This window comes from Lithobates pipiens, unplaced genomic scaffold, assembly GCF_037356315.1.
Source record: "Lithobates pipiens isolate NorthernLeopardFrog02 unplaced genomic scaffold, aLitPip1_a1.2 Scaffold_16, whole genome shotgun sequence".
Lineage (NCBI taxonomy): Eukaryota > Metazoa > Chordata > Amphibia > Anura > Ranidae > Lithobates > Lithobates pipiens.
Genome location: NW_027507748.1, coordinates 625,267,664 through 625,375,887, shown reverse-complemented (window position 1 = coordinate 625,375,887; position 108,224 = coordinate 625,267,664). Strand labels below are relative to the sequence as shown.

Sequence of the window (108,224 nt, the reverse complement as noted above, 5' to 3'; positions counted from 1 at the left end):
CCATTTTGGAAAGAAGACACTTAAAGCTATTTGCTGATAGGCATGTTGAGTCCATGGAATATTTTATATTTTGCCACAGGTTTTCGTGAAAATTATTATTTTTTTTTTTTTTACAGAAAGTTGTCACTAAATGATAATGATGAAGCAGCAGAATGTATTTTGAAGTGTAATACCACAAATGGGGTCATTTGGGGGTGGGGGGGTTGTACTGCCCTGACATTTTAGCACCTCAAGAAATTAGATAGGCTGTCATAAACTAAAAGCTGCGTAAATTCCAGAAAATGTACCATAGTGCGCAAACCAATACATGCCACCAACCAATATATGCATATTGACATTTTTTTTTACCAAAGACATGGCTTAATACAGAAGAAAGGTAGAAAATATAATTTTTTTCAAAATTTTTGTTTTTTCCCGTTTATATTGCAAAAAATTTAAATTTCAGAGGCAATCAAATACCATCATTTGTTTGGGTACAACATTGCATGACCGCACAATTACCAGTTAAAGCAGCGCAGTGCCACATTGTAAAAAGTGCTCTGGTCATTGAGCAGCCTAATCTTCCAGGGCTGAAGTGGTTAAAATGTGTAATTAAAGTGGTCAAAATATATTTCTCACAAGTGGCTGATGTTGGCCAAAATTGCCAACTAATCCCTTTAAATACTGGTTTGCATGGAGTCCACAAGTTTGTGGTTATATGCTATGCTTATAAGACAAGGACTGCATCTATCAAATCATAAAATGTGTACCATTGTTAGATCACATAAGTTAAGCAGCATTGTATGAGCAAACCCATATCTGTGCTTTGTCCCATTTTCTTCCATGGTTCAGTAACAAGCAAGCTTAATTCACTTCAGCAAAACAACGAGCACAAGGTGATAATATTATGTAGAAAAGATCAGTGGATATTGTTTTGAATACTATCAATCCCAATAATAATTAAAGTTTGATAGAATTTGTTTTGCAAGTTCCTGGATGTGCAGAATGTAATTATCCAAAGTACTGGATACTGGTCACAGTGTTATTGGATTGTTCTTTGCCTAATTCTATGTTTACAATGATCACATTGCATTGTTCTATAAACTAAATTACCATTAATCTTAATAGATAAGCGACTTTTTCGCAAATTGAAATTCTGTTGAAAAAAAACAAATGATTAATAGTTTTGAGTTATTGAACGTAACATTCTGAGAAGAGTCAAGATTTAGATTGGTTCATATGTGTGGCTGGAGCAGCTGTATTGGCAGGGGAACCCCTCAGACTTCTACACAATATATGTATATATTGTGTCTATATATGTATATGTAATAGATGTATATACGTATATCTATATGTAGCACCCTCTAGTTAGGTAGGTGCTAGAGCGAGGATTTTTCTAGCAGAGTAGGAAAATTTAGGCACACCTAGCTGATGGCTAGGCCTGTTTGTTTTCATGCTGGGCGAGGAGTGGCTCAGGGCAGGGCTGGGTGTCTCACAGGTAGCATCACTGTCATCTCCCTCTTCCTTCTAAAAGGTGCTAGAAAGAGAGGAGGAAAGGAAAGGCGGAGCTGCCTGGGGTATTTTGAGGAGCCTTGACCAATCCCCGACTTGGATTGGCCGGTGGTAGGGCCTCCTTTAAATACCCAGGGTCAGCCCATCTGGGGATGAGTTTTTGTGTGGAAGAGCTGGAGTGATAGAATGTTGATGTTGTCGGGGGCCCACAGGGGGGGTGACCCTGGGTCAGGGCTCAGGTACATCCGGGAGGAGAGAAGAGATCCTGGTAGAGAGGCATATGAGAGAGTAAGGATAGGACAGCGGTGGAGAACACTGCTAAGAGACTCCAGGGAGGACAACTGGCCACAGCCAGGAGGGCTGGTGTGTCAAGCACAGTCAGGAGGACTGGGGAGGCATGCCTGAAAGAACTGGGAGTTTGCAGTTTGAGATGAGTGCAGATCCAGAAGAGTGGCCTGTGGGATAGAAAGAGATCTTTGCAGACGGGCTGACTGGCAGGGCCTGAAGAGAGCTACTGTATCTGGAAGTAGTAGCTGAGTAGAGGACAGTTAGCACCTGAACTATTTCTACACCATAGGGGCCTGAGGCCCCTGCCCGCAAAAGGCAATCCACTGAGGCCTGGCTGAGATAGTGTCAGGCCTAACCATGAGGTGCTAGCTAGTATGGAGGAGTAACAGTCTGCAGCAAGTGAAGTGCTGGAGGAGTAAAGGAAAGAGGTCTCAAGCAAGTGTTTGTGCTGGAGAGAGGACTGTAGTGTATATAAAGGAGTGTATATAGTAGTCCCAAGCAAGTTACACTGAATCTCCTGGGCATCTTATAATTTCCCTTTCCCATTCAAGTTCAAGAGTGCCTGAGAGATAGATCCCGAGTTGGGCAGGGTGACAGGGGAACTACAACATTCAGCAACCCCTATGGTGGCATGGCTATATATATATATATATATAGCGAGAGAGATATAGAGAGATATATATATATATATATATATATATATATATATATATATATATATATATATACAGTATCTCACAAAAGTAAGTACACCCTCACATTTCTGTAAATATTTTACTCTATCTTTTCATGTGACAACACTGAAGAAATGACACTTTGCTACAAAGTAGTGAGTGTACAGCTTGTATAACAATGTAAATTTGCTGTCCCCTCAAAATAACTCAACACACAGCCATTAATGTCTAAATCTCTGGCAACAAAAGTGAGTAAACCTAAGTGAAAATGTCCAAATTGGGCCCAATTTGCTATTTTCCCTCCCCGGTGTCATGCGACTCGTTAGTGTTACAGGGTTTAAGGTGTGAATGGGGAGCAGGTGTGTTAAATTTGGTGTTATTGCTTTCACACTCTCATACTGTTCACTGAAAGTTCAACATGGCACCTCATGGCAAGGAACGCTCTGTGGATCTGAAAAAAAAAGAAGAATTGTTGCTCTACATAAGGATGGCCTAGGCTATAAGAAGATTGGTGGCCAAGATCATACAGCGGTTTAACAGGACAGGTTCCACTCAGAACAGGCCTCGCCATGGCCTCACCATGGTCGACCAAAGAAGTTGAGTGCACATGCTCAGCATCATATCCAGAGGTTGTCTTTTGGAAATGGATGTACGAGTGCTGCCAGCATTGGTGTAGAGGTTGAAGGGGTGGGGGGTCAACCTGTCAGTGCTCAGACCATACGCCGCACTCTGCATAAAACTGGTCTGCGTGGCTGTCATCCCAGAAGTAAGCCTCTTCTAAAGATGATACACAAGAAAGCCTGCAAACAGTTTGCTGAAGACAAGCAGACCAAGGACATGGATTACTGGAGCCATGTCCTATGGTCTGAGACCAAGATAAACTTATTTGGTTCAGATGATGTCAAGCATGTGTGGTGGCAACCAGGTGAGGAGTACAAAGACAAGTGTAACTTGCCTACAGTCAAGCATGGTTGTGGGAGTGTCATGATCTGGGGCTGCATGAGTGCTGCCGAAACTGGGGAGCTACAGTTTATTGAGGGAACAAATGAATGCCAACATGTACTGTGACATACTGAAGCAGAGCATGATCACCTCCTTTTGGAGACTGGGCCCCAGGGCAATATTCCAACATGATAACGACCCCAAACACACCTCCTAGAGGACCACTGCCTTGCTAAAGAAGCTGAAGGCAAAGGTGATGGTGAGGGCAAAGGTGATGGACTAGCCAAGAATATGTCTCCAGACCTAAACCCTATTGAGCATCTGCGGGGCATCCTCAAATGAAAGGTGGAGGAGCGCAAGGCCTCTAAAATCCACAAGCTTTGTGATGTCGTCATGGAGGAGTGGAAGAGGACTCTGTGAAGCTCTGGTGAACTCCATGCCCAAGAGGGTTAAGGCAGTGCTGGAAGATAATGGTGGCCACCCAAAATATTGACACTTTGGGCCCAATTTGGACATTTTCACTTAGAGGTGTACTCACTTTTGTTGCCAGTGGTTTAGACATTAATGGCTGTGTGTTGAGTTATTTTGAGGGGACAGCAAATTTACACTGTTATACAAGCTGTACACTCACTACTTTGTAGCAAAGTGTCATTTCTTCAATGTTGTCACATGAAAAGATAGAATAAAATATTTACAACAATGTGAGGGGTGTACTCACTTTTGTTAAATACTATATATATATATATATATATATATATATATATATATATATATATATATATATATATATTATATATTGTATGTGTGTGCGTGTGTGTAAATGTATATTAACTGCTCCAGCTTTCATACATGCACATAAACCCCTTATGTATCAGAACAAATTTACATTTCTGCTATAGGCCTTATTTGGCAATAACATTGTAATAATTTAGGATAAAGAAGTAATACACATTGAGGTTGATTTTCTAAGGTTTGCTTCACCCTACTGCAAGCCAAGTCGTTTGACTTACTTTTCACTTTGCCAGGTGACTCTCTGGTGACTTGAGTACTACTTTGATGTAGCTTTGAAAGCAACTTTGGGGAATGCAACACATCAATATAGATGAAGAGCCGACTTGGAGGCGACTTCCATTAAAGTCTATGGACACAAGTCGGATGGATGTCACCTTGAAGTAGTACAGGAACCTTTTCTCAGAAAAACTATTTTTTTTTTAATTGCAAAAACTGAAAGCTACATCTGAACACAAAAAATCTCCCCTCAAAAGAATGAGGCCTTCCCACATATACACCTGTGTCAGGGCTCCTACTCATGAAAATGTTATTTGCGATACACATGTTACATATCGCCTCACTCGCCAGGGTGAAGCAATATTTCCAGATTATCTGTAAGTGTCATTTTAAACAGAAACATTTGCATATTGACAGCTACTCCTATCACGTAATACATAGCAAGTCCCGGCTGTCAATTTGACAGCCAAGAATTTCCTATATTTGCAGTTGGGGAGGAGCTGGGTGTATGAGCTACGCTAGAGACTTTGCTGAAATTTTTTATAACATATCTTCTGTGCCCCAAGTTTCTCAAGTGGTTAATATTTTGCCATTTGCAGCAAGATCTCCATGCAGCCTCTGTGCTATCTGAATGTTTTTTTGTTTTGTTTTTATTTTTTAATCCAATAAAGTTTTATTTAAAAATAAAAGCATATAAACCAAAGCTTACAGCATGTACAAGACAGTCTTTTAAGCATCTTCAACATACTCAGAAAAAAGCTCATACAATCTATAATAAACACAATGGTATAAGCCTAGCTTTGTCGCAAAAAAGACAGTACAGTTTTGAAATAGGTCAGTGATGGCGAACCTTGGCACCCCAGATGTTTTGAAACTACATTTTCCATAATGCTCAACTTCACTGCAGAGTGCATGAGCATCATGGGAAATGTAGCTCCAAAACATCTGGGGTGCCAAGGTTCACCATCATTGACACAGGTAAACAACAAACGCAATCTCCACGGTTCACTACACCTGCTGATTAGGGATGAGCTTCATGTTCGAGTCGAACGTACGTTCGACTCGAACATTGGCTGTTCGTCCGTTCGGTAAAATCCGAACACTTGGTCCGTTCGCGTCAAAATTCGCATGGCGCTCACGGCCCACAATGCACTGCGATGGCGCAGTGCATTGCTGGCTCATGATTGGCCAAGCATGCACTGTGACCCCGCATGCTTGGCCAATCGCAGCGCTAGCAGCAAGGAGAGCCATGATTGGCCACAGGCAGAATGCCTGTGGCCAATCATAGCTGAGGCTGTGTAGTGCACGCCCCACACTATATAAGGCCGCCATTGAGGCGGCCTCGTGTAGTGTGTTAGCATCTGAAGCAGTGGGTGTTCTGTGTACCTTCAACACAGTACACACCGATCGTTTTTGGCTGATTTCCTATCTTGCTGTTGTGTAGTGGTTATTGTCTGTGCCCTGACCGCAGTATACACCACTATATTCACTATTCACTTCATTATATTTATATATCTTTAATAATAGAGCTTGCAGTCAGTAGTGTTAGGAGATAGTGCGTGCTGTCTGCGTGCTCTGTACCCAGTACATACCGCTATAATCCACCTACATAGCTGTTCTCTATTTGAGCCCAATTGCCATCTGCAGGAGTTATTGGAAGTTGTGTGTGCCTCCAGCACAGCACAGTATACATCTGTATATACCCCTTTATCTCTGCTGTTTTCTGGTTATTGTCTGCGTGCCCTGACCGCAGTATACACCGCGATATTCACCTAACCTATATAGCTAGTGATCTATCGTTAATAATAGAGCTTGCAGTCAGTAGTGTTAGGAGAAAGTGCGTGCTGTCTGCGTGCTCTGTACCCAGTACATACCGCTATAATCCACCTACATAGCTGTTCTCTATTTGAGACCAATTGCCATCTGCAGGAGTTATTGGAAGTTGTGTGTGCCTCCAGCACAATATAAACTACCCAACTGCTGTTTTACCCAACTTCCTTCAGGCCATTACCATGTCTGGAAGGCCAGCAAGGAGAGGCAGACAGGCGCGAGCCGATAAAAGAGGGCAAGCAGGCTCTGTGTCTAGAGACAACAGTGCTGGTCGTGGACGCGGTGCATTGTCATCAGCACGTGGCCATGGGACATGCTTGTCCTTCTTTTCGGCAGCTGGACATGTTGAACCGCAACATGCCAACAACTTGGTAGAGTGGATGACCAAGCCCTCTTCATCCTCCTCATCCTCTCTCACCCAGTCTCAGGGTAGTCGCAAAGCAGCTGCCAACGCATCGTCTTCCCTCCTCTCAATGTCATCATCAGTGACTCCTTCCCTAGACCCACCACGTCCTCCTGAGGAGTCTCCTGAACTCTTTGAGCACAGTGTTGGGTACATGCTCCAGGAGGATGCCCAGTGTTTGGTGGGCTCTGATGATGACACTCAGCTAGAGGAAGGCAGTAGCGTGAGCGCAGAGAGAGGGGATGCTCAAGAAGGACAGCAATCTGGCAGTCATGTTCCACAAGCTGCAGCATACTGCCAGGTTTGCTACAGCGATGAAGAGGGAGGGGATGATGAGGGCACTGACTCCACGTGGGTGCCTGGAAGGAGGGAGGAGGAGGAGGAGGAGGAGGAGGCACATGTCCAACGAGGCAGGATGCCCTCCGGGGGCCAGCTTAGGGGCAGCACACCGACTGAATCACACCGCAGAGCTCCGCCTGTGCAGAGCGCTGCCTCTGCGCGTTATTCTAAAAGTTCTTTGGTGTGGGCCTTTTTTGAGACGAGTGCACCAGATCGCACCGCTGCTATTTGCAACATATGTCTCAAGCGTATCTCACGTGGCCAAAACATCAGCCGCTTGGGCACCACATGCTTGACCAGACATATGTTGACCTGCCATGCAGCTCGTTGGCAAGCGTACCTCAAAGACCCACACCAAAGAACAAAGCGGAGCTCTCCTTGCTCCTCATCAGCTGGCATCTCCAACCCCACTAGACCTTCAGTCCTCTCTGAAACCTGCTCTGAGAGGAATGAAGGTGTAGAATTAGGTGTGTCACAGCCAAGTGCTTCCGGGAACTCTGCTAGCGGTACACCCATGTCCGATTATAGCAGGCAAATGTCCCTGCCCCAGCTGCTGGACCGGCGGAAGAAGTTTACTCCCAGCCATCCACATGCCCAGCGGTTGAATGCTAGCTTGGCTAAATTGCTAGCACTTCAACTGCTGCCTTTTCAGTTGGTAGACTCGGCCCCCTTCCGTGAGTTTGTACAATGTGCGGTTCCTCAGTGGCAGGTCCCCAAACGCCACTTTTTCTCACGGAAGGCGATTCCGGCTCTCTACCGGCATGTGGAAGGCAATGTCCTTGCCTCGCTGGACAGGGCGGTCAGCGGTAAGGTGCATATTACTGCTGACTCATGGTCCAGCAGGCATGGACAGGGACGTTACCTGTCTTTCACGGCCCATTGGGTCACTCTTCTGGCTGCTGGGAAGGATGCAGGACAAGGTGCAGTAGTGTTGGAGGTTGTTCCGCCACCACGCCTCCAAAATGCTACTATTGGTTGTGACACACCTCTCTCCTCCACCCCCTCCTCTTCTTCTTCCTCCATGGCCTCTTCCAGTGCTCTGTCCTCAGAACCAGCGGTGCTCCGTAGGCGTTGCAGGGGCTACGCAAGTACGCAGGCAAAACGATGCCATGCTGTGCTTGCGCTGGTTTGTTTGGGGGACAGGAGCCACACTGGGGCGGATGTTTTGTCAGCTCTGCAGGGGCAGGCCGAGAGGTGGTTGACGCCACGCCAGCTTAAGCCAGGAATGGTGGTTTGCGACAATGGCACCAACCTCCTCTCCGCCCTCCGACAGGGACAACTGACCCATGTGCCCTGTGTAGCTCACGTCCTTAACCTGGTGGTGCAGCGGTTCTTGGGCAGGTACCCCGGCTTACAGGATGTCCTGAAGCAGTCCAGGAAAGTCTGTGTGCATTTCCGCCGATCATTTAATGCCTGTGCTCGACTGGCTGAGCTCCAAAAGGAGTTGAACCTGCCCAAGAACCGCCTTATATGTGACATGCCCACCAGATGGAACTCAACATTGGCCATGCTGCAGCGGTTGCACACGCAGCAGAGGGCCATCAATGAGTACCTGTGCGACTACGGCACCAGGACAGGGTCAGGGGAGCTTGGTTTTTTCTCACCACGCCAGTGGGGCATGATCAGGGATGCATGCACTGTCCTGTCACCGTTTGAGGAGGCCACAAGGATGGTGAGCAGTGACAGTGCATGCATCAGTGACACTGTACCTCTTGTCCACCTCTTGGAGCATATGCTGCGTGGAATAATGGACAGGGCACTTGAGGCAGAACAGAGGCAGGAAGAGGAGGACTTCCTTGCCTCTCAAGGCCCCCTTTATCCAGACAGTGTTCCTGCTGTGCCACCCATCACACAGGAAGAGGATGAGGAAGAGGAGGAGGAGGATGATTGTGTCAGCATGGAGGTGGAGGCTGGCACTCAGCATCAGCAGCAGCAGCAGCAGTCTTATAGGGATGATTTACAGTCCCAAGAAACACGTGGACTTGTACGTGGCTGGGAGGAGGTAGCTGCGGATCATGTTGTCCTTAGTGACCCAGAGGACTCCGGACCGAATGCCTCAGCTAACCTACGCTGCATGGTCTCCCTGATCCTGCAAAGCCTGCGGAAGGATCCTCGTATTCTTCGGATCAAGGAGAGGGACCATTACTGGCTGGCCACTCTCCTTGATCCACGGTACAAGGGTAAGGTTGCCGACCTTATCTTGCCATCGCAGAGGGAGCAGAGGATGAGACATCTCTGGGAGGCCTTGCAGAAAGGTCTGTGCAACGCGTTCCCAGAGACTGGGAGGTTACAAACTCCTGGTCCTGGACAACGTGTTGCTGAGGCATCGGTCAGAAGGAGCGGTGGAGAAGGTGGCCGTCTGACTGATGCTTTCAGACAATTTTTTAGTCCGCAGCCCCAAGGTATGATTGGTTCCAGCACCCATCGCCAGCGTCTGATTTACATGGTGCAGGAATACCTAGGGGCAAGGTCAGACTTGGACACCTTTCCCACCGAAAATCCTCTGGCTTACTGGGTCTTGAGGATGGATCACTGGCCAGAACTTGCACAGTATGCAATTGAGCTACTGGCCTGTCCTGCATCCAGCGTTCTTTCGGAACGCACCTTCAGTGCTGCTGGTGGCTTTGTTACCGATCACAGGGTGCGCCTGTCCACCGAATCAGTTGATCGACTGACCTTCATCAAGATGAATCAGTCTTGGATCACCCACAGCTACCAAGCACCTGAAGCTGATGTAACCGAATAATTTTTTTTGAAATACCACATCCCTTCAAGACTGCCTATGCTGATGCTGAGTGACTGTCCTGTTATGTTGATTGTCTATCCTCTTCCTCCTCCGCTGATATGTTGGAAGAACATTTTTGGTTCTGGGTGATGCCAGCAGCCCAATTTTTCTGCCCCTGTTTAACAGGGGCGTTTAATTACAATTTTTGATGCAATGCTTTGCAGCAGGGCTAATTCCTGCAATAAAACTAGAGTATATGGCAGAGGTTGCAGTATGGTGGCACCAGCACCAGTGCCTAAGGCCCAATTTTTCTGCCCCTGTTTAACAGGGGCGTTTAATTACAATTTTTGATGCAATGCTTTGCAGCAGGGCTAATTCCTGCAATAAAACTAGAGTATATGGCAGAGGTTGCAGTGTGGTGGCACCCAGGGGCGGGCTGGGCCGGGGGGCAGGGTGGAAATCTCCCCCCAGGCCGTCTAACTTTTAATCAAAACAGGCTGTTTGCTGACATATTTTTTTTTTTTTTTTTTTGAGGAAGTCGGCCGCTGATTGGCTGTGTTGCTGCTGCGCTGCATTCTGGGAGTTGTAGTCTGGTGGGTAGAGACTGGAGGGAACTGAGCAGCGAAGCAGGTAACTTCTATTCCCGGCAGGGAGACCCATCACTTCACAGGGGGGCCGGTCAGCCAGCAACTTCAAGCTATCATTCTCCTGCTGCTGTGTTAACTCTCCTACTGGCTGCTCTCCTATAACCTCTCTCTCCTTTCAGGACACATCACGTTTGTTTCTGTTCAGATTCTTTCATTTATTCCAGGCTGATTTCACTCATGCTTCATCCCCCTCCCCCTCCCTCTGTGCACTCATCTCTCCTGGTCGGTACAATCTTGCTGTAGGTAAGTCACACTCTCCTTGCACCAATTCACTTATCTTTTTCCCATTCATTTTATCTTCTCTCCTGTTTTGTAATTCTGCTCTCCTCATATAAATCACTGTAGCCTCTCAGCTCTGGGCATTCCACACATGTACTTGGGCTGACACCCTTTCCATCCCAGCTTACTTTTATCTAATACAATAGTTCTGTCAGAATCATGCCTCAGTCTAACACATGCAGGCCCTCACTCTCCATTAACTTATACTACAGAATTTGGGCTTTTTCACACTAGTGCAGTGACTGGCATTTTTCCACACTGAAAAAAATACCAGTCACTGCTAGAGCACATAGAATACAACTGTTCTCTATGTGCCCCATTTACACTGCAGTACCGTCCAGAGGTGCGGTGCAGTAAGCTGCAATAATATACAGTAATTCTACATTTTATCGCAGTGCACCGGATGGCACTGACATAGTTATCAATCAGTCCTTCTCAAACTGACAGAAATGCAGCAGCATTTTTTTTTCCTTCCAGTGACCCCACAGCATGTCACAAACATTATGGCACTATTACCCCCATTCCCTCTTCCACCCTGGGGGGGGGGGGGGGGCGCAGTTTGCTATCTTTGCCTGGGCACTGGATGACCTTGTCCCCGCGTTACACAGAGGGATCACCTGCAGAAAAGACTCGGGAATGGTACAGTACATGATGTCCTGCTGGGAGCTGGCCATTCCCTGTGGGTCCTGCTGGAACTAATCATGGCCTGTTGGCAGTGGCGGCTGGTGCTAAAATATTTTTTTGGGGGGGGGGGGGGGCAAACTGAAAAAAATGTGAAAAAAAAAAAATTATTCGCAGCCACTGTGCCAATCAAATGCTGCCAGTGTGACAGTGTGCCACCCGCTTGCCTTCTGCCCTGCACTTGCCCTGTCTTGTGGGGCAGCAGGTGACAACGAGTGGGTCCTTCATGCATCTCCTGCACTTCTTTTCCTCCCGTCCTCTCCTCCCATCAGGCGTCCAATAGCGGCGCCTGTTGTTTCAGCCAATCAGGTGACAGGTAACATGACCTGAGCAACCTGATTGGCTGTGAGCCAGGTCAGTGTTAGGAAAGCAATGTCTTCGGTTCTCTAACACACCAATAAGTAATCGGCGAATGCACAGCAGTGTGCCTGCTGTTTTCCCTTTTGGAAGCCTATTAGAGCCCATGGCTCTAATCAGGAAGCCTATTTGAGCCTATGGCTCTAATCAGGCATTTCCAAAGAAACTCCACCGCTGTAATTCATATGCATGGCGCCCAACAAAGGACCAGGCACATGAATAGGGGTCGGCAGCGGCAACCATATATAGATTCATGCAATCTATCTATGTGAGAGAGCGAGTGACAGGGGGGCAGCGCTCATGCGCCTTTATGGACGCACCACCGCTGCCTGTTGGTCCTACTGGGAGCTGGCTATGGCCAGTGCCCAGCAGGACCCACAGGCTGGGAGCTGGCCGTGCACCTGTAGGTCCTGCTGGGAGCTTATCATGGCCTGTAGGGCTCTGCTGGCCACTAGCCATGGGTAACCTTGTAATACAAGGTGGGCATAGATAGTGAACTTATTCGGGGTTAAAGTGGGCCACGTGACTGGACTTGCCCCCCAGGCCTAAGGCTGTCAGCCCTCCCCTGGTGGCACCAGCACCAGTGCCTAAGGCCCAATTTTTCTGCCCCTGTTTAACAGGGGCGTTTAATTACAATTTTTGATGCAATGCTTTGCAGCAGGGCTAATTCCTGCAATAAAACTAGAGTATATGGCAGAGGTTGCAGTGTGGTGGCACCAGCACCAGTGCCTAAGGCCCAATTTTTCTGCCCCTGTTTAACAGGGGCGTTTAAGTACAATTTTTGATGCAATGCTTTGCAGCAGGGCTAATTCCTGCAATAAAACTAGAGTATATGGCAGAGGTTGCAGTGTGGTGGCACCAGCACCAGTGCCTAAGGCCCAATTTTTCTGCCCCTGTTTAACAGGGGCGTTTAAGTACAATTGTTGATGCAATGCTTTGCAGCAGGGCTAATTCCAGCAAAAAAACTAGAGTATATGGAAAAGGTTGCAGTGTGGTGGCACCAGCAGTAGTGCCTAAGGCCAAATTTTTCTGCCCCTGTTTAACAGGGACATGTCATTACAATTCTTGATATAATATTTCACAGGAGGGCCCCTTCCTGTGCCCACCCAGAGTAACGGTGAGGACTTATAGTGTTGTGGCACCAGCACCACAACCACCAAAGGTCAATTTTTCTACTACTGTTCAACAATGGCATGTAATTACAATTCTTGATATAATCGTTCACAGCAGGGCGCTCCAGCGCCCACCAAGAGTCACTTTGAGGGCTTACAATGTTGTGGCAAAACCAACACCTTGTTCCGCCATTTCTGCAGAGCATATAGGGCAGGCCCCTACTTTCAAACATCCAACTTACAAACATCTCCTACTTGCAAACGCAAGGAGACAGCAGCAAGTGAGATGAAAAAAGATGGACGACAAAACAAATTATACAGGGGTGATAACCCTTCCCTATGTTTTCCAAAAAGCTTAAAAATAGTTTTTTTGACTGGAGCTACACTTTAAAAATGTACCAGTTGAAAATTACAAACAGATTCAACTTAACACAACAAACCTACACAGTCCCTGTCTTGTTTGCACTGCCTGTATACTGCTGTTCTGAGTATATAGGGCCTGGGGGCCACACGCATTTCCTTTTTTTAATATGGGTACAGGGTTCCCCTTAATATGCGTACAAGACCCAAATAGGCTGGTAATGGGCAGGGAGGTCTACCCATGCCATTTTTCTCAATGATTTTCAACCATATTGCAGGAACCAGATATAACATTAAAACCGCAAGCAGTTTTAAATGGTGTTATTTCCGTTAAATGTCATTTTGTGCAGGGACTGTTCTAAACACGGGAAACACGTGGCACTTCACAGGCATACTACAGACACCCCCCAGGCACCATATTTAAAGGAATATTTCACTTTTTTTTTTCACTTTAATCGTCATTAAAATTAGTGCTCCCGCAAAAACGGCCGTTTTTAAAACTTTTTTTTGCATTGACCCATGTCCCCTGGGGCAGGAGCCAGGTCCCCAAACCCTTTTTAGGACAGTATCTTGCATATTAGCCGTTAAAATTAGCACTTTCCATTTCGAACGTTCGAGTCCCATAGACTTCAATGGGGTTCTAACGTTCGTAACGAACGTGGGGTCCGTTCGAAAGTTCTGGTGCGAACCGAACCGGGGGGTGTTCGGCTCATCCCTACTGCTGATAAGTGTACAGTAAAGTTTTCCTGTCAGGAGGGTATAACTTAACCAACAAGTAACCTGTCCACCATCACCATGAATGTTCTTTTTTACTTGACCCAACTTACAGTGTCTTGAAAAAGTATTCATACCCCTTGAAATTTTCCACATTTTATTATGTAACAACCAAAAAAGTTTTGGTTGTAACATGATAAAATGTGGAAAATTTCAAGGGGTATGAATACATTTTCAAGGCACTGAATCTAGTAGTCACAGGAATTTGTGTTTATCTAGTCTAGTTTTTGATAGTGTGTGAGCATTAGAACTCCTGTCTCGTTTTTACTGCTTATTGGGACTCCATTAGTTACATTTTCTCTCACTTAGGCTGCTTTCACACTGGGGCGAGAGCAGCGTCGGCGGTAAAGCGCCGCTATTTTTAGCGGCGCTTTACCGTCGTTTTAGCGGCGGTGTGCGGGCGCTAGCGGGGTGGTTTTAACCCCCGCTAGCGGCCGAAAAGGGGTTAAACCCGCCCGCGGCGCTTTGCCGGCGGTATTGCCGCGGTGTCCCATTGATTTCAATGGGTAGCAGCGGTATAGGAGCGGTGAATACACCGCTCCTTCACCGCTGCAAAGATGCGGCTGGCAGGACTTTTTTCACCGTCCTGCCAGCGCATCGCTCCAGTGTGAAAGCCCTCCGGCTTTCACACTGGAGTTAAAGGGGCCGGTTTTTTTCAGGCGTTACACAGGCGCTATTTATAGCGCTGTAACGCCTGAATACCGCCCCAGTGTGAAAGCAGCCTCACTGTCCTGGTAAAAATGTTTTTTTCTGGACAGGAAGTGAGGAGAAATTTACAACAGAAACAGATAAAGATTTTTTTTTTCTGTTCAAGGTTTCCTGAGCTAGGTTTTCTAAACTGGGTGTTTGATTTCTCTCAACTGCTTCTAGAAGAAGCTTCCTGAATATAGGGCAGGGAGATTCAAATAGCCAGAATACATATTTATCATGCTCCAACCATTCCCTGGAAGGAGGCATCCAGAAGGTGGCTGGGGAGGTGACACATTTTCTAGATTCTTCGGATTCTAGATATACTGGCCATTACTTCAACCTCCAGGAAAGCTGTTATTTGAAGATTAGAGAGAAGTTTGTCCCCCTAATGTAGCTAGTGATTGGTTGGGAGTATGCTGTGATCCTAAACCCCCTCTCCTGTTAAAGTTCTTCAGCAATAAATGCTAAAAAATGTACCCTAGACTGAGCCTGAATTGTTGGTGTGTGTGGAATAAAGCTTGTGTGACTGGCAGCCTCTGAAAGATTGTGGGAGACCCAAGTACATTCTCAGTGGCCCATCTAGGGGTATCTACTACACCTCTATCAGCTATCTTTCTTGAGTGTCAAAGCAATGGAGCAGAGGGGTAAGAAAAGTATCTTTTGGTAAGGTTTGTTAACACCTACAGGACACAGTTATCACTAGTAAGAAGTAAGCATATAAGTAAGCTATATTATTATTATTATATTGTTACCTATTCACATTGCATAACTTAAACTCGATGTCCACCAGCCACCCTCGATCATGGGAAAGAGAGCCAGAACAGGGATCTGTCTATGTAAACAAACAGATCCCCATTCTGACAGGGGAGGAAAGAGAGATCTGCTGTTCCTAGTGATCCAAAACAGTGATCTCTCTGTTGTCCCAGGCAGCCCACCCCCCATACAGTTATAAACACCTCCCAGGGAACACAGTTAACCCCTTGATCGCCCCCTTGTGTTAACCCTTTCCCTGCCAGTGTCATTTATACAGTGATCAGTGCATTTCTATATCACTGATCACTATATTGGTGTCACCGGTCCCCAAAAAGGGTCACTTAGGGTTTGATTTATCCGCCTCAATGTCGCAGTCCTGATAAAAATTGCAGATCACCACCATTACCAGTAAAAACAATAAAAAATAAAAAGTCCCTAAATCTTTCCCCTATTTTGTAGACTCTATAACTTTTGGCAAACCAATCAATATGCTCTTATTGAGATTTCTTTTTCCAAAATATGTAGCAGAATACATATATACACTAAACTGATGAATACATTTTTTTTATAGTTTTTTTTGGATATGTATTATAGCAGAAAGTAAAAAATATTTTTTTTTTTCAAAATTGTTGCTCTTTTTTTGTTTATAGCGCAAAAAGAAAGCTCTATATGTGGGGAAAAAGGACATCAATTTTGTTTGGGTACAACGTCACATGACCAAGCAATTGTCAGTTAAAGCAAAGCAGTGCCATATTGCAAAAAATGGCTTGTCAGGAAGGGGGTAAAGCCTTACGGGCTGAAGTGGTTAATGGGCCATTATGTTTTGACCTCACCTTTTTACTATTAGTATATTTGAAAAACTTTTAGGGAATTTTTCACTTTCCTCAGCAATGTGTCTCTTATGGTCTATTTTAGGTTCCCTTATCGTGCTCTTGAACTTCTTATTGCATTCTTTGTAGTTGACCCCCTTATAGGTGACCCCTTGCTCTTACATTTTTTAAAATACCAATTTTTCACATTAATATGCTTTTTACACTAATCAGGGCCGCTGTTAGAAATCATGGGGCCCCATACAGCCTACCTGACGGGGCCCCATTGACCCCGCCCACAACCCATCCTGGCTCCGCCCATAACCCCACCCCTGCCTCCACGCTGTCAGGGCAGGAGGCAGGAGCTGGAACATTTAACATTTACAGCGCCCCACCAATCATAACTGCATCTGAATGGGAGAGATGTCAGTGTTTTGACATCTGTGCCCATTCAGTTTGTGTCTTCATACGGAGCTTTCAATCAGGTCTGCATGAAAAAGGACCTAATTGCAAAGCTTGGGTGAAAGGTTATGAAAGGAGAGTGGTTTGGGGGTGGTAAAAATGCAGCTTGGCTATGTATTTTTACTGTCCCTTCCCCCATCACATGTGTAAAAGTAGCATCTCACTATGTGCTCATGGTCATTATCATTATGATGATCAGAGCACAGCAGGTGCTGTGTGGCTCTGTCAGTGTAACATGACTGTGTGATGCTGACTTTGTTATGGCTGTGCTGAGTTATAGTCTGTAACACACAGTACAGTCATATATCAGGAAAGTCAGCACCACACAGTCATGTTACACTGACAGAGCCATACAGCACCTGCTGTGCCCTGATCATCATAATGATAATAACCATGAGCACACAGAGTCTAGGGACTGCACATGCTACAATAGTGTGACCTGTCAGTGTGTGTGTGTGTGTGTGCAGGGGACTGCTTGCCTGTGCACCACTGCCATTGTCCAGATTACTCCTGCTGCTCTGTCTGTCTCAGCCGTCCCAGTGATAAGTCCCTCAAGCTGCAGCACTTACTGGATGAAGGGAGCCGTATAACAGTAATATCCATCCGCCGGAGAGGCATACAGTGAGCAGGAAGAACTTTAGTTTGTGCAGGTATACTGAGAACAGCATGCGGCACAGCATTGTATCCCTGCACCCGAAAATAGAAAAAAAGTCCCTCTTCTGCTTTCACCTCCTGGGCCCCTCTGGTAACCTGATGGGGCCCAGGAAATGAATATATATTCCTTATATATGTTAGTAATCAAGTGGGTGCAGGTTAATATAGTTATTTCGTTTTTTTTTTTTTTTTTAGCTAGAAGTTAAAAGCTGCTCGGGCCCCCCCTGCTGGCCGGGCCCGGTACAACAGGGCTGGTTGTACTGCCCTATCAGCGGCCCTGACACTAATACTTATCTACCAAGGATTAACTTTTGTTCATTGATATTTATTGCCCATTGAAATGCACTGTGGAATGCCATTCTTTAATATGTCATTGAAGCACTCCCAATTTTCTTTAGTGTTCTTTGTTGCCAGAATTTGATCCCATTTAGTGTCATGTAGATTATTAAAGTTGGCTCTTTTGAAATGTAGTACTCTTGTTCTACCTTTGTGTCTCCTTATTCTATAATTTATTACTCTGTGATCACTGTTTCCCTTACTTCCACATCCGCAATCAACACTTTATTGTTTGTAAACAGTATATCTAGCAGAGCAGTATTTCTAGTTGGGGCTTCCACATTTGACTCATGAAACTGTCTTGCATTATGTTCAAGAAATGACAAGCATTAGTTGAATGCATAGTTCCATCTGCCCATTCAATATCAGGATAGTTGAATTCTCCCATGATTATAACATTGTCCTGCCTACCTGCCATTTCTTACTGTTAAAGTAGATTGGTCTCTTCCTCCTCAATGTTAGGGGGCCTAGAGCATACACCCATGATTAGCCTTCTGTTTGTTTCATCCCTTCAAAGCTCCAGCTACAAAGATTCCACATCCTCACTAACCTCGTTAGCAATATCCACCTGCTTATTCACTAGCAAATTACTCTTAGTGTAGCACCCTGTAGGTAGGTAGGTGCTAGAGGTAGGATTTTTATTAGGACAGATACATTTAGGCAGGCCTGGCTGGCAGTCAGGCCTGTTTGTTTTGTTCTGATCTGGGCTGGGAGTGGCTCATGGTAGCAGCTGGTGATTCACAGGCAGCATCCCTGAGACCTTCCTCTTCTTTCTAGAGCTTGCTAGAAAGATCTGTAAAGAGAGGAGGAGAGGAAAGGTAGAGCTGCCTGGTGTGTTTTGGGGAGCCCTGACCAATTTCCTACCTGGATTGGTAGGGGGCAGGCCTCCTTAAATACCTAGGGTCAGCCCAGTTGAGGAGAGGTGGTCGGGTGGAAGAGCTGGAGGGAGAGAGTGAGAGAGTGTGGAGGCTGTCGAGGCCTTCGAGGGAGCTCCCCAGTCTGGGGGGTGACCTTGGGCCTGGGCTCGGGTGTAGTCAGGACCACCTTCAGGAACGCATGAAGAGGTCCTGGACTGAGAGAGCAAAGTGAGGACAGCGAGGGTGAGCACTACTAAGAGACTCCAGGGAGGACAACTGGTCACAGCCAAGAGAGCTGGTGAGTGAGGTACAGTCCGGAGGACTGGGGAGGCATGCCTGAGAGGACTGGGAGTTTGCAGTCTGAGATAGGTGCAGAACCAGAAGTGTGGACTGTGGAGGAACGGGCTGTGGAAAGAGGCAGCTGCAGCCAGGAGGGATGGCAGGGCCTGAAGAGGGCTTACTGGGATCAGTAGCCATAAATAGGATAGCTAGCATCAGAGACTTTCTGTTTTGCTACACCATAGGGGCCTGCAGTCCCTGCCTGCAAATGGCACTTGCTAAGGCCTGGTTGAGTCTGTGCCAGGCCTAACCACTTTATGCTAGCTCTTGCTAAAGATTCGAGAGGAAGCGATATGCAGGAGGAGAAAGACCTGAAGATTATAGAGGATGCGATGTACAGGAGGAGAAAGACTTGACGATTAAAGAGGAAGTGATGTGCAGAAGGAAGCTGAAGAAGTATGGACAAGGAGTGTACATAGTTGTCCCAAAACAAATTGCTTTGATTCACGCTGGGTATCCATACCTCCCATTCCCATCCAAGTTATATCCCTCAATAAAACAAAAAAACAAAGTTCACTGACTGATTCATAACTCAGAGTGCCTGAAGTGAATGCAGGGCTGGGCAGGATGGCAGACAATACACAATTCTCAGCAGCCTCTACGTGGTTACCGCTACATTGACATACAGGCACACCCCTCCCCCTCTTCTACGTACCTTGCCCCACCTATACCGGGAGTACCCCTAGACAGTTGCAAGCCAGCCACGTGAGCTGTTGAACCAGGTATCTGATATCCCCATTAAGTCCAAATCCTCCTCATGTAGCAGAAGTTCCAGTGCTTACATTTTTTGTGTAAATGCCTTTTAACTTTGCATGCCAAATGGACTAATCTTGTTTATGGATAATTGTGCATGTTATCTTTAAAACTTTATACAAGATAAAAATTGTCCTAATATGTCTCCTATTTATCAAGGGATTTGCTGAAATCCCATCATCTACTTTTTAAAAAAAGAATAAGACCAGCCATAGACAGGTCGAATATCAGCTGATTCAGAAGGAACCGGTCAAGATTCAAACCACAGATGAAAAACAAGCTCTGGACTGCCGCACTCTTCAGAAGATGTCACGTACCTGGTAGAGGAGCCCAGAATGCAGGAAGCAGCCTCTTGTAAGCCTCTGGCTCGAGAATCCCTGGAAGTGGGAACAGGAATTCTAGAGTTCAGAGGGCACAAGTGCCGAGCTGGTGAAGGACAGATCCGGACCTTGAGCTGACAGCAGATGACAGCAGGCACAGGTGGTCAGACTGGAACAGCTGGTAGCAGACAGCAGGCAATAGCAGGCACAGGTGGTCAGACTGGAACAGCTGGTAGCGGACAGCAGGCAATAGCAGGTACAGGGGGTCAGACTGGAACAGCTGGTAGCAGACAGCAAACAACAGCAGGCACAGGTGGTCAGACTGGAACAGCTGGTAGCAGAAGCGAGGTCAAGGTACAAGCCGGGTCGGTAACAGGCGGGCAGCAACGGTACACAGGAGGAGACAGAAGCGTGGTCAAACAGTCCGAAGGTCAGAGGCTGGCAGCAAGCAGGCATCGTCAGGAACAGGCTGGATAACAAGAATCAGGAACAATCAGGTAGACAGAAGGCAGAATAACCGGACACGCTGTAGACTGGACAGCATAGAGGCACTGTAACAGGTTCCTTAAGTAGCCCTTTGGGCACCAAGAACGGTCGCACGGCGTGTCTGCGCACGCCCGCGTGAAACCGTGCAGCCGTTCGTGACCCCGCGCACCCGCGTGCGCCCGTTCGTACCATTGCGCACCCGCGTGCGCAACATCGCGCACCCACGTGCGCAACATCGCGCACCCGCGTGCGCCCGTTTGTACCAACACGCACCCGCGTGCGTCCATTCGCGCCAACGCACGCCCATGGATACTTGTTAATTCTCAACGAGGGGATTCCGTGGGCAGGCCTTCCATAAGCCACTGGATTCCGGGGACGACCATGACAGAAGACCACTTTCTTTTATTGAAAAATCACATCACAGCTCAACAAACACAGTGGACAAGGAAAAACTGCTGATGTTTCACACTAGCTGTAGTGCTTATTCATCAAGATTCAAACCAGGTGTGGGCAGGCTGAATGTACCAAGTTGATCAATCAACTTGGATACAATCAGCCTGCCATATTCACTAGCGATTATCGCTGCTATAGCCACTAGCAATAATCACTGTCTTTTCCCAGTGGGGACGGCTACCCTGCATCCCCATCGTCATCACCTTAATGGCCACTGGAACTTGTTTTTGTGAAGAGCCTCTACAACACTGGCTCCATATGCTCCTGGTATGTCTGAAGGGTCAGGCACCCCTCTTGCACAGAGCTATCCTAGTCAAGAGACAAAAGCAGAGGCTTCAATCTGAATGTATGTGCTCCCAAAGCCTATTAAGATACTTGAAACTGCCCCTTTCAAAGAATAGGCAAAGTCAGTCTTCCTACCACCCGAACCCAACTGAGCTTGCCATTGACTCTGCTAATGCCTTCTTAAAGCTTAATTTTTAGTTATAGAATCAGTTTATTTGAACAGCTTGTACAGAGCTAGTTTAAAAAACATGAACATTATCAGTGTGCAAGTTGAACCAACATTTCCCTTGTTGGTATAGTCTAGAAAACCTAATGATCTGAGTCAAAAATGTGACAGTTGTGATGCTGGGACTTTGTCCATTCTCCAAACAATGGTATGATGAGCCATCTGTCAGCGGACTGGTCTGCTCCATGCTTGTATAAAGCCCATCTGGCGTGAGTTTCCCTCCACTATCATGTCCAATGAGGCTTCATCCTCTGCTTTGGCATTGCTGTCTTTCTGCTCTGGTCAATCTCACCTGATTTTAAGAATTATGTCATGCAATAAATTTTCTCATAATTAAGTAATGCAAATACTAAAACTTCATTTGTGGCAACAAACACAGTGTGATGCCTTATGATTCCTGACATAAAATGATGAGCTCCCAACAGACAGAAATACATTTTACCATGCTACGTTTATCAAACAGTGGGAAATATAAGCTGGAATTGGTGGCCAAGAAAAAAAGTAAAGTCGGGCATAATCATTCTGTCACTATGCAGCTTGAGCTGGCCCTTGAGCTTGTACAATACTGTAGAACTTTATGCTATACATATTGTTAATATATGATCACAATGGGAAATAACATTCTGATAACCATTGCCCACATTGACAGTGGTATATATCTATTTATTGCTAAGCATTAGGGATGAGCTTGATGTTCGGGTCGAACACAACTCGAACATCGGGTGTTCACCCGTTCGCAGAACAGTGAACATTATGGGGCGTTCGCGGCAAATTCGAGAGCCGCAGAATTTGATGATTGGCCAAAGCATGCACCTGACCTGCATGCATGGCCAATCACAGCGCCCTCTGCTAAGAGAGCCTAATTGGCCAAAGGCAGGGTGCCTTTGGCCAATCATGGCTCAGGGGGACTAAGTCCACCCTCCACACTATATAAGGCAGCTTACACGGTGGCCCTATGTAGTGTTGTTGGTGGCGTGGACAGAGAGGTAGCTTGAGTTTGATTAAGCAGGCAGGTTGTATATATATATATATATATATATATATATATATATATATATAGTCAGTCTTTTATATATATATTTATATATAGAGAGAGAGAGAGAGAGAGTAGATTTAATTGTCTGGAAACCATCACAGTTTATATTGTCATCTTTCTTCATACATCCAGAAGAATATGAATATTCTAAAAATAAGACAGGTGGGCTGGTATCAGCAAAGTGTGTAGCTGTGACTGGCAGTCCTGAGAATATATATTCAGTCTTTTACCCAGGACTTTTTACAGACTGCTGCATCAAATTTATTAATATGAACCTGTGCTTTGCACATGTGGGGCTAAATAACAGGTTTAATCTACAGCAGACCTCTGCAGACAGGTATGCTTAGCTTCCTTTTGTTCCACTGACTCTTTACTCAGCTGTAAGTAAAAAGCAGCCCCGTGTAAGCTACAAGTCACCAGAGCCATAGCTCACTTATGCCTTCATAGGCAGGTGCTTCAATGCAGAATGGAGAGAAAAACACTGGCTACAGCCTCTCTCTTTAGCCTGTAGTACTGATGCTGTACAGGTTAACAGCTACATTAGTAAGAGAAGGCCCTGCGTTACTATAATAGCATTGTAGTAATAAATGAAATAGTTCAACTCACCATAGTGCAGAATCAGTGGGAGCCCTGAGCGTGTCACCAGTTACTGTCACCTGCCACCAGATGGAGAATGTCACTTGCCACGTAGCCTGCCACCAGATGTGGAATGTCACTTGTCACACTGCTTGCCACCAGATGCAGAATGTCACTTGTAATGTAGCCTGCCACCAGATGGGGAATGTCACTTGCCACACTGCTTGCCGCCAGATGCAGAATGTCACTTGCCACGCTGCCTGCCACCAGATGCAGAATGTCACTTGAAATGTAGCCTGCCACCAGATGGGGAATGTCACTTGCCACACTGTTTGCCGCCAGATGCAGAATGTCACTTGGCACGCTGCCTGCCACCAGATGCAGAATGTCACTTGCCATGCTGTCTGCTGCCAGATGCAGAATATCACTTGCCATGCTGCCTGCCACCAGATGCGGAATCACTTGCCACACTGCCTGCTACCAGATGCGGAATGTCACTTGCCATGCTGCCTGCCAACAGATGCAGAATGTCTCTTGCCCCGCTGCCTGCCACCAGATGCGCAATAACACTTGCCACTCTGCCTGCCACCAGATGTCGATTGTTACATGCCCCACTGCCTGCTACCAGATGTGGATTGTCACTTGCCACACTGCCTGCCACCAGATGTGATTTGTCACTTGCCACATCGCCTGCCAATGCCACCAGATGTGAATTGACACTGCATTGGTGGCAGCACTGGTCCATTTAGCACAAAGGCAGGCCTCTGTGCAGTGGTGGGTTCCGAGTGAACACAGGAGAGTGGTGATGCGGAGCGGATGGTGAGAGATGATGTCATGTCTCTGCTCCTCGCCGCACCTCCAACATTGAGGCTGACAGAATACCAGCTGTGAGGGTGGAAGAGCGGTTATGAGGGGGGCGGAGAGAGATGATGTCATCTCTGCTTGCCTGCCCATTCGCTTCTCTCATCTACCCGGCTCTCATGCCAGCCACCCGGCTCTCTCATGCCGCCCGCCCGGCTTTCTCTCATGCTGGTCACCTGGCTCTTTCATGTCGGCCACAGAGAGGCCACGGTCCAGTGGCTGGGGACCCCTGGTCTAGTGGAGAGAGAATCCACAGTAATCAAGAGCTTTTGAACTGCATTTCTCAGGGGGAGATTGCCAGGATGAAGGGAAAGAGCTGCATTTTCTCAAGCTGTACAGGAAAGAGCTTCCTCCTGCCATAAGGGAGCCCATAGAGTACCTATTGCTGCTCAGTGTGTACCACCACTGAAGCATAATGACTGCCTGAGCAGGATCCAGAGTGTGCCTACATGGTGCACATTAGCTACACAAAACAAAAGGTTCAGGTGTTTAACCACTTGAGACCCGCGCTATAGCCGAATGACGGCTACAGCGCGGATCTCCTTTGCCGGGACTACGGCTATTGACATCGTCCCGTGCACGAGCGGCCTGCGCGCCCCCTGAGGGGCGCACGCGGCGCGCTCTGTGATCGGCGAGTCTATGAGACTCACCTGATCACTGATCCGAGCAAGGGGTCGATCCTGACCCCTTATCACGTGATCAGCTGTCAGCCAATGACAGCTGATCATGTGATATAACGGAGCCGGTAATCGGCTATTATTCTTCTTCGCGCTGACAGCGCGAGGAGAAAAAAAAAGAGCCGATCACCGGCGGCCGTGATCGGGACATCAGTCCCGATCACGGCCAGCCCTGCCAGTGCCCATCTGCCCCCTGCCAGTGCCCACCTGCCCCCTCATCACTAAACATCATTAAAAAATAAGTGCCCCCCGTCAGTGCCACCCAGCAGTGCCCATAGTGCCACCTAGCAGTGCCCACAGTGCCACCCAGCAGTGCCCATAGTGCCACCCAGCAATACCACCCAGCAGTGCCCACAGTGCCACCCAGCAGTGCCCACAATCTGCCTCAACAAAGGTGCTGCACCCCAGTGCCACATATCCGTGCCCATCAGTGTCATCTACCAGTGCCCATCAGTGCCCAGCAGTGCCGCCCATCAGTGCCCAGCAGTGCCACCTATCAGAGCCACCTATCAGTGCCACCTATCAGTGCCCATCAGTCCCATCTATCAGTGGTACCTATCAGTGCCCCTTAGTGCCACCCATCCGTGCCACCCATCTGTGCCACCCATCCATGCCATCTTATCTGTGCCCATCTTTGCCCATCAGTGCCGTCTTATCTGTGCCCATCGGTGCCGCCTTATCTGTGCCTATTAGTGCCTCCTTAACTATGCCTATCAGTGCCCACCAGTGCAGCCTATCAGTGCCCACCAATGCAGCCTATCAGTGCCCACCAGTGCAGCCTATCAGTGCCGCCTCATCAGCGCACTTCAATGAAGGAGAAAAATGGCCTGTTTGCAAAATTTTATAACAAACTATTAAACATTATTATTATTTTTTTGCATCTTTTTTTGTTTGTTTAGCAAAAAATAAAACTCCGAGCTGTAATTAAATACCACCAAAAGAAAGCTCTATTTGTGGGAAAAAAATGATAAAAATTTCATTTGGGTACAGTGTTGTATGCCCGCCCAATTGTCATTCAAAGTGCACCAGCGCTGAAAGCTGAAAATTGGTCTGGGCATGAGGGGGGTTTAAGTGCCCAGTAAGCAAGTGGTTAAATGATGACTGTAGCAGAAGACTCTTCTAATGACTGTAGCAGAAGACTCTTTTTAGGCCCACATGGCCTGTCTTCATTAAAGGGGAGGGCCACCCTGAAAAACAAAAAAATGTTAAAAATTACAAAAAATCTAAAAAAAAAAAATGAAAAAAAATTTTTTTTTTTACTTACCAGAAATGCCTGTTGCTAGGCACTTTATCCTAATCTTCCTCTTCCTCCTCCGCGGAGATCTTCTGTCTTCTCTCTTCGTTGCGGCGTCTTCTGGGTAATGAGTCACGCTGTGTTCTGGGAACTGTGTGTTCCAGAACACAGCGCGTCCCATTCAGAAGGCGCTGCGGGACTCGCGCATGCGCAGTAGCTGCGGGACTCGCGCATGCGCAGTAGGAAACGGGCAGTGAAGCCATAAGGCTCCGCTGCCTGTTTCCCTTACAAGGGATGGCGGCGCCGGGACCCGAGAGCCGAGGGACGGGTCGGCCTCGGGCGGCCGACATCGCGGGCGCCCTGGACAGGTGAGTGTGTTTATTAAAGAGGAAGTAAACCCTGATGGGTTTACTTCCTCTTTTTTTCCCTGCAAAGGTAAAGCATAATGGACTACTATGCATCGCATAGTAGCTCATTATGTGTCACTTACCTGACACAGGAGCCAGCGAAGTCGCCGCTGATCCCTGTAGTCCGCCGCGTCCATCTTGCTGGTGGCGTCTCGCAGCTCCGACCAATGACAGCGGCGAAGCCGCGATGACGTCACTCCCGCGCATGCGCACGGGAGTCGCGCCTCGCAGCTCCGCCGCTGTCATACGGCGAGGCCGCGATGACGTCACTCCCGCGCATGCGCACGGGAGTCGACAAATTTGGCAAATCCATTCTTGGACTTGCCGCATTTAGTGCGCATGCGCGCCGCTGTCTACGGCGCATGCGCCGTAGACAGCGGTGCCCATTTTCGGGCAAATATCTCCTAAACCATATAGGTTTAGGAGATATTACTTGGACCTACAGGTAAGCCTTAATCTAGGCTTACCTGTAGGTCAAAGTTGTTTGGAAGGGTTTACTTCCATTTTAAGTCAGCAGCTGCAGTGTTTGCAGCTGCTGACTTTTTTTTTTTTTTTTTTATAACCGGCCCTCCGCTTTAAGAGAGGGGCAATACCCTCTAGGCTAAATATCTCATAAGATAGGAGGGCCTTCAACAGAAAGCAGTCGACATTTGACCCATGTGTACAGCAGCTGGTCCGACCATTCGGCCAGCTACTGTCAAAGGGGCATGACCAAAAAAGGTTTGCCGATTGGCACCCAATCAGCGGTCTCAGCCAATGACTGAGAGCTCTGATCAGAGTGTTCTGGTGGGGGTGCATTCAGAACACAATAGCAGTAGCACTCAGCAGGGAAGATCACTGTACTAATATCCAATTGTTAGTACAGCAGCTCCTCCTAAAATGCTCCGTTTTTTTCAGTCAGCCCGCTGGGTTGAACAAAAAAAACTACTAGTGTGTACGAAGGTTTAGGATCCTTCCAGGACATTACATCCTTGTTTTGTCAAAGCTAGGTCCAACCCTCTTAAGACAAGCTCACCAGGGTTGGCCTGCTGACAAAACATAGGACTCTGTATCGACCTCCAACATAGGAATCTCTGTATCTACCCCAAACATAGGACTCTCTGTATCTACCCTAAACATAGGACTCTTGAACAGAGTAACCGACTCTTCACAGAGTAACTGACAAGTGGTGTCATAGGGATCATTCCTGAGTGCAATGCCCTGCAAAATGAAACACTTCAAGGCTGCTAGGAAACACAGCCCTAGTTAAGATATAAAAGCTTCAAAAATGCTTTGCATCCTGACTCTGTCATATAGTTAGAAAAGGTAGGAAAGGCAAAACCAGCAAAAGAGGAGGGTTTATACTTACAGTGCCTTGAAAAAGTATTCACACCCCTTGAAATGTTCCACATTTTGTCATGTTACAACCAAAAAACAAAAATGTATTTTTATTGGGATTTTATGTGATAGACCAGCACAGTGGCATATAATTGTAAAAATGTTTACAAATAAATATCTGAGAAGTGTGGCATGCATTTGTATTCAGTGGAACCAATTTCCTTCAGAAGTCACCTAACTAGTAAATAGAGTCCACCTGTGTGTAATTTAATCTCAGTATAAATACAACTGTTCTGTGAAGCCCTTGGAGGTTTGTGAAAGAACTTTTGTGAACAAACAGCATCATGAAGGCCAAGGAACACACCAGACAGGTCAGGGATAAAGTTGTGGAGAATTTTAAAACAGGGTAAGGTTATAAAAAAATATCCCAAGCTTTGAACATCTCATGGAGCACTGTTCAATCCATCATCTAAAAAGGGAAAGAGTATGGTACAACTGCAAACCTACCAAAACATGGCCGTCCACCTAAACTAACAGGCTGGGCAAAGAGAGCATTAATCAGAGAATCATCCAAGAGGCCCATGGTAACTCTGGAGGAGCTGCAGAGATCCACAGCTTGGATGGGAGAATCTGTCCACAGAACAACTATTAGTTGTGCACTCCACAAATCTGGTCTTTATGGAAGAGTGGCAAGAAGAAAGCCATTGTTGAAAGAAAGCCATAAGAAGTCCCATTTGCAGTTTGTGAAAAGCCATGTGGAGGACACGGCAAACATGTGGAAGAAGGTGCTCTGGTCAGATGAGACTGAAATTTAACTCTTTGGCCTAAAAGCAAAATGCTATGTGTGGCGGAAAACTAACACTGCGCATCACCCTAAAAACACCATCCTCCCCACCGTGAAACATGGTGGTGGCAGCATCATGTTGTGGGGATGTATTTTTTTTTAACAGGGACCAGGAAGTTGATAAGAGTTGATGGGAAGATGGATGGAGCCAAATACCGGGCAATTTTAGAAGAAAACCTGTTAGAATCTACAAAAGACTTGAGACTGGGGAGGAAGTTCACCTTCCAGTAGGATGACAATAAACATACAGCCAGAGGTACAATGGAATTATTTAGATCTAAATACATTTATGTGTTATGACACATACACACGGTCGGACATTCCAATGGAAAAAGTCAGATCGGATTATGTTGTTGGAAAATCCGATCGTGTGTGGGCTCTATCGCACTTTTTCTGTCTGAATTTCCGACTGAAAAAGTTTGAGAGCTGGATTTAAAATTTTCCGACAACAAAATCCGATCAGACTTTTTCCGATCATGTGTAGAGAATTCCGATGCACAAAGTGCCACGCATACTCAGAATAAAATTGGAGACGAAAGCTATTGGCTGCTGGCCCATCGTACGTGACGAACGTCACCTCGTTACGAACGATCGGATTTTACAACAACTTTGTGCGACCATGTGTATGCAAGACTAGTTTTGGCAAAAATCTGCCGGAAAAAATCAGATGGATTTTGTGGTCAGAATATCCGACCGTGTGTATGGGGCATTAGAATGGCCCAGTCAAAGTCCAGACCTAAATCCCATTGAGAATCTGTGGCAAGACTTGAAAATTGCTATACGCAGATGTTCTCCATCCAATCTGACAGAGCTTGAGCTATTTTGCAAAGAAGAATGGGCAAAAATCTCACTCTCTAGATGTGCAAAGCTGGTAGAGACATACCCAGCAAGATTTGCAGCTGTAATTGCAGAGAAAGATGATTCTACAAAGTATTGACTCAGGGGGGCTCTATACAAATGCACCCCACACTTTTCACATATTTATTTGTAAAAAAAATTGAAAACCATTTATCATTTTCCATCCACTTCACAATTATGTGTCACTTTGTGTTGGTCTGTCACATAAAATTGCAATGTCTAGATTTTTTTTGCTTAAAAATAAAAAACATGTTATACTTTCCCGCTCTGTGCAGTGGTTTTGCACAGAGCAGCCTGGATCCTCCTGTTCTCAGGTCCCTCTTCGGCCCTCCTGGCCCTCCCTCCTGACGAGTGCCCCCACAGCAAGCAGCTTGCTAAGGGGCACCCGAGCTGAGCTGCAGCTCCATGTATCCATTCAGACATGGACCTGTGGCTAGCCCCCCCTCTCCTCATTGGCTCACAGACTTTGATTGATAGCAGCAGGAGCCAATGGCGCTTCGCTGCTGCCTCAGTCAATGAGGAGGGGAGTCGAGTCTTTCCTGCAACATCACTGGCTAAAGATAGTGGCTTAGGTAAGTAATAGAGGTAGCCACCCAGTTCGGGTTTGGAATTATGCGTTTGGGTTTCAGACCATCTGTAACCCAGACACTTATTCAGACCAGACTATGGCTTCCCAGCAGGGTTGCTGGCTGCAGTTGGGTAAGCAGAGAGTTGCTGTTACACTCTGTCACACTGCCCAAAGTCAGCATTAACAATTACCCCTTCCCCCCACACAGACGGGAGAGGAGCGAGGGATTGATCTGCTCCTCTTCCTCCAGCCCCTACCCCTCTTTGTCTGCCCACACTCCAATCCCCAGTGCTGTGCCTCAGAAAAGGAAAGAAAATTTGAAGTCCAGCAGCCTCAGATACATCCGGATGAGAGGTGCTGACTGCCGAGGGGTGAGTGAATTCACCATCCATCCCTGCCTGTAACTGAAGTCTCCCCTCCTTCTCTCTCCTACATCTGAGTGAGTACACTAAGGTAAATAAGGGTTCTCAGAGCACCCCTTACATCAGAGTTCCCCTTTACACCAGAGGCCACAGTGTTCCCTCTTACATTAGAGTCCTCTCCGTACATCAGTGTTCCCAATGTTCCCCCTTAGAGATCAGGGTTTCCAGATCATCCCTTATGTCACAGTCCCCAGAGTTCTCCCATACATCAGAGTCTGCAGAGATCCCCCCTCCCCCCGATAGTGTAAGGGAACTCCTTGAGTTCCAATGTAAAAGGGTGAACTCTATGTGAACTTTGATGTAAAGGGGGACTCTTGTGATTAACTTCATTTGATTAGAAATGTTATTTAATTGCAAAATATATGTATAGTTTACACTATAAAAAAAGATTGCTGTGCGCCGCCCTAACTTTGTGCTATTCTGGATATAAAGAACACAGACAGCGTATTTGTAGCAGCTTCCATTCATCTCCCCCTGGCAGGCGCCCCAGTGAGAGGGAGGATTAAAGAAGGGCAAAACTGGGATTTTCACAAAGCTGATGTTTTCAGAAGAACATTTGCTTTGACTTTTGACTCTACTGCATTTATATTTCATACATAATGTACATATTAATATTGGCATTTTTTAAAAAAAATAGATAGTACCTGCTATTCTTGGCAGGTGTTGAAATAATCCCATAAATCAATTTCTATTGAGTCTATTGATTCAGAGTTGAGTTTTCCCTGGCAGAACATGGGTCTTGGCAGACCAGGATATATTAAAAAGCTATGCTTTTACCAGAACAATTCCTGCTTTTCAATAGCGTGAAAAGCTCATGCCAAATCTTCACACATTTCAAAGCAGGATTAATCAGATCTCTCGATTATATCCTGTGCTGAAATGTATATCTAATGCCGCGTACACACAACTGGACTTTCCGGCAGACTAGGTCAGACAGAATCATTCTGTTGGAAAGTCCGATCGTGTGTGGCATAGTCCGATTGTTTTTCTTTAAGAAAATCCGACAGACCTAGAAATAGAACATGTTTCAAATCTGTCCGACGGACTCAATTCCTATCGGAAAAACCGTTCGACTGTATGCTGGTCCGACGGACCGAATACGACGCAAGGGCAGCTATTGGCTACTGGCTATTGAACTTCCTTTTCTAGTCCCGTCGTACATCATCACTAGGGATGCACTGATGACACTTTTTTGACACTGAGTACGGGTACCGATACTTGACATTATGTACTCGCCAAAACCAATTACCGATACCTGATTTTGGTCACATGACCATTATTTTTAAATAATGAAAAAATACAAATTTTTACCATAATATGAAGAATTGAAACATAGTCAAAAGACATTATAAAATAAAACATGTTTATTTGCTGGTCACAAAGCTGTTAAAGCGCAAATTGCACAGAACATGTTATATAAAAAAATAATGTCAATGTCATCAATGACATGTACATTGCACGTTCACAATGTTTAGGCATGAGGAGAAGCAAGAACAGTACAGTACCTCAGTCAACTCACAACACAAGACATTAGGCCATGAGGGGACATGGAGTGCCATGTGGGGCAGCCATGTAGCAGGCGCAGCATCAGCAGCAAAACACATGTCATGAGAGAAACAGCACTCACCGCCATCTGGAGAGGCCGCAACCTTATCCGTTTCCCGAGCTCTGCCCAAGCTGACCTCACTTACGGTATCGGTTTCTGGTATCTGTGCATTTTCGCGAGTACCGATACCCCCGAAAATGTCAAGTATCGGCACTGATACAGATATTGGTATCGGTGCATCCCTAGTCATCACGTTCAAAATGAACGGACTTTCGAACGGACACCACCCTCTATATAACTAATGGATAGATTCATGCATATTATTATTATTATTATACACGATTTATATAGCGCCAACAGTTTACGCAGCGCTTTACAATGTATAGGGGGGACAACACAATTACAGTACAGATCAATACAAAAGGTACAGGAAGGCTCTGCTCGTAGAGCTTACATTCTAAAGGGAGGGGGTGGTGGTACAAAAAGTAATAGCTGCAGAGAATGATTTGATGGGGGAGGCTGATGATGATATTTGCTGATGTAACACTGATGCTTAATCCGTACAATCAGAAGCAGGTCTGAGACCAGTTTTCTGATTGGCTGAAAAGAGAAGACTCCCGATTCGCTGCCGAGAAGGAGGAAACGGAAGCCAGGGCCGTCACTTGTGGAGACTCGGAAAGGGAGAGGCGCACCGCCGCCGCCACAGAGAGTGCGGGAGAAGCACTGATAGGTTAAGTGCATCAGACATACCGACTGACTGGGGAGGGTACTGTTTGCTGCCCCCCCAAAGAAAATACCACCAGCCGCTACTGTACATTGGCTGGGTGGAAAGCGGTTAAAATATTTTTTTTACAGCACAAACCCATCTATGTGTTCTTTTATTAAACTGTCCAGTATCTTGCCAACTATAGAATTTAAACTAACAGGTCTATAGTTACTTAGTAAAGACTCTGATCCTTTTTAGATTTATCTTATGACAATACAGCGGTACTATTCCAGTCATTAAAGAGTCCCTACAAAATTACAAGCAATGGCTTTGAAGTTAATTCTTTTATGATTTGTGGGTGGATGCCATCTGGTCCAGGTACTTATTCACCTTAATTCTCTCTAAATATTTCTGGACTATATAAATTTTGAGCCATTGTGGATCATTTGGGGCTGTGTCAATCCAATCCCGATTATGGACCTGAGCTCCTTTGTATAAACAGAGCTGAAGAAGGTATTTAATCAATTTGTTTTATCTCTGTCCCCCATCACCCACTCTAGATTATTTTGTAAGGGGGCTACATGCTCAGACCTCACCTTTTTACTATTAAAATAAATGTATGGGAATTTTTTTTTCTTTGCGGATTCATACTTACCTAGCTGGATGCACCATCACTCGGATGCTGCATCCTTGAGCCTGTCGGCTCTAACACTGAGGACCGAGCGATCAAACACTGCTGATCGCTCAGTTCTCATTACATGTTCTCAGTACATGATGGCTGGTGACTATCAGTCAGCGCTCTTTGCTCTGCCCCCCTCACTAGCTGGAGCGCTGGGCTGTGGAGGGAGCAAGAGCTGGTGGCTCTCAGAGGCTCGTTAAGAGGCTCAGTCGGGTGTTGGTCCAGGCATGTGAGCAGATCCCGACCATATGGCCATGATCTTTCCCAAGCCTGGACCGGCTCTGTGATGTCAGCCAACAGTTTTGGCTGTACTTCTGCTTTAATATATTTGAAGAATTTTTGGGGGTTTGTCCTATCTTTTGCAATCTGTCGTTCCTTTTGAATTTTTGTGGGCTTGATTCCCTTTTTACATATTCTGTTATATTCTTTGCAAAGGATAATAGTGTTCCTTCATTTTTACATTTTTTAAAAAGCTCTTATTATTTATAACTGTTTTAACTTTGACCGTGAGCCACATACATTTTATTTTTAGCCTTTTAAACTTATTGACTATGGGAATATATTTTCAGGGTGTTCACATACAGTCTTTTTGAAGAATTCACATTTCTGTTCTGTGTTCATCGATGCCAATATTTCTTCCCAGTTTAAGTCTTGGAGAGCAGCCCTCATCCTCAGAAAATTTGCTCTCTTAAACTGTTTTGTCAAAGCTAGGTCCAACCATCTTAAGACAAGCTCACCAGCAAAACAACTTCTCCTGGAACCTCCTCTATGTTATCTTATCAGTTCATGTGCACAGGTTTGTTTATAGTCGTTTCTAGGCAGTTGTGTTTAGAGGATTTTTTTGGAACCCAAAAAAATGTGTTCAGAAGCTGTGTTTAGAGGCATTTCAAGCGCTAAACGCGGTAACTCACATTTAGCCACGTTTCATTTACAGGCATTTTTCATTTTTTGCTACTATGAAAAAAGAAACGCAGTATGTACAAGCGGCTAAACTCCTGTTTTTAGACACCAGTTTCTAGTTGCACAGAGTAGCCTGGATCCTCCTCTTCTTGGGTCCCTCTCCGGCCCTTCTGGTCCCTCCCTCATGACGAGTGCTCCCACAACAAGTAGCAAGCAGTTCTGGTCACTGACCTGCACTGCAATAGAAATAAAATATATCTGTGCTCAAACCCCAATAGCTTATACAGTACCTCATAAAAGTGAGCACACCCCTCACATTTTATGTAAATATTTTATCATATCTTTTCATGTGACAACACTGAAGAAATTACACTTTGCTACAATGTAAAGTAGTGAGTGTACAGCTTGTATAACAATGTAAATGTGTTGTCCTCTCAAAATAACACACAGCCATTAATGTTTAAACCACTGGCAACAAACATAAATACTCCCCTAAGTGAAAATGTCCAAAGTGGGCCCAAAGTGTCAATATTTTGTGTGGCCACCATTATTTCCCAGCACTGCCTTAACCCTCTTGGGTATGGAGTTTACCAGAGCTTCACAGGTTGCCATTGGAGTCCTCTTCCACTTCTCCACGATGACATCATGGAGCTGGTGGATGTTAGAGACCTTGCGCTCCTCCACCTTTCATTTGAGGATGCCCCACAGATGCTCAATAGGGTTTAGGTCTGGAGAAATGCTTGGCCAGTCCCTCACCTTTACTGTCAGCTTCTTTAGCAAGGTGCGTGGTCTTGAAGGTATGTTTATCGTTATGATATTTGAATACTGCCCTGCGGCCCAGTCTCCGAAGGAAGGGTATCCTGCTCTGCTTCAGTATGTCACAGTACATGTTGGCATTCATGGTTTCCTCAATGAACTGTAGCCCCCCAGTGCCGGCAGCACTCATTGCAGCCCCAGACCATGACACTCCCACCACCATGCTTGACTGTAGGCAAGATACATTTGTCTTTGTACTCCTCACCTGGTTGCCGCCACACACGCTTGACACCATCTGAACCAAATAAGTTTATCTTGGTCTCATCAGACCACAGGACATGGTTCCAGTAATCCATATCCTTAGTCTGCTTGTCTTCAGCAAACTGTTTGCAGGCTTTCTTGTGCATCATCTTTAGAAAAGGCTTCCTTCTGGGACGACAGCCATGCAGACCAATTTGATGCAGTGTGTGGTGTATGGTCTGAGAACTGACAGGCTGAATCCCCCACCCCTTCAACCTCTGCATCAATGCTGGCAGCACTCATATGTCTATTTCCCAAAGACAACCTCTGGAGAGGCCAGTTCTGAGTGTAACCTGTCTAGTTAAACCACTGTATGGTCTTGGCTACCATGCTGCAGTTCAGTGTCAGGCAATCTTCTTATAGACTAGGCCATCTTTATGTAGAGCAACAATTCCTTTTTTCAGATCCTCAGAGAGTTCTTTGTCATCAGATGCCATGTTGAATTACCAGTGTGAAAAATGTGAGGGGGTACTCACTTTTGTAGGGATCAATATTGAGTTGGCCCACCCTTTGCAGCTATAACAGCTTCATCTCTTCTGGGAAGGCTATAGTGTATTTGTATTTAATTTGAGTTTAGCTGCTTGTCTTGAGCTCTTTGTTTAAATGTATGTAATTCTGGCACTGTAAATATGTAGAAAAATAAAATATTATTTGACATAGTTTGGATGTATGTGTTATTGGCATTCTGTGTCTACAAATGTAAAATATTTTCACTCCCCCCCCCCCCCCCCCCAGAGTTCTTTTAGGCTGAATGTACATCGTTGCTTTGTGGCAATGCGTGGTTATGTGTGTAGATGCACTTCAGGGATATTCATTCATTCTGAATAACAATCAAATAACACCAGTGCTGCAGCACTCCATAATGCATGGTAATGCACTACTGTGCCTTGAGGTGCACTGCATTGCTAAAAATGCGGGAAGCTTTTTTTGTGTGTTCCGGTGAGCATTGGTGTGTGCAGCCTATAGCATTAGGATGTGCACCCCAGAGCACAAACACACATACATGTATATCAGCAGAGCAGTGGATGGTGTCAGTAGATAGGAGATTGGTGTCCGTAGGGCAATGGATGGTGTTAGTATTTTTTATTTTTTTTCTAAATAATTTTTTACAATATTCTTTTTTACATTTTTTTTTTTTTAGGAGCCCATTGGGGTCTTTCGTGAAATATCAAGGGTCTAAACAGAGAGAAAGGAACTGAGGACAGAGCTCCCCTAATCCTTCTCCCTGCAGCCTCTAGCTGCACTGGACAGTGAACAAATGGGAAGTGCTCTGTGCTGAGTGGCTTCCTGTTCATTCACAAACTGAAGCATAGTAAACATTGTTCCAACAAAAGATTTCCTTACTTTTTATATTATTAGCCAGTATCTTTTTAATATGGCTATTCTGGTATAACAATTGCAAGCTTGTAATGAATGTAGAAAGCCAAGTGCATATGCAGCACTCGGCTTTGTACATTCATCAAAAGCTTGCAATTGAGAAAATCTCAGTGATAATTCACAGGTGGCCCTATCAACACCCACCTGCCTGACTCCCTTGATTAAGAAATAGAAAGAGCTCAATAGAAAATTGTTGGCAAAGCAGCGCCTGAGAGTTTCTACTATATCTGGACACAACGTCTGTCTGTGCAGTAAAAATTGGCATTATTACCAGTGGTGGCCTGTAATGCAGGGCGCACCCCCCTAATCTACATGTAGGGCACCAGACGCATGGATTCCAATCAGGGTTTTTTTTTTTTTTTTTTTTTCTAGAAGCATGTTATTAGAACCAAAGGCTCTAATAGGCTTAAAAAAAGTGTGGGCTCGGGGCGCAGGCCCACCCAGTTGTGTGACAATAGAAAATTAATATTCACTATTGTCACCCTGATTCTCCTCCCGGCCAATCAGGAAGTGAGTCCTGAGACCCGTCACGAGGAGGAGGAGGGAGGAGACACAGGGGAAGCCACTGTGAAGCACCAGAAGGAGGAGACGCCTCCCGGAGGAAGCACTGCCTGTAACCTAGATGGGGTAAGTGTGGTGCGGGTGACTGGCCAGCAGGGGGCTTACTAGCGGGTGGATTGTTTGCCCCCCCAAAAAAATATACCACTGATAATTAGTAGCTTCAAAATCTGGCGAGTCTATAAGTAATTTTATATGCTGCAACAAGTTGATCACTCCACTGTTATTGTGCTTGTATTGTGCTAATGAAAAGTAAAAGACACAGTAATGCATAAAGTCAGGGATCTCAAATGGAAATGAGCACTGTTATAGAGATATCAGGATGCAGATATCCTGCAAGTGTTGCAGGAGAAGAATGTACCCACAGAAGGAGTGGGAAAATTGTGGTGATTTGATAACCATGAAAGGGTGTTGCAGCCTTGTGAGAGGGCCTTCCTGAAAGCCACGGTTAAGCTGTTGTGGGACCAGCTGGGTCCTTACATGGTCGTGGAAGCTGGTTCACCAGAGAAGGAGGTTGGAATAGAACTGGTCCCAGAGATCATACCCACTAGGGCCTTACTGGGAAGCGGGGGTGTCTATGCCTGTCAGTGTGAGGAATGTCACTGGTCACCCAATCAACCTGAAGCCCCGGATGGTGATTAGGAAAGTGAGTGCTGCCACCCCAGTGGCGGGGGATGAGCTAGTTCAGAAGGGAGATGGAAGAGGGACTACCGTCCACTGCCCAAATCTGCCATCCAGATGGGAGGAGAGAATCAAAGCTCAACTAGCACGAAGGAAGAAAATGTTCTCCAAGAATGACTTTGATGTGGGCTGTGCTAGGAGTGCTAAACATTGAATTTGGCTAACTGAAGATAAGCCTTTTCGTGAAAGGGCCAGGCGAATTCCCTTATGTGATCTGGAGGATCTCTGAGAATGGTTGGCTGAACTGAAGGAGTTAGGGGTCATTAAGGAATCCAAGAGCCCTTATGCTACCCTGATTGTAGTAGTGAGAAATAAGAATGGGTCCCTCTGGATGTGTATTGACTACCTCACCGTGAACCCAAGGACTATCCCAGATCAGTACACAACCCCCCGCATAGAAGAGACCCTGCAATGCTTATCAGGGGCTAAATGGTTCAGTGTGCAGGATCTAAAGTGTGGATACTACCAGATACCCATGCATCCGGATGGCTGAGAAAAGACGCCCTTCATCAGTCCCCTAGGGTTTATTGAGTTTGACCGAATGTCACAAAGATTGACAGGGGGCTCCTGCCACTTTCCAGAGACTGATGGAGAATACTGTGGGTGATATGAATTTGGTAGAAGTGCTAGTGTATCTTGATGATATCATTGTGTTCAGCAGAACGTTGGAGAAGCATGAAGCTCTGTTGGAGAAAGTTTTCCAACGATTACACAAAGAGGTGGTGAAGCTGTTGCTAGAGAAGTGCCAATTCTATCAGGCTTCGGTCACGTATCTTGGTCATGTAGTGTCAGCTGAGGAGTCGCTACTGACCCTCAGGAGTTGGAGGTTGTTACTTGCTGGCCTTGACCTCGACTAAGTTCAGGTTGTTTCTGGGTATCTCCTCTTAGTATAGAAGATTTGTGAAGAACTTCTCACAGATTGCCCAGCCGCTGAATGAGCTTTTACAGAAACAAACAGAGGGGGATCATCAGAAAGTGCAGAAGGGAGGCCCTAGAAAGCCCCACAAGCCTATTCAAGAGCAATGGATAATGAAGTGTGAAAAGGCTTTTGAACGACTGAATAGGAGGCTTGTTGAAGCACAGGTGTTGGCCTACGCTGATCCATCTAAACCCTATGAATTGCACATGGATGCCAGCAGAAATGGCCTTGGGGAGTGTTGTATCAGGAGTCGAAGGGGAGAGCCCAGTGGCCTATGTGAGTTGCAGTCTCACCCCTCCTGAGAAGAACTATCCTGTACAAAAATTGGAGTTCTTGGCCCTCAAGTGGGCTGTGGCAAATAAACTACGTGATTATTTGTAAGGAGCTACCTTTGTGGAGAAGACTGACAACAACCCCTTAACTTAACTACTGTCCACTGGCAAGTTGGATGCTACTGGACATCGTGGCTGCCAGTTCAGTTTGAAATACCGTCCAGGAGTGGGAAATCAAGTCGCTTACACTCTTTCCCAAAGGCCTCATTTCACCGCTGGCCAGAAGAGTTGGGTCCATTTACAATTGGAGGGAGTACGGGCTGTGTGTCAAGGAATAGAGAATAAACACAGAGGGGCCATAGGGGCCAAAGCTGTGGGAGTCACCCCTGCAAGAGTACCAAGATATTACTGTGATTTGACCCAAGTGCGCAGCCAAGAATTGCCTCAGCTGACAAGAGAGGATATGAGATGGGACCAACGGGAAGATCCATTGGGGATTCTTATAAAGAAATCGTTAGCCACCCAGGATACTGTTGATTAGCCCCATTGAGGGGGCCAAAGTAGCCCACAGAGAGTGGGAACGAATGCGGTTGGAAGATGGGGTCATATACAGGATAGGTCCATCTGAAGAGCCAGGAGGTGTTCGTCAACTGTTCTTACCTGAGAAACACCGACTAATAGTGTTGACTGCTCTTCATAATGATCATGGTCACTTAGGCCCAAGTAGAACCTTCAAGTTAGTCAGGGATCGATTTTACTGGCCATCCATGAGAACTAAGGTGGAAAGTTGCTGTCGCTGTTGCATCAGATGAATTCAGAGGAAAATCTTACCAGGCAGGGCTACCCCAATGGGCCATCTTCAAAGCCAGGGACCAATGGAGTTGGTGTGCTTTGATTTCTTGTGTTTGGAACCTGACCTGAGTGGATGAAGTAATGTCTTTGTTGTGACAGATCATTTTACCCGATACACTCAAGCTTTCCCCACTAGGGACCAACATGCCAATACGGTAGAAAAACTGTAGTGGAGAAGTTTTTCGTTCATTACGGGCTGCCTCAGCGCCTACACTCGGATCAAGGTTGGGATTTTGAGAGCAAGCTAATCAGAAGATTATATGAACTCTTAAGTTTAAAGAAATCCTGAACCACTCCTTACCATCATCAAGGGGATCCACAACCTGAGCGTTTCAACCGTACCCTACTGAACATGTTGGGGACCTTTCCTTTGGAGAAGAAACAACATTGGGGAGACCATATAGCTGCCATGGTTCATGCTTATAATAGCACTTCGAATGATTCTACTGGATACTCCCCCAGATTTGGCCTAAAGGGAAGACCTGGCATCAAAGCCACTTGCTACCTATATCTAAGGCTGTCCGAGTACCCCCATCCTCTGACCTAGAGACTTACCAGTCCCCTACGCTGAGGCCTAGGGCTAGAAAACCTTGTTCACCCATGCCACCTGAAGAGGAGAGTGATGATGAAGAATTAACTGTTGATTGGTTCTCCGTCTCGCCTTTGAAAGACAATCCCATCACTCCAGGGACTGAGGAGGAAGACAGTCAGGAGACACGTCTCTCCTTGTCGGAAACTGAAACACTAGCCCATCACTCACTAGGAGGAGTTGAGGAAGTCAAGATGGAATCCAATGAAGTATCGAATGTGTTGGAGACTCCTATTCCTCCTACTAATGAAGCAGAGAGAGCAAATGTTCCTGAACCAGAACCTGAACCAGGACCTGAACCAGAGCCTGATTCAGAACCTGAGCCTGAATTCGGATGTAGTTTCGGTGGAACAGATAGGGGACAGAAAATATTCTCTCCAAAAAAGACTGACGTATGATACTTTGGATAAAACTCTGACAAACGTATTACCTCCGCGCAACGCTCTAGTCAAGCACTTGCCACCTTTATTGAACCTTTAATAAAGGATGACCTTGATTCACCTCCTGACACTACTGGATGGGCAACTAACCTGTTATTGGCCTGTCACAAAATGAATATGACTTCGCCTGATGATGTATATAATTTACTGTTAGAAGATCATTCTGTGGGTCAGTTTTTGGCTGTTACAACTTCTGGTTTGTCAGATGATTAACCATTCACTTTCTTATGATACAGTAAGGTGATCCCACAGGTTGTGTTCTGTTTTCAGGAACCAAAGACTTTCAAGTGGGGCGGAGGATGTAGCAATGTGGACTACAATTGCAAAGTGTAGTGATCCTCCGTTGTTTCTGTATATCATGCTGTCCCTTTAGTGCCCAGTATCCCTAACTGACATAATATTTGTGAGCCAAACCAAAGAGATTGTGGGATTAGTAGTTCCTCAAAATGGCAATTGCTCCGCATGACTATACACCTAGGCTATATATCCCAGGGATCTTTGCTACTGTAGCGGATGACATTTGGGATCAAATGTCACACGCATTGTAAATTTAGTTTTTGGTCTCAGTACAGTAAAGGTTCTGAGGGTTAATTATTGTAATTAGGCCTTTACACCAGTCTGGCCAGGTTATGTTTGAAAGTTCTGCCTGGTGACGTGCACATGACAGGCCAGAACCAAGCCTGTTTGGATGTTTGGGTATCAGCCCTCTCAGAGACAATCAGCGGGAGTGCCGGGGCCCGCTGAGGAGTCTGGGAGGGAGTACTTAAACAGGTGTGGGTCACGTGTTCAGGGTTCCGGAGTTGTATGTGAGACCCGTGTGGTCTGTTCTGGTTCCAGGACCGGGGTAGCCCCGTGAGGGGTCCCAGCCACGGGGTGTTCGACACCCCACAACATGTTCCTGTCGGTGGCCCCTGATAGACCGGTCTGGGGTAGGGATCTGTCTGTTCCCGAGTCTCGGGGCCGGCTGTTCCGAGGCGCAGTAACTGAGGGAGGATTCAAGGTGTTGTCTGGGTGTGCTCTCGGCTTGGAGGGACACCACAGCTCATGGAAGTGACCGGGGGAGGGCCGGCAAGTGGCATCCTGAGAAGTGCCTGGTTACTGAGTTGGGAAGGACATTGACGAATTCACACTTTTCCAGTACCATAGAGGAAGCGGGAAACGTTCCAGGTACGGTGGAAAAAGGTTCCTGTATACCCTCAGGCCGCGTACACACGCGGGGACTGTTCGCCCAACTTTGTCCGCTGAACAGTGTTTCGGCAAACAGTCCGCTCGTGTGTGGGCTTTCAGCGGACAGTTTCAGCGAACAGTCCGCTGAACAAGGTTTTTCGGAATTTCCGAAAAACTGTCCGCTGAAACCTTGTTTCAGCGAACAGTTCCCTCGTGTGTAGGCTTGTTCGACAAACTAAGTTCCGCGCATGCTCAGAAAGGCTTTACACGCCGAAAGTTATAATGCAGTGTATAGGACGTCGTATTTTTCGTCCCGTCGTACGTGCCGTTCACGTCATCGCGCACGGTTTCAGCAAACTGTTCGTACGTCGTGTGTGGCCATGTCCGTCCATGCTAATTTTGAGCGGACTGTTTGCCGAAACTGTTTGACGGACAAAGTTGGGCGAACAGTCCCCGCGTGTGTACGCGGCCTCAGTTGATTGTTCAAGTTTTGAGTCAACGTGCTGACTGCCATGATCTCTGGCTAGAGATCTGTTCAGCCTTGAAGTGTCCAGCTGCGAGTGGCTACTCTCTGGGTGGAAATAGAGACTTTGCTAAACCTGCAGTTCAAGGTGCCTGAGTTCTTCACCCTTGCCCTCTGTTCCCTAAGAGACTGTGTTTGTGAAAGTTCTACTGCAAAATAAACCTTTTTGAAAGGAATTCATCTGTGTCAGTGTACAAGTCATTGGGTATCAACCCTCAGAACCCCTAGACACGGAGGAGCAGGCCAAGAGAAGGTAACCGGTAAGCCCATTAAGTCAAGGCCGCCGTGCAATGGGTTATGGCCTCTACACTACCATCAGGGAGATTGCTGGGTATAAAAGAAGCCAGAGACCCGCCTCATACTCTCTTCCTCCTGGGCCTCGTGCGTGACAGACCTCTCCGTTCAGTGAAGGTGAGGTTGCAGCCTACTACGCAGGGCTAAAACATTCCAACCCGGAAGAGAAGGGCCTAACACTGCTTGCTGTTCATCAGACATCCATCCAGCACCATCTTGGTCACCCGACACCCGTGCTTCAAGCTTTGCATCAGGAGATCATGACAGTGGATGCGCTGCATGGACATTGCTCCGGAAACTGCTGTCCAGGAGGCATTGAATCGGCCTGGTCGTTGGTGAGAGGGCAATTGCCCACCTTTGCAAACCTTTCTTATTACTTCACTGGGACACTGTTTTCAGATAGCTTTACTTTGGGAATACCTTACTGCACCTATCTTTGAACACTGTACATAGACATCTTTAGCTTCATCCGTTCCTAGAAATACCATTGACTTGTCACTGCACCCTTTTGGATAAAGTTAATGAGCTCTGACTGCTGGTGAAGACCATCAGGCCTGCAACATGGACATTGCTGTCATTACTGCTTAAAGGGCCCTCAAGTCATTCTTATTAAACTTGATCTCCCATTAGCATTAAAGGTTAAATAGGCCAGCCTGGCTTCCCCCTTTAGAGGTTTTGCCAGAATTAATGCTTAACTTGCTTATCCTTTCAGGTCTTGTTCTAGTGGTATCACTTTGTAAATATGTGTATATTATATACTGTTACAACCCAAATTATCTTATATTGTGGTATTGTGTCCTTTGCTGAGCTAGGACTGTTACCCAAAGCTCAGTGGATCTATTACCTCCTTTGTGTAACAATATTCTCTTTGAGCATTTCAGTAAACGTTAATAGAATACGTTGTTGTTTGAGTTGAGTTGTTTGACTTATTACTTGACTTATTACTTTAAGGTGGTGCAAAGATGTCTGAACCCAGAGTGTCAGGTGGGTTGGAATGTTCACAAGGTCATGGCAGTGTAGATGAGCAGGTAAATCCAAGCAGTCCTGAAGGGGGTCGTGCTACACACAAATGGGTGGCCAGTGCATTCACATATGCATACTTCTGCATGAACGTTAGCCTGGTGTCAGTTCTAACTGGTCTTTAGCTTGTTCTGCTCCAGACTCGTGTTCTGCGTGTAATTCCTGTTACTGACCCCGCTTCATCCTGACCTGATTTGGATCCTTTACTGCACTTCTGTTCTAACCCTTTCCTGGCCTTGGCTTTATTCCTGACCTTGATCTGGCTCCTGATTTGTTACTTCATTGCCCGCTTCTTACTGACCTCGGCTGTGACTTCACTTCTGCCTCCGATTCTGCTCCATGCCTTGTAAATTGTCTACTTGCCTTATGTGCTGATGCAGCTGCCTGCTTCTATGCATAGTCCTGCTCATAGTTTTGGTTGGCATCTCCTGTTCGGAGTTTTGCAAACTACATCTTCCAGCACTCATGTTCTTCCTGGCCCTTTGCAACTTCTGTTTCACTTTCAGAGTTGCTTAAGCAGGAGATACAAGAGCTTGCCCTCATCATCCTGGTCTCCTATAAGGTATATAATTTCAGCAGTGGCGGCCTGTGCATTATGGGCGCACAGGCACCGCCCCCCCATCCCTGTTACCGCCTCCCTATCCTTTCAGGACGCCGAACACATGGACTCCTATGGTGGGGGCAGGAGGGGATGTATTTTTTTGAAGCACCTGATTAGAGCCAGAGGCTCTAATATGCTTCAAAAGGGGTGGGCTCGGGCACAGAGAGTGTGCCCTGATCCCACCCAATTGTGTGACCATAGTGAATGAATATTTTCACGTCGCATTGCCTGCCCACCAATCTGGAGGTAGGTCAGTGAGACCTGTTTCCTGATTGGCCAAAGAGCCAAGTGTCCCTATTGGATGCTCAGTGCTTTGGCGGAAGTGGGACAGAGTGGAAGAAGTTGACTGAAGACGAGATGTCGGAGAAGAGGTCAACTTACGAAGGTAAGCACCGGTCCTCCTACACGGGGTGTGAGCGGGCTGGGGTGTCCCGCAGACCATACCCGGGGGGGTAGCGGTGGGAGCAGGGTGTCCCGCGATCCATTCACGGGTTTGGGTGCGGGGTGTCTCTCGATCCATCTGTGGGGGTGTGTGAGCGGGGTGTCCCGGGAGGGACACTGGCAGCAAATGGTGGGCAGACTGTCAGCATTTGATGGGCACACTGGCAGCATATGATGGGCAGTGCACACTGGCAGCGTATGATGGGCAGACTGGCAGCGTTTGATGGGCACACTGGCAGCGTATGATAGGCACACTAGCAGCGTATGATGGGCACACTGGCAACATTTGATGGCATAGTGGCAGCATTTAATGGGCACAGTGGCAGCATTTGATGGTACAGTGGCAGTGTTTGATGGGCATAGTGACAGGGTTTAATGGGCACAGTGGCAGTGTTTGATGACACAGTGGCAGCGTTTGAGGGCACAGTGGCAGCGTTTGAGGGCACAGTGGCAGCGTTTGAGGGCACAGTGGCAGCGTTTGATGGCACAGTGGCTGCAATTGATGATTTATTTTTCAAAACATTTTTGCACCCCCCCCTAAAAAAAAAATTTGAGCACCAGCCGCCACTGATTTTGAGGTCTTTCACATACTGGCTGTATTGCTCAATAAAGGACTCCATAGTTGGTTTGGATTTTTGGTCAATGCCTGCTGAATTGGCCAAAATTCAATCCAAGGGTGACCCTGCAAGCACTCCAAAAAATGATTTTAAAATTCATTAAGCAGTGGGAAAAACAGCTAAACAGTGTCTGCTTATATCAGAAGCCACTGTATCCAGGCAGCCCCATGTGCCTTGAAGCTGAAACCTGGGATAATCAAGAATTCAAGAGACATGTGTATTCTTACTGTAATTGCTGTTCTTTGTCTTTGTTCTTTGCCATATCTGTGCGGTAATCCAGTGTGAAACTTTTCCTCTGTACAGGAGCTTCCTGTAATAAAGACTGGTCACTGCTGCTCTCTCTCTTTGTTCAGGGTGACTGGTCTTGTCTCAACCTCCTCCTATAGCTTTCTGCAGGCAACTTGTTGTGGGTAGAGCTTGCTGGGACCCTACCCCAGCTCTGCTCTCTGCACAGGCTATGTACAGCACAGTAATAATGTGACTGATACTTTTACTAAATATTTTGGTTTGCAAAGGCATTTGGTGCACACAAATTGGACTTATGCCACGTAGAAACAAACAAACAATCCGTGTGTAGCCTCCGGCGGACTTTTTTTACCCAAAAGTACGGCGGACTTAGAAAGTAGTTTTGCACTCCAATCTTTCCGTCGGACTCGCATTTCGGCGGACAATCCGGCCGTGTGTGTGCCAGTCCGCCGTACTTTTGAAATGAATGGACTTTTCCCGCCCGGAGAAAAGTCAGCTCATTTTGAGCGCGTCTCCAGGTAGCCGGGGCCAGCGAAGGAGGCGTCGCTGGCCCCATCACCTGGTATGGACTTAAAGGGGAACCCCAACGCCGAAAAAATCGGCGTGGGGGTCCCCCCCAGGTCCACATCAGACCCTTGTCCGAGCACGCGGCCCCCCCACCCCAAAGCACCTTGTCCCCATGTTGATGAGGACAAGGGCCTCTTCCCGACAACCCTGGCCGTTGGTTGTCGGGGTCTGCGGGCGGGGGGCTTATCGGAATCCGGGAGCCCCCTTTAATAAGTGGGCCCCCGGATACCGGCCCCCCACCCTATGTGAATGAGTCTGGGGTACAATGTACCCCTACCCATTCACCTGTGGAAAAAAGTAAAAAAAAACACAACACACAAGGGTTAAAATAGTTTATTGCACAGCTCCAGGGGTCTTCTGTCTGTCTTCGGGGTCTTCTCGTCGGACTCCTCCTCTATCTTCTGCTAGCTCTTTTGCTAGCGGAGGAGCCCGGCTTTCTTCTTCGCCGCCGCCCTCTTCTTTCGACTTCGGGGGTCTTGTCCCCCTCTTCGGTTCTTCTTGCCGGGCCACCGCGCCTTCTTCTAGGTCTTTTACAGGCGGTGGCCCGATCTTCTGTCGTCGCTGTCGCCGTCTTGTGTTCTTCTGTTCTTCTCTTCTTCTCTTCAGATGTTGCCTCGTCGCTCTCTCTGCTCACAATGATGGGGACACGGCGCGCCAACTTATATAGGGACATCACCGGATGATGTCCCCGGCCAGTATGATGTCACAGTCCCAGCATCCACAGTCCCAGAGAGAGTGACGAGGCAACATCTGAAGAGAAGAACAGAAGACGGCAACAGCGGCGAAGGCGCGGTGACCCGGCAAGAAGAACCGAAGAGGAAGACAAGACCCCCGAAGAGGGGGACAAGATCCACAAAGTCGGAAGAAGAGGGCGGCGGCGAAGAAGAAAGCCGGGCTCCTCCGCTAGCAAAAGAGCTAGCAGAAGATAGCGGAGGAGTCCGGCGAGAAGACCCCCGAAGACGGACAGAAGACCCCCGGAGCTGTGCAATAAACTATTTTAACCCTTGTGTGTTGTGGTTTTTTTTACTTTTATTTACAGGTGAATGGGTAGGGGTACATTGTACCCCATACTCATTCACATAGGGTGGGGGGCCGGTATCCGGGGGCACCCTTATTAAAGGGGGCTCCCGGATTCCAATAAGCCCCCCGCCACAGACCCCGACAACCAACAGCCAGGGTTGTCGGGAAGAGGCCCTTGTCCTCATCAACATGGGGACAAGGTGCTTTGGGGTGGGGGGGCCACGCGGCCCCCCATGTTGAGGGCACGCGGCCTGGTACGGCTCAGGAGGGGGGGGCGCTCGCTCGTCCCCCCCTTTCCTGGCCGGCCAGGTAGCGTGCTCGGACAAGGGTCTGATGTGGACCTGGGGGGACCCCCATGCCGATTTTCAGTGTTGGGGTTCCCCTTTAAGTCCATACCAGGTGACTAAGGAGGCGTTGCTGGCCCCGGCTACCTGGAGACGCACTCAAAATGAGCAGACTTTCCTCCGCGTGTGTGGGCGAGTCCGTTCATTTCAAAGGTACGGCGGATAGTCCAGCGGACTTAGTACGCCGTATTAGTCTGCTGAAAAAGTGCCGTGTGTGGGCAAGTAGCCCGTTCGGAAAGTCCGGCAGACAGTCTGGCGGGAAGTCCGGCAGACTAAGTCCGCCGGAGAGTTGGCTACGTGTGTACGCGGCATTACACTCACCGGCCACTTAATTAGGTACACCGGTTCAATTGCTTGGTAACACACATCAGCCAATCACGTCAGCAACTCAATGCAGGCATCTAGACATGGTGAAGACGACTTGCTGAAGTTCAAACTGAGCATCAGAATGGGGAAGAAAGTGGATTTAAGTGACTCTGAACATGGCATGGTTGTTGGTGCCAGACGGGCTGGTCTGAGTATTTCAAAAACAGATCTGATGGGATTTTCACGCCCAACCATCTCTGGGGTTTACAGAGAATGTCCGAAAAAGAGAAAATATCCAGTGGGCAGCAGTTGTGTGGAGGAAAATGGCTTGTTGATGTCAGAGGTCAGAGGAGAATGGGCAGGCTGGTTCAATATGATAAAAAGGCAACAGTAACTCAAATAACCACTCGTTACAACCAAGGTATGAAGATTACTATCTCTGTATGCACAACACATCGAACCTTGAAGCAGATGGGCTACAGTAGCAGAAGACACATTTCTGTCAGTTAAGAACAGGAAATTGAGGCTACAATCCACACAGGCTCACCAAAATTGGACAATAGAAGAGTGGAAAAACGTTACCTGGTATGATGAGTCTTGGTTTCAGCTGCAACATTCAGATGGTAGGTTCAGAATTTGGCATAAACAACATGAAAACATGGATCCATCCTGCCTTGTATCAACGGTTCAGGCTGCTGGTGGTGTAATGGTGTAGGGGATATTTTCTTGGCACACTGTGGGCCCCTTAGTATTAATTGAGTATCATTCAAATGCCACGGTCTATCTGAGTATTGTTGCTGACCATGATTGTCCATACCTTTATGACTATAGCCATGGCCAAAAGTTTTGAGAATGACGCAAATATTAATTTTTACAAAGTCTGCATCATAATCATTTTTATGATGACAATTGCATATACCTAGAGACGATTCAGATCGCATTGTGCGCTATACAAGTATTTCATTCATTCATACTCTAGAATGTTATGAAGAGTGATCAGATGAATTGCAATTAATTGTAAAGCCCCTCTTTGTCATGAAAATTAACTTAATCCCCAAAAATACATTTCCACTGCATTTGTGAAGAAGACTTCAAGAGTCAGACGCCCAAAAAAGTCCAGCAAGTGCCAGGACTGTCTCCTACAGTTGATTCATCTGCGGGATCGGGGCACCACCAGTGCAGAGCTTGCTCAAGAATGGCAGCAGGCAGGTGTGAGGGCATTTACATGCACAGTGAGATGATGACTTTTGGATGATGACCTGGTGTCAAGAAGGGAATGAAAGAAGCCACTTCTCTCCAGGAAAAACATCAGGGACAGACATATTCTGCACAGGTACAAGGATTGGATTGCTGAGGACTGGGGTAAAGTCATTTTCTCTGATGAACTCCGATTTCTGATTGTTTTGGGCATCCGGAAAAAAAACTTGTCTGAAGAAGAAAAGGTGAGCGCTACCATCAGTCCTGTGTCATGCCAACAGTAAAGCATCCTGAGACCATTCATTTGTAGGGTTTGCTTCTCAGACAAGGGAGTGGACTCACTCATAATTTTGCCTAAGAACACAACGATGAATAAAGAATGGTACAAAAACATCCTCCGAGAGCAACTTCTCCCAAGATCAATTTGGTGAGGAACAATTCCTTTTCCAGCATGATGGAGCACCTTGCCATAAGGCAAAAGTGATAACTAAAGCTGGACATACACCTATAGATTATCTGCAGATTTTCTATGGTTAGATGGAAAAAGTGCAAAAGATTTCTCCATGTTTGCTAAACTGTGTGGATGGAGGAATCTCCCACTTTTTCCATCTAACCATAGAAAACCTGCAGATAATCTATAGGTGTATGGCCAGCTTTAGTGGCTTGGGGAACAAAACATTGTAAATTTGGGTCCATGGCCAGGAAACTCCCCAGACCCTAATCCCATTGGGAAATTGGGGTCAATCCTCAAGAGGCAGGTGAACAAAACAAAAAACACCACAAATTCTAATAACTCCAAGCATTGATTATGCAAGAGTGGGCTTGAAAAAGAAGGGTCAATATAAACTCTTCATGTAATTGTCAATAATAGCCTTTGACACTTCTGAAATGCTTGTAATTATACTTCAGTATACCATAGTAACACCTGACAAAAAGATCTAAAAATACTAAAGCAGCAGACTTTGTGAAAATGAATATTTGTGTCTTTCTAAAAACTGTTGGCCACAGCTGTACAGTGTACTCATCTTCTGATGGCTACTTCCAACAGGATAATGCACCATGTCGCAAAGCTCAAATCATCTCAAACCGGTTTCTTGAAAATGACAATGAGGTCACTGTACTGCAATGACCTCCACAGTCACCAGATCTCAATCCAGTAGAGCACCTTTGGGATGTGGTGGCACGGGAGTTACGCATCATGGATGTGCAACCGACAAATCTGCAGCAACTGCATGATGCGATCATGTCACTATGGACTGACATCTCTGAAGAATGTTTACAACACCTTGGTGAACCTTTGCCATGAAAATTACGGCAGTTATAAAGGGAAAAGAGGGTCCAACCCGGTACTAGCAAGGTGTACCTAATAAAGTGGCCGGTGAGTGTATATCCTTTCAATGAAAGTTTGTGTGTCTGGAGTTCACCTTTAGCATTGACAGATGACAAGTTTCATCTTGTCGTTGGACAGAATAGTTAATTGTTTACATGGCAGGTATTGTGGAGCAGAACCTTTTGTCTCCCATCTCAGAGGAGTGGCTTTGTGGCTGATGAGTAAGCACAGAAGACATCAGAGAGGCCAGCCTGCGGAGGATCTGTCATGTCTCTCATTGGCTGCACACCCAGGATTCCCCCTCCCCCCACTGCCAGGTGAAGCAAAACTTTCATTCAGGTGGAATTTTGCTTCCTTTTGTTTGTTCCAGGTAGAAATCTCCGGCCGGGAGGATGTGTTCATTTCTGCCAGGACACAGAGGCTGATCTTTTCTTTCTAACGCCACCAATCTTCATACAGGTAATGATTTACTATAACAATTTAGGAGTGCTCTGTTACTCCGCTTTTCTTCTTACTTTGTTTAGTACATTGTTTGATTTGCAGCTTTTATAGGCCTATTGTTCTGTTGGAAAAAAATACATACAGACCCTTTCTATACAGTGCTGGAAAAAGGCCAGAAAGCACCCTGGTGTTTTAAAGGGGCTTTGTCACAAAGTATAATGAGAGAAGCCACCGATGCAAACTGTCATTCTGTGTCTCTTGGCTAACATTCTAGTCCTTGGCTATTATCCTAGGTTGACATCTGTGCATTTCTGCGGCCCGCATTTGCGCAGGCACAGCAGCGCATTTGTTTCAATGGGCTGCCGTGCCTGCACATTTTTTCGAAATGCAGCCTGCAGGGAAATTGTATGGTCATTTTGACCATGCGATTTTCAATGGGGTTCCTGCATGCGCACTGCGATCTTACATGCACGGGGTTTCCATTCAGAATAAATGGCAGCCCTGCGCATTTTTTCAGCAGTGCGTTTTCACTGCAGGTGGGGGAATCGCTGCAATTCCTGTACCCGCACCCACTTGCATAGGTGTGAACTAGGGATGAGCTCAGGCGTGTTCGTATGGTCCACGTGCAGAGCCCACCAGGAGGTCGGAGCTGTGCTAATCGTAGGCAGTGAGACATTGCCCAATCTCTGCAGCCGTGCATCAGGGCAATGTCTCACTGCCTGTGATTAGCGCAGAGCTGCGCCGACTTCCTGGCGGGCTCAGCATATGGAGCATGCGAACACGCCTGAGCTCATCCTTAGCGTGAACCTAGTCTTAAACCTGAACAGACTGTTGATTTACTGTCATTTTACAGCGCTTAGCTGGCAAAATAGTTTTTCTTAAATACTACTAGAATTGTTTCCTTCTGCACCTCACTGTACATCTGCAGCATTTTCAATTTGTTTAGCGCACGTTGACCTGCATTAACGCACTTGTGCTGACGTGTTTTTTTTTTTTTTTTATGTGTTGCATTGCTGTCCAATATTTTACCGCAGCGGGAGCCAGCCTTGTATTTTTGTTGCTGCGTGTTGTGATGCGTTGCAATGCGTTTTAAATATAGTATGTCCTATTTTCCATTTAGCACACATGAATGCAGCACATTGGTTTGAACTGGTCACAGTAAAAACAACTCATGTTTTCATTGAATTGGGTCTGTGTTGAGTAATGCTGCCCTGTACAGGTCAATACACATGATATGAATGAGTCCTTTTAAACAATTAAAGCGTACAAGTTACAGTGTAGTAGCATGTTCTGCATCTCTGCCATATAGTAACACATGGCTCCAATTCTTTCTTTAGCCTGTAGCAGCTCAGCAGCTCCTTCTATCTTAAGGTTATAAACAAGGTTAAAAAAAAAAAAAAAAAAAATATATATATATATATATATATATATATATATATATATATATATATATATATATATATATATATATATATATATATATATATATATATATATATATTATTTAAAAAGTAGGGGGGGTGATCGCTTGTCCCACCCCCTTTCCTAACCCGCTGGACTGCGTGCTCACATAAGAGATAAGAGTCTGGTATAGATTTGGGGGGGCCCTCTTTCCTCCTCCTCCTTTTTATTATTTTTTTTTTTTTTTGGGGGGGGGGTTTCAGGTTCCCCTTAAATGCCAAATGGTCTGGTATGGTCTTGGAGGGGGATTCTATGCCTTTTTTTTGGGGCGTGGGGTTCCCTTTTAAGATCATCGGAGCACAAGTTGCATGCCAAAGTCAGATCAGTTAAGACGATCTGACTTTTAATGAAATGGTACCAGTGTGAACCCAGCCTCAAGGAAAGTCAATTGAGTAATCAACTTTTTTGTCAAGTCAGCAGATCCACTCACTGTTTGAATTTCAGCTGATATTCTAACAGTGTAAGGGAGACTTAAACCAGAACTAAACTCAAAGAAATAACTCTTTATTCCAGGGATGCGGTGGTTAAATCCCTTAGGCTGGGTTCACACTATTGTGAATTGAATGCAGATTTTCCTGCATCCAATTCGGATGTCAGGAGATTGTGATCGGCTCTCTATGGAGCCGGTTCACATATCTCAGCAGCAGCTCGGGTGCGAATTGTTTAGAAATTCGGGCTGAAATCGGACCTGAAACGTGTGCTACGGTATGAACCCAGCCTAAATCTTTTCCTACTTCCAAGTGTCTGGTTTTTGGCCTCTTGATTGGCTGGTCGGGGGAGTGACATCCTCCCATGCATGCACACAAGTGTCTGTCACTCCAGTACAGCCAGCATGTGCCAGCAGTGCATGCTGAGCTATGCATGCACAGCTCAGTGTGCATTCAATAGAAGAGTGCAAGCAAGCAGTTAAAGAGGAAGTAAACCCTGATGAGTTTACTTCCTCTTTGATTCCCTGCAAAGGTAAAGCATAATAGACTACTATGCATCGCATAGTAGTCCCTTATGTGTCACTTACCTGACACAGGAGCCAGCGAAGTCACCGCTGTTCCCTGTAGTCCGGAGCATCCATCTTCTCGGTGGGTCTCGCCGCTCCGCCGCTGTCATTCGACGAAGCCGCGATGACGTCACTCCTGCGCATGCGCACGGGAGCCACCACTCGTGGCATATCGCCGTTGACAGCGGCGCGCTCAGTGCGCCAGCGCGCCGCTGTCTGCGGCGCATGCGCCATAGACAGCGGTGCCTGTAATTTGGCAAATATCTCCTAAACCGTGTAGGTTTAGGAGATATTTCTTGTACCTACAGGTAAGCCTTAATCTAGGCTTACCTGGAGGTCAAAGTGGTTTGTAAGGGTTTACAACCACTTTAAGTTTTTTATTGCAGCAGGGACATAGCATGTCTCTTCTGTAATAAAAAGCTGCCTGCTTGTATTTTTTTTTTACTGGTTATGTTCAGTTCTGCTTCAATGGTGACCATACATGTAACAACTGATTCAACAGTTCTTCTCAGAATCCTATATGATCGGATATTTAAGCAAAACTGATCAAATTAATCAAAATTATTCTGATCGTTCTGGACAGAAAAAATGATTGTACAAAGTACATAACTCAATTATTGGATTATCGAACAATCTTTTTAGTATAAGTGGTTGTGCTCAAATGAAATTAAGTTTTGACTGCTGCAAGAAATAGGTGTGTACTCCTTTAAGAATTAGTATGGGAAGTTCCTGCTCTGTCTGTGCGCCATTTCTTGGATTTTGGAACGCAAAACATGGATTTCACTGCGTTTTATATGCTTGTCATGAAAGACCAACATGTGAGTGGATATTATTTTATAATAAAACCTTTTTAAACAATATCACGCAATGTATGCTCTTTCTTATCCTATGAGTACATCTAACTATTGGGGACATGTGGAAGAGGATAAAGACACATCTATCAAAGATATATTTCTCATATCGTCTTCCAGGACAGCCTCTGAGATATAGGGCTCCTCCCTCCGGGACAGGAAACGCGTCAACCCAATCAAATAAAAGGTGTGGTCCTCCAGGCCCTCCTCAGTTTTTGTGTTTCCTGCCGGATGGGAAGGAGCATGTCGGAACTAGTAGGGGAGCTCCTTCTTCTCAGGGGTTGTCCTGGGGGGGGGCACCTGGTGGACCTGGCCCATAGCACCCCTCGGTCCGTTCGGAGGGAGGAGATGGTAGCTATCAGTCCCCGCTGCCATTAAAAACGTTCGGAGAGAACGGGACCCCGATGGGCGGCAATCTCCCCCTCTATCGCGCTAACCGCTCGTACCTGGTCGGTCGGATGGCCGGCGAGAGACGTTCGGATCCACTGGCTGGCATTCGGGTACTGTAAACGGTGCGTTCGTAAGGAACGCACGGCGTGAGTGGGTGGAGTTTTTGCGTTCCGGCGTCCGGAAGTGGGAGAGACGCACTTCCGCCGGATTCGTGTCATCAGGGGGCGCCGCCGGACCTATTCCAGTCCTTTGGGCGCAGCGGTGTGGCTACAGGGCTGTCTGGAGCGGTGTGAAGGCTCAGGGAGACTGAGTAAGACACTGGAACCATGGAGGACGCAGTTGTGCAGGTGGACTCCGCTTCGACAGGCTCCAGCACCTCTCAGGTAAGCTTGGTGAGGGCAGACCAGGACTTCCACTGGGGGGTGGAGGGGTCACTCTGACCTTAGTACCCTCCCGGGGTGGGGAACCTGCTGGTGAGGGGGGCACTTCCTAGGCAGACCCTAGAAGCACAGTGGTGTGGTCGGAGGGTATTTTAATGGGACCCTGTTTTTTCTTTGTTTTTAGGTCAAACAAGACAGAGCCCAGATACCTTTGCCCAGAAGGAAATGTGCTGTGTGTGGGGCTAAGTTAGGCACCGGTTGGGAGAAGCCGCTTTGCCCGGATTGTGTCAGTAGCCTGGTGAAAGAGGACTCGGTGACAGCTTGCCACAAAGTTTTGACATCCGTGAAGGATGAAATGGCATCCACTTTCCAGTCATTCAAGAGCATGATGGATAGGATGCAGGGTCCTTCTGTCTCTTTACCCAGGGCCATGAGTATGCCCTCCTTGTCTGAACCAAGTCAGGAGATGGAGGTGGATAAGGAGAGGGTACCAAGGTCATTAGCCTCCTCTAGGACAGAGTCTACTTCTGAGTCAGAGGGGGAGGAAGAGTCCATTAGATCATCCAGATACAAGCTGTCTTTGGACGATGTGGGTGACCTCCTTAAGGCGATATATGACACTTTGGAGATCAGGGAAGAACAGGTCCAGCTTTCAAAACGCGGCATGATGTATCAGGGGTAGAGTGTACTGAAAGACAGGGTATTCCCCGTCCATAAATTGCTGATTGAGACGATTTCTGCTGGAGTGGGAACAACCGGAAAAGAGGTCGTTTTTTTCAGGTAGCCTTAAAAGGAGGTTCCCTTTTTGAGACGGATGCAGTGCATCCCTGGAACAAAGTTCCCAAACTTGATGCTCCCTTGGCTAAAGTCTCTAAAAAGACAGATTTGGCCTTTTGATGATATGGGTTCTCTCAGGGATCCCATGGATAAGAGGGGAGATGTGCTGCTTAAGAGGGCCTGAGATGCCTCTTCCATTGGGCTTAAGCCAGCCCTAGCAGCTACCTGTGTGGCCAGAAACATAGAGTGTTGGCTTACACAGTTACAATCTCACATTTCAGCGGGCACTTCCAGGCAACAGCTGTTGAAGTCCTTTCCGCTACTGTTCAAGGCAGTGGGGTTTTTGGCCGATGCCTCCGCAGAATCAGTCAAATTTGTTGCTAGATCTGCCGCATTAGTGAACGCTGCCAGAAGGGCCGTTTGGCTTAAAACCTGGGCAGGCGACGCAGCTTCGAAATTGAAGCTGTGTGGACTACCTTTTTCAGGGGACCACTTGTTCGGCCCCGGCCTGCAAGGGACGTTAGAGCGCACGCAGGATAGGAAGAAAGCCTTCCCAGAGAAGAAAAAGAAAGCTGAAGGAAAGCGCTTTTTTTCGAGGCTCTAGGCAGCAGAACCTGCAGGAAAGGGAGGTTCTCCCCAAAAAACATTGGTCGGGTCACAAGGGAAGGGGCAGAGGAGGAATCTTATTCAATCCTCCTCAACCCTCCCCTAAAACCCAGTGACTCCTGTGTCCCGGTGGGAGGAAGGCTGGGGAAGTTCCTTCCACAATGGGATACTTCAACCGAAAGTCCGTTCATACGAGATGTAATAAGGAACGGCTACATGTTGGAGTTTGGTTCAGTTCCCCTCCCGAATTTTCAGGTAACCAGGTTACCAAGGGACCAAGAGAAGGCGAAGGCTCTGGGTCTTCTTTTGGGAGATCTGGTAGACCAAGAAGTACTGGTGCAGGTGCCTCCAGAGGAGCGAAGCTTGGGGGTTTACTCCCACTTGTTCGTGGTAAAGAAACCTTCGGGGAAATTCAGGCTGATACTGAATCTCTGCCCCCTGAACAGGTTCATAAAATACAAGCGGTTCCGTATGGAGTTAATCTTCTTGGTAACCAAGTTTCTGTTTCAGGGTTGTCACATGGCCACCGTGGATCTCAGGGATGCATATTTGCATATCCCGATTCATCCGAAGTCCCAGAGGTTTCTCAGGTTGGCTATGAGGATGAACACGGGAGTGGTACATCTCCAGTTTCGAGATCTCCCTTTCGGGCTCTCGGCCTCGCCAAGGATCTTTACAAAGGTACTGGCAGAGGCGCTGGCCCCGTTAAGGCTCAGGGCTATAACGGTGATTCCATATCTGGACGATCTACTGTTTATAGCTCAGTCGGCCCAACAGCTGCAGAAGGACGTGCAGGAGGCCTTGGGTTTCCTGCGCTCACTGGGGTGGCTGATAAACCAGGAAAAATCCCAGTTGTCCCCCCCTCACAAGAAGTCCTGTATTTAGGATACAGGATCTCTTCGGTGCAGATGAGGGTGTTTCTTCCTGCGGAAAAGATCAACTAGCTAGAGCAGGCAGTAGCCCAGCTTCAATCAGGTCGGGAAGCCCAGATCAGGGAAGTTATGAGAGTCCTGGGATTGATGACATCATGCTTTCCAGCAGTGGCCTGGGCAAGACACCATCAGCAACCTTTGCAGAGACTTATGCTCCATTATTGGGATGGCAGGGAGCAGAGCCTGGACCAGGTTATGCACCTATCTACTGCCGTCAGGAGGTCTCTGTGGTGGTGGCGGGCCCAGGTCAACCTGGACAAGGGTCTTCCCTGGTACCCACAAGCTACGGTGGTGGTTACGACCGATGCCAGTGCGCTGGGTTGGGGTGCCCACCTAGAGGGAATCTTGGCTCAAGGAACCTGGTCGAATGTAGAGGCAGGTCGTTCCTCAAACCAGAAGGAGCTTCTGGCAGTTTGGAATGCTATAGAAACCTTCCAGTCCCAGTTACAGGGCAGGGACCTGCAGGTTCGGTCAGACAATGTGGCAGCATTAGCTTATCTGAACAAGCAAGGGGGAACCAGAAGCCCCGCGCTGCAGGCTATTGCAGACAGAATCTTCTGCTGGGCCAAGAAGAACTTGTCCTTGATATCAGCCATTCATCTGAAGGGAACTCAGAATTTGCTGGCCAATTTTCTCAGTCAGCAGAAGATAGGCCAGGACGAGTGGTCCCTCAACAGGGAAGTGTTCGAGGAGATTGTGTCATGCTGGGGAAGGCCAGAGATAGACCTATTTGCAACAGGAAGGTGACACAATTTTTTTCAGTTCACCCACAGGATTGGGCCAGGGGGATAGACGCCCTTGCCAATCCATGGCAGTTCGGTCTGTGTTATGCCTTCCCTCCTGTAAGGATGGTGGCAGAGGTTCTGCAGAAGTTCCGGTTGGAAGCTACGGACCTCATTTTAGTGGCTCCTTTTCAGCCAAAGAGACCCTGGTTTGCCAGCATAAAGAAGTTGGCTGTTCATCCTCCGATATTACGGCCAGTCAGGGAGGATTTGCTTTCCCAGGGGCCTATTCTGCATCCTTAGATAGAGAGACTCAAGCTTGCGGCCTGGTATCTGAGGAACAGATCTTAAGATCACAGGGTTTTTCAGAGAGAGTGGTTAAGACCTTGTTAGAATGCCGTAAACCAGTAACCAGAGCGATTTACGCCAAGATAGGGAAAAGGTTTAATTCCTGGTTGCGAGAACAGGGGATTGGACGTCCCGGCAGTCCTAGATTTTCTGCAAGCGGGGGTAGAGCTGGGCCTCTCTATCAGCACCCTAAAGGTACAGGTGGCGGCCTTAAGTGTTTTTCTTCAGTCCTCTCTCCAGCAGAATCCTTTCATCAAAAACTTCTTCAAAGCTCTGACTAGATCCAGGCCTGTGAAGATGAAGACCTGTCCTACTTGGGACTTGTCCTTGGTCCTTAGGGCTTTGACCCGAAATCCATTTGAACCCTTAGAGAAAGCGTCACTTAAGTGGTGACAGTGGCAGTGGTCCCGCCTTGACAAGGTGAGCTCCTTGCTTATCATCTCAGAGGCTGTCCTGGAAGACGATATGAGAAAACCGGAGTTAGACTTACCGGTAACTCTTTTTCTAGGAGTCTTCCAGGACAGCCTGGTTTCCCACCCAAAGTTGTTTAAGTTGGACTAAGTGGTGAGGATGTGTACTAACGTGATTGTTAGTGTGTTTATGTCTTTCAGAGCCTTCCGGCGGTTCTTGGAGTAAAACTGAGGAGGGCCTGGAGGACCACACCTTTTATTTGATTGGGTTGACGTGTTTCCTGTCCCGGAGGGAGGAGCCCTATATCTCAGAGGCTGTCCTGGAAGACTCCTAGAAAGAGAGTTACCGGTAAGTCTAACTCCGGTTTTCATCAGTGCAGGGGTGTAACTAGAAATCACAGAGACCCATAGTAAAATGTTGTATGCCCCCCAGCCGCTCTAGTGTCAATGCAACGTGACCTGTGCCCCATACAGCCTGGCCTATTGACAATACGACTGTATATAAAATAGTTCTGTGTATGATCACCATAATACAATTGCAATTGTAGTTGAATCCTCGTTTTCAATAGAGATTTTCAGTTTGAATGTAATCCCCTTATCTGTTCCTGATCCATCAATGCAGAGAAGTCTTTCTTTTTACAGCCACCCTGGGAACCAGATTCTCATCCATCTACTTTTGGGGACCCGGGTCCTGCCCAGGGGATATGCATCAATGCAAAAAAAGTTTTAAAAACTGACTTTATTTTGGGAGCAGTGATTTCAATAATGCTTAAAGTGAAACAATAAAAGTGAAATGTTCCTTTAAATTTCGTACCTGGGGGGTGCCTATAGTATGCCTGTAAAGTGGAGCATTTTTCCCGTGTTTAGAACAGTCCCTGCACAAAATGACATTTATAAAGGGAAAAAAAAGTAATTTTAAACTTTAATTAAAATGTAAAAGTATTCGCAGCTATAATTGTCGGTCCCGGTCAATTAAAAAAAAGGGCATGGAATTCCCCCAGTCAATTACCACGCCCTTTAGGTCTGGTAGGAATATTAAAGGGAACCCCGAACCAAAATGTAAAAAAAAAAAAAAAAAATACCAAACCAGGCATGTCAGGTCTCGTATGGATATTAAGGGGAACCCCACGCCAAAATGTAAGAAAAAAAAATGGCGCGGGGTCCCCTCCAAAAATCCATCCGAGCATGTAACCTGGCAGGCCGCAGGAAAAGAGGGGGGACAAGAGCGCCCCCCCCCCCTCCTGAACCGTACCGAGCCACATTCCCTCAACATGGGGAGGGTTCTTAGGGGTAGCCCCCCAAAGCACCTTGTCCCCATGTTGATGGGGACAAGGGGCCCCATCCCCACATCCATTGCCCGGTGGTTGTGGGGGCCTGTTGGAGGCGGGCTTATTGGAATCTGGAAGCCCCCTTTATTAAAAAAAATAAAAAAAAACAAAAATGTCCCATGAAGTCCATTCATCTTCTCTCGCTTCACCGATGGAAAAAAAAACCTGCACGCCGCCACCGATCTTCCTCCATGGGAGGCACCCCCGTAATGACCATCCTCTCATGTGACAGTACTTTTTTAACTGAGGGCCGGCCCACGCCGTGATTTACCCGGGTGATCCCGCCCCCTGTGACACACGGGGACTTCCCAATAGCTGCCCGTGGTGTCCGAGGGGGCGGGGCCATCCGTTTAATTAACCAGGTGGCCCCGCCCTTTCTGACACCCTGGGAAAGCTAGGGGGTGCCGACATCGCGGAATACCTCAATAGGGAAGTGTCCTTATATTAACTCAGCAGCTACAGTATTTTTTTAATACAGGCTGAAACTTTGCTTTAAGTATCTGTGATTCATTTGAGGTTCTGTTATTAACAGAGAAGTATGGGTTTAGGGGAAAAAAAGTATGCTCCCCTAGGTGGATGCAGCATCTGTCCCCCCACCGACTCTAAGACCTGAGCAATCAAACCCCACTGATCACTCAGTTCTTCAGAGAGTAGTGGCTGTCAGTAACTGGCTATTGGATTGCAACATGGTCTAATGACATATTTCTGAAGTTTTACTTCCTGGTTGATACAGCCAGGAAGCCTAAGTTGGAAGTTGCAAGTTGACCCAGCAGGGTGATTCTTGCCCCCTGGCAGGGGAGTAGAGCTTGGCTCCAGAACATCTGGTGTGATAAAGATTGGAGTGCTTGTTTAACACGTCTGCAAACAAAGCTTCAAAGAGAGTCACTGCTGCCAAGAGGACTGATGGGGTGAGCTAGAGATGATCAAAGACCAAGATGTCTATGAAGATTTGACCCAGGTCAGTGGCGATTCATGGTCAAAAGCTGCCCCCTAGTGGACAATACAGCATGCTTCCTGGAGAATGGACAGATATTAGGACTACCTGTTGGCAATACCTCATTGGATAGGAGGATGGTGGGGATGGTTACTAATGGGTCTGGATGAATATGTTAAAAATGGCACACAGGAAGCAGTTTGTCCACTTATGGCTATCTCTTTAACATCTGAGCCTAGCCCGATGATGCAAAGCCTCACAGAGAGCCTTGTGATAAGTATCTTTGATATTCTGATATGATGTTTTGTTGATATGTTTGTAATATTTATTTAATACTTTTGTGTTAGCATATTCCTATTTTCTTGGGGAATAAATAAGACTTTGTTATTAAGCCATGTACTTGGTTTCATAGCTACACTTGTATTATTGTGATATCAATAGTAAGGTGGTCAGAGTTATAATAGACTAGCTAACTAGGGGAATAGACAAGTTAATACATAAGTACAATAATATTCATTGTACCATTTACTTCACTGGCTCTCTGCTCTGCCCCTCCAGCGCTCACTGGAGCGCCAGGCTGTAGATGAGGTAGGATCGGCTGGCTCAGGCTTTCAGTAGCTTGCTGAGAGGCTGTGCCAGCTGCCAGTCCAGGCATCTGAGTGGATCCTGGCCATTGGGCCGGGATCTTTTCAGAGCCTGGACCGGCTCTGTGACATCAGCTGAAATTGGCCACAGGAGTGCAGAATGAATTGCACTGCTGTGGTCCATGGGAATACAGCCAAAAAGGGTTTGGCTATACTTCTCCTTTAACCACTTGAGGACCGCCGTATTGCCATTGTACGTCAGCACAATGGCACAGGCAGGCATAATCACGTACATCTACGTGATTGCCTTCCAGCGGGTGGGGGGTCCGATCGGACCCCCTCCCGCTGGTTACGGCGGTCCGATTCGGTCCAGGAGCGCTCCGTGATGAGGGGATGGCCGTTGGTTTTCGGCCACCCCCTCTGGATCGCTCCTGGCCAATGAGAAGCTTCCTCCCCTGTGTATTGTTTACACAGGAAGGAGGAAGTGATGTCATTCTCCTCGGGGCGGTCTTTTTGACCGGACTACGAGGAGAACAGTAAAAGTAAGTGTGCACCAACACTACACTGACATGTAGGTACACACAGGCACACAAACCCCCCCCGATCCCCCCCCGCCCCCCCTCCCCCCCCAGTCACAGTGTCACTGATTGCATTGATCATTTCTTTACTGATCAATGCATTCAGTGTCAGTTGTGACAGTAAAAACTGTCAGGACAGTTAGTGTTAGGTCCAGGGTAGCCCCCTATCACCCCCCAATAAAGATTTAACCCCCTGATTGCCCCTAGAGTTAACCCTTTCACCCCCTTTTGCCAGTGTCACTAAGCGATCATTTTTCTGATCGCTGCATGTGTCGCTAGTGTCGCTAGGTAGCTAGTTATTTTTTTAGGTTCACCGCCAGGTTTTTATATCGCTAGGTACCCCGATATACTACCCAATAATGTTTTTAACCCCCTGATTGCCGCTAGTTAACCCTTTCACCCCCTTTTGCCAGTGTCACTAAGCGATCGTTTTTCTGATCGCTGCATTAGTGTCGCTACAGTCGCTAGGTAGCTAGTTATTTTTTTAGGTTCACCGCCAGGTTTTTATAGCGCTAGGTACCCCGATATACTACCCAATAATGGTTTTAACCCCCTGATTTCCGCTAGTTAACCCTTTCACCCCCTTTCACCAGCGATCACAGTATAAGTGTCACTGGTGACGCTGGTTAGCCAGTTAGTTATTTAGGTTCCCCGTCAGGTTTTTAGATAGCGCCAGGGACCCCCATATACTACCTAATAAAAATTTGAACCACCTGATTGCCCCTAGTTAACCCTTTCACCACTGATCACCGTATAAGTGTTACGGGTGACTCTGGTTAGTTTGTTTTTTATAGCATTTTATATTCAAATCTGGAAGGCAGTGCTTGGTTTTCGGGGTCCCGTACGTGGCTAGGCTCCCAAAAAGTCCCCCACATGTGGTATCCCCGTACTCGGGAGAAGCAGCAGAATTTATTTTGGGGTGTAATTTGACTTCTGCCCATAGCATGTGTGAGCAATATATCATTTAGTGACAACTTTGTGCAAAAAAAAAAAAGTTTGTAATATTCCCGCAACTTTTGGCAAAATATAAAATATTCCAAGGACTCAACATGCCTCTCAGTAAATAGCTTGGGGTGTCTACTTTCCAAAATGGGGTCATTTGGGGGGGTTTTGTGCTATTTTGGCATTTTATGGCCTTCGAAACTGTGATAGGTAGTGAGGAGTTAAATCAAAAATTTGCACCCTTAGAAATCCTGAAGGTGGTGATTGGTTTTCGGGGTGCCGTGCGCGACTAGACTCCCAAAAAGTCCCACACATGTGGTATCCCCGTACTCGGGAGAAGCAGCAGAATGTATTTTGGGGTGCAATTCCACATATAACCATGGCATGTGTGAGCAATATATCATTTAGTGACAACTTTTTGTAAAAAAAATTTTTTTTTTTTTTTTTTGTCATTATTCAATCCCTTAGGACAAAAAAAATAAATATTCAATGGGCTCAACATACCCATCAGCAATTTCCTTGGGGTGTCTACTTTCCAAAATGGGGTCATTTGGGGGGGATTTGTACTGCCCTGCCATTTTAGCACCTCAAGAAATGAGATCGGCAGTCATAAATTAAAAGCTGTGTAAATTCCAGAAAATGTACTCTAGTTTGTAGACGCTATAACTTTTGCGCAAACCAAAAAATATTCGCTTATTGACATTTTTTTTACTAAAGACATGTGGCTGAATAAATTTTGCCCTCAATGTATGACTAAAATTTAGTTTATTAGATTTTTCTTATAACAAAAAGAAGAAAATATCTTTTTTTTTCAAAATTTTCGCTCTTTTTCCATTTATATCGCAAAAAAAAAAAAATCGCAGAGGCAATCAAATACCATCAAAAGAAAGCTCTATTTGTGGGAAGAAAAGGACGCAAATTTCGTTTGGGTGCAATATTGCATGACCGCGCAATTACCAGTTAAAGCAGCGCAGTGCGAAATTGCAAAAAGACCTCTGGTCCTTAAGGTATTTATTGGTCCGAGGCTGAAGTGGTTAATAAAGGACTTTGTGTTTTGAATTAACCACACTCAATATTGTACAATCCATGGGGCCTCGGCAATCATACAGAAATTGTTTTCTTCTCTCTAGAGTAAGGGCCGGTTCACACTGCGGGCGATGTGAGGCGACACGACTCGCCTCGCCGCAGTGTGACAAGTCGCCCCCGTTCTGTACAATTGAACCGTTCTGAGAGGAGCGACTCGAGTCGCTCCGACTCAGAAAAAAGGTTCCTGTACTACTTCTGGGCGACCTCGGGGCGACTTGCATTGACTTCTATACAGAAGTCATCTGCAAGTTGCCGCTGAGGTCGCGGCAGGTCGCGGCGAGGCAAGTCGGTGTCGCCTCGCCTCGCCTGCAGTGTGAACCGGCCCTAAAGAGAATAATCCTTAAAAAGTTGCAGATATTTTTATTCACTCTGAAATAAAGATTTAAAGTGACCCTTCTTTTGCCTATGCAGTGCCACTTTAAGTGGAATTAAAATTTGAAATACTTACCACCTCTTCAATGGTCCAAAGTCCGGTAGGTCCCTCTCCATCGCCGACATCTTCACCCTGGCTTCTTTTAAGTGCAGGTATTTGGCCATTTTGAGTGGCTGGCATGGGACGATGTAAGGACAGAGGACTATGAGTAGACTGGTGGGTATATTTTATTACAGAAGGGAAGCTATTGAATTTTGGCTTTAGTTCCACTTTAACTCCTTGTTTCCCCAGCAGTATGTGCTCCTCTTTCCTCGCTGCACTGCTTAGCGATTCTAGTTATGGGCATGTCAGGTCACTCACTTCCTCTCTCCCATACGACATAAGTGTATTGTGATTGGTCCAGGACTGTCAAATGGGGCCATGGAAGAACACATGACCCTCTGATAAGTCATTTTCATTCCTGTATCTTAGAGTGGAAAGTTAAATTCTGCTGGGAATGGAGGGTGTTTAAGCTGAAATTTGGTCCTTTGTTTAAATATAAGAACCATGTTTTTGAATCTGGGTTCTGTACAGGAGTTTCCTATAAGACAGACCAGTCACTGCTGCCCTCTCTACTTGTGCAGGTTGACTGGTCTGGTCATTTTCTATAGGAATGCTGTGGAAGGGCAGTTGTAGCACAGCCCCATTCACTTCAATTAGTTGTGTTCAGTGGTGGTACCCACTAGCCAAAAGTGACATGCTGATTGATTTTTGCATTTCTTTGTTCAGATTGGCGGTCTGTAAAAGTGCAGCTCAGCTGCCTGATTTTTACCACCTCCTGGTTTCTGTGAGCAGGTCTTCTGTGCAGAACCTATGATCCCTTGTCCCAGCATTTGTGAGTCCATGGATTTTTAATACCTCCAAGTGGAAGTTTAGACCTTGGGAGTTCTTGCAAGATCTCAACCTGTATTTTAGCCAACCCTGCACTACAGATGTCCTCATTGGGCTGCCTCCAAACCAGGAAATAAAGGCATTCCTTGCATCTGAAATGGCAGCGCAGGGAAAGCTCCCTGGGCAAAAGAAAGTGGCACTTTAACCATACCTCAGATGTAGACAATTTTTGTTGTCTCCTGCTATAGAGCATTCCCATCTTAACAGAATTCCCACGACACTTGGATTCCTGTAAAATAACGTCTTGGCTATAATGTTTTGACTTTTCTAGTTAATAGTATTTTATTCAGTGTTGTATTCTTTCAAAAGCAATTTAATTTGACCTGCTGATTCTCTTTGAGATTTGAAATGAGATAAAGGCTCCAGAAAGTCTCATGTAGCTTTTGTTATACAGTGCCTTGCAAAAGTATTCACCCCCTTGGTATTTTTCGTGTTTTGTTGCATCACAACCTGGAATTAACATCATTTGTTTGAGGATTTGCATCATTTAATTTACAGAACATGCCCACAATTTTTAAGGTGTGTGTGTGTGTGTGTGTGTGTGTGTGTGTTGTTGTTGTGTTTTTTTTTTTTTTTTTTTATTGTGAAGCAAACAGATAGGACAAAATAACGGAAAAAGTCAATATGCATAACTATTCACCCCCCCCCCCTCCCCCCAAGTCAATTCTTTCTACAGCCACCTTTTTTGAGCCCATCACAGCTCCAAGTCACTTTGGATAAGTCTCTGAGCTTGCCACATCTTACCACTGGGATTTTTGCCCATTCCGCCTTGCAAAACTGCTCCAGCTCCTTCAAGTTGGATGGTTTGCACTTGTGAACAGCAATCTTTAAGTCTGACCACAGATTTTCTATTGGATTGAGGTCTGGGCTTTGACTAGGCCATTCAACACTTTCACATGTTTCCCCTTAAACAATTCGCTTTAACAGTGTGTTTTGGGGTCATTGTCCTGCTGGAAGGTAAACTTCCATCCTAGCCTCAAATCACACACAGTGGTACAAGTTTTGCTCAAGAATATCGCTGTATTTAGCACCATCCATCTTTCCCAAAACTCTGACCAGTTTCCTAGTGCTGAAAAACATCCCCACAGCATGATGCTGCCACCACCATGTTTCACTGTGGGGATGGTGTTCTTTGGGTGATGTATTTGGTTTCACCAAACATAGTGTTTTTATTTAATGGCCAAAAAGTAAAATTTTTGTCTCATCAGACCAGAGCACCTTCCTCCCATATGTTTTGTGAGTCTTCCACATGCCTTTTCGCAAACTCAAAACATGCCATTTTGTTTTTTGCTGACAGTAATGGCTTTCTTCTGGCCACTCTGCCGTAAAGCCCAACTCTATGGAGCTTATTGTCATCCTATGTACAGATACTCCAGTCTCAGCTGTGGAACTCTGTAGCTCCTCCAGGGTTACTTTAGGTCTCTGCGCTGCCTCTCTGATGCCCTCCTTGCCCGGTCCATGAGTTTGGTGTGCAGCCGTCTCTTAGCAGGTTTGCTGTTGTGCCATGTTCTTTCCATTTGTTTATGATAGATTTGATGGTGCTCCTAGGATCATCAAAGAATTGGATATTTATTTTTTTGGGATACATTTTTTTTTTATTTTTTTTATAACCTAACCCTGACTTGTACTTCTCAACAACATTTTCCCTTGTTTGGTCTTCATGGCAGTGTTTGGTTAGTGGTGCCTCTCTTGCTTAGGTGTTGCCACCTCTGGGGCCTTTCAAAAAAGGTGTGTAATGACAGGTCATGTGACACTTAGATTGCACACAGGTGGACATCATTTCACTAATTATGTAACTTTTGAAGGTAATTGGTTGCACCAGAGCTTTTTTGGGCTTCATAACAAAGGGGGTGAATACATACGCACGTGCCAATTATCAGCATTTTAATTCTGAAAAATAATTTTATGTATATATATTTCTAATTTTACTTCCCCCAACTTAGACTATAGTGTTCTGATCCATCACACATAATTCCGATTAAAAAACATTGAACTAAAGGCTGTAAGGTAACAAAATAGGTAAAAATCCAAGGGGGATAAATACTTTTGCAAGGCACTGTGCAAGTGAATTTACCTACTGAACTACACCATTCTCCATTTCCACTAGTAAGTATAGCTCCATTTGCAGTTTTATTTTTTTTTATTTTTTTTGCACCATTGGTTTAGGTACAAAAAAATATATAATTGCACACAGAGCTATGCTTACAGGTGCATCTCATAAAATTAGAAAATCAAAAAGTTAATTTATTTCAGTAATTCAATTTAAAAAAGAGCAACTCCTATATTTTTTATATAGATGTCTTGCATACAGAGTGATATACTTCAAGCATTTCTTTCTTTTAATTTTGATTATGACTTGCATCTAGTGAAAATCCAAAATTCTGTATCCCAGAAAATTAGAATATTACAGAAGACCAATAAGAAAAAAAGGGATTAATACAGAAATGTTGGCTTACTGAAAAGCATATCCATTTATAGTATGCACTTAATACTTTCTGGCATGTAGGCGATCAGCCTGTGGCACTGCTGAGGTGTTATGGAAGCCCAGGTTGCTTTGACAGCAGCCGTTTGCAAATTAAATCTGCATCTCCATAAAGCTGGTCAGCAAAAGGAAGCATGAAGTGCTCTAGAACAGTATTTTTCAACTCCAGTCCTCAAGGCGCCCCAACAGGTCATGTTTTCAGGCTTTCCATTATTTTGCGCATTTGATTTGATCAGTTTCATTGCCTTAGTAATTACCACAGCCGTTTCATCTGAGGGAAATCCTGAAAACATCACCTGTTGGGGCGCCTTGAGGACTGGAGTTGAGAAACACTGCTCTAGAATTTCCTGGTAGAGGGCTGCGTTGACTTTGGACTTGATAAGACACAGTGGACCAACACCAGCATCATCACTGACTGTGGAAACTTCACACTCGAACTTATGCAACTTGGATTTTGTGCCTCTCTTCCAGACTCTGGGACCTTGATTTCCAAATTAAATGCAACATTTTCCACAGTCTGTGATGATTTGGGGAACCATTTCATGTGCTGGTCCACTGTGTTTTATCAAGTCCAAAGTCAGCGCAGCCCTCTACCAGGAAAACCTAAAGCACTTTGTGCTTCCCTCTGCTGACCAGCTTTATGCAGGTACGGATTTCTTTTTCCAGCAGAACTTGGCACCTGCCCACGCTGCCAAAAGTACCATCACCTAGTTTAATGATCATGGTATCACAGTGTTTGATTGGGCAACAAACTCACCTGACCTAAATCCCATAGAGAATCTGTCTAGACTAGAACAGCGCACGTGGTTAAGGTTTTAAATTTTTCCAGAAAAGCTGAACTTACACTTTAAGCTTTAAAGTGCACCTGTGCCCAGACCTCAAACTACATGACACATGGCGTGCATGGGTCAGGAGTGTGCATGGTGCAGCGTGCCTTGGTTCAGGAGTGTGCGCAGCGTGCCTTGGTTCAGGAGTGCGCGCAGTGTGCCATGGCCTGCATGGGTCAGGAGTGTGCACGCGGCATGGCGTGCGTGGGTCAGGTGTGCATGCCGCACAGCGTGCAAAAGTTGAAAAGCTGAAAACATTTTATTGTGCTTAAGTAAACTGTCATTCACTTAGCATTTACTTTAATAATACTCCTAAAAAAAAAAAAAAAAAAAAAGATTGATCATAAGGAAGACTGTTATGTAGTAGTTTTGATTAGGTTCACAAGGTTTCTGTGCCACAGAGTGCGATAGACACTATGTAAGTTGACCAGATGCCTATTTATAAATCATTGATGGCTATCCAACCTGTCAGTTTTTTGCGTTCATAGAATATTCTATGTCACTTTAGGCCATTTCACCTGTTTGGTGGCGGAGTGAGAGGAGCAATGGAAAAGGAGGCAAGCCACCTGGAAAGACAACATGTTCATAATGTATATGAGAAGATTGCTCCTTACTTCAATGACAAACGGTACAAGGCCTGGCCAAAGGTACAAGAGTTCTTATTAGCTCAGGAGCCAGGAAGTCTGGTGGCTGATATTGGTGAGTGCGTTAATAAAAAGATTTTCATCTTCTTAATAGCTGCCATAGCAATTTAAGGATTAACTAATGTATTTCTGAAATCGTACAAAGACTGTAAGCATTTTCCCATGTACTACTTATCAGTTTTATTTATATTTCTGGCACCTATCTGGTTACAGCAGAATGACTGGCCATAGATGTTCAGGTCTCTTTCTGAAAACGCATTGGGAATATCTGTTTTGCAACCCATTGAGCATTACAATCTGCAGAAATACTCACTCCCCCCCCCCCCCCCCTTTGCAGCTTCTCCTTCAGCTCCTGATTTATTCTCTGCAAGGACATGTAATTGGTTTGTATTCGGGGACTACAATGTATCAAAACTGTCCTATACACAGGAGGATGACATCCCATAATATACTATACAGGGGACTACAATGTATCCAAACTGTTCTATTTAGTACAAACCAATCGCATGTCCCTGTAGAGAATATATCAGGAGCTGGAGGAGAAGCTGCACTGGATGTTCCTCTTTATTCTCGGTTACCCTCTGGGTCTCAACCAAGACCATTGAATGATCGAGTTCCCTTGGCTGTTTACTGTGTGTTCCTGCTTCATTACATCAAGCATTTGAGAGCTGTCATCCCCATTTTTTTGGAACAAGGCCCTGGCGGGGATAACGGCCACAAGCCCATTTTAGCTTGCCTCTGGTAAGCAGGCAATCTATGTGATGGAGGAGCACGAGTTTGTGGTGTTGTCAAGTCCTATCAAGGTTTCACATGTGTGATGATGATTATGGACTCCTTTTTAATATTTTGAAGTGTTGGGAGCAATTTCAACATATATGCATGGTGTTTGCACTTTTGTGTGTTGTATCAATTTGCGGTTTATTATTATGATTTTTTTTTTTTTTATTGGCGCAGATCCATTTCTATCTTTATTTGTTTATATGTGTATCCCATATTGAGCATCTGTTGTGTTTTTTTTCTTACTTGTATTGCTCACTTAGCACGGTAATTTTTTTTCCATTTTGCCTTGTTAACCACCTCAATACAGTGCACTTACACCCCCTTCCTGAAATGGAAATTGTGTTCCTTTTTTCACACAAATAGAGCTTTCTTTTGGTTGTATTTAATCCCTAGTGTTTTTTTTTTTTTTTTTTTTTGTGCTAAATAGAAATAATAAAATAAAAAAAAATCATAAATTTTGTGAAAAAAAAATGCCTTTTTCTTTGGTTCTGTCATAAATTTTGCGAATTAGTAATTTTTCTTCTCTTCTTCTTTGGCCAAAATTTATACTGCTACATAGCTTTGGTAAAAATAACCCAAGTTAGAGCCGGTTCACACAGGGGCGACTCAGATCCGACTTCAGGTCGCCCCTAGTCGCCTCAGGTCGGACAACATTTAAAAATCAACCTAAGTGAAAGAGAGCCGTCTTAATGCACACTACTGAAGTCGCTCCGACTTCAGAAGAGGTTCCTGTACTACTTCAATCCGACTTGTAGGCGACTGGTACCCATTGATTTCAATGGAGGTCGCCTCAAAGTCGGATCTCCGTCTATACGGAGGCGACTGACAGAATTATCAGCTCTCAAGAGGGAACTCCACGGCAAATTTATGAAAAAAAATTGGCGTGGGTACCCCCTCCGAGAGCATACCAGGCCCTTAGGTGTGGTATGGATTCTAAGGGGAACCCCCTACGCCGAAAAACCGGCGTGGAGGTCCCCCCCAGATCCATACCAGACCCTTATCCGAGCACACTACCCGGCCGGCCAGGAAAGGGGGTGGGGACGAGCCATACCAGGCCGCGTGCCCTCAACATGGGGGTGCCTTGGGGAAGGGGGGGCCGCGCAGTCCCCCCAACCCAAAGCACCTTGTCCCCATGTTGATGAGGACAAGGGCCTCTTCCCGACAACCCTGGCCGTTGGTTGTCGGGGTCTGCGGGCAGGGGGCTTATTGGAATCCGGGAGCCCCTATGGTGCCGATCACATTTAATCAGGCCTTCAGTACATCAGGTGTATCTCATTTCTTGAGACACTAACAAGTCGGGCAAGTACAAATACCCCCCAAATGACCCCTTTTTAGAAAGTAGACATTCCAAGGTATTATGTAAGTAGCATGATGAGCTTTTTAAGTTTTTTACTTTTTTCCCACAATTCTTTGCAAAATGAAGATGTGTTTTTGTTTTGTTTTTGTTTTGTTTTTTTGTTTTGTTTGTCATATTATCAGGTTATTTCTCACACACAGCATATGCATACAACAAATTTCACCCCAAAATACATTCTGCTACTTCGTGAGTATGATGATAACACATGTGTGAGACTTTTACACAGCCTGGCCACATACAGAGGACTAACATTGAAGTAGCGCCTTCAGGCGTTCTATGAGCATAAATGACTCATCTTATTTCTCAACCACCTATTACAATTTTGAAGGCCCTGGAGCACCAGGACAGTGGAATTACCAACAAAATGACCCCATTTTGGAAAGCAAACACCCCAACGTATATTCTGTGAGGCATGGGCTGCAAATAGGTACTCGGGTTCTCTGATGGGCTGGAGACAGGTACACTGGTAACTTTATGAGCTGCAGACAGGTACTCGAGGACTCTGATGGCCTGGTGACATTGAACCCAGAGATTCTGCGATCAGACACTGGTTTAGACCTGAGACTGAATGATCTATTATAGGTAGATCATCTAAATAGGCTAGGACAGTTATGCCTTTAGCCCTTAATCTGGCTAAAGGAGATGCCAGTCTCTTTCAGAACATCCGTGGTGCTGTGGCTAAATCAAAGCGCAGAAATTTCTGGTGCACGGGAAAATTTGGCACATGGAGATATGTATCTTTGATATCGATTAAAGCCAAAAACTCCCCTCCTTGCAGGATGGCCACAACCGATTGGATTGTGCGAAAGGATCAGATGTTTAGGTGCCGATTCAGATCTTTGAGATCTAGAATGAGTCTTGCCTCTCCGTTTGGTTCTGGAACCGTGAAAGGTTTGAATCAAACCTTGTGCCCTGTTCCACTAAGGGAACCTCTGATATCACCGACTGGGATAATAGATTATCTAGAGCCAGAAATAGACTTCTTTTTCTCTGGATCCTTGGGAACATTTTCCCTTAGAAAAAACGAGGAGACGGAAACTCTCGAAACTCTAGTTGCAACCTAGAGAAAAACTGCAGAAGCCACTCATCTGTCTTGACATTGTTCCTGCCAGATCTTGAGAATTGCAGGAGCCCTCCCCCTGCCCGAGCGAGCGAGGGCGCCCCTTCATGAGGAGGCTTTAGCATTCTGCTTTATGGGCTTTCTGCCCCAAGATCTCTTCTGACCCTGGTGCTGCCCTTGGGGACTTCCCCTTGATGTAAAACAAAGACAATTCCATAGCTCAACTCACCAACCAGTCTGCTGACCAACCAAATTAACCTGACTAACCGTCTGTTAAAAGCAGGGGTTTAGTTGGCACACATTTGCAAACGCATGTGAAAGCACAAAGCCTCATCACGGCACCTTGCGTTGCTTGCAGTCCTAGCACTACAAATATAATTATAAGTGTAATTAATAATTATAAGTGTCTCCACAGTGGAAATGCATGCATGGAATGGATGTGAAGGCCAGTTATGGGTGTGGGCAGTGGCCAGTTTTTTGGGACTTCCCCTTGAACCTGACGGTTGAGGCTGTCGAGACTGCCTAGAGGCTGATGTCTCTGGCACAGGAGAGGCAGCATGATTAAAGGAGAAATATTTGAACTTCTTGTTTACTGGTAAAAGAGAGCTTTTCCCATTAGAGATCCTTTGGATGTACTTATCCAGATCGTCTCTAAATAGCCATTCACCATGAAGGGAAAACTGGCTAAGAGCTTTTTACATGGTGCTTCGGCTGACCAATTTTTCAGCCACAGAACTCTGCGAGAATGCACTAGTCCAAGCATAAGCCATGAGGCTTAAATGATAGTCTTTTATAGCATCTACTGTGAAACATAGTGAGTCTGATACACCAGCCCATTGCTGGGCCTGGTGATCCGGCAGAATTTTAAGTATCTCCACAAACTGTTCCCTAATGGACTGAGATACACCAATTGCAGCAAGAACCGGCTGCACTACTGAACTTGCTAAAGACCTATTGTTTGCAGAAAGAGTTCCAACTTTTTATCTTTTGGATCCTTTAACATCAGTGCATTATCCACCAGACATGTGAGATTCTTGCTCACTGAGGTGATTGCAGCATCAATTGCTGGACCCCCCCCCCATTTTCTTTCATAGAAATCCTCTTCCATAGGATAAAGTGTGGAGAATTTCTTGGGTGGGTAATATTGTTTATCCGTATGTTCCCATTCAGAATACATAAGCTTTTTTAGCCATGCATGAATAGGAAAATCATCCCCAGATTGGGGGGGGGGGGGGGGAGTTCTAATGAACCCAATTAGAGGTGGGTTCCTCAAGAGCCAGGCAGCAAAAAGATTGCATAAGGGAGTACACAAGCAACTTGTCTTGTGATGCTACTCCTTCCATATTAGGATCCTCAGAAGAGGACAAATAAGTATCTTCCAATATTTGGGAAGATCTATCTGATCCCCAGCCTCCTGCACCTCAATAAGAGCACTAGATGGGAATCTGCTATGTTTAGCCCCACTATGGAGAGACATAGCATCAATCTTCTTTCCAAATTACAAATGGTAGAAGAAAAAAAAAAGCTTGTATGATATATTCAGGGACTGAAGTGTTTATGCAACAACAGTTTCCCCTGACAGCTCCCTCTGACCAGCCGCATCCCTCTCAGAGGAGGATGACATTCTTTTGGAAATGGATTTAGTTTATAGTGAAAACCATTGACTCTTTTAGAACCATTAGAGGAGTTCCTGGTCCCGTTACCACTCGTAGCCTGAAGCATAAAGTAGAGGCACTACCAGCAAAAGAATGTACACTGCTATACTATAGTCCAGCGCTGTAAGCTGCTACTAATCTTGGCCTGGTAAAGTATAATGTGTCAAAGGGAAATGCCTGTGTCCCTAACCTGAACAAGCCATCCTCCTGCTCTGTCCCTCCACAGCCAGCAGCAGCTACACATACACAGCGCTTTAACACTTCCTCCACGTGTGGCCAGCGTCTGATGCCGTTAGCCATGCCCCCCGCGCAAATTACACCCCCCCCCCTCCTTACAAAGGAAAGTGTTTTCCCGCACGAGTGGCGGCTCAGGCGTCCTGTAAAACAGCAGACATGGCGGGGGGGCAAATCCTCCACTGAGCGGCCACGCATTCTGTCCCCTTTCCTTTTAAAAAAAAAAAAAAAAAAAACACTGCTTTTGGTATATCAATCCCCCGAAGGGGAAAAGGACCAATATGTGGGGCGCAGGAGGAGAATCGGACCCCCCCCTTTCTTGCTGGAGGAGAAATCAAAGGCTTCTGCACTGTTTCCAGCATCAGGCGGTGAGTGCTCAATACAGCCCCCAGTGGTGACATGACAAGATTATACATAGAAGGCAAAATTCCTGAGAAAATCTCCCTTACCTTTTCCTTGCAGCAGGGTTATCTGAGATAAAAACCCAATCTTCACCCTTCACGGTGGGCTCCGAGACCTTTAGGAAACCTTCAGGAACAGGGGAACCTCAGGTTACTCACAATCCTGGACCTGCGACAGCACCCTGCCAGTAAAAACTTTATGGCCTTACTACCAAAAAATACTGGATCCCAGGGTCCAGCTCTCTAAAGAGAAGCATTCGCAAGCAAAACCTAATTTCTTCAGACACAAGGCCCGGGTACCATCCATTTAGCCCATGAAAGGACATCAGAATGGATCTGGTCAGCATGGCTAGCCCCAGCAGGGAAGCTTCCAGTGGAGCACAGCACATCTTTACTCGTGACCAACACCTTAGACACTGGTGAAAAAACTGAGGACTCCCAGTAGTGGGAGGGGTTATATAGGGAGTACACTTCTTGCCTTAGGGCGTGCCAGTGTCCATCACCTGTGAGTGGCCCTATAACCCACATAGTATGTACTATGGCTCTGTGTCCCCTGATGTAAGAAAATGTCCTCCACCCCCCCCCCCCCTTGGGGTCATCAGAGTCTATTGATTTACTGTTTCTTATGCCACGTACACACGATCGGATTATCCGTCGGACTTGGTCCGGCGGACTGTGGTCTAATAAAGCTGTCTAATAAAGTATTTTAAAAACGTGTGTGTGTGTGTGTGTGTGTGTGTGTGTGTGTGTGTGATTTTTATTTTTTTTTCTCCAGGTGACTGGGTAGGGGTACTATGTACCCCATACTCATTCACATAGGGTAGGGGATTCTCCCGGATTCTGATAAGCCCCCCGCCCGCAGACCCCAACAACAAACGGCCAGGGTTGTCGGGAAGAGGCCCTTGTCCTCATCAACATGGGGACAAGGTGCTTTGGGGTGGGGGGCTGCAGGACCCCCCCTTCCCCAAAGCACCCCCCATGTTGAGGGCAAGTGGCCTGGTACGGCTAAGAAGGGGGGGCACTCGCTCACTCGTCCCCACCCCCTTTCCTGACTGGCCAGGCTGCGTGCTCAGATAAGGGTCTGATATGGACTTTGGGGGGACCCCCACGCTGTTTTTCCGGTGTAGGGGTTCCCCTTTAAATCCATACCAGGTGACGGGGCTAGTGAGGTGTCAATCTCGCCGATGGAGGCAGCGACATTCACTTCCTTCCATCTACCTGGAGTCACGTTAAAAATGAATGCACTTTACTCCTTGTGTGGGCAAGTCCGTTCATTTCAAAAGTCCAGCAGACTCCGCCATAGTGCGCTCGTTTGGAAAGTCCGGCGGACCTTTTGGCTGCAAAGTCTGGTGGGTTGTCCGCCGGATAGTCCGAACGTGTGTACATGACATTACTGTAATTTTCTCTACATTGCATACCAGTTTATATGTGCCAAGAATAGGAGTCTAAAACTTATAAGAATATTTGCATAAGCTATTATTGTGCTACCTGTTCTAAGAATGTTAAGTAAAAGAACACTTGGTTACCTTACTGCAGTGTAGTGTCTGTATAATTGCGTTGTCATTTAAAAATGCCTGAACTCAGGGTGTCAGAGGTGTCTGGAGGCTTGTAAGGTTAGGGCAACCTTTTGGGGTTGGTCATCTTCAAGCAACCCTCACGGGGTGGCGCTACACATACATTTTTGCAATTTTTTTTTCTTTCCTTCAACTAATTGTTGCAGGAAAGAAAATTTCTTGATACATTGTGCTGTGCTAAGAATATTTCCCTGCCGTCAGAATACAATAATCACTGCTGTGAGCTATAGCCAGCTGTATCACCAGATGAAAATAAAGACTAAAAAAGAAAATGAATGCAGATGTCAGATCTAGGAATCGGTAAGCTGAAATATCATAAATGTTTTCTTTTGAACATCTAGATTACCAATATAGTCAATGGTGTCTGTTCATACCTGATCAATTTTTGTTGAAGCTTGTCACTTGAAGCTCAAAAAAAAGTACATAATTTTTGTGACAGTCGCATATTTTTGGCTACTGTAAAGCCATGTACAAACTGTCAGCGCTATAAATCCTTTTCCTTTTCCTTTCCCTAAGCTAAAAATAACCAAATAAAGAGTATACTTAATTAGAATGACTTGATCGTAAAAATATTTGTGTGACAACAGATGAAGGTTAATGTATGTTTTATAGAAGTTATGTACAGTATAGCCATTGTTTTCTGGGTTGATGAAAGGAGGGAGGGAAATGAGACAATACTGGTTTTTGCTTGTCTGTGAACAATTTTCAATAAATGCTTTAAATACTGATTTATAACTTGTATTCTGAATCGTACACATGTGATTTTAGAATGTTTATATGTTTTCACAATAAATCGAAATATGTTTTCGTGTTTAACATTAGTATTGTATGGCTTAATTGTATAGGCTGAACAAAAAATTCCCATTGCATCTTATGGCCAAAGTCAGCACTACTCTTGTCAACTGACATTTTTATAAGTGGCTGGTTCACACCATAAATCTCAGGCCCATGCATCAAAACCTTATACCGCAAACAAAAAATATATAAAGGAAACCTGCAGTGAGAGAATATGGAGGCTGGCACTGGTGACACCTCCTGAAAATGTTCTGCAGATGCAATGGTTTTTGTACTCCCCCCAGTTCCGTCTTCTCCCCTAATTTTGTCTCCGTCTCACCCCCCCCCTCCAGTTCTGCTCCTCCTCTGGTTCCGTCTCACCCCCCCCCCCCCCCCCAAGTTCAGTCTTCTTCCCCTTCTCTCCAGGTCCATCTTCTTCCCCCTCCCCCAGTTCCTTCTGTCCACCCCCCCGTTCCATCTTCTCTCCATATCTGTCTGATTTCCCCCGGTTCTGTCTGTCCACACCCCCCCGTTCTGTCTTTTTATCCTTTCCAGTCCCGGCTTTTCTTTTGATTTTCTGAATAATGTTTGTATATTCTGGGTCAAACAACTAGTCTTAAAAGAGAGAGTAATGGTAACCCCCCCCCCCCCCCATACAAAGTTCTTTTGGTTATACTAGATTCACAAAATTTCAGTTGTAATCAAATTGTATGTAATCGTATTATTGTAGGTCCAGTTTAATAAATCTGGCATTAAATTGCTAGTTCACTTTGTCCCTAATGTATTCAATAGGGTTGAGGTCAGGGCTCGGTGCAGTTCAGTTCCTCCACAAATCGTCAAACCATGTCTTTTATAGAGCTGGTTTGTGTACAGGGGTACAGTCAAACTGAAACAACCAAGGGCCTTAACTGTTACCACTAGTGATGGACGAACTTCCGACGGGACGTTTCGCGAACGCGGCCGATAGTTCGCGAACCGGAACGTTCGTGGCGGGCCCCATTGACTTCAATGGGAGGCGAACTTCGCAAACCTACTGGTCAAATTTGCAGCCACAAAATAATTAATAGCTGTGCAAACATAGTCCCACCACATGGCCAAAGACGTAATACATGTATGAGGTGAATCTGGGATCGACAACTACAAGCATTCCTTTTTTATATGGGAAATTGTTGTGACCATTCAGGACTGTGGAGCGTATGAAGGCAATGGAGGAGAGGGAAGGTCAGGGACCAGGGTAGGCAAAGAAGAGGGTGCAGGAGATGATCACCAGCAGCGTAACATACAGCAATGACACCTGCACCGTGATAGTGATCTGACAGCAGCACCATGATAGAGAGCACTGACATCAGCAGCGTGACATAAAGCACTCACCCCAGCACCGTGATATACAGCACTGACAGCAGCACCATGATATACAGCACTGACACCTGCACCGTAAGCAGCCCCAGGAGGAAGTCAGCATAGCACAGGGATGGTGGGAGCCCCTCATAATAAGCAGCCCCAGGAGGATGTCGGCATAGCACAGGGATGGTGGGAGCCCCTCATAATAAGCAGCCCCAGGAGGATGTCAGCATAGCACAGGGATGGTGGGAGCCCCTCATAATAAGCAGCCCCAGGAGGATGTCAGCGTAGCACAGGGATGGTGGGAGCCCCTCATAATAAGCAGCCCCAGGAGTAAGTCAGCACAGCACAGGGATGGTGGGAGCCCCTCATAATGAGCATAGCACAGGGATGGTGGGAGCACCTCAAAATATGCACAGCAGAGGTACAGCCCCAGGAGGATGTCGGCACAGCACAGGGATGCTGCAACAATCACTAGCACAGCACTGCCTATCCTGAACTACACCTTACACCTATACCAGTCCTGAAAAGAACTTTTGTGTACCAAATAGCGATTTGGGTCACTGTAATCTCTCCCTGCTCCACACAGCAACCTCTCCCTATAGTGACAGAAGAAAGAATGTAAAATGGCCGCCGGATCGGGTGTATTTATAAGTTAGGGGGAATGTCCAAGTGTCCATGTGCTGTAATGTCTCAATTGGCTGTCCTGTACCCTATGATGGATGTGTCATCATAGGTCAAAGTTCTTTTACACAGTAAACACGGAAGTCCGCCGGGCGAACGGCGCCAATAGTCCGCCGAACGGGCGGACCGCGAACAGCCGAAATTCGCCGCTAAATGACCGCCGGGCGAACCGTTCGGCCATCACTAGTTACCACAAGGCTCAATATGTATGCTATTAAAAAATAAAAATAAAAAAAATAAATAAAAAAAAGTACCCTTCACAGGCAATGCCTGAACTCTATAATTTATTGGTGTGTCCTCATACGTTGAGCATATAGTATAAAAGTGAGCTACTATTTTATTTAATTTTTTATTTTTCTTATGGACAATTTCTCCACTTTGCTGTTAAAATGAAGACTTTGAATTTTAGAAATCTTCCTAACTCATGGAGAAATATGGATGCATGCCAGAATTTACATATTTCGCATGAAAACAATATACCAATTAAGCAACTACAATGCCAAAGGATAAAGTTTACATTTCATTGCAGTCATTATTTGTGAACGTTAACATGTATTATACTTTTGAATAATAGGTTTTCTTTTCTCTTGTATGGCTAGAATTTATCAGGAACTTTTTCATCAAAATTACTCCAAGCCAAGGCAACAGTAATTTGATTCCAATTCAAATGAAAACAATTGCTGCTAACAATTAGCAGTAATGACTCATTTAAATACATAGCCTTTTAATTTTCCTCTTGCTGAAGAATCAGAAGAGTGGAATTAGAGGCTGAAGGTTGTAATTATTTGAATGATGCAAGCAATCTGTGTCAGGTAAGTGTGTATATCGGAGCCTGTCAAACTAGTACATCAATGGTTTACTGAGGTCAATTGTTTAAACACTCATAACAGAGGAATATCACATTAGAAAAATAAAATGAATGTGGTAATTCATAGTTGAAAAGAAAAAAAAAAAATATGTATAATGGCTATAGAAAAAAATCCCTTAACTTTGCTGGATGGAAGTAAATGTCAGCGGCTTACAGCATGTAAAAATTTTAAAGTTATTTCACTAAAAAGTGGTGTCATTTTTATGTAGACACTGGTGAATTTAACTTTAAACAACAGGAACCTATAAAAAAGAAGGTACAGCATTTCAAAAGCCTAGAAATAATATGGTCACCAGGCTAGTGTGGTTTTCACACTGTATTTCTTTTATAAAAGATTAGGAAAAGTGTGGGGAACACCATCAGGTTTACACATAAGTTTTTACCTGCAAGGCTTGTTTACATACAAATCTCATGTGTACACCATGTCCTTTTTTGCTTTACAATTGTTAGTTTGGACCAGAAGTAGACATGTGCAATTTGTTTCAAATTTGTTTTGTTTTTTAAACAAATTTTGCCAAATTCGGAAATATCCAAATTAACGAAAACACGTTTGAATGATCTTTTCTGAATATTAGTAAATTCGAAAATCCAAAAATCTGAAATCACTAATAATAACCTAACTATTTAAATTTATAGGTATTAGAATTTCCTTTCAAATTTGGCTGTTAGTGAATGTAACGAATACGAATTTATCTGAAGTTACGAATTATCCAAAATAACAAATCCAATAAGCCAATCTCTCCCGAGCCGGACTGTGTGCATCCATAGACGCAATGTGGCTTGGTCCTGTCCCCCCCCCCCCCCAACAGGATTTTATTGACCACAAAAGCAGTGGCGGAAATATCGGTCACAACAATCGCCCCCGCCACTGGGCCCTGCTGTTCCGCCACTGGGGGGGGGGCCCAGGACAGCCAAATAGTGCTCGGGTTATGACAGACTCGGGGGGGGGGGGGGGGGGGCATGGCCGCGTGGTGACGTTTAAAGGAGGCGGAGGATAGGTCAGCACACACCAATCCTGCCGAACGTCTGCAGAGTCGCACTCTGGCTGGCCTGGATGGGACATCTCCCCCTCAGCTCTCCATAAGCTGGAGTCCGTCCCCCTGCCAAGTTAATGTCTCCATTGTCTGTACCATTTTGTTGAAGTTTGCCCATATACACAGAGTGGAGTTGGTCTTTCAACAAAATGGCTCCCAAAACCCACAACTATGGGAGAGCGGGGAGGAGAAGAGAATAGGATCAAAGCCAAGGTCTGCCTGAGCCTGTCCTGCACCCGAGTAATGGAGAGGAGGTGAGGTCAGTTTGACAGCTCCAGCCAGGCCACACAGAGCCTATGGGGGAGATCACTGTGGTCACCAGAATCCCCCGTCACATCATACCCATTACATGAACGTCTGAAGGATTCCCCCTGTGCAAGGGAGGACTCTGTGGACCCTGATGTAATGGGGAATGCTGTAGACTCTTATGTAATGGGAGGGGCCACCTTACATCAGAGTTTGCCTTTTACACTGGAGTTCGCAGCATTCCCCTTTACATCAGAGCCTGCAGAGTTCTATCTTACACTGTAAGGGGGAACTCTGCGGACTCTGATGTAAAGGGGAATGCTGCGGACCATGATGTAAGGGGGACCAGAACCCTGCTTACATCAGCGTCTACAGTGTCCCCTTTTACATCATGGTCCACCACATTTCCCTTTACATCAGAGTTCCCCTTTACATCAGAATCCACAGAGCTCTCCTCTTCATCAGGGTACACTGTAAGGGGGAACCCTGTGGACTGTGATGTAAAGGGAAATTTATGGAATCTGATGTAAAGGGTAACTCTGCAGACCCTGATCTAAAGGGGAATGCTACAGATCCTGATGTAAGGGAGAACGCTGCAGACTGTGATGTAAGGGCGGGGGTGTTGGGGGGGCCTTCATGGTTTCTTGCATTGGTGTCCTGAAGGTTCTAGTTGGCCTTTAAGCAGGAGCCAATGGCTCTCACTGAGTGCTGTGAGGAGAGGAAGAGAGAGTAGCGCTGCTGCACTCAGGCACAGCACTGGATCAAGATAGGGCTTTGGTAAATATTTATAGAGGTGAGGGGGCAATACAAATACTGGGACATTTTTACCTTCATGCAGGGAATGCATTAAAGGATAAGTTCATCTTTCTGAACACGTTACATACCGGTATTTTGGGAGTAAAATGTTCAGCAACCTTCCCCTGCAGCGCCAATCCCCCCCACCATATTGTGACAGTAATTTGGGCATCGTCTTTCTGCACCCTCTGTCTCAATTTTAAAACAGTGTGGCTCTCTGCCCACACAGCTATGTCATTCATTCACAGAGTTCTGTGAATTAACAAATTAACTACAAGTACTATCTCCATTGTGGCAGATGGCATGTAGTTGTCAATGAACTTGGTTTTATTGAGTCAGTTACTGATCTCCAGTAACTGTCTGCTCGTATGGGACGTATGAGCAAGCGGCTTTAGGGCTCTGCATCTCAAAAAAGCGGCTCCTACAGGCTTTAGAGCTTTTTTTTTTTTTTATTTTTTTTTTTTTCTCTGCCTGGAAACTCCCCTTTGTGTTAGCCAATGTGTCCATGCACACTGTGGTGTTTTTTTTTTATATTTTTTTTTTGTTTTTTGTTTTTTTTCAGGAGTTTGTGCCAATGTACTTACAGGCAGAAATGTGTCTCGCCAAACTTGTGTTTTTGAGCAGAAAATAAGCCTAAATGCCTAGAAACAGGTTAAAGAGCATGAAAAAGCTCAAAGAAGCTCAAAAACATAAAAAAAAAAGTTAAAAAAATTAGCTGATAGGAGGGTTTGTGAAAAAAGAAGCTCAACAAAAACACGCAAAAGAGCCCCAAAAAAAAAAAAAAAAAACACTAGCTTCTTCAATCTGAAATAAAAACTTAAGTGCCCGTAAAAGCAGCCCTTTTTTTTTTTTTTTTTTTTTTTTTTTTTTTTTTTGGAGCTACAGTGTGCATGAGCTCTTACAAGCATAAAAAAACCCCCACCAAACTTTTGAGCAGAAAAGGCAATTAAATGCGTGAAAAAGCACAAAGGAGCTCAAATGCACACAAAAAAGGAAAACCTTTCCCGAGGGGAGGGTTTGTTAAGGAAAAACTATGCTGAAAAAAGCTCAACGAAGATCAATAAAAACATGCAAAAGAGCACAAAAAAGCACAAGCTTCTTCAAGCTTTTAGACAGAGAAATAAAAGCTCAAATGTCTGTAAAAGCAGCCTGCATCGTGCATGAGCCCTAACTGACAAGTCTGTCGGAATCTGGCGTTGCACCCACAACCTGCTAATCAAGGGTGCAATGCTCTACAGCCGCCTAAGAAAAATACCTAATTTTTTTAATAAAAAGTGGACTTGTCCTTTTAAGGTAAAAAAATATCCTGGATCTGGAACCACTTTAAAGTGGTTGTAAACCCTTACAAACCACTTTGACCTACAGGTAAGCCTAGATTAAGGCTTACCTGTAGGGCCAAGAAATATCTCCTAAACCTATACGGTTTAGGAGATATTTACAAAAAGACAGGCACCGCTGTCTATGGTGCATGCACCGTAGACAGTGGCGCGCAGGCGCACTGAGCACACCGCAGATCATGGTGGTATGCCACTCGTGTCAGCTCCCGTCCACATGCGTGGGAGTGACGTCATCCCAGCTCCGGCGAATCACAGACTCACTCCGGGATACATGGCAGCGATGAAGATAGAGGAGGACCGCTTTGGGGGCTTCGTTCTCAGGTAAGTTATTCATAATGAGCTAGTATGCTATGCATACTAGCTCATTATGCCTTTGTCTTGCAGGTTGCGTTTTTATTTTATTTTTTTAGTGTGTCTTTACTTACAATTATTTCCTCTTTAAACTCTAGTAGTCCACTTTATCCATAACCTATGCACACTGCAATTTCCAGTATCTTTATATATCAAATGTATTTTAAATGCAACATGTCTAGTACAATAATGAATTTTGATATGATTTCAGGCTGTGGAAATGGGAAATATCTGCATATCAACAGTCAGACTTTTAAAATAGGATCTGATTACTGCTTACCACTGGCAGAGGCTGCAAGAAAACAAAATTATGAAGTAATGGTGTGTAATGGACTCCAGCTGCCATACCGTGATGGCGCCTTTGATGCTGTTCTCTCTATAGCTGGTAAGGTACTGAGACAGTAGACATACAGTATATAATATAGGTACGCTTTTTTTTTTTTTTTTTTTACTGACCTACAGTTTAAATGTTTCTAACTAATTATAGAAGGTTCATCTCTGGATATAAACACATTATGTACAGGGATAAGTTTGCTATCTGAAACCCTTAATTGATAAGTTCATTTAAAAAAATAAAAATAAACACACATTTGTTAGCAGGTAAAATAAAAAAAGTGCATTTATTTCTTCTTTTCTAAGGAGCAGATGGTGAAATCTAAGGCTCCTGCAAACTCTCAGGATAGCTGTCTACCTGGTACGGACAGGCAGGTACCTGGAGAGCAGATCAATGGACTATGGGAGCGCTCACCAGTGCCCTCCATAGTTCATTGGGAACTACAAACCATCGACCACAATAGCTGGCAGTTCTTGTAGGCATTCATTCACAGGAAGCCATTTTCAAATTGTGACAGCGGGTGCGGGGAGAAGATCCTGCCCGCTGTCAGAGGGGGGATTTGAGGGCAGATTCTGGAACATGTTACATGTTCTACCCTAAAAAAAATTTGAACATGAAACATGTTCCAAAAGGTGAACTTATCCTTTAAGCTCCCCATAGATTGCTGACTGGTTATTCAGGTCATTCAGGCAGCTGTGGGTGCCGCAGCTGCCTAAAAACCATAGCTGGCAGCAGAGATTGCTCTGTTCAAGCTTTGATGGTAGAAACAATTGGTTTTCTTTCATTCAACCCTCTAGCAGTACAAGAGCAAATCAGGCCATGTATAGCAGCTTTTAGGCCTGGTTCACACCTATGCATTTTTAGTGAGTTTTAAGTTTTGCAGAAACTCACTAAAGCCATTTAACATGGTTGCCTATGGATGTAGTTCACATCTGTGCATTTTATGAAAAGGGCCAGGGACACTTTTTCAGGTTTTTGGTTCCATAGACTTCAATGGATCAAAAATATGTATCGAAAAATGCAAAATACAACCTGGTCTAAAGCTGGATTCACACCTAATGTATTTTTAATGCTTTTTGCATTTTGCAGATTTGCACTACAGAACGTGTTCCATAGGAAACCATGTTAAATGGACTGTAGTGCAAATCTGCAAAATGCAAAAAGCACTAAAACTGCATAAGTGTGAATCCAGCCTTAGAAGCAGAATCATATTGGAGACCTCTTTTGTTTTTGTTGTATAACCAAAATTCTAAGGATTGTAAATGTTTTCTTTAAAACTGCATCCAAAACAAAAAGCCAACAAATGTATATTATTGCCTTTACATATTCATGACTTTTGTATTTTGCCTTTCCTTGATATTACACGTGTGCACCTTTTTAAAAAAAATAATAATTTAGCAATGCACATTCAGTTGGAAGGATGTCCTTGGCCACTATTGCAAAGCACAAAATTGAGGCACGCTAGTGTAAGGTTAAAGCAGGTAATGAGGAGGCAATATGCCTCCCCAATGCCTGTCAAAAGCTCCCTGAAGAGAGCAAATGCTGACAACTCTTCAGATGGCAAAGCGCATGTGAACGAACCCTTCATTTTTTATTTTTTTTTGTTTATTAGGCAGATTGTGTGAATTTTCCCACACTGTGCTGGAAAGCATTGCTCTGGTGATCTGCTGCGGTGCCATTGTATTAACAGCACCCCAAAAACAGATTGCAAAAGCATCAGCCAACTTGCATGGTACTGCAGCATGCTTTTAAACGTAGTGCATGCACTAATTTTTTTTGTGTTCTGGTGTGATTGACAGCCAAATAAATAGGCCCCAAAACCGCACCACCTGGGAACGCTCAGGAAAACCAAACTTTACCCCCTCCTCTTGGTACAAATATCCCCTCTAAGGTCATATTCCCCCATAAAGATTCCCCCCCCACCACCACAGCCCCATATACCAAACCCAGTACAGATTTTCCCCCACCTCAGCACAGACCATCCTCCCAGCCTTATTTAAGTAAGCCTCATCCCAGTAGTGCACATGGTGGGCATAAGAACATATTAAAGAAATTAGAAAATGTAGAAGGAGCTTCTGCTCTCCTAGCCTTCCTTGCAACCTACATTTACTAAAGCCAGCCACCTTATCAGTGCACTTCAGCCAGGTACAAGTGGCAGGGCAGGCCCTGTGGCCCCCCTGTGATTGGTGCATTCTGTGTGTCCCCCTCTGGTGCATTCTGTGTCCCCCCCCCCCCCTGTGATTGGTGCATTCTGTGTCCCCCCCTGTGATTGGTGCATTCTGTGTGCCCCCCCCTGTGATTGGTGCATTCTGTGTGCCCCCCCCTGTGATTGGTGCATTCTGTGTGCCCCCCCCCCCCTGTGATTGGTGCATTCTGTGTGTCCCCGCCTGTGATTGGTGCATTCTGTGTGTCCCCCCCTGTGATTGGTGCATTCTGTGTGTCCCCCCCTGTGATTGGTGCATTCTGTGTGTCCCCCCCTGTGATTGGTGCATTCTGTGTGTCCCCCCCTGTGATTGGTGCATTCTGTGTGTCCCCCCCTGTGATTGGTGCATTCTGTGTGTCCCCCCCTGTGATTGGTGCATTCTGTGTGTCCCCCCCTGTGATTGGTGCATTCTGTGTCCCCCCCCCCCGTGATTGGCGCATTCTGTGGCCCCCCCCTGTGATTGGCGCATTCTGTGGCCCCCCGTCCTGTGATTGGTGCATTCTGTGGCCCCCCGTCCTGTGATTGGCGCATTCTGTGGCCCCCCGTCCTGTGATTGGCGCATTCTGTGCCGCCCGTCCTGTGATTGGCGCATTCTGTGCCGCCCGTCCTGTGATTGGCGCATTCTGTGGCCCCCCTGTGATTGGCGCATTCTGTGCCCCCCCCCCCTGTGATTGGCGCATTCTGTGCCCCCCCCCCTGTGATTGGCGCATTCTGTGGCCCCCCCCCCCTGTGATTGGCGCATTCTGTGGCCCCCCCCCTGTGATTGGCGCATTCTGTGTCCGCCCGTCCTGTGATTGGCGCATTCTGTGTCCCCCCCCCCCCTGTGATTGGCGCATTCTGTGTCCCCCCCCCCCCTGTGATTGGCGCATTCTGTGTCCCCCCCCCCCTGTGATTGGCGCATTCTGTGCCCCCCCCCTGTGATTGGCGCATTCTGTGTCCCCCCCCCCCTGTGATTGGTGCATTCTGTGTCCCCCCCCTGTGATTGGTGCATTCTGTGTCCCCCCCCCCCCCCTGTGATTGGTGCATTCTGTGTCCCCCCCCCCCCTGTGATTGGTGCATTCTGTGTCCGCCCGTCCTGTGATTGGCGCATTCTGTGTCCCCCCCCCTGTGATTGGCGCATTCTGTGTCCCCCCCCCCCTGTGATTGGCGCATTCTGTGTCCCCCCCCCCCCCTGTGATTGGTGCATTCTGTGTCCCCCCCCTGTGATTGGTGCATTCTGTGTCCCCCCCCTGTGATTGGTGCATTCTGTGTCCCCCCCCTGTGATTGGTGCATTCTGTGCCCCCCCCCTGTGATTGGTGCATTCTGTGTCCCCCCCCCTGTGATTGGTGCATTCTGTGTCCCCCCCCCCTGTGATTGGTGCATTCTGTGTCCCCCCCCCCCTGTGATTGGTGCATTCTGTGTCCCCCCCCTGTGATTGGTGCATTCTGTGTCCCCCCCCTGTGATTGGTGCATTCTGTGTCCCCCCCCTGTGATTGGTGCATTCTGTGTCCCCCCCCCTGTGATTGGTGCATTCTGTGTCCCCCCCCCCTGTGATTGGCGCATTCTGTGGCCCCCCCCTGTGATTGGCGCATTCTGTGGCCCCCCCTGTGATTGGCGCATTCTGTGGCCCCCCCCCTGTGATTGGCGCATTCTGTGGCCCCCCCCTGTGATTGGCGCATTCTGTGGCCCCCCCTGTGATTGGCGCATTCTGTGCCCCCCCCTGTGATTGGCGCATTCTGTGCCCCCCCCCCCGTGATTGGCGCATTCTGTGGCCCCCCCTGTGATTGGCACATTCTGTGGCCCCTCTGTAAAAAAAATAAACCTATATTTCTAAAAGCTTATATAGGTAATGTCTAACAGTTCTGTGATATAGTTCATATAGTATAAAGAGCCAAGGATGACATAGAAAAAGGCACCAACACACAAAAATAAGTCCTCAGTAGTGATCAGGGCGCTTGAATACAATTGTAGTTACTGTGCATCCTTATCTGTGCTTCCACCACTGTTGGTACAGGCTGCTCACCTTACTCTGTGGACCTTTGAATTTACAGAAAGGTAATTTGAGCATTCCCCACAGGCAGGGCTGGACTTACCATTGGGCTTGACTGGGCTCAAGCCCATGGGCCCCACCCAATAGGGGGCCCGCAGGCCCTGCTGAGATACATAGCCGAGTGTACTTGGCTTGGCTCAGCTCCGCTCACAGTCACGCCCAGTCCCGCCCTATGATGAACATAATACAGGGACTGGGCGTGACTGTGAGCTGAGCCGAGTACACTCGGCTACTCTCGGCTCCGCTCGGGACTGCGAGAGGAACCGAGAGCCGCCGAGAGCATCCGAGAGGACCCGAGAGCCGCCGAGAGCCACCACTGAGAAGACCCGAGAGCCGCCGAGATACACAGGCTCTGTCTCTCGGCGGTGCCATTTTTAAACTTCAAGACTGCAATGACAAAGCTGCAAATGACACTGGGGCAAGGCTGCAAATGACAAGGCTACACTGACAAGGCTGCAATGACACTGGACAAGGCTACAGATGGATGAGCAAGGCTGCAAATGGACACTGATAAGGCTGCATTGATGGGCATTTAAATCAAATTTTTTTCCTTAATCTTCCCTCCTAAAAGATTTTTTCCTTAAAATTCCCTCCTAAACTTGGGGTGCGTGTTATACGCCGCCACGTGTTATACACCGATAAATGTGGTAATGTATACAAGGTAGGGTCCGAAAGTGGATCAAGCCCAGGGGCCCCCGCCACCCTAAGTCCTGCCCTGCCCACAGGGGCAATCAAAGGATGAAATCCTGTCTCTATATTATTCCAAAGTCCTCCCCACGTATTGTAAACCACACTCACATTCCAACATGTACACTGCACCTATTGTGTTAAATGTTATTAGCTCTTTAATTTAATAGCTTTTGTTAGTAGCAGACACAATGAAGTCTTTATGTTTTCTAATATTACACCCAACCTTCTTGCACGCAGGACATCGGCCACATGAATACGGTAAAAGCCTGTGAGGAAATTAAAACTGGTGGGTCCATGACTCCTGGAGCAAATTTATCTCTTAATGACAGGGCTTTATGTATATAAATTGCGGACTTTCAGGTAATACTGGACCGAAAACCTTGTCTTGCTTTAAAATTGGGCAGTATTTTATAAACAATTTTTTCAAATTTCCTGTATTGGACGTTAAAATCTAAAATCATTCTCTTGTTTGTAGATGAATTATGGTTGGGTTTAGGGACATTGGATACCAGAACTCTCCTATCCATATTGCAAACCATTCAAACCATCCCTGTCCAAAATAGATTTATAGTACCCTTTCTGTAAGAACCAAGAACCAAGAAGCCAGAATTTGGGACTGAGAGATGAATACAAACAGTTTTGTCTTAAACATATAAATTGTACCCTGTGGATATTGCAAAGCCACTTGCTATGGTAACAACTCTCCACTGGGATAAAGACATTGCGGTCCATAAGTTTGAAATGCTTAGCCACCCTGATCCGGTCCCCCTCTTCGGCTATATCCAAATCAAGGAAAACTGTTCGTTCAGTGTCAACATTCCAAGTCAGGGTAATGTTTTGTATTATTGGCATTGAGTCTCTGCATGAATATATCAAGACCAAATTTATCTCCATCCCACACCATGAAGAGGTCATTGATATATCTCTGGTAGCAGATTAACTCTGGGGGTCTGTTTTTAAATATGGCTTCTTCCTCCCAGTGTGCCATAAAGAGAATTGCAATACTGGGAGCAAACCGAGCCCCCATATGGTTTGAAGAAAAAATAGTTAGCCATACCAGAAATAATTCCTCGACAGACAAAACTTAAGACTATCTATCAAAAAGTTTTTGTCTTCTGGATAGGCCAGATGCACTGAAGGCCTGATGCACTGATGATAAAGCATCCTCCTGGCTAATGATGGTGTAAAGATAACTAACATCAGCCGTAATTAGAAAACTGGAAGAGGAGACTGTCAAGGATTACAAAATTGATGATATGTTTAATATCCTTCAAAAAGGCTTTGGTTTTACTGACCAACGGTTGGAGAAAGGTGTTGATATATTGATCCAGCCTTGAAGAGACTGAGTCAATATTGTTAACTATCGGTCTCCCAGGAGGATTAACACTATCCTTATGGACTTTGGGAAAAAGTTAATAATATGTGTTCGGCAGAATAGGGGGTATAGATATAATGCTTCCTTTGTGTTCAAGACTCCTACAGGTTTCCCTCTTTCAATCAAGAAATGCAACTCGCCTTTGTATTCTAACATGGGGGCCTTAGCTATTATACTATGTGTTGATGTCACCAAGTATATTCTCCATTTCATTCTTATAGTACACCTTACTCGACAAAACCAGGCCTCCACCCTTGTCCTCTGGACGGATTACCAGGTCCTTCCTGTTCATTAATGATTCTATACCTTTAATGTATGATGGGTCATTAACCCTTTGTCCGCAATTTATATACAGGAAAGCCCCCGTCGTTAAGAGGTAAATTGGCTCCAGGAGTAATTGACCCACCAGTACATTTCAAAAATAGGATTTTTTTATTTCCTCACAGGCTTTTATGCATGTGGCCGATGTCCTGCCTGCAAGCAGGCTAGTTGTAATATTAGAAAACGTAAATACTCCGTTGCGCCTGCTACTAACAAAAGCTATCAAATTAAAGAGCTAATAACGTGTAACACGACAAGTGTAGTGTAGATGTTAGAATGTGAGTGTGGTTTACAATACGTGGGGAGGACCTTGAGGCCTTTACACATGAGGATTGGAGAACACGTGAACAATATTAAAAAGGGTCTCAAAACTCATAATGTCTCCAAACATTTTCAATTGTTTCATGATCACAACCCCACAGGGGTGGGTAGAAAAGGTGACCAATCATTACAGGGGAGGTAATTTCATCTCGATCGATTAAAACTTTTGGATAGTAAGTTAGGGCTTTACAAAAGATGTTTACAGGATTTCTCATGAAATGTTTGTATAAAAAATGTGTTCTATGCTATGTCATTTAGATTATATGTGCTTAATCTCTGTACCAGAGAGGTGGCTGTTATGACGTTTTTATTTTTTAATCCCATTTTAAATTACAATTTAAAATTCATGCTATGAAATGGGTGAGGAACCTATAGGTCGTGATTGAAAAATCCCAAGGTTCTTCTTTCATTGGTGTATCTGGTCAGAGCGGGGCCTCTGTGGACTTTTATACTGGATATCTCTGGCCCTGGTGCCCATGTTACAGAGCTGGATATGTGTGTGTTGGTCATGTAAGGTAACCCTGTTACTGCTCTGAGTATCTCCGTCGTCATTGGGAATGTACAGGATGGGTGAGATGCTTCTGGAATCTATAGGACAGTGTGTATTTTTTTTTTTTTTTTTTTTTTTATCACACCCCTTAGTGGGCAGACTTAAACTATCGAGCGAGCCTCTCACACACCACACATGTCTGACAGTGCAAGCTGAGGGGGCGAATGTCATTATGCCTCTCGAGCATCCTGGTTGACGTGGCCGCGTGTGCTGCGCAGGGTGGGCTTGAGACCTCAACCATGCCCCCAAGTGTCCTTGTCACTATGGCAATGTATGCTGGGGGGCAGATGTCATTACGCCTCTCGTGCATCCTGATGTGCTGTAAAGGGTGGGCTTGAGACCTTAGCCACGCCCCCAAGCATCCTTGTCGCTATGGCAGTGCACGCAACGGGGGGTTGGATATTTAGTTAACAATTACGATAGGTGGATTATATATAAAGACATCCAAAGCAAGCCCCCGTGATACACTGAGGAAGGCCCTATTTACAGGGACGATACGCGTTTGGATGGGAAGACTCTGACATCATTACAGCCACCTTTCAGATTTACTAAGAGATGCTGTGTTGTGGTACAAGTTTCAGTTCCGCGCACAGGTGGATTCAGTGCTTTATTTTTAAGTAACTTTCTTATCTGAATAAACAGTTTTTAAGTACAAGCAGATTGCACTTTATACATTCTATTGATTTTGCATGAACCATGATGATATCTACTGCATACGTGAGGGCATTATTGTTGCCATATAGCTGAGGCCAGATTTCGATTGTTGGAATAATGTAGAGACAGGATTTCATCCTTTGATTGCCCCTGTGGGGAATGCTCAAATTACCTTTCTGTTAATCCGGAGGTCCACAGAGTAAGATGAGGGACCTACACTAACAGTGGTGGAAGCACAGATAAGGATGCACAGTAACTACGATTGTATTTTAGCACTGTTGGTGTGTTTTTCTACATCACCCGTGGCTCTTAAACGATATGAACTATATCGCAGAACTGTCAGACATTACCTATATGAGCTTTTAGAAATATATCGATTTTTTTAGCGCTGCACTATTTTTTTTTTTATTTTATGTCTGGTCAAGGAGTGCAATATATTGACCTTTAGTGTCCAGCTTCTTATGATGGGTGCATTAGATTTGTGTTCACGCTGACTGAACTCATCTCCTTAGTTTGATTATTTTCCCTCTGTGATAGGTGGATTCTGTGCTCCCTCTGTGAGAGACGGATTCTGTGAAAATAACAGCTAAGTAAACTAGAAGTGCCCAAGCCTCTGCCTTGTCTGTCCTGACTGCCCAGTATAGCATATGTAGCGATGACACTTTGGACAAAGTGTAATATATGTGTAAATTTAGTTTTTTCCTCAGGACAGTAGTGGGGTTCTGAGGGTTAATTGTGTAGGTTAACTTTGACATCAGTCTGGCTGGTCTGTGTTAGAGTTCTGCCTGGTCATGTGAACGGTGAGGGTCATGTGAACGGTGAGGGGCACATGACAGGCCAGAACCAGGCCTGGTTGGATGTTTGGGTATCAGCTTCCTCGGAACCAATCGGTGGGTGTGCCGGGCTCCGCTGAGGAGTCTGGGGAAGGGTACTTAAGATGTTGAAGTCACGTGTTCACTAGAAGTTCGTGAGGCCCGAGTGGTCTGTTCCTGTTTCCTGGACCGGGGTAGCCCCGCAAGGGGTCCCGATCACGGAGCGTTTGATGCTCCGCAACATGCTTCTGTTGGTTGGCCCAGATAGACCCGTCTGGTCTGGGGTAGGGATCCGTCTGTTCCCAAGTCTTGGAACCGGCTGGTCCGAGGCGCAGTAACTGAGGGAGGATTCAAGGTGTCCGGGTGTGCTCTCGGCTTGGAGGGGCACCGCAGCTCATGAAAGTGATCGGGGGAGGACTCTTTGGAGGAGGGCCGGCATCCTGAGAAGTGCCTGGTTACTGAGTTGTAAAGGACATTGATGAATCCACACTTTTTCCAGTAATGTCAAGGAGACAGAGAACGTTCCAGATACTGAGGAAAAAGGTCCCTGTTCGCTTTCAGTTACAACTTGTTCAAGGTTAGAGATTTCTTAAGTTCTGAATCAACGTGCTGATTGCCATAATCTCTGGCTAGAGATGTGTTCAGCCCTGAAGTGCCCAGCTGCGAGTGGCTACTCTCTGGGTGGTAATAGAGACTTTGTTTTACTAGCAGCTCAAGGTGCCTGAGTTTCTTCACCCTTGCCTGTTCCCATACGAGACTGTGTTGGACGTTACCCCTGCAAATAAAAACCTTTCAAAAGCACTTTATTGGTGTCAGCGTCCAAAGTTGTTTGGTATCAATCCTGGGAACCCCTAGACGTGGAAGAACAAGCCAAGCAGAAGTAACCGGTGAGCCCAAAAGGTTAAGGCCGCCCTGCAAAGGGTTATGGCCGCTACACATAAAAAGCTGTTGTCAGCATAGGCACTACAGCTGGCCCTCCTGCTTGGCAGTTGCCCATGCCTCCCTCTTGAACTGATGGGGCTCGGGCCTGGTATATGATGGCTGGCTGTACTGCTTTATCAGTGGCCCTGTGTGTACTTGTCCACCTAAATCTGGGTTTTTCAACCGGGGAACTGCAAAAAGTCCCCAGGGGTGCCACGCCAAAAGACACAAAGCCCTGTACAGTCTGACCATGAAAGGGTTACTGTGTTAAGTTCTGTGTACAGAGATTGGGGAGCGCACATCCCGTCCTTCCTGCAGGCTCTCTCTACCTCTATGCTGTTGTCTGTATTTTACCAGCAAAACTGAAAGCTGGTGGTATGTGTGAAACACCTGGTCTAACTAATCCAATAGGAAGAACCTGGTGCTAAAAAGCACGGTAATACCCCTCTGGATTTTTGTAGACAGACCAAGTAATGTAGTGTTTTTTTTTTTTTTTTTTTTTTTTTTTTTTATTATTATACATATATAAAATAACAAGAAGAAAATGTATACTTTGACAATTTGGCAAAATATGCTTGGGTAAATGTGGGTATGAAACTCAGTTGTCCTGTAGACAAAGTTGGACAATAGCACATACTGGAAATGACGCCTGACATGTTTCGGACTTTCTATTCCTTCTTCAGAGACTTATGTCATTTTTCTATACAGAGTCCTATAAATTCTAAAATGTGAATAGAATGGTACGTTGGTATAACAACAAATAAGTACAGTAATTAAATCTATAATTTCAACAAGAGAGAAGAGTGCTTTATAGTCAAAGGGACATGCGCCTCCAATCATGTTTTATATCAATGTAACAGCTCGAAAGATAATGCTTGCAAAGAACCCATCACTGCTAAAAACAAACGAGGAGGGCCCAAGGTGGGTTACCACGGATACATCGCAAGACCAAGACCTCAATAGTATGTCAAGTGGGAGAAGATGGAAATAAACAAAGGGCAAGATAACAGAAAGGCAGCACAAATTCCCAGCTGCAAGGACTTCAGGCATATGGAGCAATGTACTCCAGCCTAGATCCTGACCACAGAGCGAGTAGAATCCTGATGCATGTTAGGTTCTCTGTACACGTCTAAAGAGACAAACAAAGGAAGTATAAGATGAGGGGTATTCATGGATTATTATAAGAATACAAATGAGAGTATAAGCGTCAAAGACCAGGCATGAATGGGACAATTGTCCCAAGCAAAAAAGTGCCCAGTGCAAAGGAAGTAGTAAGAATAGTAATAGCGTAGACTGCAGATCACCAGAAAATATTTTTAAGATGTATATATGAGTACTACTTACACACTACTGCCTGATGTACGAAGTGCTGTATGTCCTCCTGTCCACGGCATTACTGTGGATGTCTGGGGTGAAGTTAAAATACCCTAGATCAGGGATATGCAATTATTGGAGCTCCAGGTGTTGCAGAACTACAAATCCCATGAGGCATAGCAAGACTCTGACAACCACAAGCATGACACCCAGGAGGTAGAGCCATGATGGGACTTGTAGTTTTGCAACAGCTGGAGGTCCACTAATTGCATATAGATCTACCACAGCTGAGATTGATTTCACATCAGTGCAAGCGAAATCAGCTGGTGGTCAGACGGGTCGGGGCCTCCAACCAATGGCAGCCCAGATCCATCAGGAAGTCCCTTGGCGCGATGATGCATGGCGCAAGCCCGCCCCTGGGGGCGGGGTCGCGTCCCGTGTCATAACGCCACTGACGCGCACAGTAACCCTCCACTCTGTGCCTCAAGGTGAGGTGCAGACCGGAAGGAACCAGTCAAAAAGACAGGCTCCAATAGGCAGGGGTGTTTCGTCCCTGCTGAACTGGACAAGATTCGAGCCGTCTATGGGTCAGCTTTACGCTCCTATGGATACAGCAAGAACCATGAGTTGTGACTTAGAATATTAGCATTTGAGTGCAGCTATAGCATGAATTAGGAGACTTGTGCTGAACACCGTTTGCTTTACTGCTTTACTGCAACCTCAAACACTACTATCAAATGCTGTGTTTGCAAACTAGCTGTACATATTTCCCCAGCCTTTCTTGACTGAATATGGAACAGGTCTATTATTCGGGAATGAAAAAGAAATCATTCTCAATTCTCAATAAATCAAAAATCTGAGAAACTGCACTTCCCGACGTGATTTACAGCTAGTTAGATTTATAGCTATAGCTATGCCCTCGTAGGGGTTGCTGAATATTGCGGTTCACCTGTCACCCTGCACAGCCCAGCATTAATCTCTCAGGCACTCGGACATAGAATAGTCCATAAGCTTTGTTTGTTTTGTTTTTTTAGGGGATTTAACTTGGATGGGAATGGGAAATTTTGGGATGCCCAGAAAGATTTAGTGTAACTTGCTTGGGACTTCTATATATACTCCAGTCTTTTCTCCAGCACAACTCTTGCTTAAGACTGCTGTCCCTTACTACTCCAGCACTTCACTTGCTGCAGACATACTCCTTTAGTACTTCACTTGCTGCAGATTCCCAGAACAGCTAACACCACATGGTTGGGTCTGACACTAACTCAGCCAGGCCTCAGTGAATTGCCTTTTGCGGGCAGGGACCCCGGGCCCCTATAATGTAGGAATAGTTCCTGTGCTAACTGTCCTCAACTTGGCTACTGATCCCAGTAAACAGTGGTGGCCTGTCTTTATGGGGCGCACAGGTGCTCCCCCCCCCCCCCCAGCTGTAAAAAAAAAAAAGTGCCCTTGCCAATCCAAGTTGGGGCTTGGTCAAGCTCGTCAGAATACCCCAGACAGCTCCACCTCTCCTCTTCTCTCTTTCTAGCACCTTCTAGAAAGAATGGGAAGGTGACAGTGATGCTACCTGTGAGTCACCCAGCCCTGCCCTGAGCCACTCCCAGCCCAGAATGAAAACAAACAGGCCTAGCCACCAGCTAGGCCTGCCTAAATTTCTCTACTCTAAAGAAAATTCTAACCTCTAGCACCTACCTAACTAGAGGGTGCTACATAAACTAAAATTAAATCTGGTCCAAAAAATCCACAGGGGATGAGCAATTTGAATTGTTTTAACCTGTTGTGTGTTATTTATTTATTGTGACATTTTAGGGTTTCACCGATTTTTCCTTGGCAGCGTCACAGATGATCGTGGGGGGGGAGTTGCAAGCACTGATCTCCCTGTATAGCTTTTTCTGACAGCCACTTCTATTCCTCTCCCTCCCGCAGCTGTCAGATGAGATTGGTGCTTGTAACTGCCCCCACCGCCACACCCATCATCCCCGACTGTCCCCATGCCCCCTGTGTCACCACCTCCGGGTCCCCCTGTGTCCTCCCCGGCTCCTCCTCCGGGTCCCTCCTCCTCATCCTGGATCGCTTTTACCAGCTGCTTCCTTTTTTTAAATATTTAAAAGTTTTTAAATAAAAAATAAATAAATTAAAAGCATTGCCACCAACCTTTCTTTCCTGCAACCTAGAGCAATACTGGCCCAAAGCAAGAAGCAACATAAATTAAAAGGGAGTACATTTGAAAAATCCACACACTGTTACTACTATTATTGTTTAGCATTCTAATGACCTAGCATAACTTTTTTTTTTTTGTGTGTGTTTTTTGTTTTTTTTCAGTAATCCATCATTTTTCAACCAAGGAGCGCCGCATACGAGCTATTAAAGAGATGGCTCGGATTTTGAGAGTTGGTGGACGGATGATGATATATGTATGGGCAATGGAACAGAAAAGAAGGACATTTGAGAAGCAAGACTTGCTAATACCATGGAATAGGGAGTCACAAAAGGCTTCAGAAAAAAGGAAGGACATTACTGAACCAGGTTTCAAGAACCTACCACTGATCAATCCTTTGAGCAGGGTTCACAGTAATATGCTTTCAAATAGTAGGACTAAACATTCTTCATTTCTTGATAGGATGCCTTTAACATTTAAAAATAGCCTCCATTCATCAAGATGTTTAACACGGTCCCTAGAATCAGGACTGGATATAAGCAGTATGTATGTAAGCACTGACCAGAAGCATGGAAGCATTCTACGTAGACTGTACGACTATTGCACTGAATTAGGAAAAGCCGCAAACCTACATCCACCCAGATTGTCCACACCTCATTTCGTAAAACAAATTAGTGACCACCTACCAAAATACATACAGGACCTGGATAATAATACTAACAAACTCAAAGAGTTATTTACCTTTCCACTTGCTAACAAAAGTTATTGCACATCTTCCAATGTAGAACTTGGCGGAGAAATAATCAAAGACCTTGGTAATGTTCCATTACCAGATCTGAAATCTAATTGCAAAGGACCAATTGATGTGAAGCTGTGTTCAAACTCTGACGCTAAATGTAAAAAAGATCAACAGATCCCCACAATTGACAATACAGACTATCTTCGATATTATCACATATTTAAACAGAATGAACTTGGTGATCTCATAGAACAATATATTCCTGAACTACTTGTTGTAAGCACATTTTATGACCATTCCAACTGGTGCGTCGTCGTAGAAAAGAATCCGCTTTGGAAAACGAGTTAAGTCCTCATCATTTCTATAATTTTTAACCTGTTATGCACAGCAAATGATTACTGCACAAAGTTCTAGATCAGATAATGCTTATCAAAAATACTACTTCCTATTATTAATTTACTAAATGTTTTTTATACCTTAACCTTTTTTTTATTTAATAACTGTGAAAAATGTAAATATTCATCACATTTTAAATAAATTTTTTATACCGGAAAATATTCTTGAATAAATGTTGTTCTTCCTTCAGATGTTGGGATGGACAAGGTACAAAGTCATTAAAGTGAATCTGTCTGGAGGAAAAGATGCAGTTACAATTTAACCCAACTACTTATCTCCAAGTGCAATATCCATACCTCACTTACTATATCTATTGAGAAGCGTCAACTTTAACTGCAGGATGGGGGGTGGTAGGCATGCTTACAGTGCCTTTTAAAAGTATTCATACCCCTTAATTTCCCACATTTTGTCATGTTGCAACCATTAACATAAATGTATTTTATGTGATGGACCTACACAAAGTGGCATATAATTGTGAAGTGAAAAGGGAAATTGATAAATGGTTTTCAACATTTTTTACAAATATATGAAAAGTGTGGCGTACATTTGTATTCAGCCCCCTATACTCTAATACCCCTAACTAAAATCACAGAAGTCACCTAATACGGTTTGTGAGAAGCCATGTGGGGGACACAGCAAACTTGTGGAAGAAGGTGCTCTGGTCAGATGACACCAAAATTTGACTTTTTGGCCTAAAAGCAAAACACTGTGTGTGACAGAAATCTAACACTGCACATCACCCTGAACACACCACCCCCACCGTGAAACATGGTGGCAGCATCATGCTGTGGGGATGCTTTTCTTTAGCAGGGACAGAGAAGCTAGTCAGAGTTTATAGGAAGATGAATGTAGCCAAATACAGGGCAATATTTGAAGAAAACCTGTTAATCTGCAAAATACTTGAGACTGGGGCGGAGGTCCACCTTCCAGCAGGACAATGACCCTACCATAAAAATGATTTATTTCAAAGCATATTCATGTGTTAGAATAACCCAGTCAAAGTCCAGACCTAAATCCAATTGAGAATCTGTGGCAAGACTCAAATTGCTGTTCAGACGCTCTTCATCCAATCTCACAGAGCTTGAGCTACCATGAAAAGAAAAGCTGGTAGAGACATACCTAAAAAGACTTGCAACTCTAATTGCAGTGAAAGGTGGTTCTACAAAATATTAACTCAGGGGAGCTGAATACAGATGCACGCCACACTTTTCACATTTATTTGTAAAAAAAGTTTGAAAACCATTTATAAATTTTCCTTCCACTTCACAATTATGTGTAATTTTGTGTTGGTCTATCACATAAAATCCCAATAAAATAAATTTACGTTTTTGGTTGTAACATGACACAATGTGGAACATTTCATGGGGTGTGAATACTTTTTGAAGACACTGTAAAGGATACCTAAACCCAAGACCAAAAATGCAATTTATTGCAGCTTGCCACTTACATGTAGCACCCTGATGTTTAGGCAGGGTTGCTAGTAAATTTATTTGCCAAGTGATAGTTGCTGTGGCTAATAGGTCAATTGATTTCACCCTAATTCTGGAATTGATGCACTTCTCTCTTCTGTCACTAGATGGCTGGTTATCTGGTGTCAGATTAGGAATGATGGGGGTGTCTCAGCAAATGGGCTGGGATTTTCTTAGGTCCCTTGGCCTTCTGGGAGAGCCTATTTGGGTGAGGTCAGGTGATCGGGGATCTGTGCCACCTGGACGGCTATCTGTGTAGTGCTGCCCCGGGCTGCTAGGCCAGAGCCTGTGGCCTATACTGGGCACATCTGGCTGTTAGGCTGTCTGAGGGCCTATCCAGAAATGAGAGAGCAGCATAGGGTTGGAATTGCGGCTTGCAGTCCAACCAGAAGTGATGGTTCTGCCGGCCGGAGAATCTGTTGTGGTCAGAGGTAGGGGGGAAGCTGTTGCCACTAAGGGACCATCCACCTTGTACCAACGACCACTGTTAAAAGCTTAAGCAAGTACTAGAGCAGTATTCTCACCAACTGAGGGCAGTGAAGTATTGGGAAACTTCAGCAGACGTCAAGCCAGGGACCAGCCAGTGGAGTTGACGCTTGCAGAGCAATATTGTGTGCCAAGCCAGGGACCGAGCAGGCTAGTGGGGTGACGCTTGAGTATCTGTGAGTGCCAAGCTAGGGACCCAGCAGGGATGCGGGGGCGACGTTTGAGGAAGATGCTGAGTTAGAAGATTCAAAGCGCTCAAGGGATTTGGTGGCAGTGGATCAGCAAGTCTAGTGAAAGACTGGAAGCTCAGTTGAGTGAATATCTACAATAGGAGATTGCAGAAGAAGTGAATAAATTCATTACAACCTTTGTTAGAAACTGTGACAGCGGTCCTACTCATGCAGATGTGGTGTCTTGCTGGGTGCCTTTCCCTGCGTGGCTGTCTACCTATAGAAGTCTCGGAGTCTGCTAAATTAACATTGCAACTACTAAAGGGTATCCTGGCCAAAACTCTCTCTCCCCCAGTTCTGATTAAAAGACAAAGCTCTTTGCATTCAAGAAGTGTCTGCCACCCATTAATCTTCCTTGCATTGCACCCACCATGCCTCGTAACCCACTCTGCATAGGATGTCGGCTGTCCCTAACTCTGGAGGTCACCATTAGCCCTGGAGAGGCTCAGGACTTGGTTACAGATGTGATGTGTGCATTTGTTTTTTTGTTTTTTTTAGGCTAAGAACATTTTCAGCAAGTACAGATAATGCCTGCTTATCGTGCCAAAAATGTGGCTGCAGCAATGAGCTTGGTCTAATTTTGTTTTTCAGCCATTGATCAGCTGTTCAACAAAAATTATCTGGTTGGTTCTACAGCTCCCCAATAACTTTTATGGTAGTGAGAAGGGCTGACTCCCTCCATAAAATGAGGTTTCGCTGGTAAATAAATACCAGATATGTCAAGCTTGAAAATTGGGTGCACCCATGGATGGTGACAAACTTTGGTAGACAAACATTTTTCTATAGGTGATGCTTTACAAGTCATAATTTTAGAGTTAAATGTGACTAATAGCCCTAGAATTATTGCTCTTACTCTGTCATACACTGTGTACGGATTATGCTCAATTAGCTGCTTACCCAGCCAGGGAATGACAACTCTGAACCAAGACGTGACTTAATACATGTGGCGTCTTTGTTCATTTACCAGAGGGAGGATCAGCGAATAGATGTTTGCTGAGCTCCTTCCACCCTACCCAGCAACATCCACAATGGTTGTTCTAGGCCTTCATGTGGGACAGCAGAGCCCAGCAAACATGACAGGGGGTATTGCATGGGAGGGTTGGCACTTTAGATCAAAAAGCACATGAGGAGAAAGAATGGACTTTGTAGGCACCAATTATAAAAATAACATAATCGTTTATTAACCACTTGACAACTGGGCACTTAACCGGTTCCCGACCAGCGCACGCCGATGTACGTCGGCAGAATGGCACGGGCAGGCATATTGGCGTACAGGCATGTCCAATCTTCAATGCCATCCTGCCATCGCGAGTGTGCCGCCACCGGCACACTCGCGTGCCGGTTGGGACCCCTGTGAGTCTGGTCGCGGGTCCCGCGGACTCGATCGCCGCGGGCATCGTTATAAACAGCATTTCTCCATTCTGCCTAGAAACTAGTGATGCTGATCTCTGCTCCATGTGATTGGAGCAGAGATCAGTGTTCACTAAATGAAAGCCCAACCCCCCACAGTTAGTAACACACCCCTAGGAACACTTAAACCCTACACTGCCACCCACTGGTTAACCCCTTCACTGCCAGTGTAATTTACACAGGAATCACTGCATTTATATAGCAAAAGTCCCAAAAATGTCCCATGTGTCCGCCATAATGTCGCAGTTACAATAAAAATCGCTGATCGCCGCCATTACTAGTAAAAAAAAAAAACTTAATAAAAATGCCATAAAACTATCCCCATTTTGTAAACGCTATAACTTTTGCGCAAACCAATCAATCGCTTATTGCGATTTTTATTTTATTTTTTTACCAAAAATATGTAGAAGAATAGGTATCGCCCTAAACTGAGGGAAAAAAATGTTTTTTTATATATTTTTGGGGGATATTTATTTTAAAAAAAAAAGTAAAAAATTTGTTTTTTTTCAAAATTGTCACTCTATTTTTGTTTATAGCGCAAAAAATAAAAACCGCAGGGGTGATCAAATACCACCAAAAGAAAGCTCTATTTGTGGGGAAAAAAGGATGTCAATTTTATTTGGGAGCCACTTTGCATGACCGTGCAATTGTCCGTTAAAGCGACGCAGTGCCGAATCTCAAAAAGTGGTCTGGTCTTTGACCAGCAAAATGGTCTGGTCTGTAAGTGGTTAAACACCCTTAATAACCAGACCAATTTTCAGCTTTCGGTGCTCTCACATTTTGAATGACAATTACTCAGTCATGCAACACTGTACCCATATGAAATTTTTGTCGTTTCTGTTATAAAATTTTGCAGATTAGTAATTTTTCTTCATAAAACTTGGCAAATGTATACTACTACATATCTTTGGTAAAAATAAGTACAAATTGGTGGATATTATTTGGTCTTTGTGAAAGTTATAGCGCCCACAATCTATGGTGCCAATATCTGAAAATTTATCACACCTGAAGTACTGATGGCCTATTTTAATTCTTGTGACCCTAACATGCCATAAAAGTACAAATACCCCCCAAATGACCCCTTTTTTGAAAAGACATTCCAAGGTATTTGGTAAGAGGCATGATGAGTTTTTTGAACTTGTCTTTTTTTTCCCACAATTCTTTGCAAAATCAAGATTTTTTTTTCCTTTTTTTTTTTTTTTTTTTTTTTCACAAAATTGTCATATCAGTTTATTTCTCACACACAGCATATGCATACCACAAATTACACCCCAAAACACATTCTGCTATTACTCCCGAGTACGGCGATACCACATGTGTGAGACTTTTACACAGCATGGCCACATATGGCGGCCCAACATGCAGGGAGCACCATCAGGTTTCTGGAGCACTCAGGTCAATTCTGACATTTCTCTCCTACATGTAAAAATCATAATTTTTTTGCTAGAAAATTACATAGAACCCGAAAACATTATATATATATATTTGGAAAAAAAACAGTTCTGTGCTAAAAAAAAAAAAAAACAGTAAAGTTAGCCCAATTTTTGCATATGCTCGTGGAATGGCATCAAACTTTGCTACTTAAAAATCCCCATATGTGACGCTTTACATTTTTTTACTGGTTACATGTGTTGAGTTACAGAGGAGGTCTAAGGCCAGAATTATTGCTCTCGTTCTAACGTTCACAGCGATACCTCACATGTGTGGTTTGAACACCGTTTTCATATGTGGGTGGGACTTACGTATGCGTTCGCTTCTGCATGCGAGCACATGGGGACAGGGGCGCTTTAAATTTTTTTTTTTTTTTTTTTATTATTCATTTTAGTTTGACATTTTTTTTCCCCAAAAATAAATTTTTTGATCACTTTTATTCCTGTTACAAGGAATGTAAACATCCCTTGTAATAGGAATATGGGATGACCGGTCCTCTTTACAGTGAGATGTGGGGTCAATAAGACCCCACATCTCACCTCTAGGCTGGGAAGCCTGAAAAAAAAAAAAAAAAGAAAGATTCTGGCTTTGATCATATTGGCGAGTTGGTAGAAGCACTGGAGGGTGGCGGGAGGGGGGGGGGGGGACATCTATGGCTGGGTATCTCAGAGTATGGCTGGGTATGGCAATTTATGGCAGGGTATTGCAGAGTATTGGTAGGGAATTGAGGGGTTACATTTCGGTGAGCAGCTATGTGGGCACTGCAGATGCAGCCCACAGCGCTGCTGACACCGATCTCTCACTGCACCAATCGGTACAGAGACGGGAGGGAGGAACCGGTGTCATAACATGACGCCGGTTTGTTTACAAGTGATCACTCCATCATTTGACAGAGCGATCAAGTGGTAAACGGCCGCAATGAGCGGCCATTTACTGTGATGCCCGGCGGTCACGGATGCTCTCAAGTGCGCGTGAGAGCAGAATTCTGGGAGGACGTCATATGACGGCCTCTCAGGGTTAAGAAAATGCCCTGTAGCCATCATTCGGCTATGGGGTGGTTGTTAAGTGGTTAAACACAAAATACAAAAGGGAATTTTCATTAAAACGTTATTTTGCAAAGTCAATACATTCAAAACTGTGTTGCTTTTACTCTCTAAAACAGCAGAAAAAATATACCAAACATCATATTAGTCCTGCAACAGTATAGTATTGTAATGGAAATTTGTAGGTTCTGTATATAATTGTATTCTATTTTATATGTATTGCACAATGTCCTCACTGTGCACACGGCACTAATAATGTTTTCAGTACATGTTTTGCATTCTTTCGAGTTCTGATTAGAATAAGCCTGCCTATGTAACGCCCCTTGTTACCATAAACGTACAATTGTAATATTAATGTGATACCTACGTAATCATGTGTATAAAAACCTTCACATGCGTCATAATAAAGGAGAACGGTTATTTGGAAAGATGCTGAGCGTATCTTTTGTGTCTGTTCCCTACTGCAGTAGTTATTAATTTGGAACCACTAATCAATATGAGGATAGGAGTTGCCTATCATCAAAATATCCATTTCAGGTGGCGAGCCAGCCAGGAGGGGTTATCAGGTGACCCTGAGTATCCGAAACGAGGAGCTTGAGACGATCCGGGAATTTCTGATAATCAGCCGGCTGAGGTAAGCCTTTTGCTTACATTTGAGTTATCAGACTTCCTTGATCGGTAAGGCATTTTTGGGACAAAGGGTAGCTATTTTACTCCCCTTAATCGAACTGTATTGATTAGTGGTTATATGTTATGTTGTCACTGTCTACTGTCCATCAGAGTGTTATAGAGAAAGGGAAGAATAGTGCTGTTCACAGGTATATGTAGTACATCTGCTAGATAAAGTAGTTTAGAGGCAAAAGGGTATAGGCACACGTAGAGAAGACTGGCCAGTCATTATGGGCATTAAATTAAGTAAGGGAATGACGGGTAAGAGACCCTCAAAAATGCCCAGCGCAGGAGGAGCGCTATATATGAACCGAAGGTGCGGTTCCGCCTATACTGAGCCCCTAGATTAATGGTTAAAGTGGACAGGGATCCACAAAGGGTAACTGGGTTACCACCAAAGTCCACAGGGACAAAGAATCATGCAGAGTATACAGCTAGAGAAACAGCTATTTATGTGAGCAGGATGGATCAAGAGTGACATTAACACGAGACAGAAAGGGACTTTTTGATGTTAAGTTGTGGGCTGAATTTGGGGTCAGGCACTACAACTAGTAAAGTCAAGAAACAGTAATGAGAGTTAAAACAGAATGCTTTATATGTTGTCAGAGAGGGAAGATGGCATGAGCACTATAGCTGCCCATCTGATCATAGAAGGTACAGTATGTGAAGTATGGAATTACAATACATTGGATGCAAAGGATATCAGAACAAAATAAAGAAAGCAGAAATTTAAGCAAGGAAGTATTCAAAAAGCGTTAAAATAAAGAGAGAATGAAATGCATGTGTTGTGTACAAATGGGAATAATGTAAGCAATTTTAGAGCGATACTTGTGTATGTTTGTGAATGCTGGAACCTGTAGTTCTATCGCTTGTGTCATGTACGCAGATGTGACCCCCTCCTTTGTGCTCTCCTGAAAGAATGTGGCTGACATGAGAGATTGGTGATAAGCTGGGAGGACACCATGCCAACTTCAGTTTTTTAGACAAAACATTTATAACAAAATGTGCAGAGTTAACGAATCTAATGATAAACAATGTGATCACAATTATTTTTGAATCTGTTTTCCAAACATGGTAAATTGAAGGTTACAAATTAACAGTGTCTTATACTACTTGAATATCCTGTGATAGTGGAAACAGTGCATTAAAAAAAAAAGAGAGAGAAATTGAGTAAAATTAAGTAATATGTCCCCCTTTAAGGACATTTATCTGTGCATATATATTAGTGTGTGATATTGAAATTACCATATGAGTATTAATATGAGTTTAACAATTTTATTAATAAATATAGATATATTGAAACTGGTTTAGACAACCTTTGGTTGGAAATGAAATCCAGGTTAATGGGGAAATTGGTAAAAAAGGAATTAGTTTAGATTAAGATAACAATTTTGTAATTTTACATTTATTGAGTGGAGAGGAAAAAAAGATTAAGATGAGGTTGTTAATTTGAATACAGCTGCAATAATGTTTAACAAAGCCAAGATGGATGGGATACATAAGGAAGTTTTTCTACAGAAATTAAATCTTAAAGTCTGATAATAACTTAATGTGCGGTCCATGATGTGAGAGTAATAATAAAATTTAAATATAACAAACCCATCACATCAAATCCATACACCCTGTTAGGATAGATGCTGCCTGCAGCCAGTTGGTTTATAGTTTTTGATGGCCAAGTGCTTTCTGGTCCATCATACATATTGTTGGTCCTTTTGTTTTTATGTATTTTTATTTTTGAAATCCAAAGCAGAATGTGTGGATTGTGAAATGATGTGCCCCTTTTCCTTGTAAGTGCAGTGGGTATAAGTAGAAGAATATTTTGGATTTATGGACATCTCTGCATGACTGCAGGGTATTATCATTTATTATAATATTGCTAGGAAAAAGTTGTCTTTTTGAAACATGAAACAGGAGTTCTTACACAATAAGCATGATAGGAAAAAGCCATTGTTATATTTATGCAAGCTGGACCCAGTAATGAAGGGTTCACTCTGATGTATCAGAGCTGTAGCTTTATGCAAAGTTGCTATTAGATAAAGTTACAGATATTATTTTGGTTGAATATTTAATTTTTAATAGTCCGACATTCTGCACAGCAAATATATAGCTAAATGTTTGTCTAATGAAAGGTTCAAAATATGAATTTGTTTTGTGTGTTTATGTACAAATCTAACAATGAAAAATGTGTACATTTGAATCCAGCCACCTTATTGCCTCTATTGGAGGAGGCTGGAAACAAAGAAAAACCACATGTGTTAAATTGATGACGTGGGAATCAGCTGCTGTGAGCCCAGTGCAGGACACACTCCCTGAAGACCCGAGTATTTACTTTTTTGTAGTGTTATTCCTGGTTTTATACCGAGGATGAAGTTTATCACCCAGAAGGATACTCTGTATTCAGAGTCATTGGATCCTTTTTCCCCAGCTCAAGAAGCAGAGCTCCATGTTTTAGAAAAGCCTGTGCGCTATAAAAAGAGTATATATTTATATAGATAGTCAAGATATAGAGAGCTTTTGGTTCCATTTGAAGGGCCAGAAGTTTGTTTTTACTTTGGCAGGTAAACCAATCAAGCATGCCAAGTTAATTTAATTGGCTGTTTTCAGCCTTCCAGGTTCTTGCTGAGGTAGCCATACTAACAGTAAAACTCACATATGGAAGCAGACCAGGCGACTCTAAGGATGCTACATTTACAGCCCTGGACACTTGCTGGGTCTGTGCAACTCACAGATTCCACCCGAGTTCTGGCCCAGTATAGCTGGGATTAATAATTCAACT

The 108,224-nt window shown here is 45.3% G+C and overlaps 1 protein-coding gene across 2 annotated transcripts; it reads left to right on the top strand.

Annotated features, from left to right (window-relative positions):
* The first annotated feature begins 50,652 nt into the window (after positions 1-50,652).
* On the top strand, positions 50,653-98,869 carry LOC143983952 (putative tRNA methyltransferase 9B). Of its 2 annotated transcripts, XM_077484125.1 has the most exons (4): positions 50,666-50,840; positions 69,266-69,456; positions 84,104-84,277; positions 97,740-98,869. In XM_077484125.1, the coding sequence occupies exons 2-4, from the start codon at positions 69,303-69,305 to the stop codon at positions 98,660-98,662; spliced, it is 1,251 nt and encodes a 416-aa protein (XP_077340251.1). In that variant the 5' UTR covers positions 50,666-50,840; positions 69,266-69,302; the 3' UTR covers positions 98,663-98,869. The 2 variants fall into 2 exon arrangements, with proteins under 2 accessions (XP_077340252.1, XP_077340251.1); XM_077484126.1 differs by lacking the exon at positions 84,104-84,277 and having other exon boundaries at positions 50,653-50,840.
* Positions 98,870-108,224: the final 9,355 nt, after the last annotated feature.

Bases quoted from the DNA above. Each gene is read 5' to 3' on its own strand.
- LOC143983952 (XM_077484125.1), top strand. From the start codon at position 69,303: ATGGAAAAGGAGGCAAGCCACCTGGAAAGACAACATGTTCATAATGTA. The intron at 69,457-84,103 runs GTGAGTGCGTTA...ATATGATTTCAG, and splicing joins AAGTCTGGTGGCTGATATTG to GCTGTGGAAATGGGAAATAT. The intron at 84,278-97,739 runs GTAAGGTACTGA...GTTTTTTTTCAG, and splicing joins TGCTGTTCTCTCTATAGCTG to TAATCCATCATTTTTCAACC.